The sequence below is a fragment of the Ochotona princeps genome, chromosome 1 (assembly GCF_030435755.1).
Source record: "Ochotona princeps isolate mOchPri1 chromosome 1, mOchPri1.hap1, whole genome shotgun sequence".
In the NCBI taxonomy this organism is placed as follows: Eukaryota; Metazoa; Chordata; class Mammalia; order Lagomorpha; family Ochotonidae; genus Ochotona; species Ochotona princeps.
In genome coordinates, this window is record NC_080832.1 from 167,490,638 (window position 1) to 167,634,816 (window position 144,179).

The 144,179-nt window shown below is 44.7% G+C and overlaps 3 protein-coding genes and 1 long non-coding RNA gene across 9 annotated transcripts in view; 1 reads left to right on the plus strand and 3 right to left on the minus strand.

Moving 5' to 3' along the window:
* Positions 1-7,291: 7,291 nt before the first annotated feature.
* On the minus strand, positions 7,292-57,489 carry LOC131481135 (uncharacterized). Of its 2 annotated transcripts, XR_009246061.1 has the most exons (5): positions 56,646-57,489; positions 25,568-25,682; positions 23,522-23,655; positions 20,336-20,497; positions 7,292-7,504 (listed from the first exon to the last, which is right to left on the minus strand). It is a non-coding gene; the product is annotated as an uncharacterized LOC131481135 (long non-coding RNA). The 2 variants fall into 2 exon arrangements; XR_009246062.1 differs by lacking the exon at positions 20,336-20,497.
* A 1,443-nt stretch (positions 57,490-58,932) lies between these two features.
* On the minus strand, positions 58,933-97,906 carry BLOC1S5 (biogenesis of lysosomal organelles complex 1 subunit 5). Of its 2 annotated transcripts, XM_004599185.3 has the most exons (5): positions 97,730-97,906; positions 96,061-96,143; positions 83,211-83,340; positions 69,414-69,472; positions 58,933-59,282 (listed from the first exon to the last, which is right to left on the minus strand). In XM_004599185.3, exons 1-5 carry the CDS (start codon positions 97,902-97,904, stop codon positions 59,103-59,105), a joined length of 627 nt encoding a protein of 208 aa, XP_004599242.2. In that variant the 5' UTR covers positions 97,905-97,906; the 3' UTR covers positions 58,933-59,102. The 2 variants fall into 2 exon arrangements, with proteins under 2 accessions (XP_004599242.2, XP_058524561.1); XM_058668578.1 differs by lacking the exon at positions 83,211-83,340 and having other exon boundaries at positions 59,114-59,282.
* An 18,109-nt stretch (positions 97,907-116,015) lies between these two features.
* Positions 116,016-133,575, plus strand: LOC101527943 (holocytochrome c-type synthase-like). Of its 4 annotated transcripts, none has more exons than XM_058668583.1 (8): positions 116,016-116,172; positions 116,468-116,566; positions 117,071-117,222; positions 117,498-117,646; positions 118,880-118,999; positions 119,325-119,411; positions 119,533-119,727; positions 133,128-133,575. In XM_058668583.1, exons 2-8 carry the CDS (start codon positions 116,503-116,505, stop codon positions 133,132-133,134), a joined length of 774 nt encoding a protein of 257 aa, XP_058524566.1. In that variant the 5' UTR covers positions 116,016-116,172; positions 116,468-116,502; the 3' UTR covers positions 133,135-133,575. The 4 variants fall into 4 exon arrangements, with proteins under 4 accessions (XP_058524566.1, XP_058524573.1, XP_058524578.1 ...); XM_058668590.1 differs by lacking the exon at positions 133,128-133,575 and adding an exon at positions 125,344-125,622; XM_058668595.1 differs by lacking the exon at positions 133,128-133,575 and adding an exon at positions 124,943-125,050.
* A 9,399-nt stretch (positions 133,576-142,974) lies between these two features.
* LOC105942554 (transport and Golgi organization protein 1 homolog) overlaps positions 142,975-144,179 on the minus strand; it is a 7,645-nt gene continuing 6,440 nt past the window's right edge. The window contains exon 9 of the mRNA XM_012930957.2: positions 142,975-143,125. Coding sequence (XP_012786411.2) covers positions 143,112-143,125 — 14 coding nt within the window. The 3' untranslated portion in view covers positions 142,975-143,111. The remainder of the gene's footprint in view (positions 143,126-144,179) is intronic.

Genomic DNA, 144,179 nt, shown 5'->3' on the forward strand with positions numbered 1-144,179 from the left:
ATGCTGTTATCGTGAGAGTGGGCTTGTGGGGCTGGCATTTTTGGCACAGTTGTTTAAGCTTGCAACACCAGGGGTCCCATATTTGAGCACAAATTTGAGTCCTGGATGTTCCACTTCCGATATCCGCTAATGTACCTGGGAAGGCAATGGTAGCCCCGGTATCTGGAACCCTGCCACTCACATGGGAGGTCAGGATGGAGAACCTGGATCCTGGCTTTGGCCAGGCCCAGCCCTGGCTATAACAGCTGTTCAAGGAGTGAATCAGTGGATGGAATAGCTTACTCTCTCTCCCTCTCTGCAAAGGAGTGGGTGTGTTACAAACCCACATTTGGCCCCCTCTTGCGGACTCTTCCACACACACTCTGTGCTTCCGACACAGCATGAGGCCCATCAAACTGAAAATCTACAAAAAGTGGGTGAGAACAATTACAGAGAGTTTTCTCTCTATAAAAGTGGCATGCTGAACTCAAACAAGGCTTAGAAAAGAAAATCACTAAATGCTCTGGCTGCTTCCTCTCAGGGCTTGGTCCAGCTCACTGAGGAGTTAGTGAAAAAGCTGGGTTTAACTACAGCAGAGTCACCAGTTTCCTTCCTCTGTATGGCCTACTCCTTCACTGGCTTACAAACTCCGTGCTTCAGTGTCAACCACCCAGAGTGGGCCTCGTCATCAGCCTTTTAGAAACAATGGTCATTTTTATGATGCCCATCTGGGTGCCAGGTCTCCCCTGCCTGGCAGAGCACTGCTTCTGATGAGGGACTCCCTGGTACCCCAATCATCATGACACATGTCTCATGTGCGCATGTTGGGAACACAGGGCCCCTAAGCTCTCAACAGATCAAGTCACCAGGTCTTACTCGGGAAAAACAGGACTTAAAACATGATTTGAAAACCCAACGCCAGCATCATACTGAATGGAGAAAAACTGGAACCCTTCCCACTGAGATCTGGAACAAGACAGGGATGTCCACTTTCTCCACTACTATTCAACATAGTCCTAGAGGTACTCGCTGAGGCCGTAAGACAACAGAAAGAAATCAGAGGAATCCAAATGGGACACGAAGAAGTCAAGCTTTCACTATACGCAGATGACATGATTCTTTATGTAGAAGAGCCAAGAGACTCAATACAGAGACTGCTAGAACTTATACGAGAGTTTGGTAGAGTGTCAGGGTACAAAATTAATGAACAAAAATCAACAGCCATAGTGTATGCAAACAGTCCCAAGATGGAAAAAGATTTAACCAGCAAGATACCATTCAAAATAACAGAGAAAAGTATGAAATATCTGGGAATAAATCTAACCAAAAATGTAGGAGACCTATTTGAAGAAAACTACAAACTACTTAAAAAAGAAATTGAACAAGACCTCAAAAGATGGAGTAACATCTCATGCTCCTGGATAGGTAAAATCAATATCATTAAAATGTCTATACTGCCAAAAGCAATATATACATTCAACGCAATCCCAATCAAATTGCCCAAAACATTCTTCATGGAACTGGAAACAATGATTCAAAGGTTCATCTGGAAACACAAAAAACCACGAATAGCGAGAACCATCCTGAAGAACAGGAAGTTAGCAGGGGGAATCACAGTTCCAGACCTCTGGACATACTATAGGGCAGTGGTTATCAAAACAGCCTGGTACTGGCACAAAGATAGAGAGGAAGATCAATGGAGCAGAATAGAAACACCAGAAGGGAACCCACACAGATACAGCCAAATAATCTTTGACAAAAAGACAAACGACAACCCAGGCAAATGGGAAGGTCTGTTCAATAAATGCTGTTGGGACAGCTGGTTAATAGCCTGCAGAAACAAAAAGATAGACCCACATCTCTCACCATACACTAAGATCAAATCTAAATGGATAACAGATCTAAACCTACATCCAGAAACCTTCAAACTTTTGGAAGAAAATGTTGGAAATACTCTGCAAGATCTAGGGGTAGGTCCCGACTTCCTAAAAAGGACACCAAAGGCAATAGCAATCAAGACCAGAATAAACAAATGGGATCTCATCAAACTTAGAAGCTTTTGTACAGCAAGGGAAACAATCAACAAAGTAAAAAAGCAACCCACAGAATGGGAGAAGATCTTTGAGTACTACGTAGTTGATAGAGGGCTAATCTCCAGAATATACAAAGAGCTACAAAACAACCAAAATGCCAAAACAAACAAGCCACTCAAGAAATGGGCACGGGAAATGGGCAAACACTTCACAAAGGAACAAACCCAAATGGCAAATAAACATATGAAAAAATGCTCAAGTTCCCTGCAATAAGGGAAATCCAAATTAAAACATCAATGAGGTACCACCTGACGCCAGTAAGACTGGCCCAGATGAATAAAAGCACCAGCAACACTTGTTGGCGAGGCTGCGGGGAAAAGGGAACCCTACTCCACTGCTGGTGGGGCTGCAGGTTGGTACAGCCTCTATGAAAATCAGCATGGAGAACATTTAAACAACTCAAAATCAACATACCATATGATCCAGCAATCAATCTAGGAATATATCCAGAACACTTGTTTTATGAGAAACCAACATGCACTCCTATGTTCATAGCAGTACAATCAGTAATTGCAAAAACATGGAAGCAGCCAAAATGCCCATCAACAGAGGATTGGATAAGAAAGCTATGGTTCATCTACTCCATGGAATACTACTCAGCTATTAAAAAAAAAACAAAATGCAGTTCTTTGTGGCCAAATGGGCCAAACCGGAAACCATAATGCTAAGGGAAATAAGCCACTCCCAAAAGGTTAAATACCACATGTTTGCCTTAATTTAAGATGATATGATGTTATGTATAACATGTTATGTTATGTATGTTATATGTTGTGTATAAACTAAAATTGAAACGTCAATGAGGTGGTCACAGAATGTGGTTAAGAACTCTCATTCATTTTTAGCATATTGGTTATTCATTACTATGTCAATCAATTCCATAACGATGTAAATTTTTGCTGATGGTATGTTGGAGCTTTTAATTGATCGGGATGATACTCTGCTGGCTCTGTCTTCAAACCAGAGGTGGTCTGCCTAAGAAGCCGTTGAACTTGACTGGACAATAAGATGCTGGACTCTATGTTTGGTATATGCTTGCAATGAGGGAATCTCAACTGAACTTGAACTGTGGTTATGCAACAAGGTGGAGGAATCCACCATGGTGGGAGGGTTTGAGAAGGGGAGGAGAGAATCCCAGTACCTATGAAACTACGTCACATAATACAATGTAATTAATAAAAAAAAAAAAAACATGATTTGGGGAATAGGTGTTTAACTAAGTTGCTAGGGCACCTTTAAGGAGATCCTCATCCTTCATGGAAGTGACTGAATTCAAGCCCTGGCTATGCTTTTGATCCCAGCTTCCCGACTGCTCCTCCAGGACACAGCCGGTAACAGAACTGAATACCTGCCATCCACCCACCTGGAGAACTGAGTACTGCCATCCACCTGGAGAACTAAGTACCGCCATCCACCCACCTGGAGAACTGAGTACTGCCATCCACCTGGAGAACTCAGTACCGCCATCCACCCACCTGGAGAACTGAGTACCGCCATCCACCTGGAGAACTGAGTACTGCCATCCACCTGGAGAACTGAGTACTGCCATCCACCCACCTGGAGAACTGAGTACCGCCATCCACCCACCTGGAGAACTGAGTACTGCCATCCACCTGGAGAACTGAGTACTGCCATCCACCTGGAGAACTGAGTACCGCCACCCACCCACCTGGAGAACTGAGTACCGCCATCCACCCACCTGGAGAACTGAGTACCGCCATCCACCCACCTGGAGAACTGAGTACCGCCATCCACCCACCTGGAGAACTGAGTACCGCCATCCACCCACCTGGAGAACTGAGTACCGCCATCCACCCACCTGGAGAACTGAGTACCGCCATCCACCCACCTGGAGAACTGAGTACCGCCATCCACCCACCTGGAGAACTCAGCGCCGCCATCCACCCACCTGGAGAACTAATTTTTAAAAGATTTGTTTATTTTTATTGGAAAAGTAGATGTACAGAGAGGAGACACAGAGAGAAAGATCTTCTGTCTACTGGTTCACTTCCCAAGTAGCCACAACCACTGGAGCTGTGCCAATCTGAAGCCAGGAGCCTGGAGCTTTTTCTGGGTCTCCCATATGGGTACAGGGGTCCAAGGCTTTGGGCCGTCCTCCGCTGCTTTCCCAGGCCACAAGCAGGGAGCTGGATGGGAAGTGGAGCAGCTGGGACATGAATCAGTGCCCACGTGGGACCCTGGCATGTGCAGGGCAAGAATTTAGCCACTGAGCCATTGCACCAGGACTTATGATTTTATTTTTACCCCAAGGCAAAATAAAACACCAGTTTGGCAAAATGATACTATTTAAATGCCATTCACTGATGTTGCAAGGTTTTTTTTAAAGTCCTAATGATACTGTCATCTAAGAAAATATTCGTAGCCAAGTATTTTTTAAATCTGTGGAGGTGGTGTGTGAATTCAAGAAGCTCCTTCTAAAGGATTCATAAGTAACACAATGTATTCATTTTATTCTAAAACAGGACTTGCAACTGGTACCCAAGGTAGAACAAAATCAACATATAACTACCTCCCCACCTTCTAAACTAACACAGGAAACATCATTGGGCATTTCAGGGTACTGATAAGCCCACCTGCATGAGGCTGGGATTTAACTATTTCATTATAGCGTATTTCTCCAAAACCGTGGGAGCCACTACTGCCAGTTACCACAGGGCAAAGATCTTTCGTGCTATGATTCAATCCCCAAGCAACCACAATGGCCAGAGCTGAGCTGATCCAAAGCCAGGAGCCCAGAACCTCCTCTGGGTCTCCAGCATGGGTGCAGGGTTCCAAGGTTCTGGGTCGACTGCTTTCCCAGGCCTCAAGCAGGGAGTTGGATGGGAAGCAGGGCCACAGGGACTACAAGCGGTGGCCCTATGAAATCCCTGCGTGTGCAAGGCAAGGACTTCAGCCAGGCCCGAAAAGTCATAAATCACTTATGAGAGAGAAGAGGCTGCTGTCACAGTATAGTGCATCAAGCCATTGGCAGCATCTTGTTTAGGTGCCAGTGTGAGTCCCAGCTGCTCAACCTCTAACACAACTCCCTGCTATTGCACCTAGAAAGGTGGCAGGAAATGGTCTAGGTGTTTGCGCCCCACATCTGGGTCTGAAACTCCTGGCTCTTGTGGGCAGGTGAAGATCTCTCTTACTGTGCTCTCCTTTCTCTCTGTAACTCAGCCTTTCAAATGAATAAATTTTTTTTTTCTGAAAATGGAGAGGGGAAAAAACTCATGGTTAGTTAGAGTTGTTTTCTCTTTTTCAAACACTCATGTTTGATATTTTCCTTATAGTATTTTCTCAAAGAGACTTACTGCAGTGATAAACATGGAACCAGATGGATACTGGAGAGGAAGTTTCAGAAACAAATTCAAATAAAGAAGGCACGGGAAGTCATGCTTTGGGCAGGGGCTGGAGGTTGGACTGGACGCAGCCAACATGCTTCCTTTGGTCTCCCTGGAGAGAGTGTCTCTGCATCACTAACCCAAAACTGTCCCTGTTTGGGGGCTTAAGGACTCATTAACAATGGGCGCATGTGGCCACTCCAGCTCTCCCTGTTAAGTAATACAGGTCTAGGAGTCCTTCTGTTCTTTGAATATATCATCTATAATAACCAGCCTAAGCCACTCACTGCCACGTAGTTCTGATCTCTGGCCTCCTTCCACATGTGTGGCTACTTCCTGGTATTGGTAGAGTACACCTGAGTGGAGTCACTTCAGTACAATTCAGCTGAGGTTAGAAGGCTCCACCCAGGCAGAAAAATCACCTGCTGGATTTCCTGGGCTAACCATAAAAAGAAGGCTCTGGCTGACAGTATTGTCTTCTCACTGAAAGCCCAAGTGTCTCTCTGTCTCAGAATTCAGATTACGAAGCAGAGAAGTGCTATTTGAAATGAATTCAGACATCCAGAAGTTCAGCTATCGCTTCTAAGAGCTAATCACCCAGTGACATATTTGCTTTCCCGAATAAACATTGGCTTTTTGACATCTGGCATCGGATCTTTCACACAGATGGCTACGGCTCAGTGCTCGATAGAATGGAGTTCCAGAACGAGTCATGTGGCCACACCTTGGTGTACCCAGAAGCAGGACACCAGGAAAGACACACCAATCTCAGATAGCAATTCCAGCAGTGCCAGGAGGGGAGAAATGGTTTCCCAAGCTAAGACTGTCAGGGAAAAGTCGACAAGTTTCCTTAGGCTAAATACAGATTTGGGTTGGTTATGCTGGGAGAGTTATTTTGCGCCAAGTGTATTAAAGGACAGCATACAGAGCTTTAACTATGCTAAAGGACTGGATTGACAACCAAAACATTCATAGATTCTTATTTTCCATACCTTCTTAATGTTTAGTTTACTTTCAGATCCTATATAGCCTTTCACTTTAGGGACTGAAATTCTCTAAAATTTCCTAGGAAGATTTGCAACGTACATCCCGGAAAGGGAAGCTGGATGCGTCAGATGTCCTAGTGATCCTCTTCCCAAAAGACACCACTGTGAACAGACAGACACCAAGCTAAGCAAGCCAGGTGAACCAGAGTCCAGTTTTTGTGTGATAATAAGAGATGTACTGAGAGAAGGCACCAGAGTTCTCCACGTCATCGCTTGCCCAGTTCCAAGAAGCAAAGCATGGGGAAACATGATCCTGTTTGGGGAAGGAAAGGGATTTAGATCCAGTTCTTGAAACCCAATACCAGGTGAGAGTCAGACTGGGCAGATGGCCAGTATATAAGGACTGAGCCTTTGTGCCATCTTCAGCCTGACGGCCACGTGATGGGCTCCACCACCCCCGGCACGGTGCAGCAGGATGTCAGCAGCAGGGCAGTCGGCCAGAAAAGGGATTTGGGACTCAGCCGACCTTCCCTGGTGAGATGCAGCACCTGATAAAGCCCAAAAGCCTTTTCCCCAGATCAGTGCTTGCAGGTGGAGCCCCCATACTTGCCCCTCCATCAGTACTTGCAGGTAGAGCCCCCACAATTGTCATTCTATCCATCAGTGCTTGCAGATGGAGCCCCCCACTTGCCCCACACTCCACCCTCCAGCCCGCTCCCCTCTTGGGAAGACAGGAAGGAACCATAGGACTGGGTCTTATGACTCAAGGTCAGCATGGTAAAATCCAGGGGCTTGGCACATCCTGCTGGTCCCCATCCCTACATCAGGCCAATGGACAGAGCCTCAGGACCGGCCCCAGTGCCAAGTGAGCTTCCATGTCCTCAGACTTACCCCTCTGGTGCTGGCTGCAGCTATAGTGCGATTCTGTGTCATGAAGGAGCCACAGCAATGTGGGCTTTGGTCTTGTGCTGTGCCATGCTGGTATTGGCAGGCTGGGGCTATGACTGGGCTCTAGCATGCTGGTGTTGGTGGCCACGGGAGTAGGAATTTAGGTCTTTTCCAGCTCCAGTAGGAGGCTTGCTGAGCTTCTCTGGACCTGCCTAGACTGAACGTAAAGGGTAAATAAAGACATCCATGCAAATGGATGCCGAGGAGGCAGGAGTACTATCAGATCAGAGAAAACAGATTTTCAAATCAACTCAGTAAAAAGAGGCAAGGAGTTCTTTATACAGTGATAAGGAAATAATTCACAATGAGGAAATAGAATGTAAATATATAATCATCAGGCCCGGCGGCGTGGCCTAGCGGCTAAAGTCCTCACCCTTGAAAGCCCTGGGATCGCATATGGGCGCTGGTTCTAATCCCGGCAGCTCCACTTCCCATCCAGCTCCCTGCTTGTGGCCTGGGAAAGCAGTTGAGGACGGCCCAATGCATTGGGACACTGCACCTGCGTGGGAGACCTGGAAGAGGTTCCAGGTTCCCGGTTTCGGATCGGCGCGCATCGGCCCGTTGCGGCTCAGTTGGGGAGTGAAACATCGGATGGAAGATCTTCCTCTCTGTCTCTCCTCCTCTGTGTATATCTGGCTGTAATAAAATGAATAAATCTTAAAAAAAATAAAAATAAAAAAATAAATATATAATCATCCCATATCAGAGTACTCAAATAAATAAAACGCTGAGAAAGAGTGGGTACAATACAGCTCTATGGTGGACTTCATGGCATACTTCCAGCAGTGAACAGAAGGTTCAGGCAGAAAGCAGCAGCGCTTAACTGAGCCTGACAGACACCCTCAGAACATTCTGTCCAGTAGCTACCGAATGTAACAGGAGTATTTGGAACATTTTCTAGGACAGACCATACGGCAGGTCACAGAAAAAGCTTGAACAAGTTTCTAAAAATAGGAATCACATTGAATATCCTTTTTGCTGACCACAATCCACAAACAATGCAAGCAATAACAAGGAAATCCTTGGAAACTATATAAATACATGTAAATTCAATAACTTATTCTAAGGGCAGGTGTTGTGGTAATGCCATCACCTGTAACACCAGCATTGCACATGGATGCCTGCTCAAGTGCAGGATGCCCCACTGTTGAATAGCTCCCTGCTGGTTGATACACATGGGAAAGGCAGGGGAAGATGGTGTGAGTGCTTGCCCCCACTTTGTGTGTGCAAGACCCAGAAGAAATCCCTGGCTCCTCACTTTGGCTCGGCCCAGCCTCAGCTGTGATGGCTATCTGGGGAGTGAACCAGCCGACAAAAAATTCTGTCTTTCCATCTCTCTCTGTAATTCTTTCAAATAAATGAAATAAATCTTTTTGGAAAAAATTGGCTCCTACATAACCAATGGATCAAGGAAGAAGTTCAAAGTTTTCTTGAAATTAATGAAATTGAAAACAACATAGCAAAACCTATTTTGGGACACTGAGACAATAGTGTTAAGAGGACATGCGCAGTGAGGAAATGTAGGGTCCTGCGGCATCTTATTACTGAGTCAAATTCTTACCTCGTGTTGTATGCTTTAAATCATCTTTAAATTATTTATAACAGCCAATCCAATGAAAATACACGTAAATAGTTGTTACACTGCATTGTTTAGGGAATAAGGACAAGGGAAAGCATCTGGCTATGTGTTCAGTATAGATGGAATCTATTTTTTTTTCCCAAACACTTTTCACCTACAGTTGGGGAGTGAGCAGACACAGAACCCCCCCACCCCAGATGTGGAGGGACAACAGCAGCTTCCTCACAAATGGGGCCAAGGATTTAACCTTGTGACTGGGCTGTAGCATGCTCTCAGTGTGTGTCTGCCCAGGGGCCTTGGGTTAGGCAGATAGTAATCATTTACAGGGAGAAGCCAACCACATCCTCCTGTGGGATGGGAAGAGCTAGCCACAGCAGTGAGAGACGGACTATGTAGCTCTGAGTCTTGCTTTCCTGGTGGAAGCCCAGTCATGATCACGAATGCTGAGGCTTGGGCCTGGCATGATGGTGCAGTGGGTAAGGTCCTCGCCTTGCATGCGCCGGGATCTCATATGGGCACCGGTTCTAATCCCGGCGCCCCACTTCCCATCCAGTTCCCTGCCTGTGGCCTGGGAAAGCAGTCAAGGATGGCCCAAGGCCTTGGGACCCTGCGCCCATGTGGGAGACCCGGAAGAGGCTCCTGGCTTCGGGCTGGCACAGCTCCAGCTGTTGCTGGAGAGTGAATCATCAGACGGAAGATCTTCCTCTCTGTCTCTCCTCCTCTCTGTATATCCGCCTTTCCAATAAAAATAAATAAATCTTAAAAAAAAAAAAGAATGCTGACATATTGTCCCATGTCCTGACTCCCAGCGACAATGGACACTCTGTGTTTGCTACTCCCACTGCTTGAACTCCTTCCCTCAGCAGGTGCTCATGTGTAATAAGCCACAAAGATGAATATAATAAAAGAATTCAATAAATAAAATGTAAGTGATAACAGGCTCGGTAAATTTAAGCCACCTTTTTTAAAGTTTCTTGTAAAAAGTAAGGATTCAGCTCTGGGATTGTAGGCAGCCATGCTCTCTTGCAGCAAGCAAGTGGAGTTATCCCACTAAAAAAACAGTTTGGGTATCGGATTTTGTTCTTCAATATGGGATATTTATCGAGTAGCTCTAAGACACAGCGTATGCCAGTCCTTTGTGAAGTGCTCATGTAAAGGAGAAAGCAGCTCACTCAAGAACGGTGGGGTAACCCTCTCAGATGGAAGAGCAGGGAAAACAAACCGCACCCGAAAATAGAATGCAAACAGATGGAACCCTCGGAAAACGAGGACTGAGCATCTAGGGAAGGCGGCCAACGTGGAATGCCTAGCCCGAGGGGGAATGCAGCGTGGGATGGCCATGGAGCCCACAGAAGCATCGCTGTGGCAGGTTCTTAGGGGAGAAAAGTCATCCCTAGTCAAGACTCAAGTAAACCACAACAATTCAATAGCAAGCATTTGGCTGCTGTTAGATGCCAGTTCAGATGATACTGTCCCAAATCAGAGGTCTGAGGTTTGATGACTGGTGACTCCAACTTCCTGCCTACGTATATAGCTGCAGAGAGAGGTAGGTGTGATTCTGCCATGCACATGCGAGGCTTGGGCTGAGTTAGCCCAACCCACCCCTGGTTATTTCTGCACTGGGAAGTGAATCCCAGCTGAGTACTCTCCTTTATTCCACCCCCACTTAAATCAGGAAACGTGTAAATTCACACTGTGCCTCTCTTCAGGCTGCTGGGGAGTGGACCTCCGGGATAATATCATTACCTCTGCACCCTCACGCCATAAAGAAGCCGCCTCACTGAGGTTGAAGGGCAGGAGCTGGGCTCGGAGAACCACAGTTTTATTTCTACAGTCTGGCACACTATGTTAACAAAGCAATTATTTTAATAGTAAAATAATTTGAAATGTGCCACACGTTTAAAGTACCTGTTGAGGATATCATTGCAGTGGTTGTTCTGCAAATATTTACCAAGCAATAGTATGTATGTATGAGTGGTATGTACCTCCCATATGTTTATTTACTTAGAGACAAACGAGAGTCATTGCTCACAAGTGGAGGAGGAAGAGAAAGAATAGACACACAATTCTAACAGGCTCTGCTGAGTGATGAGTGTGTGAACACCCAAAATGAGGGTCACACGACCTGGCCACAGGCTCAGGAGAAACTGCTAGAGAAGGGTCCTTTAAGTTCTGAAAGAAGAATATGTGTTACCTGGGAGAAGGAAAAGGAGATAACGAAGGCAGATATTTAAGGCAGACATTCGGAAAAGAGCCAGAGAAATAAACACACCCAACGCTGTATACGTATAGAAGTATGTGGCAGAGAGAATAACACCCTGTTGGGTACTTTTGTGAAACATACTGTGCGTAGTGACACGGTAAACACACAAGATGAAAGAGTAAGGCCCAGCGTGGTAGCTTATCAACCTCATCCCCTGTAGCTCAAAATCCCATATGGGTGCTTCTCAAACTTCTGAAACTGATTCGAGGAGAAACGGAAACTACAGAAATTGCCTAGCAGCCTTATGAGCATAACCCCAGGCCTCCACATGGCACTGTTGTACTCGACTGAACACCGGTGGGAGAAATACTCACACTCTTCAATAAACTCTCCGAAAGTGGAAGGAGTGGAACGCTGCATGCAGTGAAGCCAGTGAGGCTGACATCGGCGGCGTCACACAGGGGACCACCAGGCTGACGGATCCAAGCACGCTATCTCACATAAACAGAAGCAAAACACATTCCTAACAAAACAGTATGGCAAAGCCTGCAAATGAAAAAGCAAATGGCTGAGTGAGTGTCCTCCTTAAGAGGCAGGATCCATGCAGCTCAGTAAAATAAAAACTCAGAGCAAATAGAGTTAAAAAGACTTCCTCATTTGCATAAAGGGCATCAGTGAAAAGCCTGTAGCAAGTGTGATACTGACAGGATCAGGCAATTTCTCCCAAAGAATAACTAAGCAAAAAGGAGCAATTTCATCATTCTTTTCAATATTGCACAGCAGGGCCTAACTGTTAGATGAAGACAAAAAATAGAAAAATAGAAATAAAGAACATACAAAAACAAACAAAAAAAGAAACTGAAACTATGTTAATTTGCACATGATGTTATCATGGTCATTAAAAAAATCTTAGCACATCAGAATATTTTTACTAGAATAAATTTAACAGGGACATTGGCCACATCATAAATACACAAAATGTAAGTTCTTTTCTTGAACACTAGCAACAAATAGTTAATACATTTTTAAGCAATGCCATTTAAAATAGAAAAACCGCTTGCAGCAGGTACGAACAATTGAGCACACTGGCTTCCTTGGCGGAGGCAGGCTTGGCCGGCCTCTGGGACACCCTCCATCCTGGAGGTCGGGTTTTCTGGCCCACAGGGGTGCCTGTAGCCAGGTAGCTTCAGGCACCAAAGGTGGGAGTGGTGTGACGCCCCTTGGGCCACCCAGAGGCATACCCTCAGGGTTATAGTATCCTGATTTACAGGGGATGATGGGATCACAACGGTGGAAGTGGGGGATGACCTGTGGTTTTTCATGCCCAGGTTAGTAATTACAGCTGAGGGACTTCCTGGATAAGTCCACAGCATGTGTATGTATGTAGGGGGCCCAAACCAAAGTGGTTTGGAGGGGAGAACAGAAGTGAAAGAAATTGGTCTGTTAGCAGAATCTGTGGGGACAATATGGGCTCACCCCTGTGGAACTGCAATCTCTGCCGGCTCCTCCTAGAACTGAGGATGGGGTCAGGCATTGCTGGGGAGCCAACGGGACACCCCAGATGGGTTGGGGTTCAAACTGGTGAGAACAAGAGTAGGATTGAGTGCATGGGTGTGCACTGGGGTGGTGGAACAACAGATTGGGCTTAACTCCAGCCCCCACTAGTACTCGTGAGAGCCAATATGGGTGTAGAACAGGCTAGACTAGGTCTTGACTCCTGCTGAACTATGTGAAAGCTGTGTCTGGGTGCGGACCAAGTAGCGCTAGGCTACAACAACCAACAGCAAGAACCAGAATGGGTGTGGCCGGCTGAACAAGGCTACTGTTTTAGCCAGGTCAGAGGTGGACAAAGTCAACCTGGGTCAACAAGCCATTGGTGTGCGCGAGAACTGCCACTGGGAGGAGACTTGGTGGAGGAGCTTGGGAAACTCCTTCATTGGGACGCAGACCCTGCAGGAGAGTGCAAGAAGCAGGGCAAGAAGCAGCCCAGACCATGCCAGGTTACAGTACCCGCCAACATACATGTGAATGGACAGACTAGTCTGGGCCACCACATAACACCCACTGGCAGATCTGAGAGCCAGGGCAGGAGGCAGGAGAGCCAGATAAGACCGCAACACCAGCCAGTTCACATTAGGACCAGGACAGCAACCAGGCTGGGCTGAGATAGGCTGCAGCACCCACCAACAGGAGCTGGAACGGGGGCAGACTAGACTAGGCCAGGCAGTGCAATAAGCTCAGGTGAGGTGAGTCATGCCAGCCTGGGCCAAGCAGGGGTCCAGTACATGAATCCCAGGGACAGAGGATCTGACAGGCCTTAGGTAGATTGGCTCAGGTCATGCAGCCCACCTGTGTTTGGGGGAGAAGGAGTCCTGAGCCCCAGGGACAGGGTAACTGGTGGAATGTGGGTCACTTGGCCCAGATCCTGGGGCCTGCATTCTAGGTGGGTGTTGGTTCTATGAACCCCAGGCTGGGAAATCTGGTGGGGCTTGGGTCCACTGGTCTGGGTTCCAGGGCTCGCATAATAGGTGGTTGTCGGGTTCATGAGCCCTAGAGGTGGGGGATCCAGTGAAGCTTCTTGGACTCACCTGCAAGAACATGCCCTACTTAGTGAAAAAAGTGGCACAGTGGACACAAGCCCTGTTGTGAAAGGAGACTAAAGCAGCACATTTGGTGCTGTAGCAGAAGAGCAGAACTAACTGCACAACAACCCAAAACTGCTGGAGTCCAGCTCCAGTTCAGAACTCGAGAACGGTGCATGGATTAGACATTCAGAACTCGAGAAGGGTGCATGGATTAGACGTAGAAAAGAAGTGGACCCATACAATTTCCGGATCATAATGGACAATGAAAAAAAGCTGTCTGCCTTACACAGAAGCATTCACAAGCTCCGGCACAGACTTTTTACATCATGGTCAAGTGGGTGTTTGCAAGGATAATTCTGCCATTTGTTTCACCTTGAGGTAGGATACCAGCCATCCTAATCCTGTGGTCAGGAAGTTCTCAGTAGATGGCACATACCAATCAGTAACACATTGCTACTACAATCCTCATTCTACAGCTTAGTCTTGAATCAGTTAAGGGAAGAAATGCATCACAGAAGAAGGGACCTAAAGATCAAGGAAAGAGGGAAAGAATAGATTCCCACTACACCTGGGGACTTAACACCTTGATTAGCACATGGTCAAAGGGGGAGGAAAACCCTAAGTTTAGGTTCCTGCTACACCCTTGATTAACATATGCTCAATGGGGGCAGCCAAGACACCATGAATAGTAAAAGGCCCTTTTGCTAAGACCTTATCAGCAGCATCAACTTCCAAGCTCACATGGATAGTAAAGACCAACTCTGCAGAGGCAGACAATGCCTAAATAGATTACAGAAATCTCAGCGGGGTTGTCTGGTGTCTATGCAAAGGGAGGTGAAACCGCCTTCAGGTGAATGCAGAGACATCTGCTGGGCCTTGCCATGCAGCGGGAAATTCCTTGTGGCCTTGCCTGCAATGGAACAGTTCTCTTCACACCTTCATGTCTTCCACACCCACCACATGGACCCCAGCACCCAACAAATGATGACAGCAAATAATCTCAGTGAATGGAACAAATGGACATTGGGAGGATGACATCACCCTCGGATCAGTGAAAATGACTGCATTTCAGAACTATCCAAACTTGGACAGAACCCTAGGAATATGTACACATTGAGACTTTGGGTTGATAGGAGGTGGCGGTTCCTCATCCCTGGGTACTAGGATGTATGGAAAGTCATGAGCGGTATTCCCATTTGTTTTTCCCCTTACCCTAGGAACAACAAGAAGAAATAGCAAATTTGGAAGCAATGAATTCACCTGATTTTCCCTAAAACTTGATTCTTCCCACCCTGATCAACCATGTAATCATTATTTAAAACAATAATAATAATAAATTTTAAAAATTAAAAACCACAGGACAGGAAAAACATTTAATGAAATGCGTGTGTGACCTCTGATTCAAATCCACAAAACATTATTAAAATATTTTTAAATAAACAAATGAGAAAGCCTAAACAAGACATGTATCATGCTTATGAATGGCATTGTATCAATTCTCCATAAACTGATGTGTAGATTAATGTAAACCCAACCAATATTCCAAGTAGACTTTTTCTAATGAAACTAATGAATGATTTCAACATTTATATGAGAAAATATTAAATATGTATTTACTTATTTGAAAAGCAGAGTTACATAAAGAGAGGTACCTGCTGGCTCATTCCCCAAATGGTTACAAAGCATGAGCCTGGCAGCTGGCATTATTGGGGTTCGTGCAGACTGGGTGATAGCTCTCACTGGTGTACATAAGGCCGATTCATGGTGTGCAGGGTCGGGCTGGGCCACAGCATCCATTGGTTTGCATAACAGATGGAGCTGGAGGTAGTACATCTGGCCTAGCAATTGCAACTATCTGTGTGAGTAGGCTGATGTGGGTGGCCGAATGAGCAGGAACCCATATGGCAGGCGCATGCAGGAGTCAGTTCTGGGATGACTTCAGATGAAATTTCTTTGAGGGTCCCCCCAACTAAACTGCTGGACTCAGATCTCCAACCATGGGGAGAGTGGCAGGACCTGTGATCTGACAGTGGAGTGCATGTGTCAGGACTAGGCATCCTCGTTACTGAAGCAGATGCAGTGGACGGCATACCCAGATGCACATGGAGGATATGGCAGTCCATTGGGGCCTGCAGAGGACATCTGGTACCACAGCAGAGGAAGGAGGACAGAGCAACTTGGTCAACTACCCCAGCCAAGTACTGACAGCAAATTTCTGGGCAAATGGAAACCCTAAGGTGGACTGATTGTGTCAGCCAGTGGCCCCTGGAAGGATTTCTTAACCTTAGATCTGTGAGACTGGCAGCATGTCAGAGATATCAAAGCCATTTGAACAGAACCCTCTGAACATGCCCCACATCGGGGACCATTCCCTATACCCCAGTACTGAGGCAGTTGGGAGGCTGGGTGTGGCTTCTCCCCTTTCCTCCTTCCCCCAGATATAGGAAAAACAAAAAGAAAATGTGGAAATAATGGTCTCACCCACTTTCCCCTAATCCTCTGCTCCTCTCCCCCATCAACTATATAAACATTATGAAAACAAAACAAAACCAAAGGATGGGTCTGGGCCAGGCTGAACCAGGAGCCAGGAACTCCAGCAGGGTCTCTCACATGAGTAGCAGGTACCCACACATTTGGGCCATCTTCTGTGGTTTTCACCAGGCGCAGCAGCAGGAAGTTGGATTATAAAGGATGCAGTTAGGACTGGACCTGGTACTCATGCAGGAGACTGGCATCACAAGTAGCAGTTTGATTCACTGTGACACAATATCAGCCCCTTACGGTAAAATTAAAAAGCCCAGAAGAGCCAAATGATTTTATAAAAGAAAAAGTTGACTGCCTGCTTTCATGACATATTATAAAACCATGCAACTTCCACAATTTTGTATTGCTGCAAAGCTAAATGGAAACCAATGGAGTAGAATAGAATCCACAAATAGGCCTACCCATGTGTTCAATTTTTTAAAGTCAGAAAGATATGTCAACGGGAGGAAAGAGCATTTTCAACAACGACACGTGAGTAACAGGACATTTATGTAAGAGAGAAATGACCTTAAATCCCAATTTTCTATTCACAAAAATTACTTTAGGATAGTTTCTTGGCCCAAAGATGAAGCCTAACAAGATATAGAAATTCTGGAAGCAAATAAAGGAGACAAATTTCATTGCTGGATAAACATTTTCTGATTGGTTTAAAAATTTTTTTAAATCACCATGAAAGAAAATTTGATGAATTGGACTTCAGCAAAATTTAAAATTTTAGTTTTCCAAAAGATATTGATTCTCATGATTATTTTCATGGTGTACACAGGCCAGCACTCAGCAAGTATTGCAGTTTATTATTGTTAGCTTTAATGAAGAAGAAAACAAGAATTTGAACTAAAGGTGCCATGGAAACTCAGTAAAACTTTTAAAAGCAACAGACTAAAAATATAAAGCAAGCTACAAACCAAGGGAAATATTTGAAATGAACGAATCTGATTTGTTACTAGTTGATAACGAAACAAACAATACATGACTTGAAAACCATAAGGGCACACATATCCCCAAAAAGATGTGTAAGTGACAAAAATGACACAGAAAGATGTGTGGTATCATTAGTCATCAGAGAAATGCAAATTCAAACCACAGAGATACCACTACCGCCCTGAGAAAGCTAAATGTAGACCAGCAGGGCTCCTAAGTGGAATCTGGAAGTCAGGTCCAAGGAACAGAGAGACTCGGAGAAGTGCAGAGAACTGGGCGAAGCGCACAGGCTTGCAGCTTTGAGGTGCAAACGCTTTACGCTCTAATGTACACGTTAAGCGAAATGGGTAGGTAGTACTACATAACCACTTGGGACACCTGTGTCTTGTGTCAGGGTGACCGCTGGAGAGGCCCAGCTCTTCTGCCTCCTACTCAGTTTCTTGCTAACGCACATGGTGGGAGGCAGCACCACGGGGGTTCAAGAGTTCCTGCCACCCACGTGAGTCCCTGCCACCCACGTGGGTCCCTGCCACCCATGTGAGTTCATGCCACCCATGTGGCGTGCTGGGCTCCTGGCGTTGGCCTGTCAAGCCTCGACTGCTGCACGCATTTGGAGAGTGAACAGTGAATAGGAGATCTCTCTCCCTCTGTCCCTGTGTGCGCTGCTATCTGCTTTTCCGCATATAAATGGAAAATACTTTAAAAGACAGTAAAGTATTTCGCATCTGAAATTTGTTGAGCTGTTGTGGCACGGCCAGTTAAACCACCACTTAGGACGCATGCACCTGTACCAGTCTGTATCAGTTTGAGTCCTGGCTACTCTGCCTAGGACCCGATACACTTGCAAAAGCTGAAGGGCTTGCACCCTTGCCACCCATGTGGCAAACCCAAAGCTCCTGGCTTTTGGCTTCAGCTTGGCCTAGTGTTTTGGGCATCTGAGAATTGAACCAGCAGATGGAAGAGAATTCTCTCTCTCTCTCTCTCTCTTTCATCACTTTGCCTTCCAAAACAAAGTAATAATTTTTTATTTTTTGAAAAAGAAATGTATTAAAAGAGTAGAACTTATTCTCATCTCTCACACACATGCACAAACACGGGGCCTCAGGGAGGCATCCGAAGCATTTTAAGACCGGCTGACAGCTCTTGGCACCTTGTGTTACTAGCTCCGACACTGAGTCATGCAGAGTGTAAATCACGCACCTACGGGCTCTTCCTGAGAAGGAGGCGACGTCTTCATAAACACGCGGTAGTGACGCTGTGCTGCGCCGCCGGTTTGCGGCTGATTCTTCCACTGACTGTCGGCGCTGGAAGGGAGATGTCTGAAAAGAAGCCCAGCTTATCTAGGACATGAATGACAATGATAAGTTACTGCTCATTTCTGCTTCTTTCCACTCTGTTTCTCAGAGTTAAGTGGCAGAGAGGGAAGACAGCAGACAGGCTCTCATGAGGCCATGCCAACCCAATGTTTCGTGGGTGGCAGTGAGGGTGAGGTGACTGCAGTGGCTGCGAGGGAAAAAGCAAGTCAGAGTGAATCCTCAGGTCTTCTAGACACAAGCACTTGCCTCTAAGTTTCTTACAATTTATCAAACTGATTCGGATCAGATGTTTTCCTGATGTTTTCAGGCAGAGGATTGGAAATGAAAGCATTTCAGATGAGCTACAATTAAGGGCTGTATTGAAAGCTTATCTTCGTGCCAACATAAACTATTGACTTGAGGCTCCAAATACCATTCCTCATAAAATATCCTGAGAAGGTTGCTGAATGCTCTCAGATTTGATCTGTCTCCTGCTGGACATACTAAGGCATTTGGTCACGCAGTGACCGCCTGCCCATGCAGAAGCCTCTGCAGGGGGCTCCCAGCCCCTGCCTGGTCTCCACACTTCCTTGTCCTTGCCATGCTTCTCAGCGTATCCCCTAAAAGCACAAGTCTCCTATAGTGTCCTCAGGTGGATTGTGACCTTGTGTGCTGTGAAAATCCAGGAGACTCACACACCTCCCTGAATAAACGGAAAGAATGTTAACTTGCCGTGAGAGAGCTAGAGCGAGGGGGGGAGGATTAGAAGGAGGAGATGGAGAGGGCATGAGCCAGTCAATATTAAGGAGAGCGCTCAGTGAGGTTGTCCTGAGCTGACTTCTGTAGGGAGCCACCACGCCACCTGGAGGCTCTTCTGGGGACGTCACTGCCTGGCTTTAGGGGAGGGCTCCCGCATGTCACAGCATGTCACAGCAAAAGCTGAACAAATGCTGGCCCGTTTCTCCAATTTCAGAGCTTGGCATTAAGATCAATTAGTTCTTTGTGGTCTTAAGGTCCATCTCCAAATCCCATGTTTTCCACTAGCATATTATTCCTGGCATGTTTTCTTCTCTAGAATTCTCTTTTCTGTCTTGGGGCAAGAGGATGCAGCCTCTGGCTGTCTAATCTAGAACTTCCCACCCAGCCACCACTCTGGCAACAGGCTGTTTGGATGTTTCCATAGCACTTATCCCAGGCTGCAGTTATCTCTCTGTCTGCTCACTGTGGCTGCAGACACTGGTCTGGGAGTTTGCCTAGGAGCAGGGATCAAGTATTCTTAGATACTGTTGCCTGGCCTAGAGGAGAGTTGGAATGAATGAGTAAAAGCAAGTGAGTGAATGGACCACCACAGGAAGGGGTCAGGGAAGTTTGCTTTGAGGGTTGTACAGATTAGATTAACAAAAGAAAAGGAAAGGAGAAAGAGAAAGTGTTTAACAACCTCCCATTTAACCTCCAATTGTGTCTGCCACTCCCTGTCTACACAGCCATCTCCTAGTTTTAAATCCCCAAACCTGCTTTCCAAGGTTCCAGCCGGCATTGCTCTGGGATGCAGGGAGCAGATTCCGAAAAAGCCTTAGTGATGCCCTTCGGTTTGGAGGCTGAGGATGACAAAAGTCCTTCGCGTGGTTCAACTAAATTCTTAGTCCAGAAACGTCCCATCGATTTGGGGCCACACTGTGAACAAGTGCATGGAATTTGGTCTGGCTCAGGGCCACCTGGAGTCAGGGCAGTGGAGGCCTGGATTCCACACACACAGCCCCTGGAAGCTTTGCTCTGCCCCTTTAGTTCTTGCACTGTCTTGGGGCTGATCCTGGGCTGTAGTCTTTCTATCAGTACTGCCATCCTAACACAGTGCTCTTACCTGTAGGAGTCCTTCCTGTGCCTGGTGCTCCTGAAGGGTCCTGGGGGACCCTCACACGTGGGGCCAATGTGTCAGTCACACTTGTGGGGTGCTCCTGGGTTCGTGACTGGTGTCAGATGTGAGAGGCCCCCAGCGCGGACCCTGTGGACTCTGATGCTGCATCTGGGGAATCAAGATCAACATTTTGTTGCAGGACATCAACTGGGGGGGTGGGACCCAGAACATTTCATCGCTGCCTGTGGTATACACATTCAGTCGCTAGGGCGGAGAGGGAGTTGTGGAGGACTAGCCCCAAATGGAAATATCACTGAACTTTACATTTTCTTTTTTACCACTCTGAGTCATTGAATAACCTTAGTTAAAGAGTTCTGTGTTCCAAGTAATGTGGTAATGGTTTTTGTGTAAATTTTATCTGATAAATCACTTCTTTGCGTGACATCACTTTAAGGATATCCATTTATTTAAAAAAGAAATAAACCCTCTAGGCCCAGCACAGCAGCCTAGCAGCTAAAGTCTTCCCCTTGCATAAACTGGGATCCCATATGGGTGCCAGTTCTAATTCTGGCATCCCCACTTCCCATCCAGCTTCCTGCTTGTGGCCTGGGGAAGCAGTCGAGGACAGCCCAAAGCATTGGGTTCCTGCATCCCAAACTAGGCTCCTGGCTCCTGGCTCCGGATTGGCTCAGCTCTGGCTGTTGCAGTCACTTGGGGAGTGAATCATCAGATGGAAGATCTTTCTCTCTGTCTCTCTTCCTCTCTGTATATCTGATTTTCTAATGAGGGTAGAATAAATCTTTTTAAAAAAAAGGAAATAAACCCAATTTTAAACTTTACTATGTGAAATTAGGAAAAGCAGGCTCCGAGGTTTTACTGGGTTGTCACTATTCTTTAGGGCGATGATTTAACTCATGATATGCCATCGTTCCATATAGGATAGCTATAAAGACTTAGATTGAGTTATAAATATGGCACTTACGGTAAATCTGAAATGCATAAATGGGTTGTCACAATATTCACAGCACTGAAACGTAAGGACTTCATAACAGACTGGTAGGGGAGTGCATCCTATGAGGAAATACGGTAATGCAGGTGCAGTGAGCATCGTCTCTGTGTCTAACTTCAGAGGAGTTGTCTTAAACCTGCTGAAATGATCACGTTTTTCTTGAATATTTTTCCATCCCCAAAATATGATCTCAAAGCAAAATTTCACTTTCAATAAAATGTCCATAGAGGTGGTGAAATGACTGAGACAGGTCCTCTATTCCATAATAAGTATTCTGGGGAAAAAAGCCAATTTTTCTCCGTCGATTGTGTACTAGGTACACCTCAATGCATTCTGTAGTGATGGAAATGGCTTACACACACACACACACACACACACACACACCCTTCTACAGAGCAAGCAGGCTTTATTCACCTGCTGGGTCCTGCTTAGCCAGGTGGAGAAAATCCTGAGAACAAGGCGTTATCGTCAAGGTGGTTGATTAGCTCAAAGGACATGGAAGCAACGAGAAAGGACACTAGAGATCCTGCAGACCCGAGGGGACCATTTGGACAGCGGCTGGGGCATGGCTGCTCACCAGCCTGCAGCCCTCCGTGGGCAGTAGGCTGATGGAGGGAGGGCTGGCTTACTCCCCATACAGCAGGGGCAGCTGCCAGCAGCCACCTGCAGGCTCCCCACCTGCCCACCAGATGGCCGGTCCAAAGGAGACAAGAGCTACAACGTGCATGATTGCACTTTTCGGGCTCTGGGAATGAAAATACTTTGTGATGGGTCAGTCTTTCTCTATGTCCTTAACATTTCTCTGGTAATCTGCAAGGGTACTTCAACATCAGGAGGGAAAAAAATCAGACTAAAAAGTGTATTTGGGCAAAATTCAAAATCAATGAGTAATTTTTTCATAATATGCACTTTTCATGAAATTGTTCAGATTTAAGCATTTTGCACCAAATTAAGCTGATTTTTATTCCATTTTCTATGAACTTCTTAAAGTCCCCACATATAAGAAGCCAATGAATTGTCCAGTGCAATAAATGCTTCTTGTTCTTTTTTAAAGGCTTATTTGTTTTTCCTAGAAAGGCAGATAAATTCACAAAGAGAAGGAGAGAAAGCTTGTTCATCCACTGGTTCACTCCCCAAGTGGCCGCAATGGCCGGAGCTGAGCTGATCCAAAGCCAGGAGCCACGAGACTGCAGGATCCTAAGACTTTGGGCCATTTCTCCTTTGCTTTCCCAGGGCACATGCAAGGAACTGGGTGGGGAGCAGAGCAGCCAAAACATGGTCTGGTGCCCATATGGGATCCTGGTGCTTGCCAAGAATTAGTGACTGAGCTGTAGCACCAGGCCCAAGAAATGCATCTACTGAATTCCTACGGTTAATCGCAGTCTTGGGTAGACTTAAAGATCAGTGACAAAAATGCTGCTACTGATGTGGAAAGGCAGGCAGGGTGAATTGGCAGAATGGAGCTGAGGTCTGATGGTTCATTCCAACTACACTTTATAGCTGTTGCTGCCAAATGCAACAGCGCAGGCTGCCATCTCATGGCTCCTGCACAGCCTGCCATGGGGCATCTACAGTTAACCCTTGCATGACAACCCTACCCAGCCCTGGTGAGAAGCCCATTTTGTACACCATCCAAACTGTTCCCTGTGCGTGAACCATGTAGGCCCAGCTTTCATGCACTGCTAACCCCACCCCTTTCTCTGAGGCAGAAACCTCATGTCCTGATGTTGCAGATGTGGAAGCAGGAACTACCTAGGAACTGCCCGATGTAACTGCAGGATGTCCTCATCATAAAAATCGCCAGGGGGCACTTCTATTGCCACCATGCACCTGATACCATGACATGTCCAATGTTTCCAAAAAGGGGCACCGAGATGGACAGTCCTCAAGTCTTGCTCAACCTCCGCCCCTTTGGAGCGGAGGTCCCACCTTGTTGTAGGTCCCCTCACACCGACTTGGGGTCTTTCGGTGTCTTGGTGTTCTGTGCATTGCCTTTCAATAATGTACACTTTTCCCCATGCTTTGAAAATATCCCATTTCCATGTGTATCTTCGTGTTTCCACTTCGACTCTGTCACGCATGGAGGGAAGAATCTGGAATTAACCCAGCCGGGGCCCTACTGCTCACAACACAACAAAAGCATGCAGTCCTTACTCAACCAAAGCAATCCACCTAAGCTTCACCTTAACTTGTCCCAAACGCAGTGAGAATATGTTACGTGTCAGCCAGTAACCATGGCTTTGATGGAGGTAAGAGTCACACTTGGATGAAGACCTTTCTTCAGGACATTTAAGTGACTACCATGTGAAGAGGCCACCTGAAGAGAACGGAGCAGGTATTTGGCTTAGCTTTTAAGACATAGCATCCTTTATCTGAGTGCTTGGGGTTGAGTATCGTTCCAGCTTGCTCACAATACACACCCTCAAGAAACTGAGTCCTGGCTTGCTGGCTTCAGCATGGCCCAGCTCTAGCCATGCAGGGATTTAGGAACAGAGCCAGCAAATGGGATCTCTCTCTGTCTTCTCTCTCTTGAAAAAAGAATGAAATGTTTTTTGAATGTGAAATAAAGACAGTTGTGCTTTTCTTCTCAGTTGTGACCTACTTGAGGACATCATGCTTATGGTTTTAAAGGCATGTCCAAAGGTGAGTAGGACACATTGTATTGATAGGCAGAGTCCTTAAGTCGCGGAGCTTCCCAAGGGAGCATTCATGCTGAATTGTCACTATGTAAGTGTTAATTACGTATAAAAATTCCATCAAGTCAGCAAGCTATAACATGTGCTTTGAGTCATTATGGAAGAATAAGCCCTGTAACTTTGAAAAATGATGAAATAGAACTCAGGTTCCCTAATCTCCACACTCTTCATGTTAATTATGATTGACACTTTTATGTAAGCTTATACAGCACTTTAGAGTTGAAGTGATTTATAATGCAGTACTGAGCTTACTGCTAAAATAGTTATTCTTCATTCATTGCTTCAATTACACTACAAAGTACTCCGAGTGGTCACCACTGCGGCATGATGGATAAGCCATCTCTTGCAGTGCTGGCATCCCACATTTGCTCTGCTTTGAGTCCCGGCTGCTTCACATCTGATCCAGCTCCAGGCTACTGCAACTGGCAAAGCAGCAGAGGGTGGTCCACATGCTTGGACCCCTACCACACATGTGCAAAACACAGGAGTTCCTGGCTCCTGACTGAGGCTTGACCCAGACCTGGTTGTTGCTGCCATTCGAAGAGTGAACCAAAGGGCTGAAGACTCTCTCTCTCTATTTAACCTCTCTCCCTCACTGTAACTTGGCCTTCCAACTACATAAACAGATCTTTCTTCTAGGAAAGTTTTATTACCCTAAATTTCCTTTTTATAACATGTTTACAATGAAAATCCTCAGAGATGATGCCCCTCTGTGCATTTCATGAATGCAGTTAAAGCAATGTGCACGAGTTCATGTCTCCTTTGAAAGGCAAGTTTTATAAATGAGGAGCGACTGAGCTGAGATGCTTCTTAGGCAGCTCAGAACAAGTTGGTCCTTTTATTTGTTGTTGTTAACTTGAAAGGCGGATCAGATTTACAGGAGAAAGATAGGCAGAGAGAAAGTTCTTCATTCACTGGTTCACTCTCCAAATGGTCACAATGGCTGCAGTTGGACCAATCTGAAGCCAGAAGCCAGGAGCCTCCTTTGGGTTTCCCATGAGGGTGCCGGGTCCCAAGGCTTTGGGCCATCCTCCACTGCTTTCCCAGGCCACAAGCAGGGAGCTGGATGGGAAGTAGAGCAGCTGGGACATGAACTGGTGCCCATATGGGATCCTGGCACTTGCAAGGTAAGGACTTAGTTATTGAGCCATTGTGATGAGCCCCAAATAGGCCCAATTTCGAGAGTCTCTAGGTTATCAAATCAATCCTTATAGAATCCAGGATGCACCAACAACTAATTTGATTTACATGCCAATTCAATCCTCACCTTGAAGTGAACCCTGAACCTACTGGCTTGCCGTCAGAGTGCCTGGCTCCAGCTTCCTGCTGATGCAGACCCTGGGAGGCAAGGGGGAGGGGCTCAAGTAGAATGGGGGTAACTGCCACCCTGAGGGAGACCTGGGTGGATGTCCTCTCTAACCCCGGGCATTGAGGACATTTGGGGAGTGAACCAGCTAAAGGAGCTCTCTTTTTGTCTCTGTCTGCCTCTCAAATTTGTTTTTAATTAAGGGGCAGTGGGGGGGCACTCCTTACCTTGATACCCAATCATGTGATTTCTCAAGAACAACTGAAAAGGATCACATTCTCTCTTCTTAGGATGGCATGCTTGCATTCATTCAAAAACAAAAACAGGTATTCTTGACCCAACCTGCAAAGAAACAAGATCCTTTTGGCAAAGTTGGGAACCTTTGCCTGTGTCTGGGCAGCCAGGAAGCGCTGTGCTAACTGGCCAGAGCTGCTTCTCCTTCTCTGCCTCTGCCAGGGGGCTTGCCTTCCAGAATATACCCTGCCTGTTATCTCTGCCTGGCAAACAGAATATCAGAACTTTCCATGGTACGGACGATAAGTTATTCACAGCCAGCTGTGCCAAAAAAGAGCTTTTGGCCCAGGCTCTGAGGAAGACCATTGTTGTTGCCGGCTCTTATCTCCAGCCACTCCACCTGGCAGAGGCGCAAGTGTGTCCCAGCGGGGGTGGCGGGAGGCCCTGGGCACTGCAGAGCCACATGCTCACAGACAAGGGGCATGGAGGAAATAGCAGCCAGTCTTGGAAACCAAAAGGAGAAACAATTTGAAGTTTATTGGATGCTGAGATGTTTGTCCGACTTTATCTGCCTGTGCAGCCTTCCTATCAAAGAAACAGGGAAGTGAGCAGTTTATCAACGGGCAATCGGCGAGCATGTTTGTGAAGGTCTGACATATCCTGGAAAGTATTTGCTGGTGCTGCTTTGGGTAGCTTTTCTCCTTGCAAATGTCTAGCTCTGTCATTTACCTCCCTTTTTGTCAGATACCATGTGCTATCAAGCCATTTCTGGTCTCCCCTGGTCCTCCTGCTCTTGGGGAGGGCATCCTGCTATGTGGCCTTGGGCCCAGCTCCACCCTCACGCCGAGGCAGGATGGAGGCAGCAGCCCTAAGCAGCAGTGCAGGCCTGAGTGACAGCTAGCGCCCGCTTCCCAAGCTTGGAGAGCCCAGCTCAAAGGCCACAGCAGGCCCTTCCTCTGAGCACCTGCACAGGTCACCCGGTAGGTGGGAGGCCCGGCTTCAGTGATGCAGCAGGGACTCAGAAAGTCCACGTGAGCTGGACTGTCAATTGCTGAAAACCATCCACCTCCCACAAATCTGGAATGGCTAAGGGGTGCTAGAGCTGTGCTGTGTAGGTCACAGGTCAGACACCCTAAGATTGGGACTCCCTAGAGTGATGGAGGACACCATGTTGTAACCCTGTGGTGACAGACTCCATAGGCACGTCCTCCTAGTTCCCCCACAGCATTACGGTTTGCCGTCTGCTTTGTATTATGGGTGCCTCTCTCATGCTCATGACTGTCCCCATCCAGGACGTAACTGGATCCATCAGATGAAAGACAAGCTTAGTTTGGGGGCGAGAACAGCGGCAGTGTGAGCAGCTTTTTACCAAGCTGCACGTGCAGCGTGTGAGCTGGGGACAAAAGCACTCACTTTTTCTCCTTGATATGCCTGGATTTTACATCTAAATATTTAGTTCTGTTTGTGCTGGGCTACTCCCAAGCCTATGAAATAACTGAAGTCCAGGTGTCTTAGTCTTGGGCTGCCATACTAGTGCGCAAGAAGACAGGTTAGCTTTTCTAATGATTTATTCGTTTTTATTCAAAAGGCAGATCAGATTTACAGAGAAGGAGAAACAAAGATTTTTCGTCCACTGGTTCGCTCCCCAAATGGCCACAATGGCTGGAGCTGAGCCAATCTGAAGTAAGGAGCCAGGAGCCTCTTCTGGGTCTCTCACTTGGGTGCAGGGTCCTAAGGCCATAAACAGGGAGCTGAATGGGAAGTAAAGCAGCCGGGACATTAACCGATGCCCATATGGGATGCCACTGCTTACAGGTGGAGGAGCTGCCAATTGAGTCATCACATTGGCCTGAAACGCAGCTTTAAAAATTTTTATTATTTCAAAAAAGCACTCAACTTGGGATCAGCGTTGCAGCATGGTGAGCAAAGCCACCACCTGCCACAGCAGCCATATATGTGCCTGTGTGAGTCCTGGCTGCTCCACTTCCGACCCAGCTCCCTGCTAACACACCTAGGAAAAGCAGCTGAACACGGCCCAGGCACTGGGTTCCTGCACCCACCAGGGAGACCTAAGAGAAGCTTCTAGATCCTTGCCTTAGCCTGGCCAGCAATGTCTGTCGCAGCCATTTGGAGACTGAGGCAGTGAGTGGATGGAAGATTCTCTCTGAGTCTCTCTCGCCGTGTGTGTGTGTGTGTGTGTGTGTATGTGTGCGCGCGCACGTATGCACGCCTTGCCCTCTCTCTGTATTTCTCTTTCACATAAGCAAATACATCTTTAAAATAATAGCAACAAGTGTACAATTCATTTGTTTAGAGAGAGAATATACCTGTATAGCCATGACCAGCATCCTAGGAGGTCCACCTGGGCCCCTCCCCATGCCTGCCCTGACTCCCAGAGGTAAGGTTACTCTGTTCACCTCTGCTAATCTTGCTGTTTGAACATTACATAAGTGAACCCATAGACTATGGATAGTTTTTTTCACTCAGCATTTGCTTGTAAGCACCTCTATGCTGCTGAGGTCTCTGATACTTCATTCTGCTTTCTCGGGCACATCAGCAGGAAGTGCAATGGTAAGGGGAGAGGCTGGATTCCAGCAGGTGCCTCTGTGGGAACCCTGCATTGCAGGTGGTACCTTAACTGACTGCCACACAATGGGAGCGCCACACCTCCTTTTTTACATACCTTCTCATATACTGAAATCTATGAGTTACCTCATTAGTTCTGGCTATCTAGCTCTCTCTTCATACACAGAGACGATGCTGACTGTTTATAAAATGCAAGAAGGAAGAGAGTATTGTATTGTGGTTTTAATTTCATCTCCTCATCATTAATGAGACTGAACACTGCCCACCGCAAAAGTCTCCTAGGAATTTTCTGTTTCTGTTTCATTGTGTTGCCTGTTTTCTCTTGGGATTTCTGACTTTCCCCCAATTAACTCTGAGTGTGATTTTTTCATAGATAGAGATGTTATTAATGTGTTTTCCTACTCTGGAGTGTGCCTTTATACTTTTACAAAGTTTTTAATTCATATTATTTTAATGTACATGAGCTGCAGAGAGAGGAGAGGGAGAAAAAGAGGGAGGGAGGAGGAGAGAGAGTGTGCTTCTGTCTGCTGACTCAATCCCCAAATGCCTACCGTGAGCAGGGCTGGGCCAGGCCAAAGTCAGAAGCCAGGGGTTCAGTCTGGATCTCCTCTATGGGAGCCAAGGACAGCCACTTGCGCCTCACACAGCCTCCCAGGAGACACAGCAGCAGGGGGGCGCAGTTAGGAGCAACATCAGCGCCCCGTGTGGTATATGAACTGAGTCAGCAAACGCTCACTCCTTTACTTCCTTGGAGCTATTCTTTGGTAACAATTTTTAATTTTAAGAGAAACCAATATGTCAGTATTTTCACTTATGGTTAAGGCTTTAGTTGAAGAGACTCCTGTCCCCACTGCATCCTCGAATCAGATAGCAATGCTATAAGCAGCAGGTTAATGCAGTATGCCATGATACGAGCCCCTTATGTGTCTATTCCTACTGTTCACTCTGTTCTTAATCATACTGCCGTCACTACTTGGGTACATGATGATGTTTGACAGGGTGACACAGGCCTAGGTGACAGGCCTAGGATGACATAGTAAGCTTGTTCTTGGGGCCGGCACGGTAAGTGCAGTATGTTAATCCTCTGTCTGCAGCACCAGCATCCCACATGGACACTGGTTTGAGTGCTGGTGGCTCCACTTTTGATACAGCATCCTGTTATTGTGCCTGTGAAAGCAGCAGAGGAGGGCTCTTGGGCCCCTGCACCCACATGGAAAACACAGAAGCAGCTCCTGGCTTCCCACATCTGACCAGCCCCTGCTCCGACCATTATGGCCATTTGGGAGGTGAACCAGTGGATGGAAGACATTTCTCTAACTCTCCCTCTGTAATTCTGCTTTTCAAGTAAAAATAAATGCTTAAAAAAAAAAGAATTATTCTCAGCTACCTCTTATGGTAGAGGCAGGGGTCCCTAGGTAAAAAGCAGGCCCATGTTTTCATCTTAATTTCTTTCTCCAGATTTTGACACTGTAGCTATCCACTAATCTGTTAGTACCCCACCGTATTTAACCAGTCTTTTTTTTTATTATTTGTTTTTTTAAGGAAAGTTTATGTGAATTGCCTCATGTACTATTCACAAAAGCAAACGCCCATTCATACAGCAAGTACCTGGCCCTTCTTGGTGATACGGTAAGGACGCAGACATGCACATGAAGCATCCGGGCCTGTCACAGTGGTGCAGTTGGCTAGTCAGCAGTCTGTGAGGCTGATGCTGATATTCTATATGGCTGTGCGTTTGAGCCCCAGCTGCTCCATTCTGATCAAGCTCCCTGCTGATGACTTGAGTAAACAGTGGAGGATGGCCCAAGGCCTTGGGTCCCTGCACCCATGTGGACCCGGAGGAAGGTTCTGGCTCCTGGCTTTGAACCAACCCAGCTCTGGTCACAACAAACACTTGGGGAGGGAACCAGCAAATGGAAGATACCTCTCTCGGTGTGTCTCCTCACTTCTCTCTAACTCTGATTTTCAAGTAAAATGAACAAATCTTAAAAAAAACAAAGTATGCACAAAGCACTTCATGTATATGCAATGCATCCCCATTTCTGTAGCATTATTTGATAATCACAGAGTATGCCACTGGCACGGATGGAGACAGGATGGTAGGAAGCACACTAGTTCTGAATTCCATGGGCATCTGATTGTTCCTGCACAGAAGGATCATTGCAATTCTCCCAGGTACCTTCATCAGCAGTTTACAAATAGTAACTGAGCTGACATGCTGCCTCCTGGCGACTGTGGCCAGAAGAGCTGGGCCCCTGGGTGCGCATCTGGGAGGTAGCGAGGAGCACAATGGGCTTGCCGGCAGCCTGGCGTCCTCCCTCCCCATCTGCTGAGCTGCCTGCCTGGGTTCGTGCAGCAGCTTGGTGCCCGTCCTGGTTTGCCCTGCGTTGGTGTTGCCATCTCCAGCTTAAGGTTGCCCTGAAAGCAGCAGAGGTGAGGTCGGGCGTTGGGTCCTACACCCGCGTGCGCTCCCTGTTGCAGGTGGCCCATTGCTTAGCGGTGGCCGACAGAACCCCCAGAACCGGATCAGTAGCAGTGATGAAGTGGTTTCAGATCGCATGCGTGTCAGACGTCCCTCCGCTGGGGTTAACCACTGCTCCTGAGAGGCAAGGGGCTGGCTGCAACGGACCCTCCTCAGCAGCTGTCAGGTGTGACCCCTGTGCCTTGTGTGATGTCATAATCCTAGACCGACCTATGTGCTGACCTGACACTCTCCTGGGCCAGGCCTGAGCTGTTACAAATAGTAACTGAGTCCCAGGGAGGTTTCAGAAACTTGCTAAAGATCAGGCAAGCAGATTTCTAGGTCAGTTATCACATCTCTGAGATCACAGGTCTTTCTTTTACAACTGTTGTTGCTTCTGTATGTGGGCCCTGGTCTCCCAAGGGTTAACTCTACAGCTTAGCTTGTTTCTAATGGATAACACAATGGGCAGTCTTGGCCTAACGCATTTAGCCCCTGGCTTGACTGCAAGTTCCCTCTTCTTTACTTTCCTTTTGTTAAGATGCCCCCAGGGGAGCTTAGGTGTTGCCTGAACATTGGGATAATACTGGGAGGGACTAAGCAGACTATAAAAGATGCAGGATACTTGGAATAAACTTGGCATTCTGTGTACAAGAGTGACCCACTGCGTGTTGTCTTGTGTTGTCTTGTGTGTTGTCTGTTTGTAACCCTAGCCCCTCCGCTTGGCTCGGGGTACGCGGTGACGCGGGCGACAGAATCAGGGTTTCAAGTATGTTTTGAAGCTGAGAATGGCGTGAGGCTAGAGCACTAGATGGAAAGAGGGCTCCAGTAAGAAGGCAGAACTTGAAGAGAAAGGGTTTAGGAGGGTCAGTGAGTACCAGATCGGTTGAAGAAATGGAGCACTCTGATGAGAACAATGGAGGAAGCCGAAGGGAAGCAGGACAAGTGGAGGCTCTCTTGTCAGTGCACCTTAACGCAGAAAATGAAGCTCTTAGTTTGTAACTGAACTTTTGTACACCTGACCAAAATAAGGGTAAAATTCAGCAGGAGTGGCAGGAGTGCAGGAAGAAAAGGAATGGTAAGAGAGTAGAAGTAACAGTTCCGTGTAAATTGGGGACTGTTTCCGGACCCATGCATTTTATAAACATTTCTATTACAATATAAGCACTATAGTGTTTATACATTAGTTGTCCCACAAATCCAACCCATCATTCCCTATCTTTTGTGCTTCCATACTTCCGTGACAAATGTGCTAATGAAGATACTTGCTAGAGTGTGAGGTGCTGGAAGGAAAGTCTGATCGGGTGTTATATTACTAGCGTCACTTCTGAGCAACTTTATCCATTCACTCATTCACAAGGCACTCATTAAGATGCAAGCTAGGACTAAGGAAACAGATAAAGGACACGATTCCTGCTGCCAAGAAGTTGCTTGGCTTACTGGTGGAATTTCCTGGAGCCCATGTTACTCTTGGCTGTGCAAAAAAAGTTAGGTTTTTAACTTTTTAATGATTATATGAAAGCCATAGGTTATAGCATGCAGAGTTGCAGGCTGTTTGGGTTATGGGATGCACGGAGGACCTAGGACAGGCTCTGAGCAGTCTTGTGCAATGACAGACAATGTCCTTTTTCTTAGACTGGTGTGGAGATGGCACGACGAATCTCAGGACTGCTTTCCGAGATGGCCGTGATGGAGAACCCACACTGCGCAGGAAGGAAGAAAGCAGTGACGTCACTTGCAAACACTTGCCGGCTGCTAAAGACAAAATGAGCTGAGGATGGAAGGAATGCTAAAGTCCAGATGACATTCTGGTTTATGAGCGAACTGAAATTAAGGCCACGAAACCCCCAGCTCCTCAGGGTGCTCTTCACATTCCGAAAGTCCTAAGTCACACACGCACAAGGTTGACAGCTGCTGTACTGCTGGCTTAGACACAGAATGGCAGAAAATTTCAATGAGCCGTGCTGAAAGTGGGATGTGTCTCAAGAAGACTGAAGGTTGGGTTTAGATAGTAAAGAAGAGGAATTATTTTAAAATATGACTGTGTGGAATATGAGAGTTTTCAAACAATTAGCTCTAACTTTGAACACATAATTAAGCACACAAAAATGATGGCACTCTGGGTGACTGTTCTGAGTCTTATCTGTGGGACAGGCAAGATGCTGTACCCTGTATGTGGCCATCATGGAGTCACTGCCATGTTGTCTCAGAGCAGAAGCAGAAAACAGTCCAAGGGCAAGTAGTTTCATTTCACAAAGGGATCAGAAAATAACTGAAAAATGAAAAAGACAAGTGCAGCTGTAGCAAAGCAGAAGGAGCTGTTGCCTGGGACACCAGCTCCAGTTCAAGTTCCGGCTGCTCCACCTCTGATGTAGCTCCCTGCTAATGCACCTGGGAAGGCAGAACATGACCCAAATGCCTGGGCCCCTGCCACCCCTGTGGGAGACCCAGACAGCGTTCCAGACTCTGGGCTCTGCTTTGTTGTAGCCAGCGGCGAGTAAATCAGAGGGTGAAAAATTCTCTTTCTTCCTCTCTTTCTGTCATTCTTTCAAATAAATAAAACATATCTTAAATAAACTTATTTTACTGCAAAAACTTTTTGTAAATCCATGCGAATAAACTTATACTGTCTGTCTTCTACTGGTTCTTACAATATGAGAGCAATCACTATTTTTAAAGATTTACTTTATTTTTATTGGAAAGCCAGATTTACAGAGAGGAGGAAAAACAGAAAGATCTTTCAACTGGTTTCAACTGGTTCACTCCCTAAGTGGCCACAACAGCTGAAGCCAAACTGGTCAGAAGCCAGCAGCTTGTTCTGGGTCTCCCGTGTGGGTGCAGGGTCCCAAGGTTTTGGACCATCCTCTACTGCTTTCCCAGGCCAGAATCAGGGAGCTGGAAGGGAAGTGGGACCACTGGGATTAGAACCGGCACTCACATGGGAACCTGGTGGTTGCAAGGTGAGGATTTAGCCATTAGGTTATCGCACTGGGCCCAAGAGAACAATCTTTCATTTTAAAAAAGATTTATGTGGTGGACGCTTCAAGGATTGCCCTTGACCTGGCCATGAGGCAGGGGCAGAAGGGAGCTGTTCTGCAGTGGATTTTGGTTAATGTAACTGATCTTGTACATAATGCCACTGCGTATGCTGCTCCATATTGTACCCTGCGTCCACTTGCTCCAATCCCAATCAGTCGGCTACTTCCTGCTCCACAAAGTCTTAAAACACAACACAGAAGTCCAATCATGGAGGACTTTTTAGGTCCTGGGTATGAACGAAACCTATATAAATGTTAAACCTATTACCAGGGCTAAATGAGATTGACTAGCACTAATTTATGTTTTCTCTCTACCCCCTGGTGGAGGGAATCATAACTAGCTGGAGCAAAGAAGAAAAGAGACAGAAGCATGAATTCTTTCCTCAGTATCTTCCCATTCATGGATAACCCAGGGTTTATTGTTCACATGAGACTTCACGCTCCACAGAAGAGCTGAAACCCCACATTTCCCCCTCGAACATGTTTGCCACTGAACATGGCATGAGAAGCCCAGCAGCAGGAGGCTGTTCTGCCAAAATGCTAGACTCGGGACCAAAGCCACCACTAGCTCTGGATAAAAACAAAACAAACAAACAAAAAATAGATTTAAAAAACTTACAGCTTGCAAGGCTTGCTGTTTTGTCCAGCTTGGAGTCCTTCCCTTGGCTGTGGCTAACACGTGAGGAGCCACACCAAGCACTGTCCACTCTTCAAAGCAGACCTCACTGATTGTGTAATGTTATTCTGAGGCTGTGGAGAAATTCCTTCCTCTGCAATTGATCAGCTTTCATCCTGCACCATCAGATCTGCTCAGTCTTATCTCTTCTCACATAATGACAAATGTTATGACTGGTTACAGCCACCAGACTTCCAGAAGGACTCCAGCCACAGTATCTGACTGCAGGACCGCCTGTGCCGGTACATTCCTCAGACTAGCTACATGCTGTGTGAAAAGCTATTTCCTTTGATTGACTCACTTACCAGTCCTTAACTCCCTTAGGAGCCCCTTGTTCTTGCATTACAGCATGAAGCATTAAAGTAATAATAATAATAATAAGACTTTGGATTTTGAAACACCTCCTTTCATCTAAGAATCCACTAAACTCTTTTTGTTATATTGCATAGTAATTTTAAAATAAACTAATAAACAACAAATGGCATACTCTTGCCCACTGTGGGTAAATAACAATAAATGACATAAGGACCTGATTACAAATGTTCAGGAGCTCCAGCACACAGGGACAGTGAATACCCCTCCCACTGCAGTCCTGTAAGCTGTGGGATCCCTTGTCCCTTCCTAGAGCAGCCTCAGCAGCCGCTGCCAGTGCAAATTTCAGAAACACACATGCTTTTTCAAAGGAAGAAGTACACATAGCATCATTTCTCACGGCTGCACAGTATTCCCATTTAACATATCATGTTGATTTAGCCTTTTGCATAATAATAGATGCATACAACATTTCAAATGACATTTTTCATCCTTGTACAGATATTTCTTTAAACAATCGTGTATTATTTACTTTACTGAGAAACAGAGAAAGAGGTGAAATCTTACATGCTCTGATTCAGTCCCCAGTTATTTGCAATAGCAGGAGTTAGGCCAGGCTGAAGTCGGCAGACAGGGACTGGGCACTTGAGCCATCAGCTGCTACCTCCTGGACTGTGTACTAGGGGGAAGCTGGGTCCCAAGTGGAGCTGAGACCCAAATCAGACTCTTCGGTGTGGGATGTGGGCATCAGATGGCATCTAACCCTGCGGCAAACACCCACCCCATACATGTTTTATTTGCAATTTCATGTATGTGCAATTTCATCAAGCGTTACTTCTAGACTGCTCTTCAAAGAGGTTACAACAGTTTATATTCTCACTAACAACATGTAAATGTCCCTGTCCCCCACTCCCTGCTAACACAATACTTTCTAATCAGATTTTACAGTCTTCCATCTTATGCTAATTCCATCTGAAAAACATCCAAGGTGCAAGGACTGCCAGATAAATGTTGGGTCCTGATACTGGGTCTTCCACTCAGTCTCTTGTGACACTAGTCTATTTTGTATGAGCCCAAACATCTAACAGAGCAAAAATAAGCAAGATGAAGACAAAGCTGGGAATGTGGGCAAACCAATGGGAGCCATGAGTGATCTCTGGGCTTGGCCAAATCTGTGAATTAGCCATTTTGCGCCCATAATTATTAGTGTGTTCTTGGAAGTGGAGGTGGAGGAACCCTACATTTTATCAGATTCCCAAAATGTTCTTCTACTTCTGCTAAGTACAACTGAGAATCAGTGATTTGCATAATTAAAATGAACAGATATTTTGGAAAACAGGCTGTGTTGTCCTACACTGTACTCCTTTACACTGTGCTGTTCCACACTGTGCTGTTGTACACTGCCCTGTTGACACTGCAGGCCTACACTGCCCAGTTGTGCAATGTGCTGTTGTATACTGCCCTGTCATACACTGTGCTGTTATACACTGCATTGCCGTACGCCATGCTGCTGTACAATGTGCTGTTCTATACTGCACTGTCATACACTGTGCTGTTTACACTGCGCTGTGGTACACTGAGCTGTTACACTGTGCTGTTTACACTGAGCTTTACACTGAGCTGTTACACTGTGCTGTTTACACTGAGCTTTACACTGAGCTGTTACACTGTGCTGTTTACACTGAGCTTTACACTGAGCTGTGGTACACTGTGCTTTACACTGAGCTGTTACACTGAGCTTTACACTGAGCTTTACACTGAGCTGTGGTACACTGTGCTGTTTACACTGAGCTTTACACTGAGCTGTGGTACACTGAGCTTTACACTGAGCTGTTACACTGTGCTGTTTACACTGAGCTTTACACTGAGCTGTGGTACACTGAGCTTTACACTGAGCTGTTACACTGTGCTGTTACACTGTGCTGTTTACACTGAGCTTTACACTGAGCTGTGGTACACTGTGCTTTACACTGAGCTGTTACACTGAGCTTTACACTGAGCTGTGGTACACTGTGCTGTTTACACTGAGCTTTACACTGAGCTGTGGTACACTGTGCTGTTACACTGTGCTGGTACTCTGTGCTGTTACACTGTGCTGGCACACTGTGCTGTGGCACAAGGTGCTGTTACACTGTGCTGTTACACTGTGCTGTTTACACTGTGCTGTGGTACACTGTGCTGGTACATTGTGCTGTGGTACACTGTGCTGTGGCACACTGTGCTGTTACACTGCTGTTACACTGAGCTTTTACACTGAGCTGTGGCACACTGTGCTGTTTACACTGAGCTTTACACTGAGCTGTGGTACACTGAGCTTTACACTGAGCTGTGGTATACTGTGCTGTTACACTGAGCTGGTACACTGTGCTGTTACACTGAGCTGTGGTACACTGTGCTGTGGTACACTGTGCTGTTACACTGTGCTGTGGTATACTGTGCTGTGGTACACTGTGCTGTTACACTGTGCTGTTACACTGTGCTGTGGTACACTGTGCTGTGGTACACTGTGCTGTTATACTGTGCTGTTACACTGTGCTGGTACACTGTGCTGTGGTACACTGTGCTGTTTACACTGTGCTGTGGACTGGCCCAGCCTGGTCTGCTCCCATTCCTGCACCCCATCTAAAGCCCTGGTTTTAGTCCCAGCTGCTGCAATTCTAATCAAGCTCCTTGCTCATGCACCTACCTAGGAAGGCAGTCGAAGATGGCCTAAGATGGCCTGCACCTATGTGGAAGACCCAGATGGAGTTCTAGGCTCCTGGCTTCAGCTTGGCCCAACTCCCAGATATATGGTCATCTAGAGAATAGAGGTAAGATTTCCTCTCTCTCTTTCAAATAAATACAATAAATCTTAAGAAAGAGAAATATCCCCATTTGTATGCAGCTGCCTAGCTTGCTCTCCATCTAGGTAAGTGATTCACTGCTGGGAAAAAAGCAGCCACTAGCTGACTGGCAGGCATCTTGGGCCTGTTAACGCCAAATCTGTGTTAACCATACTAGTGTGCCAGCATAGCTGTCTTTTTTATTTTGCTTTAAAGACATGTGGAGAAGGTGGGGAATGTTGGGCTGGATCATGCCCCATTGGCCCCCAGGCAGAGCAGAGGATGTGGGGACATGTTGGATTGGGAGTGGCTGAAGGCATGTTTAACAGGGGAAGAATGGCTTTTGGGGGTTTCCACGGAGTGGGCCATGGCACTCACAGGTAGGCGAGAGAACTGAGACAAATGGTTTAGAGGGGGGAACCAGAGGGCATGTCTGGGTCAGGCCAAGGTACCGACCTACGTGAGACGTGGGTTAGGCTAAGTAGCATTGTGCACTGCCCGCTAGCACACATGAAAGTTGGGGTTGGGGGTGGCATACCTGGTTGATCTAGGCCACAGTACCCACTGTGAGTGCTGGGGAACAGTGGGCAACATTAGGCTGGGCTGAAGTACCCATCCCTGGGGGAAGATTCTTTAAGGAATTTGTGCGCTCGCCTCTGCGGGACTGTAGCACCTGCTGGTCTGTGTGAGAACTTGGGGTTGTGATAGGCCAAGCCAAGCTAGATCATGGAACTCACCTGACAGGAACTCACCTGACAGTGGTGGGAGCCAGCGCTGGGAGGCTATGCTGGGCCAGGCTGCAGCAACTCTTGGCAAATACAAAGGCCAGAATTGAGGGCAGACCATGCCAAGCAGGACCTTTGCACCAACGTCTGAGAACTTGAAAAACTCCCATACTAGTCTATAGCTCCCACTGAGGAGTATAAAAAGAGCTGGGGTGGAAGGTAGGCCAGGCCATGCAAGACTGCACTTTAGCATCTGTATGAATCAAGTCTGGATATAGGCCAAGATGGACCAGGTCGTAATACCTACAGGCATGCATGTGCTAAGCCCAGCTGGGGTAGGCTGTAATACTCACCAGTGGAAGCTGAGACTGTGAGCATGCCATACCAGGCTGGGTTGAGGCATCCACAATACACGCAAGATCTGGGGCTGAAAATGAACATGGTAGGGGAAATAGAAGAACTCCCCTGCTAGGCTGTAGCTCCTACTGGTTATTCAAGAGCTGTATCTGTGGTTGGACTAACTGGGCAAGACCACAGCACCTATCGGCATGTGAGTGGGCTGAGTCTGAGGGTGGGCCAGCACCTGCTGGTACTCGCAAGATCTGGGACTAGCAGCTAGTCTGGTAGGGGGACTTGTGTAACTTCCCTGCTAGGCTACAGCTCCCACTGGTCAGTACGAGAGCTGGAGTGGAGACAGGGTAATCCAGGCTGGGTTGCATTACCTGTAAGCATATGTGTGGGCCAGTTCTGCGGGCAGCCTGTGCTAGGCCAGTCCACAACACATACTGGCATGAGTGAGAGCAAGAATGGGTGTAGGCCAGGTTGGGTTGTACTGTAACATCTGCCAGTTCATATGACAGCTGGGGCTTGGAGTGGGCCAGATTAGGCTAGGTTTCTGCACAACTGATGAGAGTTGGGACTTGGAGTGGGCTGGACTGAGCCAAGCTGTAGCACCTGCTGGCGAATGCCAAGACTTGGTGTGAGTCATCTCAGGTTGGGCCACAGCACCTGCTGGCACACATAAGACCCAGGGCTTGGAGTGGGCTTGATAAGGGAACCTTGGGAACACTTCTGTTGGGTCACTGCTTCCACTGATGAATGTGAGAGCTAGGATCTGGAGCAGGCTGATCTGGACAGGGATGCAGTACCTATCAGACAGCATGTGGGCTGGGTATGGGACAGGCCAGGCTGAGCTAGGCTGTTAACCTGCTGGTGCACATGCGAGCCAGAATGGGAGTGGGGAAGCCGGGCCAGGCCACAGAATCAGCTGGTAAGTACCAGGACTGGGTGTGAGTCATATTGGGCTGTACTGCAGCACCCCCTGGTGGGTGCAAGATCCAAAGCTGGAAGTGGATCTGGTAGGGAAACTATGCATAACAGTCAGGGCTAGGGGTGAGCCAGATAAGGCAACAGCATCCATCAGCATACTTATGAGCCAGGGCTGGGTTAGGCTGGGCTGCGTTAAAATACACATGGGCATGCACAAGAGCCAGATGGGATGTGGGCCATGTCAAGCTAGGTCACAATACATGGTCGCACATATAAAATTGGGGCCAGGGCTGGGCCTGGTGGAGGTTATTGGGTGTCACCCCAACTAAGCCATGGCAGGAGTTGGTGTATGTGAAGACCTGGCCTGTAGTGAGCTGGACTGGGCTAGGTCACAGCATCCATTAGTGTGAGAGATGGGACTGGTGGCAGAGCTACCAAAACTGAATCATGAGGCAATTAATAATCTAAATAGACCTATAATGAGGACTAAGATTGAATCAGTAATTAAATCCCTCCCAACCAAGAAAAGCCCTGAACCAAATGGCTTCACTACAGAATTCTACCAAATGTTTCAAGAACAAATTACCCCAACCCTCCAAACAAGAGAAAGGGGGAGCAATCTCTCCAAAATCTTTCTATGAAGCCAACATCACTTTAATACCAAAGCCAGATAGAGAAACAACAGAAAAAGAGAACTACAGACCAACATCCTTGATGAACATAGATGCAAAGATCCTCAACAAAATACTAGGCAACAGAATCCAACAGCACATCAGGCAGATCATTCACCCAAACCAGGTGGTTTTCATCCATAGTATGCAGGGATGATTCAACATTCACAAATCAATAAATGTGACACATCACATCAATAAATTGAAACATAAAAACCATATGATCCTCTCAAGGCATCTGACAGAATCCAACACTACTTCATGCTAAAAACCTAAAGCAAGATAGGCATAGAAGAAACACTGTATAACATAATCAAAGCAATGTACGAACCCAATGCCAACGTTATACTAAATGGGGAAAGATGTGGAAGTTTTTCCACTAAGATCTGGAATTAGACAAGGATGTCCACTTTCACCACTGCTACTCAATATGCTATTGAAAGTCTTTGCTAGAGCTATTAGGCAAGAAAAACAAATTAAAGGACTTCAAATTGGAACTGAGGAATTGAAATTATCCCTATTTGCAGATGACATGATTCTCTACATAGGAGAATCAAAAGCTTCAATGAAGAGACTACTGGAACTCATGAGAGAATTTGGTAGAGTAGCAGGATACAAAATTAATGAACATAAATCAGTGGTGTTTATATACACAAATAATTCCATGGCTGAGAAAGAAATTGTTAAGTACAGTCCCATTTAAAATAGCAGAGAGGAATCTCAAATATTTTGGAGTTAGCCTAAGCAAAGATATGGAAGACCTCTATAATGAAAATTACAAAACATTAAAAAAAAAGAAATAGAAGAAGACATTAAAATATGGAGAAACCTACCATGTTCGCGGATCAGCAGGAAAAACATCATCAAAATATCCACATTACCAAAAGTACCATACAGGTTCAATGTGATCCCAAACAAAATCCCAAATCAAAAATAGAAAAGGTACAAAAGTTCATCTGGAAACACAAGAGACCACAAATAGCCAAAGCTATCCTGAAGAACAAAAATCAAGCTGGAAGAATCACAATTTTAGACCTCAAGACATACTACAGAGCAGTGGTCATCAAAACTGTTTAGTACTGGTAAGGAAACAGAGAAAAAGATCAATTGAACAGAATAGAAACCCCAGGAGGGAGCCCACACATGTACAGCCAATTAATCTTTGACACGGGAAGTGAAAATAATCCAGGGGGAAAAGGCTGGTCTCTTCAACAAAACATGCCTTTGGGACAAAAGGATAGAGGCCTGCAAAAATATGAAGCAAGACCCGCAGCCCTGCCCCAGTCACCTTAAACAAAAAGGCTCTAAACAGATCAAGGACTTAAATTCGCACCCAAACTATTAGTGAAAAACATGCGAAGCACTCTCCAAGATACAGGAATTGGGAAACGTCACCAAAACACTGACAGTCAAAGACAAAATAAACAAATGGGACTACATCAAGCTAAGAAGCTCCTGTACAGCAAAAGAGCCAATCAACAAAATGAAGAAACAACCAACAGAATGAGAGAGAATCTTTGCACACAACACAAGTAATAGAGGATTAACATCCAGGATTTACAAAGAGCTTTAGAAACTCAACAACTGCAAAACAAAATGACCCTGTGAATAAATGGGCAAAGGAAATGAACAGACATTTCATTCAAAGAGCTAATGGACATATGAAAAAATGCCTAGCTAAGGGAAATTGAAACCACCTTGAGGTTCCACCTAACTCCTTCACTGTTGGTATGAATGTAGGCTAGTATAACCACTATGGAAGTTACTATGGAGAGTGATAAGAGAACTGAAAATTGATCTACCAAATGACCTAGCTATCCCACTTCTGCGAATAAATCCAAAAGAAGGGAAATCTACGTATGAGAAAGGGACCTCAATCCAATATTTACAGCATTACAACCTACAATAGCAAAGACATGGAGAATCCAGATGCCCATCAAAAAGGAGTGGATAAAGAAACTGTGGTACATCTACTCCATGGAATACTACTCAGCCATTAAAAGGAATGGCATTCTATCATTTGCAACTAAATGGTCCCAACTGGAGACCATTATGCTTGGTGAAACAAGTCAATCCCAAAAGGACAAACATCTTATGTTCTCTTTGATATAAGGCAACCTTCACGTAAAATAGCCCTTTCAATACTGTTTTTGCTATACCTCAGGGGGTTTGATATTTCTGTTTTTATTTTCATTCCTTCAAAAAAGGTTTTGCTTTTATTAATTTCCTCACTGACTCATAGGTAACACAATTGCATTGTTTGCTTCAGGAAGGTATTTTTCTTTTTCATGACTCCAGTGACACATTGGTCATTTAGCAACATATTATTTAACTTCATGGCATTGCAGATTTTCTGTTTTTCTCTCTGTTGTTGATTTTGCTTTATGGCTTTCATTTAAGTGGACGTATAGTAACTATGTAGTAGAGACTATCTCATACAGATGTGAAGATACGATGCAGTGTACTTTCCAATGAAACTGCTGAATGTATCTGACAATAGGATGCTGGACTCTGCCATTGTCCTTGTCTACAATATCAGGATATGCTTAAATAACAGAATGATGAGCTTACAACTGATTGTGAAGGACCATACTATTGTAATGAGATGGGGGAAATTACTGGGGGAACAGTAGGGAGTTTGGGGAGGGAGAAAGAAAATCCTGACAGCTTTAGAACTATACCATGGAATAATAAGGTAAATTAGTGAATTTTAAATTTTAAAAAATGATAACACCTTTCTTGCCTGCTTAATGAGACTGAAAGAGTTAGAGAATAAGCATGTGGACTTTAAAATAAACTATGACGCCTTATATACAAATATTAAGAACTAATGTCAGGCTCGGCAGCGTGGCCTAGTGGCTAAGGTCCTCGCCTTGATCCCATATGGCCGCTGGTTCTAATCCCGGCAGCTCCACTTCCTCTCTATCTCTCCTCCTCTCAGTATATCTGACTTTGAAATAAAAATAAAATAAATCTTTATTAAAAAAAAAAGAACTAATGTTGGGGCTGCATTGTGGCATAGTAGATAAACCTGCTGGCACTTCCAATTCAGCTCCTTGCTAACGGCCTGCGAAAGCAGTAGAAGACGGCCCAAGTGCTCGGGTCTCTGCATCCATGTGGGAGACGTGATAAACTTCCTGGATCCTGCCTTCAGCCTGACCTAGTGCCAGTCCTTGTGCCCATCTGGGGAGAGAACCAGTGGATGGAAGATTCTTTCCTCTGTCTCTTCATCTCTTTCTGTACTGTGACTTTCAAAATAAATAAGTGTTAAAAAAAACCTAGCTTCTCTCAGGTATTTTCCTTGTAACCCATCTAGACCTCATTTGAATCAGGTGAGGAAGCTGAGGCATAAGGAAACGAAGCAATGCGCTACACTATCCAGTACGTGAGGAATAAGGGTAAAACTGGATGCTACTGACTGGTTCCAACTCCATATTCTTCTCCTTCCTGATATACTCTTTCCTAATAATATAGCTATTGCTATAACCACTACAATTTTAAGTGCTTAAATTCAGCTACTGGTCAAATGTATGAGGGTACTTAAAAATTCATGAAAATGTACACTATGAAAAATACTTTTGCATGGATTTCAGATATGGCAACATAAAATTAACTTTTAGTTCCATTTTCCATGAGTTTTTTTGACATATCCTCATATGCTAATAACTGTCCACTTTGCAGACTTGGGTTTTTTGATAGGTTCGTAAGGTCCAATCAATGATAGCTCTCTGCTTCACAAAGGGGTGCTCAGCTGACAGCTGCCCTCAGTTTTCTGATGTTCTGATATCAGCTGTCAGCTGATAATTATATGACCTAGTCTATTGTGCTACACTTGAGCTTAGACAAAAGGCCTTGAAAATGGATTGGGTATATAAACATAGCACTGGGTGAAGATGTTAAAAAAAAATGGGAGAAAACAGGATAGTGACTTACTGAATCCTTCAGTATATAATGCATGCATTGAAAAAGTGTGTGGCTCAGTCAGTTTCTGTTGCTATGCTCACATACCTGAGACTAGGTCATTTATAATGAGCTGGTGTCTGTTGGGCTCATGGTTTCTGAAGCTGGGAGATCCAAGAGCATAGCCTGAGCATGTGTTTGCCCTCTGGCGAGGGTCTTGGCACATCACAGGATGACTGGGGATCTCCCACAGAAGACAGAGCAAGGGTGGGAGCTCCAATGGAGCGTCTCTCTCCTCTGACACAGAAGCTGATTCCCTCCTGGGGGCCTCACCTTTGTGGTCTCATGTCATCCTATCTCACCAGTGCCCACCCGCAAGTACCATTACCACACGGATGCGCAGATTCACTTCTAATACTTGAACTTGTGGGTGGACACGTTCAGCCTTGGCCAAGGCTTAAAATTTGGACCTTCAGGCACTTTGTGCTGTGTTTTCCCCATTCTATTTCAAAGGCCTTAGACGAATCAAGGCAATCACTTCTGGTTCATTTGAAGCTGACTGTACTTTTAGTGTGTCTAGGATCTGCAGTGGCAGGATTATGGCAGTATGGCCCATGTCATGGGGCAGGGTCTCCTTGGGGATGGAAGTGTCTAGTTTGCAAGATCAATGAAATTCTATAAATGAGGCTGCTATCAAGGAAGATGGCCATCTAAGAGGGCTCCACCAACATTTCTGTCTCTTTTCTCTCCTACTGGGTCACATTCCACTTGGCTGAATGCTCTGGCTCCACTGTGAAGCCCCCAGAAGGAGAAAGGACCTCTTTTTGCCAACAGTGAATTTTTCATTATTCCCAAAAATCTCAGGCTTTAAAATTCAGCTTTGTGCAACCATTCCCTACACATCCTCAGCTTGAGCTTGTCACACGGCAGCTGTCATGCAGTGCATTTCATCTCGTCCTTATACTTAGTGAAGTACACAGGAAGTCTGAATACACTGAGTTGACTTGGCAATGCAGCCATCTGATTTAAGTCTTAGAGATACTGCTGGGCCCGACACTGTGACACAATGGGTTAAGCCACTATCTATGATGTCATCATTCCATAACCCTTATTGGAGTGTGGGGCTGAATGTTGGTTTCTCAACTTTCTATCTAGCTCCCAGCTAATGTGCCTGGGAGAGCGGCAGAAGACAATCCAAGCGCTTGGGCCCTTTCCACCCACATGAGGGACAGAGTCGGAGTTCCAGGCTCATGACTTTGGACTAGACCAGATCTGATCATTGCGGCCATCTAGGGAGTGGATCAGCAGAGAAAAGATCTCTGTCCCTCTGCTTCTTCTAATTTTGTCTTTAAAATATTTTTCTGAAAATAAATGATACTGCTGTAGAAAATTTTCATTCTATATTAAAAATTGCTTATAAAAAGGTAAATGGTAAGCATATACTCATAGTTTACCATGTATCTACCATGGGTATAAATTAAGTTAAAAATTAGGCACAAACTCTATTTTTAGCTTTCCTACCTGTTTGTGGCTGGTGATATATGTAGTTGCTGCAGCCTAACACACTCTTGGTGCTTCTTTAAAAAGCTTACTAGGAGGGGCCAGTGTGGTGGCACAGTAAGCTAATCCTCCATGTGTGGCTCCAATATCCCACGTGGGTATGGGTTCCTGTCCCTGCAGCTCCACTTCCAACCCAGCTCCCTGCTAGGAACCTGAGAAAGCAGCAGGGAGTGAGTGCCTAGGCCCTTGCACCCACGTGGAGACCTGAAGGAAAACTCTTGGCTCCCAACCTAAGCTTGGTCCAGCTGCAGCCATGGTGGCCATTTGGGGAGTGAACCAGCAGATGGAAGATGTCTGTTTCTCTCTCTCTCTCTCTCTCTCTCTCCTTCTCTCTCTCTTTCCCTCTCTTTAATTTTGACTTTCAAATAAAATAAATGAGCCTTTTAAAAAAGCTTATAATGAAATGAATGAATAAATAAAAAGTTTATACTCTATCTTACTGACCTGCAACTTTGCAGTGAAAATAAACCCAGCTTTAAACAGATCCCAGTAGGATTTAACTGCTTCATAGCCACACAGATTATTCTTGGCTGGGGATTTCCTTTTGAGGTGGGTGTCAAGACTAATAAGGCAACTGGAATTTAAAGAATTGGCTAAATATTACTGTGTTAATCCAATCCTGTGAGCACATCAAGATAAGAAAGCCAAACTGATTGCACTGATGCAATCCAGAGCCAGAACAATGAAGATAAAGGACAGCAGGCTCTAGGTCCAGTTCTTGCTCTTTGGGTTCTTCAACAGACAGAGCAGATTCCACAGAGTGAATCCAGTGCCAAGCCCTTACACCTGGGCCTCTGCCAGCCAGAAAGACTCATTCAGCCACAACCTCAGAGCCACCTAAGGTCTAATTTCTACCCATTAGTGCAGGGGACACAAACTCTGCTTCGGTATTTAGTTTTTGCCACCAACTATTCAGCTTTTCTTATTTTCACCCAGAATTCTGGCACATTTTGCCCTTTAGCTTCTTAGTTTGAGTGTTCTGGATTGGGAATTCCAAGACGACAATGTCCAGTGGCAAAGATTTTGCTAATGGGAACCCGTGGCCAACTATAGCATCCATGCAGCAAGGGCTAGGCTAAATGGAAGGTTATCTTAAATGAAGAAAACCTCAAGTCAACCATTTCCACAATTGTTAAGAAAGTGATCAGTTTCAGATGCAATCAGAAATAAGTAGCTTTAAAGGCCAATTTCATAACAACTAAAGTTACATATTTTATTAGAGAAAACATCAAACAAATTGATTCTGATGTATATCAGGATGACAAGACAGTAAAGAAATGCTTAAGCTTCTGGGTGGGGAGAGAATTCACTAACACCCAAACATGCTGGGAAATAGGGAATTTTCTAGGCCTGGCACGGTAATCTAGCAGCTAAAGTCCTTACCTTGCACGTGCCGGGATCCCATATGGGAGCCAGTTTGTGTCCCAGTACCCCGCTTCCCATTCAGCTTCCTGCTTCTAGCCCGGAAAAGCAGTGGAGGACAGCCCAAAGCTTTAGGACCCTCCACACCCGTGTGGAAGGCCCAGAAGAGGCTCTGGGCTCCTGGCTTCGGATTGGCTCAGCTCTGGCCATTGTGGTCACTTGGGAGTAAATTAACATATGGAAGATCTTCCTCTCTCTCTCCTCCTCCTCCTCTCTGTATAACTGACTTTCCAATAAAAATAAAATAAGGCTTAAAAAAAGAAATAGGCAGTTTTCTGGAGGTGTCCAAATAGCATTGTAGAGGTTTAGAGCTGAGCATTGCCTCCTTGGAGTGCCAAGAAGAAACCCTTCCCAGTTTCCCCCCCACAGGAGAATTCCATGGGCAATGTATTAGCTTTAGCAGGTGTTTATTTATTTATCTGCCATGAACACCACAGAAGGCTACCTTGGTCATATTTAGATCATGAAGGACCACAAACAGGATGGTGTGTATGAGGAATATCCACTAAGCTACATTCCAGAGGAAGGAGCTCTGGGCTTCCCTCAGCTCTTACACTGCTAGAGAATATGTTATGCTGACATGGCTATTCATCTATTTTTTTCCTAGAAGATAATCTCTTATCTGAAAGTCTGAGAAGTCTGAAACAGAAGTGTTCTTAGCAGTAAAAACAAAGTCAATGTCATCACACACACACACACACACACACACATACACACACACACGTATTCAACAAAGTGGAAGTCATCTCCAGGATGGCTCCCTGAAGGCGTCAAGAAGGGACCCAGAAACTTCATCTCACAACAGCTCCAGCAGGACGCCATCTACAGACTGAAGCCAAACAACTCCCCACAGCCAGTGCTCCTCTCAAGAAGGTTGGGAGCTTAGGAATTTGTTACTTCTGGCCACTGGACCCCAGTGAAGGAAACTGAATGTCACACCTCCATTCACAATACTGTCTCATGGAATTATTTTTTCCGGATTCCTGGGGAAGTTAAGGTATTTGAGAAGAATATCAGGAACTGTTGTTCCAGCCTGTTTTGTGAGCAGATAATGGCCTTCCAGCTCCATGATTTCAGGAAATGATGTGTGCGCATTGTTCCCGGAGCGGGTGCAGTGGATTTCAGCAGGACTTACACATGCATATTACAGCAAAAGCAAAAGCAAACAGAAGCATGCAGGTCGAGCCACTGCACTGAACTCAGACTGTATGGATCTGCTGTCTAGATAAGAGGCTGGTCCCAGCCAGCCACCCACATACCAAGAACATTCTTTGGAGATAGTGTAACCAAAACCTTGTTTTCAGAAATGAGAAATTTCACCAAATTGCCTAATGTTGTCATAAATAATGGTGGCAAACTAAATGCTATCCAAATGCTGTCCAGTACAGACCCCTTTGAGAGGCTATACTTTTCTCTAGTTTGAGTCTGAATTTCAAAGAGCAGCAAGGGAACGAGTAGTAAAACACATTCCATCCTGAGAAGCACCTTTGGTTCCATGGAATATATTAGCCAACTTTCCTGAAAGGTGACGTCATTTGTGGTCCCAGCTGGATGGGTGTGCCAGCTAAGGATTTAAGAAACCAGTATTTCTTTGGCTTTAACACATCTTTCAAGATCATAGAAAGCAGTTGGATGCAGCTGGGTGCTCAAAAGGAAACTTCTATAGACTTAACCTTAAACTTCTTATAATTACGACCAATCAACTTTCATGGATAGATGACATAGAGTAAATGGACTAAATGGACATCTAGAATCAATGATGAGATCATGATGGTGGTGGTGGTGATGATAAAACTGTTACAAAGAAAACATTAAATCTGGCACTTACATGTGAGATTCTATTTAAAATATAATAGAAATCCATTTGATCCTGAAAAGACACTTTTGAGGCAAGTACCGATACTTTGAACTGAGGCAGCTCGCCCACAGTCACCAGCTAATGAAGAACAGAGCTGCAAGTTGAACCCATGGAGAACTTCTCATCCCCTTGGCTACACTGTTCTGAGCCACAGAGTATTACTTGGCTGTTTGGCAGACAATAAGCCCACCTGGACCCCGGAGATGGCTGCAGACACCCACATTATACAGAAGAGAGGAGGGTGTTGGGTCAGGATCTGGTACCTCTATCACCACCCTAACTCCCTGCACAGTCACCCAGGTGTGTGACTGCAGCACTGGTTGGGGCAAGACACATGGCTGGTCTCCATCCTTGCCTGGCATTGCTCCAACCTCAGTGAAAGCCCTCGTGCAGTCATAACCTCATGGCCAACTGAGCATGCCATACCTGGAGAGCCAAGGGCAACATACAGTGGACACTCATTGGCTGTGCAAATGAAGACACCTGTTTCCAGGGATGGATTCAACTGAGGAGCCACCACTACTATGTAAGTACATTCAAACATGGGAATGTGTATCTAGCTATGAGTGCTTCTCTTTTCAATGACTTCCTCTTACTCTCAACAACCATACTAAAAATCTTAAAATTGTTTCTGAAACGAGTAACAGAAAAGCTGAGGCTTTTAAAAAGGTAACATGAGCTTGCTGTTTTGAAGTAGTATGTGTAGTAACAGAAAAGGAAGCAGGCCAAGGGGGAAGGTTGGGACTGCGATTCTAGGAGGACTTGGCCCTAAATAGTAGAGGCCTCTTTCAGTGACCAGGAACTAAGATCCAGCATTTCCTGTTCTTATGTGGCATTGCTGTGCTCAGGTGTATCAAAGAGGTACACTCCAGGGCAGGCATTCAGAGCAGTGCTGGTCATGCCACATCTCATGCTCCAGTTCTGCTCCGAACCCCAGCTTCCTGCTAACATGCCCCCCAGCAGAGTGATGGCTCACGCAGGGACACAGATTGGGTTCTGGCATCCTTGCCTAGTTCTGGTTATTGTGGATGTTTGCGGGACTGCATCAACAGTTGGAAGCTCTCTGGTTGAATTTCAAATAAAAAAGTCAAAGGATATACCTCAGACTCAAGTGACCAGTGATGTGGCACAGTGAGTGGAGCACTACTCGTGACATCAGCCTCCCATACTGAATGCTCCGCTGATACAGCTCCCTGCTAACGAGCCTGGAAAAGCAGCAGCAGATGGCTCAAGTACTTGGGCCCCCGTCACCCACATGGGAGATCCAGATGGAGTTTCTGGCTCCTGGCTTTGGTCTGATCTAGCTCTGGTTGTTAACAGCCATTTGGGGAGTGAACCAGTGAATGGAAGATCTCTAGCTCTTTCTCTGTCATTCTTTCAACAAAGACTCTGGGTTCATTTCTTGAAACAATCAAGAATTTACCACAGTGGCTGGATCTTGGCAAGTAGCACTGCATACTGGAAACATGACAGTTCTGTGGGCCTGCTAAGAGTCTCAGTATACGCCCCTCAATATTTCTACCAGGAACCCCAAGTCTCAAACACATGACCTAAGTGAAGTCTTAAGGAAAAGAAATTGTTACTTGTAGGTAACAGATTTTCAAAGCAGTGAGATTTCCAGTTTCTACTTCTGTATTACATGGTTTACCTTAAGAGCTTAAAATCCTTCTAGACAGAAGAGCAAATAATATTTTAAAAAACTGTGTAGAAACACTATGGTGTAGATTAAAAACAATGGGACACATTCATTTGGCCTTTCCCTATTTCTTCAGGTTCAGTCATTGTAAGATGCAACTACATTGTAAATATCACAGATAATTCAGACCTACCTCATCCAAGCTCATGACCTGCCTTGAACGAGAGAACTTCCTTGTTTACGGACGTGGTCAGCACGTTTCCTGGCCACAGGATATAAATGAGCAGAGAACACATTCTTTACCCTTGAATAATTCAGTTTTCTGGGAAAGGAAATGGGAAATCCTTATATAAAGCCAGCTGCTTCATAAAACCCCACAGTATTTTCTTACTAACTGTATGAAAGCGAAATATTGATCTAAAAGACAGAGAAGACCCTCTAATGCCTTTTTTGTTTTTCCTAATTTGTACTGATGATATTCTCAAAAGCAAAAACTGAGTTGCTTGGGATAGCAGTTTGGAAGTAAGGCGGAGTACTTAAATCTGAAGCCAGGCCCTGAGATTGTCAGAAGTAACATAAACAGTGCATGACATATCTATATATGGATGATACATCCTCATAATTTAAATTCCAAACTCAGATCTTCATCTCCATCCCTTCCCAATCTAGACAAGGAATTACTATTTTTAGCCACATTCTCAATGATCCAACTGTAGGAGGGGTAATTTCCTCGATCTACCACCCATATGTTCGAGCCCACACAGTAACCTCCCTGTAACACTTTCATCAGGCCACTTACTCTAATGATCCTATTACCTACAGGACAAGCACAAATTACTAAAGTAGGAAGTGATGTTAAAGCTGTGAAGGTGATGTGTTTATAGTCCCTACATAGCATGAAATGAATATGGCAAAATATTAAAAATTGTTAAATGCTTCTAGGAGCATAAAGAAAAAAAGAAACTCACTCTGTACCCACAATAATGTATCATTATTGTTAATCCATTTTTTCAACAAAAAGCAAAATCCCTGCACAAATTTAGGGACTAAAATGCAGGCCTCCCTATTCTCAAGCCAGTATGCTTTCCAACATGCCATCTTACCCAACTGCTGCCAACATCAAGGGAGCTTAGGAATTCTTGTTCACATTTTCTAGGAGTGTTTCCAGCTGCTTTTAAGAAAATACATTTTATTTTAAAAGAATCAAGAGTCAGAGCAGCCAGAAGTCTCCCATCTGCGGGCTCACTCCCTGAATGGCAGCAGCAGCTGGGGCCAGGGCCAGGTTAAAGTCAGACTTAGTTTGGGTCTCCTAGGTGTGACAGGTACCTAACTGAGCTATTCCCTGCTTCCTCCCAGGGCGCTCTGGACCAGGAAACTAGACCTGGGACTAGAGCTGACACCTGAACCCAGGCACCCTGACATGGGACATGCACATCCCCAGACATCTCTTAACCACTAAGCCAAAAAGCTAACCCCTACAGCCACACTTTTAGAAAAACCAGGCTTTAGCTGACCTTTCAGCTCCAGTCTTTCTAGGTCCATGGAGTACCCAGAACACAGGTGAGCTCTAAGTTCCCAATGAACTACACTGAGCTGGAAATACTTCATTATCATTTTCATTTTCTTAACCCTACTGAATTCAAGTTTTATCGTTATTACAAGTAGTTCCACAATCACAGTTCACAACGACTTCTATTAGGATTCACTTAGTTTGAAACATTAACCACTTGAGTACATCATGGTCTTTTTATTTTCTATTTTATTATTTTTCTAGAAACTCCATTTTATTTTTATTCGAAAGGCAGAGTTACAGAGAGGAGGAAAGACAGAGAGGTCTTTCATCCACTGATTCATTCCCCACACAGCTGCGATGGCTGGAGCTAAGCTGATCTAAAACCAGGAGCCAGGAGCTTCTTCTGGGACTCCCACAGAAGTGTAAGGGCCCAAGGACTTGAGCCAACCTCTGCTGCTTTCCCAGGGTGCAAGCAGCGAGCCGGATGAGAAAGTGAAGAAGTAAGACATGAACCTGTGCTCCTGTAGGGATGCTGGTGTTGCAGGTGGAAGCCTAGTCTATGATGCCACGCACAGGCCCCAGCAGAGTCTTCTCAAAGGCAGAGCGATAAAGGGAGAAACAGAGGGAGACAGAGAGAGGGAGAAGGTGCAGGAGAGAGCTACTTTTGATGGACAAAGTACATGGGGCTAGGCCGGGCTGAGGCCAGGAGTCAGGATCTCCACCGTGGTGGCAGGGATTCAAGTACTGGCTCCATCATTCACTGCTCCCAGGCACATTAGCACAGATGAATTAAAAGCAGATGAGCCAGGACCCAAACTGGCATTCTGATGTAGGATATCGGTTTCTCAGTTGCTGGCTTAACCCACTGCACCACAAAATGCTGCTGATTTAATTTCTATGTTTCTACTAATTGCTATATTTACATGTCTCTACCAATTTAGAAACTAAAACTCTACTTTCATTGGAAGAAAATGACCAAAATCCATAAAAACGCTGGTTTGTGAATGTTCTCTTTTTCGGTTTGGTTTGGGTTACACAAGCTGTACTCTTGTGGTTTGTCTACCCTTCTATACTTCAATATACAGTACAAAAATACCAGTGTTTCTATTGTGTTTTTATCTTTAATACAGCCTGCACAATAATTGCGCAATAAAGGAATCTTCACATTTGATACATGAAGTTAGAGAAAAAAACAAAAACACTGCTAAACATCTAGAGATACTGTATATTCTTTCCTACATTTTACTATTTTTATGCAGCTCTGTCACTTTTTTTAATAACTTACAAATCTTTGTCCACAGATGCGATGCATTTAGATCTGTTAGGGCAGTGACACCTACTGGTAGTTAGCTGTAAATTTTAGATTTCAAGGATAGATGGTTAAGATGTCAAATTTTTCTTAGTAAAACGAAATACTGAAGTTTTCCATTTTAATGTATTATTTTATGTATACTTCAAATTTGTTTTACATAAATCTGACCACATAAGATTTTTCTGTTCTTGTGGCAATGATTCTATTGACATTTAAAAATTAGTTTTCTTAAAAAACATACTTAAAAACACTATGGTATTAGTTATAATGTCTCTTTTTCATCTGATTTTATATCTGGATATTCAGGCTTTTTTCTTGGCTACCCTGACTAAAATACTTCACATTTCATTTGGATCTGGGGTAGAGCCTGTAGGGGAATGGTGGGCTCTGTGAGACTCCAGTGCCCGCTGGTTTGTGTGAGAGCTGGGGGTGCTAATAGGCAGAGCCAGACCAGACCATAGAACTCACCGACACTTGCAGGAGCCTGCAGGTGGGGGGAGACTGGGCTGGGAGAGGCTGCAACATCCACTGTCATACACAAGGGCTTGGACTGAGGGCAGACCATGCCAAGCAGGGCTCTGGCACCTGCCAGCACACATGGGATCCAGGGCTGGGAGAGGGCCTGGTAAAAGAAGTTGGGGAACTCCTGTTAGCCCACCGCTCCCTTCGGGAGCATGAGAGCTGGGTTTGGGGAACTTGGCAAAGCTGCAGCTTTTACTGGCATATTGGTAGGTCTTGGGGCAGGCTGGGCCAGGCCAGGCTGCAGCACCTGCTGGCACACATGAAAGCCAGGCTGCAGTGTAGCTGAGCTAGGTTGGGCTAGGCTACAACACCCACCAGCAACAGCTGAGACTGGGCATAGGCCATGCCAGGCTGAGCTGAAGCACCTGGCAGCACATGCAAGATCAGGGGTTGAGAAGGGGCTTGGTAAGGGAATGGCGGTACTCCCTTGCTGGGCTACAGCTCCCACTGGTGAGTGGGGGCAAGGCTGCAGCACCATCGGCATGCACATGGGCTGACTCTGAGGGCATCCCAGGCTGGGCTAGGTAGGACCCAGCAGCCGCTGGCACGCACAAGAACCAAATGGGTGCAGGATGGGCTGGGTTAGACTGCAGCACCCGCTGGGTGACATGAGAGCTGGGTCTGAGTCTAGGCCAGACTAAGCTAGGCTGTAGTAACGTCAAGAGCCAAAATGGTGTGGGCTAGGCTAATCACCTACCAGTGAGTGCCAGGACTGGAGGGCAGGCCATGTCAGGCTGAACCACAGAACCCGCCGGCACATGCGAGACATAGGGGTGGGATCAGGCCTTGTGGGTTAACTTTGAGGACGAGGCCACTGCTTCCAAGCGAGCAGTCAGACAGGGCTGTAGCATCTGTAAGCCAGCATGTGAGCTAGGTCTAGGTGTGAGCCAGGCTGGGCTAGGCTGCTGGCAGGTGGGACAGGTCTGGGGTGGCTGGGCTTAGTGAAGCTACAGTACCCACAGGTGTGCAGGAAAGCCAGAGTGGATGCGGGATGGGTTGGAATAGGCTGTAGCATGTCAGCATGCACAAAACAATCCGGGGCTGTGCTGGGATAGCCATAGCACTTGCTGGTTGGCATGAGAGATGGGGTTGGTAGTGGAACTGACCAGATAGCTGGATCCACTGGTATCTGCATTGGCTTGTGCAGGAAATGGACTGGCATACCCAAGAATCCAGTCATCCTAGCCCAGATTTCTTGGGGTACTTCCCAAATAGATCACTGGACTGAAATCCTGGCCACAGGGAAAATCACAAGGTTATTTGGTCCAACCTGGGAGTGTATGTATCAGGCCTGGGTCTGCTCAGTTGCTGACGCCTGTGCAGTGGACAGCATACCCAAGTGCACACGGGGACATGGCAGCAGCTCATCTAGGGCAGCAGAGGATGCTGAGCGCCTCATCAGAGAATGAAAAACAGAAAGGCTGGGCATTTCTCCTTGCTTTGTAGCAAGTGTCTGGGCCTGTGCAAGCAGAGGTGGACTTGGTCAGTCAACAGACCTTGGCAGTATTTTCTCAACCCTGGTGCTACAAAGCCAATGGCGTCACTCACGTAACATGCTTAGAACATTTTTTACTACATCGGGACCTCCAAGGCGTCATCAAAGGATTGTCCTCCATCCCTGGGGCTGACATACTCTGACAGCAAAGCGCGCCCCCTCCTCTTCCCTATGGGTGGACACAGAACTGACAGTTTTGAGCAGGGTAAGCAGCAGGACTCATCCCCTGCAGTGCCTCCCCCTTTACTTCAGTAGAGCTACAGAGGGAATGGGGGTCCTCCTCTGGGAAGGCTTCATCCCAGACCAACAGTCATGAGCACACTGTGCATGCTGGCACACAGTTACTGTGGGGCAGGGAACAGAGATAAGCCAACAGGAAAACTGAACGTGAAGTGCTTTGGGGTTCCTAGTGTCACAAGAAACAAAGCAGGATAAGAACCCAATCTGCTCTGCAGGGATATATCTTAAAATTCCCCAAGGAGCCTGGTGTTGTGGCACGCCCACACCCCATACGACAGGTCAAGTTCCAGCTCCTGCACTTTGAATCCAGCTCGCTGCTAACGTGTGTGGGAAGGCAGCAGATGTCACGAATGCCCGGGCCCCTGCAACCACACAGGAGACTCAACTCCAGTGATGGACGACCTCTCTCTCACTTGCTCTCTGTAACTCTTTTAAATGAATCAATCTTTTAAAAAAGTCCCCAAAATAAGGTCCATAAGCATATGAACACACACAAACATTACTGACGTTATAAAACATTACTGACATTATAAAAATGTGGTATTTCAGCCAACAGACTGTAAATTCACATCCACAAAAAGGGAAAAGTATTAAAATGCTGAATTAGAGACCCCAGGTCAGTGCATTTAACATGTTTAAAGAAAAAAGAAAATAATGTGCCTATCCAAAATGAAGAAAAGTTCGAGACTATTTGTTGAGAACATTCTGAAAATGAAAATGTAATAACCACATTTAATAGCACAATGAGTGGGTCAAATAGGTTAAAATAATTAAATGGACAACACATTTAAAATCATTCAGAATTTAACTCAGAGACAATGTAAATATGAAACAAATCAAGGAACATGAAGAGGGGCCGAGTGGCGGCAGTTGGTGTATCTGTAGCCTGCAGTGCCAACAGCCTGTACAGAGCTGGTTCTAGAACATCCAGTCCAACTCCCTGGTGATATACTTAGGAAAGTAGCGCAGGATGGCCCAAACCTCCACATTTTAATTGTTGTAACAGTACCCTTCCTTGGACCCTGCGCGATAGCCTAGTGGCTTAATTCTCACCTTGTACGTGCCAGGATCCCATGTGGGCGCTGGTAAGTGTCTTAAGAGGCTGCTCCACTTCCCACCCAGCTCTCTGCCTGTGGCCTGGGAAGGCAGTGCAGTATGGCTCAAAAAGTTCTGGGACCCTGTGTTTGTGCAGGGCATCCAGAGGAGGCTCCTGGGTTCAGATCGACTCAGCTCCTGCCATCTTGGCCACTTTGGGGGGCAATCAGCAGATGGAGGATCTTTCTTCATCTCCTTCTGTGTATCTGCCTTTCCAATAAAAATTTAAAAATCTTAAGAAAGTCTATAAAGTATACTTACTAAAATCAATTTTATCTCAGTAAAACACATAATAAAAGTGATTTTGAAATGCGTAAAGAGAAACAAAAATATTTAACCCTACAAATACCTATAAAACAAAGGAGGCCACTCTGCCAAGCAGTTCCTGACTCTTAGCTTCCTACTAGGCCGACTCCGAGAAGGGGTGCTGAGATGGGGGTCGCTGGATTCCTGCCACCCAGGAGAGAGCTGCACTGAGCTCCCTGTTGTTGCTGAGGCATTTTGGAAATGAACCTATGGTGACGGGGTGTGGGAGAAGAGCGGTGGGGAAGGGAGAGGGAGCATGAAGGGGTGCTGCTTATCAATCACATTAAATTAAAAACAGCTATCAAAGGCAAGTTTAATCTACTGAGTCTTTGAAAAGCTATGTTGAATAGCTAACAAGATTACCAAGAAAGAACTGAATATCCTAATGGTTAACCTTCAATAAGCCCGTCATTTCATTTTGGTCTAGGAAGTCCTTCAGATGTTTGTGTAGCACATAAACTTACAAGGCATCCATTGTTCACATGACATGAAATCTCGGAGATCACTGCTGCACAAGCCGGGTTAGCAGTTAGAACATTCCTATTCATGCACATACTCCTGCTTTCGAGATTACCGCGCCTGCTCAATGGTGTGCTGGCAATCCAAGGCATTCCACAAGCTGCAGTGATACAAAGGGGATTTTCATTTAAGACTCCCCTCCCTTCTCACGTGTGGGATATTTTTGGAAGTTGTTTTTTTTTTCCCCCAGCCACTGAAAGAGAATTAACATTCCAACATGCCTTGGTGTCAGCAAGTATTCTCTGTGGTTCAGGTAGCGAGTGATTGATGAGACTGTCAAGCCTACAGCAGTGGACAGAGAGAGCTGGCAGAAGTTCAGGGCTACTGAAAGAAATCTCAAATACTCATTCCACCGTCTCCAGCAATTTTAATCACATGTTCAGCATGCAGCCAAGAGTGAAGCCTGTCAATGTTCCGTCGCCACACCGAGACAACAACAGACTTGGATGTTTCTTTCCTGTGTCTTTCTTTACTGAAGAGCAGTAACAAAAATACTTGAAAGGCTATCCACATTTGCCATAAACCTCTTGAGGTTATTGCTTTTAACTTGTGCATGGTTTATGGCCAATAAAAAAAGTCAACTTACTTTTTCAACTAGATTGTTAAAATCAAATTTTCAAAGATCACAGTGATGACAGACTCGGTACCTCTGCTTCTGAGGACGGACATGAACGCCAAAGAGGATTTCCACTTCACATGGAACATCTGCCATGTGAGCAGACACTTCTGCTTCACTCGGGTTCCAGAGGGGCTCCTTGGCAGGCTGTGCTGATACCCAATAAATAGTTAAAGCATGTCCTGACATTAGTATAATAAAAATAAGGCTCATCCACAGCAAACAAGACACAGGAATGAGGGAAGTCCCGTGGGCAAGAACAGGGTTCTTGGAAAGGCTAGACAGAAAAAAAAAGCATGAAAGTATGAAGGGCTAGAAGTTCCAACCCTTAACAGAGTATGTTTATCTAGTGCAGCATTACTCTGCACTGCAGGCTCTTCAACCTTTCCCAGCTGATAGGGCACAGACCAGCATGGCCAGCTCTGCTTCTGCCACTGTGGGTACAAAGTGTGAATCTTCGCTTCTTTTCAACGTCATCTGTGCCCCAAGGCCAGCTGATAGGCCAGCTGATGTTGGTCTCATTTGCTCATGGAATAACACTTTATGTATTCTTCTATTGGGCAGTAAGCCCACATAGGTAGTGCCCTGAGACTTGTCTTTAAGCCGTAATAATAAACTACAATTAACTCTGTAAGAATGAACAAAGTACCTTTCTAAGAAGCTTATTCTTGAATTTTCTGAGTTAGTCAATGGAAAAGAAGAAAATTCTGATTAACAAAGAATAAGATGATCTTTTGCCTCCTTCTACACCTTTCAATTCAAATAATCGTATGTAGGCTTTAAAACCAGAAATATGGAGCACTCTTCTGTTAAATATTTAATCAGGATTCTAGAAGCTTCCCTGTTTTAAGAGTGATGTTCAACATATTGCTAGGCTTAAAGCAGAGGGTAAATGGTTTGGTGGGAATACGCAGGGTGGGAGTGCGGGTGTGGAGTCAATGTTTTCCAATGTTTTCACTGTATGGCTCAAGTTGTCAGAAGGTTGAGAACCTGGCCAGATCTTTCTCCATCTCGGCATACTGTTCCTTCAGCCTCTCCATGGCTTTCCCGTGCTCCTCGTCCACTTCTGCCCGCTTCTGCAGCTGTTCTCTCATGAACTCCTCCCACTGAAGCACGTGTTGCCTCTTGTTAGCTACTAAATGGTCATTACAAATCTGAGAAAAGAGAATTTGAAAGTCACATGATGTTTTCTAGACAATTATCTCTACATGCAGAACACGGTCCTAAGTATCTTTTCATATGTGGTTGCTCGAACAACCAGCTGGAAAGCCGCATGATAAGCGTAGCTTCACTGTCCAAAAAGTATGAGACTGGAGACATTTAAGGATTCTACTACTTAACTGAGCACACTCATTCATTATTCTGGAATTTTCCATAACATTAAATGACAAACGCAACCCAAGTAAATTTTCATAATTCTATTTCTCCTCAAATTCCATTTACTGCATATATTTTATCGTTTGAAAACAATTATTATTTTAACAAAGTAAAATGCTTATTTTCAAAATGCTTTCAAAAGAACCAGAAATTACTATTTTGAAAGGTTAATTTATTTATTTGAAAGGCAGAGCTACACAGAGAGGGGGAGACCCAGCTCCTTCCCACTCTGATCCACTCTCCAAATGACCACAATGGCCAGATCTGCTCCAAGCCAACGCAGGGGCCTAAGCAACAGGGCCAACCTTCCCTACTTTCCCTGGTATTTTAGCAGAAAGCCCGTGATGCCACCAGCAATGGCTCACCTGCCAGGCCACATGCTAATCCTAGAACCACAAATTATTAGTCACTGAGAGAAAATTCAAGAAATCTCCTGTGTAACTCAAGCCCTTTAAGTAAATCTAACCCTAAAACATCTCTGTGAAGCAGCTAACTTCTTGAGATGAATCTATTTTCACACAAGGATGTAAATTTTTTGAGTAAAACAACACAGATGAAATACTATATAGGTGAAAAAGGAATAAATTTAGTTTTGTCACCCTAAAGTATAATTTCAATTAACTTTAAACATATTCAGCAAGTCAAGTTTTGATACAAAATTTTACTGAACAAGCCACAAAAACCCACAAGGCGTCTGAGGTCACCAGTAATTCCAGCTCTAATGAAGAATGGATACTCAGTGTATTCAGAGATCAGGAACTCATCCGGCAGCTGCTAGAAGGTTACTGAGAAACTAAACAATGCCCTTGACACACTGCTTTCCTTCTTACCTGGCATGACAAAAGCACAACGGACGGCTGGTTAAACCAGCATGCTCTATGTGCCCATGTAAAGTGTAGCTTTTCTACTTCTATGAAGATTATCTACTCCTTGGAAGACTCCAGTATTCTCATTTTACAAAGAAAAGAAGGCTTAAAAAACACCACATGGGGAGTGAATCAGTGGATGGAGGATCTTCCTTTCTGTCTCTCCTCCTCTCTGTGTATCTGACTTTCCAATAAAAATAAATCTTGAGAAAAAAAAAAGGACTTCTTTACTTCTCTGTGGTCACTCAATTAACAGCTGAGCTTCAGTGCAAACCCGGATCTTTCTGACACCAGTGCGCCTCTATCACAGAGCACACAGCAGACCTTTCTGGAGGAAGTCTGACACAGGTAGCTAGGTATCTTTCACAAGACCTAAAGTAAGTTCTTTCAAGAACTTTTCTGCCAAGCTGATCTGAAGTGTCTCAAACACCAAGATTTTCAAGTGAAACAAAGTGAGGTGACTGAAGTTTGAGTGACAGTTAAATTCTCCCAATAACATGGAGATCCCTGGGATGACAGGACAGAGTTCAGGAGAAGCCATTCACTTTTAACTTTTCAGTCTTAGGAATTCTAAGTGAAGCATAAAGAGTTCATTAAACTTGGGCCTAGCACAATAGCGTAATGGTTAAGGTCCTTGCCTTGAACACACCGGGATCCCATATGGACGCTGGTTCTAATCCTGGCAGCCCCACTTCCCATCCAGCTCCCTGCTTGTGGCCTGCGAAAGCAGTCAAGGATGCCCAAAGCTTTGGGACCCTGCACCCACATGGGAGACCTGCAAGAGGTTCCTGGTTCCCAGCATCGGATCGGCGTGCACCGGCCCGTTGCGGCTCACTTGGGGAGTGAATCATCAGATGGAAGATCTTCCTCTCTGTCTCTCTTCCTCTCTGTATATCCGGCTTTCCAATAATAATAAATCTTAAAAAAAATTTTATTCAAAGGCTGGTAACTGGACCAGGAAGCAGGACTTCCTCTCTCACCTCTGTGGAGGAAAACGGAGATGTGGGAGGCATGGCACCAGCTGGCTGCATGTTCTGGCTCACTCCTCGCCAGCAAACAATGCTGAACACTTAAACTTGTGTGATAGCCTAGCGGCCAAGTCCTCCCCTTGCATGTGCTGGGATCCTGTATAGGAGTCAGTTTGTGTCCCGACAGCCTTGCTTCCCATCCAGCTCACTGCTGTGACCTGGGAAAGCAGTCAAGGACAGTCCAACATCTTGGGACCCTGCACCTGTGTGGGAGACCTAGAGGAGGCTCCTGGCTCCCGGCTTTGGATTGGCTCAGTTCTGGCTGCTGCAGCCACTTGGGAAGTGAATCAGTAGATGGGAGATTTTCTTTTCTATCTCTCCTTCTCTCTGTATATTTGACTTTCCAATGAAACTAAATAAACTTTAAAAATAAAGTAGTATTTTATATTTGTAAAAACTATTTCTGAAGACAGAACACTGCATTCCCAGTCCCTATGATCAGGGAGCAGGCCAGGATTACTGTGCAAATCATCGGCAAAGCATTTGGATGGCAGACCACTCCACTGCGTATTTCTGCCACTTAGGCTTCACTCTCTAATACTGTTAGTAGTAGATTCTTACAATAATTCAATGATACAGACAATTCAAAGCATCTGTCCCCTTTCCACTCCCATACTCTATACAATTCCTCCCTGACACAGCCACCATTGACCATTGGCCATGAGAAACGACTTTAAGGTATTACAAAGACCAGCATCCCTGTGCTGCAGTTTCTGAAATTTGTGACTCAAAACAGACACTCAAACAGCCTTTCCACATCTGGCACATCATCTCATAGCCTTGTAGTCCCATGAAAAACTCCTGAAAAGGGCCTGACCGCGCTGTGGTCTAGCAGCTAAAGTCCTCGCCTTGAACACACTGGGATCCCACACGGTCACCGGTTCTAATCCCGGCGGCTCCACTTCCCATCCAGCTCCCTGCTTGTGGCCTGGGAAGGCAGTCGAGGACGGCCCAAAGCTTTGGGACCCTGCACCCGCGTGGGAGACCTGGAAGAGGTTCCTGGTTCCCGGCTTCAGATTGGCGCAGCACCGGTCGTTGCACTCACTTGGGGAGTGAAACGTCAGAGAGAAGATCTTCCTCTCTGTCTCTCCTCCTCTGTATATCTGACTTTGTAATAAAATAAATATATCTTTAAAAAAAAAAACACCTGAAAAGCCAACAATTCCCCAATCCAAACGAATATCTAGTCCTGTTTTTTGCAGGAAGTCTCTGAAGTTGCTTCCACTTTCTTAGCGTCCTGGCTTTAATTGTAATTGCTAGGCATTCTTCACAAGAATTATGAAAGAAAGAATACATTGTTGCCAATATACGCATGTATTAACAATACTGTACTGAAGAATCAAGATGGCGGAATAGGGCAAGGATACATTTAAACAGATGTAGAATCATTGGCCAAAGAGCAGAAAGGGCACATTCCAGGAAATAGGAGAGGACAGACCAACAGCACAGGTGCACTTGGAGATTGACGGACACAGGAAAGCAGTGGAGACAACGCAAAGGTGTTGCTGGACCAGATATTCCAACGGCAGTGAGAGTGGCGATCTGAGCTCCACCAGCAGACAGGTGGGAAGGAATTCACTGTGAACCCAGGCAAAGAAATGCTTGTCCTGTTGATTTGTTTGATTTGACAAGAAACAGCAGCAGATCCCACACAGGCTGTGTGAGAACTGGGTGGATTTCACAGCCCAGACTCCCACCAGAGCAAGTGGAATATCAGGCGCCATTTTGTACAGTGCGGCAAAGAATTTAAGACTGCAGGGACAACAGTGAGATGCACGTGCGCTGAACGGGGAGAGAACTCTCTGAGCTCAGTGCATTGCACTGCTCCCACAGGGAAAATAATACCTACTTTGGCATCTTATGGATCCAAATTGGTCCGTGTGGTCCCCAGACGTAATGGCCAGCAGGTTCTGTCAAGATCAGCACCATGAGCAACCTAGCGATTTAGGACACCTAGTGTCTCCATAATCCCAGGACCTGCGCCAACCAAAAGTAAGAGAAAGGTTGTACAGACAACAGTGCAGCCTCAGCATGGTATCCCAGGAGGTGGAGAGTGGTGAGCCAGGAGCTGGGGCTACAGAGACCATGGTGGAAGTCTTACACAAGAATCCAGACCTGAAACTCACTGGAGGGAGTGGTACAAGTGACTGCAAAGAGCCGTGTACCAACCACAATAAGTAAAATCAAACTGTAGACCTGTGGGTGGCACAGCTTAGAAACATGCCCCAAGGAGAAGAATCTGATAACTACAAGTACAATGACCAAGAGCGAAAGAAGAGACAAAGGCACAATGAATATTACTGAAGACTCTCCTGCAAAGGAGCAAAAGCCCTTGCCAACCTCAGAGTTAAGTGAGGAATACACTGAGAAAATGGGGAATACAGAATTCAAAAAACTCATTATAAAACTTGAGAAGCACATACAGGAGTTCAAGGAATTTAAGGAATATGTCACACAGGAAACAGCAACACTGAAACAAAACCAAGCCAAATTATTGGAAATGAAGGACACAATACAGCAAATTAAAAATTCAGTGGAAAGTCGCCATAATGGAATGAATGAGGCAGAAGAAAGAATCTCAGAACTGAAAGATATTTCTTATCATAATGAGGAAATAAACGCAAACCTGGAAGCAGAGCTGGGTCAAGCTAAAAAAAAAAAGTGTCCAAAAATTGAAAGACACTATTAAACGGCCAATATAGGAGTTATGTTGAGTTCCAGAAGGTGCAGGAAGAGAAGCTGGGTTTAAAATGTATTCAATGAAATAATAAAGGAAAACTTCCCTAATCCAGAGAAAGAATTGGGAAACAAAATACAGGAGAGGCACAAAACTCCCAACAGAGTTGATCAAAACAATCTTCATCACAACACATGATAATCAAACTCTCTTCAATCGAACATAAAGAAAAAATCCTTTAATAGGCACATGAAAAAAACCAATTGCCATATACAGAATGGCAATAAGACTCACAGCTGACCTCTCACAGGAAACTCTACAGGCCAGAAGAGCATGGAGAGACATAGTCTAGAATGTAAAAGGAAAAAAATTGTCAGCTCAGAATAATGTACCCAGCAAAGCATTCCTTTGCCTTTGAAAATGAAATAAAATTCTTCCACAGTAAAGAAAAGCTCAAAGAATACACCTATTCCAGACCTGTCCTACAAATGATATTTAAAGACATTTTGACAGAGAAAAAGTATAGCACCCACCAAAACCAAAAGCAAATGTGAAAATTATCTCAGTAAAACAAAAATAACAGAACCAAATTACTACCTATTTATATTAACCCTGAATGTAAATGGATTAAACCCATCAATCAAATCTCACAGATTAGACTGGATTACAAAAAACAAAATCCATCTATCTGTTGCCTACAGGAGACACATCTCACCAACAAAGATCAGAGGAAACTGTATCTCATGGATTTTGATGTTTTTGTTTTTAATTTCTTCAAAACAGTTTTTTTTTTGTTTCATATTAAATTCTTCACTGACTCATAGGTAAAACAGTAGCATCATTTTCTTCAAGAAGGTTCTTGATTTTCTTTTCCATTTCTTCAGCGATACATTAGTCATTCAGTAGCATATTATCTAAATTCATAGCATTGTAAATTTCTATTTTTTTCCCTGTTGTTGATCTTGTATTGAGGCTTTTCATTTAAGGGAATGTATAGTAACTTTGTAGTGGAGATTATCATATCCAGATGTAAGGATACAGTGCAAAATGCATCTCTACTTCCAGATCAAAGATGGACTCCCAATGAAACTGTTTATTATATCTTGACAATAGAATGCAGGACTCTGCCATTGTCCATGACCACAATGATGGACTTGTGACTGTTTTTGAAGAACTATACTGTTGTAGTAATATAGGTGAAACCAGTGTGTGGGCAAAGTGGCTTTGAGGAGGGGGCAAGGGAAATCCTAGAGCACATGGAATTGTATCATAAAATAATGATAAAACCCAATACTGTATTGTTCATATATAAGTAAACTGAAATTTAGTTGACAACTATGTGAGGTAAGACTTTGGGGTAAGACTTTGATGCCATTAAAAAGAAGGATATCACAAAAATCCATTTGTAAATGTTTCAGTATTCATGAAATCTGATTTGGAAACTATTTCCCATAATACAATGTGAATCTAAACAGTTTAGTTAACTGGTTTTCAAGGCTACCCCATATTAATAAAAACACAAATCAGAAAAACATAAATGGCTGATGGATGAGACAGGGTTGAGGTAGACAGGTACCAGGCTAACAGCAAAAGAGGAGAGGAAAATTTCAAACAGTATCTGAGGGCACCTGTTATAAAAACAACTCTCACACTCCCTAATTTCCCAATGACATCACCATATACACTGTAATAAAGAAAGCTGGATTTCTTAATAATGTCTAATTCATAAAGAAAATTATCTGGTGGCATCATTGTTTTTAATTTAAAGCATGGAAAATATTTTAAAATATCTCCATCTGGCTTTTGACTGCTGCTGAAGATGTATAGCATTGTAATAATATAGGGGAAATCAGCTTGGGAGAGGAGAAATGGGGATCGTGGAAGGGGAAATCCCTGAGCCTTTGGAACTATATGATGAAAAATGAAAATAAATAAAAAATTTAAAAAGTAAAAAATATTTCCATCTTAAAGTAGTTAAACTTTTTAGAAAAGAATTTTCTTAAAGAAAGTACAAACTTGAGCCTTGTGGTAGATCTGGCTACATAGGATGGTAAGTGGCTCCTCAATAATTCGGCACAGAATGGCCATGTCATCCAGCAATTCCACTACCGGATCTGAATAAAGGGAATCAAAACCAGGTACTTGAACAGGTACTTGCAGATCCATGAAAACAGCAGGGTACAGAAGTACCTCAAGTGTCCACAGAAGGATGGAAAAGGACACAATGTGGTTTATGCAAACAACGGAATCATTCAACCTCAGTAGGAAGGGATTATCTGACACAGGCGGCAACAGGGATGAATCTTGGTGGTATTACACTACAGAAATAAGCCACTTATGGAAAGACAAATATTGCATTATTCCACTTCTATGTCCTCCCTAGTGTAAACAGAATGGTGACTGCCAGGATTTGGGGGCAGGGATGTGGTAGAACAGAGAAGAAATTACTGTTTAATGGGTCACTGCTTAATGGTTTTATAAGAAGAGTTCTGGAGCTAAAGTGACTGTGCAACAATGTCAGTGTATTTAAAGCCATTCAAATGCGTATTTAAAGATGGTTAAGAAAGTAAATTTTATGTTATACCTTTATGCATATGACCAAACATGTAAATCAAGCTTCACATTTTGTCTTAAATTAATGGAACACCCACATAAATGCATACATTTGTTTTCTTTTAAAGATAAACCTTTTAGAGATAAACCTTAAAAATGTTAACTTTAAAAGAAAATGGAGAAAGATTATTAATGAGATTATTAATGGGAGAGGGGAAGGCAAGGAAGGGTTGGGGGAGGGGGAGGGAAGAGGAGGGGAAGGGTAGGGAGGAGAGAAGAGGAGGGAAGGGGTAGGAGGGCAGGGGAGAGGTGAGAGGGGAGGGGCAGGGAAGTAAGGCAGGCTGGTCTGGAAGTATACTGAACCGGCAGGAAGGTAAAGAATTTCTACTGTTTTGAGAGGTATCTGAGAAACACACCTTTCCATGAGTTGACTGGTTAATTCTGTTAAATTACTTGGAGAAGAGCTAGCCAGCTGGCAGAGAAAACTCAACTTTTACTTTTGGACAGTGACAGACAATTTGCTAGAGCATTTCCAGAGGCTTCATCAGGTACAGAGAGCAGGGACTTCTTCTGTCAGTGGGTTGGTGGAAGCTCAAGACTTGTCTGTGGACGTTCAGCAAGACGACAGAGGGAACTCAACTCAGAAAGAGAAACTGCGGGCTTTTTACCCAACCGTGCATTTTCTTACTGTACAGATACCTGGCTAAAAGCCTCAGTGTAAAAACACCTTAACGTGACAAAAAGAATATAACTCTATTTTAAAATTATAAGATTATGATTTAATTTTAGGTTCATTCTGCTTAAGAATGACAAGAATTGCTATTTGTCAAGTTTGTAACTGCTTTTACGATGTCTTTATTTTATGAGTCACTTGCATCTGCTGAGCTCGAACACAGATGGCTGAGTGGCAGCAGGCAACAAGGGACATCAGTTCATCTCACTCGGAAAGTCTACGTTAGTATCTCTCACAGATAGTAACTGAGTATTACCAAACTGGTTCTGATGAAATCTCCAAAGTTACCATCTGAGAATACACTGAAGGGCTGCTTCACTGAGAGTTGGTGGAGTGCAGAAAGCCACGCTCGTAAGGCTGCACGCCCTTACTTCCAACACGGTGCCCAATCATCTCTAGAAATAACCACTCAGACTCTCGACAGACCCGCTCCACCACCCCCTTCTCACCTCTCCTAGCTCTGTTCACAATACATTCCTTTCCCCATTGTAGCTTTTCTGAATTAACAATATAAACATTTTAAAATTTAATTGTATTTATCTAAAAGGCAGAGACACTGTGAGAGAACTCTTTCACTCTCTTAACTGCATAAAACAGCTGGGCTAGGCCAGGCTGAAGGCAGCAGCTAAGTTGATTTGGTTCACCCACAACCTCTCAATGTCTTTCTTCTCATCTTCCAGCACTTAATTCAATACAGATCAAAATTGGGCTTGAAAGTCACCATTTTCCTAATAAATTACTATAGCCACCAAGCCAAAAAAGCTCTTTGCAGCTCAATTACAGCTAGTTGTTTTGGAACCTTCAGACTGTGAGTTCCTTCAGTATAGGAATGACCTTAAGTTTGACTAAATGTTTCATTCCCAGAAACTCCTAGTAAGACAGACTTGAGGAAACGATCACTGTCCAGCCTGGTACAGCACCGCCACCCTTAGGGCTGGCACTGCCTGTGTAGCAGGCAAGGGCGGCTCCCCAGTACAGACTGTCCCGAGGGTGGCTCTGCTTGCTGTCCTGTCCAGGAGCTCAGCTTCCACCCTTGGCCAGCCTCCTCATCTTTCAGTAAGGCTTTAATCATTAGATTGTTCAGTTCTCAAACTCTGTATGAGCATCTAGTCGATGTGCAAACTAACTCTGGAAAGGTTCACAGTTGTATTTGTGTGCCCTGAAGAATCAGAACTACTATTCTGGACGAACACGTTCCAGGGAAATGTGCAAACATGCACGTTTGGTCACATGCATATGTGGAAAAGGGCATTCTTTTCAGAATGACTTGGTGTTTTTAACATTTCTTAATAAGTATAATGTGTATTTTTAACATTTCTTAATAAGTATAATGTGTATTTTTACCAGTTTAATCAGTAAGCTACAACAACACTATGAAAACTGCAAGTGAAAACACCACGTTTTCACAGGAGCTAAGTTCTCTTGCTATTTTTGCACATCTGAATTTAGTCAAGATACAATTCAAATAAGCACAGCACTGTCCGCCAATAGATTCTCACACTCCTGTGACTATTCATTAAATAACCTGTCCACAGGCATGAATGCTTCCCTTTCTAGAAGAAATATACATAATACACTCAATGCTTGAAGCTCAGAGGAAAGATTTACATTTCCAATCTGGTGAATATTTCTTGTTCCATGTAAAATTCTATTTCTCTTTCCTCCATGAGACAAACACTGCTTTCAAGGGGAAAGAGATGGAAACACCGAAATGCAGGAAAAAAGTGTGTAATTGGAATTATGAAAATATTGATGGGATGACCAAGTCACCACAGCTCCTCAATACATCTTCAATGAATTAGTCATTTCTAAATCTTTTAGAATCATTACATAAAAGAAAATAAATTCAAGGAACTTTCTGCTGAAAAGCAGTTCCTACTAACGTAAAGTATACTCCCTATCCAGGAGGGGCAGCCCCTCAGTGCAGCGTGCGCAAGTGCCCTAGCGAGGCCCACACTCCTGACACCTGTGGTCCTGCCCAATCCAGAAGATGACAGTCTCTCTCAATATCAAAAACAACAAACGCTCCATCACCAGCGATCTCCTTTTACCTTTGTTCGCTCCTGTTCCTTCTGTTGGAGTTTACAGATTGAGTCATTAGCCGCTTGCACTGAAATAAAGCAGAAAGGGGTTTTCAATCAGAAGCCCTTGTTCAAGGAGGGACTTAGCCAGGGGTGGGTTTGGGAGGATACTTTGGTTGTTTCAAACTGCAACAAACTGATGATATTTTGGATGTGATGAGGTGTCTAGAAAGAAAAAGTTTTTACCAATATGGTCAGGATGTCATAATTAGAACTACCATCAATTTGGACTTTGAATTGCAAACTAAGGGCATTTAATTTATTTTTTTAAATGATCTAACTTAGTTAATAAGGGTACAAAGGGTCAAGGGCTATAGGAAAGTGGGTAATGACATTGTTTCCACACTAATATCATTTCTCCCCCTGTATCTGCGATCAGGGGCAAACAAAGGGAAATCCCCACCCAGCCTCCCACCCATCCCAGGTCCCCCATGTGAGGCACGCTCCAAGGGTCCTGCTCAAGCAGTTTTGATAGTTCAACAGGTCTGAATTGCTGCCAGTCTCACCCTTCCAATTGCAAAGAAACCTATTCACAATCTACTGGCTGACATAGTCCCTTCATGAGATCAGCAGTTCAGTTGGAGGGATCTCCAAAGAAACTTCATCTGAGATGATCCCAAACCTGGTTCTTGTATTAATTCGCCAGTCAAGGTCTGGCACAGTCCGTCGCCCCAATCAGCTTATGCACATGCTGGTTATTGCAATTGCTGGGTCAGTTCTGTTTCCAGCCCTGTCTTCCACTTGAACCAATGGGTGTTCGAGTCCAGCTCGATTCTACCTACTTCATACTCGGTCCTCATGTAAACCAGTGGGAGCCTCAGCCTAGTTGGCGAGACTCCCCATAACCCCCATCAGGCCTGCTCCCTACCCTGGTTCCCATGCTTGCCAGTATGTACCGCAGGCTTATTCAGTCTGTCCCACATCCCTTTCAGCTCTCATACATGGGCATTGAAGCCTAGTTCAAGCTAACCAGTTCCACTAACCAGCCCACACACATACTGGCAGGAGCCTTTCTGTCTAGCCACCCCTGCCCCCGTCCTGGTTTTCATGCTCTCCAGTTGGAGTGGTTACCCACAAGGGGAGATGCCCACTCTCTCCCTACCAGGCAACTCCAACTTCTGGATTATGTACCCTGCAGGTGGTTCTGGCATTTAACTTAACAGAATTGGCCCCCAGTGCCAGCCTCTGCCATCTGATGATGGCAACCCTCACCCACTCTAATTTTTGCTTGCACCAGTCAGAACAGTTAGCCCAAACTGGCTTTTCCCTGATCTTGCTCACATGAGGTCCACAGGTGTTGTAGTCCTGCCCTGTCTGGTCCACCCCCATCTCAACTCATGTGGCTGCAGCACATCTAGCATGGGTCACCTCACCTTGGCATTCCTTAATGTGCACTGGTATGTGTTGCAACCGAAGCTGGCCTGATCCACAATATGCTGGCGCTTGGATTCGCCAGTGGTTGATGTGAATGGGTTCAGCCTGGTCTGCCCCCCACCTATGCCATATGTATGGTGGTGGGTATCTTCCTCTGGCCTGGTCTGGGTTGCTCCTTATCATGGTTCTTGTGCTCACCTGTAGGGGCTGTGTTCCAACAGAGGAGTTTCCCAAGCTCCTCCTTAAGAACCTCTCCCTATGCCAGGTCTTGCGCATACTGGTAGTTCCATGGGCCAGTCCTTATTGCTGGTCTTCAATCCATTCCAGCTCTTGATGTTGGCTGTTTCACCCCACCAAGGCTTGTCTATACCCAGACATTGCTCACACGTGGCTCAGTAGGGGCAGAGACCCAGCCTAGTCCATCCTACACCTACCCAGGTTCTCCAGAGCGCCAGATGGTGAAGGCGTCTAGCCCAGCTTGGTGCGCCCAGCCTCAGTCCAAAATTGTGCCTAGGGAGATTGTAGCCATATCCAGACCAGAACGTAGCCCCCACTCCAGCCCCGCACCCTCCTGTGGGAATCCCAACCCAGTAAGGGTGTTCTCTCACAGCTCCCCAACCGAGTTTATTCCCAGCCCTACATTGCATGCATGCCAGCGGGTGTTCTGACCCAGTTGGCTTAGCCCCTCTCCTGTCTCAGCCTTTGCCTTTGATGCTGTGGCATAGTATCCCTGCCTCATGCAGACCAGTTGGTGTAAGAGCCTAGGTTGGAATGACATGTGCTCCATCCTGATTTCTTCTTTTTTGTGAGTTGAAGTTTGCTTGACCCTGCCCAGTCTGCCCCCTTCCAGTTGCAGCTCGGCCCACCCCACATCCTATTTTAGGATGCACCTTTGGGTGGTACTGCCTTGACCTGCCCAGATTGCTATCGGTTCCTTTACCCATAAGTGATGGCAAGTGCCATGGTCACTCCTAGCTTAGCCCATCACCATCCCAGCTCGCAAGCTAACTTGCAGGACTTGTATTTCCACAGGGTTGGGCCCACACTTCCACCACAGAGTTTACCCCCGGCCCAAGTTTTCTCGTGTGCTGGTTAGCGTCTTGACACTGCCAAATGTGACCAGCCCACTACTCCACCACCCAGTCAAGTAATGGTACCTAGCCCTGCCACACAGGCCTCATCCAAAGCTTTGGTGTCATCTGGTATGTGGCAGTCAGTGATGCTCTACGCTAACAACCCATGTCAGGATTCCTAATTTTTGGCTGGTGAATCAGTCTGGCCCAAACAGATCCCATGGACACTCCCCTCCAAACTGTCGGGTCTCAGTCCCCATGCTTGCCCAAAAGTTTCATGACCCTGCTACTGGGAATCATCCAGAATTCATCTCTCACCTACGCTAAAGCTGGCCTTATTCATGGGTGTCCAAACTAAGGGCATTTAAATGCTAACTCAGTGACAATAAGAGCATTTCAGAATTAAGGTAATACAGTAACTACTATGCTTAAGAATGAATAACAAGTATTAATAACAAAACAACTTAGGATAGTTCTTCACACATGGGAATAAGCAGTCATCGGGGCCATTGGTTTACTAATTTTTTCTTTTCCTCAAATTAAAACATTTATTGTGTCAAAGGCCAAGTTCTAGGTTTCCTGCCTTCATAAAGACCTCCCAGATTAGTCCGTTTCCATTTCCTCTGATCTGAAAATCTTCCATCAGGTGTGTGACCCTGTCTTCTCTAACTGGAGGTTTATCTAACATCTTCACTGTTAGGCCTTGCTACCCCACTCAGTCTGGCCCCTGCTAAGTCACCAGTTCTAAGACAGAGGGACTAGCTCTTTTGTAGAAAAATTTAAACTTTCTCTGTAGGAATGAGTGTTTAAAAAGGGAGGATTTTGTTTTCAAAACATCTTATCAGTAATCATTAACATTTTAGTTTTTTCAAATATTTAAATAACTGTAAGAGAAAATAAAACAGCTGATGACAATTGCTTCCCCTCTGTGGCATGTCAGTATTGCATTACTTTTCCCACGCAGTGGTTCTGTCACTTGCCACCCCACCACCTTCCACCAACAAGCACACACACCACTCCTGGATACAACTTAAACACACCCATTGTTCCATCTTCAGGGCTTCACAACTTTCTGACCATTCTGAGCTTGGTTTGACTGAAGAGTCACAGAGCTGTGGCACCTCTTTTGTCATTTGTCACTTTGAAGATTTAATTAGAACACTATTTTAAAAAAGCACACTTGGTTGGCGCAAGTGCCTGGCTTCAGTTGGCACAAGTAAGCTTGTGGGGCTCTGAGGGTGCAGGCTTGCAGGGGCTGCTGGCTCCAGCAGGGGGCACACAGGGACCCGGGGGCTCCCACCCAAGTAGGCAGAGCGAGCCTGGAGATTTCCACATGTGCTTGATCCTGGGTGGGGTCGGGGAGAAGGGGAGAGCCCTAGGTTAGCATGCTGGCATGGTATGCTGCAAGACCAGGCTGGGGGAACTGTGAATGTGCTTGGGTTTTGGGTAGGTGGAGGGGTAGGGTCCCAGGTCAGCGTGTGTACCAGGGAACTTGGGACCATGGTGGGCAGGCAGAGCCCCAGGTCAGCATGCCACACCACCAGAACTGGGCTTTAGAAGACCGGGATCTGGAACCTTTGTGTTCTTGGCTGTAGGGCCTGTCGATGGCTCAGGAAGATGGGTGTATAGAGACGCATGTATGGGGAGGAAAGACCGCTGAGAGGATGTTGCAGGTGAGGAATGACTTCTGGGGGATTTCCACTGACAAGGCCAAGTACTTGCAGGGAAGCAAGGGGAGTGCGACCAAGTCGTGTGGAGGTGGGAACCTCTATGTATACACCCACCCACATGGGAAACCTGAGCTGGGCTAGTTAGCATCAATCACTGCCAACCACCATTTACCAGTGCACATCAAACTTAGGGATGGGGGCCTACCTGGCAGGGCTAGATCACAGAACTCACTAGTGATTATCAAACAGATGATGAGTATCATGGCACTGACCAGCACAAGATACAAGGTATAGGAGCAGATTCTGTGAGGGATATGTGGGCTCATCCCTATGAAACTGCAATACCCACTAGTTTGCTCAAGAGCTGGGTGGGAGATGACAGGCTGAGCTAGGAATGACCATGGAACACCACAACACTCAGGAGTACTGGGGCTAGGAACAGGCTGGACTGGTCCAGGCTGTAGCACCTTCACGCACACTCAAGAATTGGGTGTGGGGCGGGCTGGACCACAATATCCACCAGCACACACAAAGGCTGAGACCAGGGGGGACACTACCAGGTAAGGGCCTAACATCCACTGGCATGCATGACATCTGGGAATGGGCCTGATGGGGGAACTTGGGGAACTGCTCTGGTGGGATGTAGCTTTTGCTGGTGAGCATGTGATTCAGGCCTGGGTATTGGTTAGGCTGAGCAAGGCAGCTCCACTTGTTAGCAAGTGTGTGGGTTGGTTCTAGGAGAGACATAGTGGATAAAACTGGGCCAAACCTTAGCACATTGGAATGTGCAGAAGCCAGGATGGAGTGCAAGCCATGCTGGGCTAGGCTATCATACCTACCAGTTTGCATGAAAGCCAGGGATGGGGGCAGACTGGGTACCCACCAGAGTTGGGGCAAGGGGGTCATGCTGGGTTGGATCAGAGCAACCACTGGCACATGAAAGATCTGTGGCTGGGTGGGGCAGGCCTGGTCAGGTAGCTAAGGGCATGCCCCTGCTGGGCTGCAGTTGCCACTGGCGACTGCTAGGGCTGGAATGGGTGTGGCAAACTTGGCTGACTGCAAGTATACCCCGGCATGGGTGTGGCAAACTTGGCTGGACTGCAGTATAACTCAGCATGGGTATGGACTGGATCTCGGGTATAGCAGACTGGTCTAGGCTCCAGTACCCGCTGGTGCTCACAAGAGCCGGTGGGGGGAGGGGGGAGGGTGTAGGACAGGCTGGGCTAGGTCTCAGCACCCAAATCCACATGAGAGATAGGTCTAGGGATGGGCCAGGAAGGGCTGGGCTGTAGCACCCAAGGGTAAGAGCCAGAATGGGTGTGGGTTGGTCAGGCAAGGTTGGTATATCTGCTAGGACAGCAGGTGGGTCAAGTCAGGCTGGGCCAAGTACCTACCGGTGTGCATGAAATCTGTCACTGGGAGGTGATCTATAGAGGAGCTTGGGGAGTTCCTGCCAGGACGCAGTCCCTGCAGGTGAGCATAAGAACCAAGACTGGGAGCAGTCCATATCATGCCAGGTTACAGTGTCTGCCGGCATACATTTGGGTCAGGCCTGCAGGTGGACCAGGCTGGGCCAGTTGAAAATACTCACTGGCAGATCTGAGAACCAGGAAAGGGTGCAGGACAGGCTGAATTGGCCAATACAACCAGCCAGTTCACATTAGTGCCAGGACTGGAGTTGGCTGGGCTGGGCTAGGCTGAAGCACCTGCCAGCATGAGCTGGAACTGGGGACAGTTCAGGCCAGGGCAGGCTGAAGCACCCACTAGTAAATGCCGAGGTGATGTGGGTCACGCTAGACTGAGCTGCAGCACCTACTAACACCCATTAGCCTGCATGTGAGCTGGGTTGGGGGAGAACCAGGTTGAGCAAAGCAATTGTATCCACTGGTGCAGGCTATCAGGCTTTGCTGCAGTGTCAGCTGGCAAGTGCTATGAACGGGGGTATGTCTGCAGAATCACCGTGTACTAGAAATGGGCCCAATAGGAAAACTGTGGGCACTCCTCTGGAAGGTTGCAGTTCCCACACGTGAGCATGAGAACCAGAACTGGGGTAGGCCTGACTGGACAGGTGGGTAGTGCCCATTGGCATAAGTGTAGGCTAGACAGTGGGGTCGATCAAGTTGAGCTAGGTTGCAGCACCTATCAGCGTGTACAAAAACTGTATGTGTTAGGTGCCTGGGGTATCGCAGTGAACCAGAGTTCCTGAGCTCATGGCACACATGTCTCAGTTGGGAACACAGAAAATAGAAATAGTTAGCATGTCAGGCTGTGATGGATGCGACAGAAACAAGCAAGGTAGGGAGGCGACAGAGGCTGAAGTGGTAGGGCAGGAAGGCCTCAGAGCCGACATCCCAGCAGGGACCTACAGGAAAGGAGAGCTTAGTGACACCTGAGAAGAGGGTCCCAAGTGGGCAGGAGGAGCAAAGGCCCCGAAGTGAGAGTATGTCTACTAGTCCAAGAGAAGGAGTAAGGGACTGGTGATTTGGCACAGCCAGTGAAGCCACATCAGCATCTCATATTAGGGCAGGTTTGAGTTCCAGATCCTCTGTTTTTGATGAAGTTCCCTGCTAATACGCCTGGCAATGCAGCAGATGATGGCCCAAGAAAGCCAGTTCCTACCACCCACATGAGAGGCCCAGATGGAGTTCATGGCTCCTGGCTTTGACTTGGCCCAGCCCCAGCCATCACAGGCACTGGGAAGTGAGCCAGTGGGTGAACAGTATCCTTTTTCTGTCTCTGTCAGTAATTCTGCATTTCCAATAATAAAACTAAATCTTCTAAAAGAAAGAAACAGTAAGAAGGCCAGCACAGCTGACTAAAGAAAGGGGGGACTTGGGGTAAGAAATAAGCATTAGAGTGGAGGACATCACAGAGATTTCCAAGTCGTTACGAGGATTGTGGCTTTTATAACCAAGGTAAGGAGATGCTGAGTATATGAAGGCATTTCAAAAAACTCTTAGAAATAGAAATTCAAAGATCTTATTTGGGTGCAAATTTTTTGGAATCTGTGACATGAGGTAATTTCAAAAAGTTCATGAAAAAGGTGATTATGGAAAAACTACATGTGGATTCCCGATTTTATTTTTGTACCAAAAATAAACTTGTCAATCAATTCCACTTTCCACAGACTTTCTGACTATCTTCCTACTGATGACAAGAGTTGATTTAGACCATCCAGGCTCCTGTGAGAATGTTCTAGAATGGGGGACAGAAGAAGCAGAGATGAGCTATGAGGCCACTAGACCAACCTAGCTGAGAAACGGCAGTAACTTAAACCAGAGGGGCAGCTGCGGTGAAGCAGTCAGGCTCGTCAGATTCTGGTTTACATGGTCAAAATGAAACCAAGGCGATCTGCTGACAAAACGTGTGTGGGGAAGGAAAGAGATGAGTAGGAAGGAGGGTAAGGGGTGGAAAGAGAGGAAAAGAGGGAGAGAAAGAGGAAGGAATAAAAGAGGGAACAGGTAAGCTGGGGAGATAAGGAGAAATGAGGGGACAGGAGCTCTGGCTTGTCATGCTGACTAGCTGGGTGAACAGGGATGCCATGCTGAGACAGACAAGCAGAATCCAACAGCTAAGTCTCCTTCTGGTCATGGTACATTGAAACATTTATTACACAATTAGGACAACAAGCCAGCTGAATATGGAAGTCCAGAGTTCAAGAGAAGGTCCAGGCTGACCACCCAAGTTTGGAATGAATGGCTCACATAGGGCACGTTTAAACCCGTGAATCCCTGAGATCACTAGGCCAGTGGGGAGAGGTGCACACTGGAGTCAAAGGTCAGCAGAGAGGAATGTGAGGGAGGAGCCTGTGTGGAAGGAGGAAACTCAGGAAACAGTGAGGTCCCCGGAGAGAGACAGTGAGGCCCCTGAAGACAGTGAGGTTCCTGCAGACAGTGAGGTCCCCAAAGACAGTGAGGCCCCTGAAGACAGTGAGGTACCCAGAGACAGTGAGGCCCCTGAAGACAGTAGGTCCCTGGAGACAGTGAGGTCCCTGGAGATGGAGAGGTCCCTGGGGACAGACAATGAGGTCCCTGGAGACAATGAGGTCTCTGCAGATAGATAGTGACGTCCTAGAGACAGTGAGGTCCCCAGACGCAGAGTGTGAGGTCCCCCTGGAAACAGTGAGGTCCCTGGAGACAGTGATGTGCCTGAAGACAGTAGGGTCCCTGGGGACAGTGAGGTCCCCAAAGACAGACAGTGAGGTCTCTGAAGACACACAGTGAGGTCATGTACTAAGCAGTAAAGAATCACCAAGAGAAGTGATGGACATACATTCCTGTAAAGAACTTGAGATTGCCGGGCCCGGCAGCGTGGCCTAGCAGCTAAAGTCCTCGCCTTGAACGCGCCGGGATCCCGTATGGGCACCGGTTCTAATCCCGGCAGCTCCACTTCCCATCCAGCTCCTTACTTGTGGCCTGGGAAAGCGGTCGAGGATGGCCCAAAGCTTTGGGACACTGCACCCGCGTGGGGGACCCGGAAGAGGTTCCTGGTCCCGGCATCGGATTGGCGTGTAGCGGCCCGTTGCGGCTCATTTGGGGAGTGAATCATCGGACGGAAGATCTTCCTCTCTGTCTCTCCTCCTCTGTGTATATCTGGCTTTCCAATAATAATAAAAATCTTTAAAAAAAAAAAAAAGAACTTGAGATTGCCAATGTACCACCCCCACAAAACTAAAGCAAGGCATCAAAATCAAGTTAAAATACTAGGACTTTAATATATTTTAACTTGTACAAAGAAGATGGAGGCAACGGGGAAAGAAAAGAATATAATACTGGGGGTCTTGTAAAAGTCCACAGAAAACCTGTATAACAAAGACTATGCGTGGATTTCAAACTTTTTGGCATGAAAATAAGCACCTTTTTGACCAACTGTTCGAAGGTCCTCAGTTATGAAAGACAGAGCAGACATACAGAACATCCAAGCGGTTGGTGTCATGGACTGTGAGTCAGCTGTTGCCTGAGGTGCCAGCCCTCATGTGAGTGTCAGCTGGAGTCTGGCTGCTCCACTTTCCATCCAACTCCCTACTAATGTGTCTGGGAAAGTGATAAAAGATGGTTCAAGTGCTGGGGCCTCTGCTACACATCTGGAGACCCAAACAGAGCTCCAGGTGCCTGGCTCTAGTCTGGCCCATTGCTAGCCATTCATCTGGGGAGATAACCAGTGGATACAGCATCTCTTTCTCTGTTTCCAATCTCTCTCTCACTTTGCCTATCAAATAAATAAGTAAATATTTATTTTAAAAAGGAGGCATATAAAGAATCAATTCTGAAAGAGTATCTAATAAAATTCAATAGGTCTTTTACAATACAAGATAACAAGAGTTTAATAAGAGATCAAACATGGGATGATAAAATACAGAAACAAAAATGAGATTACAAAACTAAACAAAGAAAAATGTATCAACACAATTACAAATGTAGTAAGTAAATCAGAAATAGACTAAAAACACAGTAGTAAAATTGAACAAGTAGGATAATTATAGTTGTAAAACAGAAAAAAGAAATATTCTAAGTCCTGATGAAGTTAACTTCACAAGTGAGAGTGTAGGGAAGACAGGCAAGAGGTTATGCAAGTTCTTGACTTTCTTTCTGCCCTGGGAAGTCATTAACTGACAACCTGGACAGCTAATCTATAATATAAATAAGCAAACAATGGCAATATGACATTTTCTAAATATTTTTCTTGGAATGATCTTGTAGGGACGCTGTGACACAGAAGGGACCTGTGACACCAGGCTCACCTATCGGAACAAGGGTTCAGTTTCCATCTGTTCCACTTCACCCAGTTCCCTGCTATTGTATGTGGGAAAGCAGCAGAGGACGGCACAGTATCTGGGCACCTGGCACCCACATGGGAGACCAGGATTGAGCTCCAAGTTCCTGGCTCCAGGCTGGCCTACTTCCAGCAGGTGAGGCCCCTGGGAAATCAACCAGCAGCTGGAAGATTTCTCAATCTTTCCTCTGTCTGTCCCTGTGCCTTTCAAACAAATAAAAGCAAAAATTTGAAAAATAATGTTTTTGTACCAAAGTAAACTCACACTAACTTGTTATAACACATCTGAACACAATCTAACTTGAGGCATACAGGCACCAGTTGGAAAGAAGCCACTGTCAGAACAATTCTGATAAAACCAAAGCAAGAACAAATACTACATCGACAGTGACATTTAGGTGGAAGAACAGGGAGATCACTGAAACTTCATTAAAAGTTTATTGGGACAATTTTCCAAAGAAACTGGCAATTCACAAATGTAAAATTGTTTTCTAGAAGAAATGAGATGATGTTAAGAGTAAGCTCTCAGGGTACACCACCCACCTGAATTTGTGAGAAAAACAGTCTTGCACATGCTGTGACCAAAGAGGAGCAATGATTAACCATGTAAAACATAGCCAACACCACAGGCATCTCGGCTGCTTCAGCTGACACAATTCGGACTGACAAATCAGTGGCACAAACTTCCTGCTTCACAGGTGACAGAACCGACATGCCCGCCATCATCCTCAGACCAGAACAAAGCTCTCAATGGACATTTTCAAGCGGGATTAAGATCCTAAAATATTCTTCAAAGAATTTTAAGAGCCAATAAAAAGCACAATCAAGGCAATGGCTACCAAGAGGTGGACATGGTCCAAAGTAAAAGTGGACCAGCCACAAGCAAAGGTCATGGCAATCAATTTTGAGATGCTCAAGGCATTTTGCTTGTTGACTTTCTAAAAGGCCAAAGATCTTATTGCAACAGTGTTGTGAGAAAGTGAGCCAAGTTTTAGCAGAAAAGTGCCTAAGAAAGCTTCGGAAAGAACCTTCCTCCACCCAACATAGCCCCTGCTCTTTCTTCTCATCAAATGAATGAGATTTTTAACGGAAAATCATTAGGCCTTCATCTTAGAGTTCTGATTTGGTTTCTTCTGATTTCTTTTTATTTCCTAGTCTTAAAAACTTTTGAAGCAAGGGAGGCACTGAGCAGCAGTGGGTAAAGCCATCGTCTACACCATCAGCATCACATATGGGCTGTAGTTCAAGTCCCGGCTGCTCCACTTCCCTGCTAGCTCCTTGCTAATGACCTAGGAAAGCAGCAGAGGAGGACCCCAGTGCTTGTGCTCCTGAACCCATATGAAAGAACTAGATGAAGCTCCAGGCTCCTGGCTGCAGATCAGCCCAGCTCTAGCCGTTGGGGTCATGATGGACATAAACCAGTACTTGGGAGATTTCTCTCTCCATCTCACCCCCTCTGTAACTCTGCCTTTCAAATAAATAAATAAATATATTTTTTTTAAGATTTATTTATTTTTTTTTATTACAAAGTCAGATATACAGAGAGGAGGAGAGACAGAGAGGAAGATCTTCCGTCCAGTGATTCACTCCCCAAGTGAGCTGTAATGGCCGGTGCTGCGCCAATCTAAAGCCGGGAACCTGGAACCTCTTCCGGGTCTCCCACGCGGGTGCAGAGTCCCAAAGCTTTGGGCCGTCCTCGACTGCTTTCCCAGGCCACGAGCAGGGATGGGAAGTGGAACTGCCGGGATTAGAACCGGTTCCCATATGGGATCCCGGTGTGTTCAAGGTGAGGACTTTAGCCACTAGGCCACTCCGTCAGGCCCAAGTAAATAAATAGATATTTAAAAACCTTTAAAATAAATACAATATTTTTTAAAATTTATTTTTCTTTTTGTTAGAAAGGCAGACATAGAAGAAGATAAAGATCTTTGACCTGCTAGTTTACTCCCCAAAAGGCCACAATGGCCGCACTTGAGCTGATCCAAAGCCAGGAGCCAGGAGTGTCTTCTGGGTCTCCCACATTGGGTGTGCAGGGACTCAAGCACTTGGGCCACACTCTACTGCTTACCCAGGCCCCAAATAGGGAGCTGTATGGGAGGTGGAAGAGCCGGGACACAAACCTGTGCTCATACAGGACGCTGGCAACTGAACACAGATGATTAGCCTATTAAGCTATTGCTAAAGGGAACTCATTTTTCTTCAGTTAGCAATGGAAAGAAGTCTACACTGACAGGATTAATTCCCAGGACCCTCAGCTCTTAAGGGATAAATGACAGATATCACCTACAAAAGGGCTGCAGCTTACTAATTATAAAAATTTATTTGTTTTTGTTTGTTTTCTAAGAGTTATTTATCTGTCTGAAAGAATTATAGAGAGACGGAGAGATTTTCCATCAGCTGGTTCACTTGCCAGATGGCTGCAACAGCCAGGGCTGGGCCAGGCCAAAGCCAGCAGCCAGGTACTTCCTCCAGATCTGTTCGCCCCGTGTGGGAGACCCAGACACTTGGGCTATCTTCTGCTGCTTTCTCAAGCTACTAGCAGAGAGCTGGAAAAGAAGTGCAGCAGCCAGGACATGAACTGGTGCCCATATGGAATGCTGGCACTGCAGGTAAAAGCCTTATCTGTTATACCACGATACCAGCCCAAGACTAGACTTTTAAAGGGCTTAACAACCACATCAGAAATAACTCTAGCTCAAGAATGACTGTTTCAAAATAACTGAGATTCATTCAACTTATTTTTAAATACTCAAATGAAGAAAAAGAAAACAGGAACAAATCGAATGCTTGTAAACAAATATTTCAAAAAGTTTTGAAAGGCAGAGTTACAGAGAGCAGGTAGTATATATATATATATGTAAGAGCGAAAGATCAACCTACTGTCTAACTGCCCATTCAAGATAACTGAGGTTTTCTTTTAGAGCCTTATTCAACTCATTGATGACCCAAGGTCTCTTTATCCATCAGTTTTATTACATTTTTCTTTCCCCAGAAAATTTTCCATCTTGTGCTTCAATAATCCATCATTGTGTACCGATGATCTCTCTCCCCAGACAAGCTAAATATTCTCAACATGTATCTAAGAAGTCGAGTTTCTGACTTGTTAATTTTAGAAAACTATTAATGGAATTTCTTGCATGGGTTTGATGTTAAAGAATATTAATAAATATTCTTGTTGGTCAGCTATTCCTCCACGCTAAGATGTTTTTCATAGGCACAGGCACTGTGTTTTGTAGGCTAAACCCCCACCCGCAGCGCCAACATCCCACAGAGCACCAGTTCATGTTCCAGTCGTTCCACTTCTAATCCAGTTCCTCCTCAGCACCTGGCAAAGCAGTGGAGGATAGCCTAAGTGCTTGGGCCCCTGCACAGACATGGGAGACCTGGGAAAAACTCCTGGCTTCTGGCTTTGGACCAGCTTGGCTCTGGTCATTGTAGCCATTGGAGAGTGGAGCAGCAGACAGACAAACTCTCTTTGTCACTCTTTCTTTTTGTCTCTTTGTCTTTCAAGTAAAAATAAGACAGGCCTTAAAAAGTTTTGCTTAATGAAAAAAGTGACACAGTAGCAATATGTATGAGATGATTATTTGTTAGATAAAGTTAATCCTTCCAAGTTTTCCTTATAGATAGAACTAAAGAGAAAAACAAGATTAAAACATGCTTCAAGTTTCTCATATTGCACTGCACCTGCAAAACCCACTCCCTTTGGGGGCTACCACTTCCACCACCAAGGGCAGCATATTCATCCCCGGCCACTTCTGGGATGAGCCTCCCTCCTGCATGCCCACTCCACGTCCCAGCAGAAGACCTAAAGAAACACAGTTTGTCACGCTCTTTACTCAAAATGAAAAGCAACGTAAAGGAGACCACCGGCTTACATCTCTGGAGGACTTGCTCTAAGTTGTCTTGCATTGTTTCTCTACATTTGGGAAGAGTGTGTTCATTTGTTTCATGGATCACATTCTTCAAATTTTCAAGAACTCTCATTTCTCGAAGACCACGTTTTTCCTATTAAAAGAAAGTAAATGGCTTGTACATATTGTGTCTGAAGTCTTCGTAGTTTGAAATTTCCACCCGAGTATTGCTCATTATGTTATTACCTACTGCAAAACTTACACAACCTTCTAACTGTTAATAGATGAGGTCACAACCTGAAGGCATTTTTACTATGGCATGTGCCAAAAGTTGCAATATTTTAAGATGGGCAGAAAAAATACAAAATAGGAGGTCGGGACTGTCAATTCTTACATTAAAAAGAAATCAGTTGTCTTTGATCTGATTTTAATTTTGTCATTCTTACTATCATATAATTCCTATTAATGCATGATACGTTTTTTAACCTGGTTCTTTTCTTCTCAAAATTAGTAAAAGCCACAATGTGTAGATATTTCTCCATACAGAAAATACCACTGAGAGCCTAAACCTGCGCGTCTCCTTAAAGGCCCACCAGAGGGCCAGCCCTAATAGGGCCTGCAGGGAACCTGACTGAGAAACGCTTTCCTACACTAAATTATAAAGATATTTATGGAACAAGGTGCTTCATGCTCTGTTTCTGGAAGTCTGGAATTTATCCTATCTATCTATCTATCTATCTATCTATCTATCTATCTGAAGTGAAGGTCTACAGAGAGAATGGCAGAGAGAAGTCCTCCACTGAATGGCTCACGTCCCAAATGGCTGCTACAGCCAGAACTGAGCCAATTCAGAGTCAAGAGCCAGGAAATTCCTGTGGACCTCTGATGTGGGTGCAGGGGCCTAAGGACCTGAGCTATCATTTGCTGCTTTTCCAGGCCATCAGCAGGGAGCTGGATGGAAAGTGGAGCAGCTGGGACAGGAAATACACCACATGGGATGCCAGCACCTCAAACAAATGATTAGCTTGCTATGGGACCATGCCAACCCTGGAGTGTAGAATCTTAATACAGGTTAGGCAGAGGATGACTGCTTGATTAATCCTCAGGAAAAACCTGGGAGTGCTAGGCTCAGCAGAGTTCCTTGACAAATTTAATGAATTCTGAGTGACTCCAGTAAGGATTTCAGAAGCTACAGCTTCATTTCCTTAGACTCCTCCCAAGAACCTCTTCCTTTTGCTGACTTCAGCCACAATACAGCTTAGTCCTGATTATGATCATATGTTGAGTCTCATGAGCTCTTCCAATCACTGAAATCTAGGGTTGATCTTTTGGGGGACCCAACACAACTTCCCTCCGAAATAGGCTAGCCACTGCCCACCTTGAGTGTGGCCTAGACTTAACGATTTCCTTCCGAAGAAAAAATTTAACTTTATAGTAGAAAAACCTAGCAAATGTGACTTCAACCATGCAAGGCAGGCTCATATTACTGGTGGTGTCATGACAAGCAAATATTTCCTGTTGTAATGTCACTACTGTGATAGTCTCCTCCAAACTGCTAAACCCAATGGAATCAAGAGAAAAACGGACAAATGCAGCCTGGGGGACAAGACGTGTGGCCAGCACTACAGACCATCAAGTTCAAGAAAATCAAAGACACTGTCACAGATCAAAGGTGTCTAGGCAGACATGACAACTAAATGCAACATGGTGTCCTACTTTAGATCTCAGAACAGAAAGAGGAGGAATGTAATGGAAAGCCTGGTGAAACGCACATCAAGCCCAGTGTTTCCTTACTGGCAATGCACCAACATCAGTTTCTTAGTATTTCCAAATGTGGAGGCAGACATGGGACGCAGAACAGATATGGGACGCAGAACAGCAGCCTGGCAGCTAAAGTCCTCACCTTACACACACCAGGATCCCATATGGGCATTGGTTCTAATTCCGGCAGCCCTTCTTCCAATCCAGCTCCCTGCTTGTGGCCTAGGAAAGCAGTGGAGGATGGCCCAAAGCCTTGGGACCCTACACCAGCGTGGGAGACTTGCAGGAGGCTCTGGGGTCATGTCTTTGGCCTGGCTCAGCTCCAGCCATTGCGGCTGCTTGGTGAGTCAATCTTCCTCTCTGCCTCTCCTTCTCTCTGTACATCTAACTTTCCAATAAAAATAAGATAAATCTTAAAAAATAAAACCCAGACCTAGAACTTGCTGGAGGATTGGCACAAGTAACTGCAAAGAGCCGTGTACCAACCAAAATAAGTAAAATTGAATTATAGACCTGTGGGTGGCACAGCTTAGAAACCTGCCCCAAGGAGAAGAATCTGATAACCAGAAGTACAATGATTAAGAGCAAAGGAGGAGACAAAGTCACAATGAACATTACTGAAGACTCCCCTACAAAGGAGCATAAGCCTTTGCCAACCTCAGAGTTAACGGAGGAATACATTGAGAAAATGTGGGAGACTGAATTTAAAACACTTGATACAAAGCTTCTTATCAACAACAGGAGTTCAAGAAATTTAAATTTAATTCCATGTCACACATGAAATGAATCAAATGAAAGCTGATATATCAGAAATTAACAATACAGTGGAGCAAGTTAAAAGTACCATGGAGAGTCTCCAAAACAGAATGAAGGATGTAGAAAAAAGAATCTCAGAATTAAAGATATTTCCTGTCACCAAGGGGAAAAAAAGAAAAAGCTGGAAGCAGAGCTGAATCAAGCTAAAAAATATATTCAAGAACTGAAAGACACTATTAAAAGGCCAAATATAATTTATGGGTGTCCCAGAAGGTGCAGAAAGAGAAAATGGGTTTTAAAATGTATTTAATGGGCCAGGCATGATAGCGGCCGCTTGGAAGTGAATCATCGGAAGGAAGATCTTCCTCTCTGTCTCTCCTCTCTGTACATCTGACTTTGTAATAAAAATAAATAAATCTTAAAAAAAAATTTTTTTTATTGGAAAGACAGATATTCAGAGAGGAGGAGAGACAGAGAGGAAGATCCAGCACGGAGCTGGATGGGCAGCGGAGCTTCCGGGATTAGAACCGGCGACCATATGGGATCCCGGCGCATTCAAGGCAAGGACTTCAGCTGCTAGGCCACAGTGCCACCGGGCCCTAAAAAAAAAAAAAAAAAAAAAAAACTTAAAAAAATGTATTCAATGAAATAATAAGGAAGAAATTCCCTAATCTAGAAAAAGAACTGGAAAACAACATCCAAGAGGGGCACAGAACTCCAACACAGTTGACTAAATGCAACCTTCACCACAACACATGATAATCAAGCTCTCTTTGAACATAAGGAAAAGATCCTTAAAAGTGCACATGAAAAAAAATCAATTGACATATAAAGGAATGGCAATCAGACTCACAGCTGACCTCTCACAGGAAACTCTACAGACCAGAAGAGAATGGAGTGACATATTCCAGATTCTAAAAGCAAAAAAATGTCAGCTCAGAATAACACAGCCAGCAAAGCTTTTCTTTGTCTTTGGAAATGAAATAAAATTCTGCCACAGACAAGAAAAGCTCAGATATGCCTCTTCCAAACCTGCCCTACAAATGATACTTAAAAGATGTTCTCTTGACAGAGAAGAGGAATAGCACCCAACAAAACCAAAGGCAAATGTGAAGATCATCCCAGTAAAATAACAGAAGACTAGAGCAATTAACAACCCATTGCTAAAATGACAGGACCAAATTGCCATCCATTCCTGTTAACCCTGAATGTAAATGACTTAAACTCATCAATCAAACATCATAGATTAGTAGACCGGATTAAAAAAACAAACCCCATTTATTTGTTGCCTACAGGAGACACATCTCAGCAACAAAGATCAGAGGAAACTATATCTCATGGATTTTGATGTTTTTTCAGTTCCGTATCTTCAAAACACTTTCTCATTAAATTCTTCAGTGACTCACAGATCATACAGCAGCACCGTTTTCTTCAAGAAGATTCTTGACTTTCTTTTTCATTTTTTCAGTGACACATTAGTCATTCAGTAGCATGTTATTTAACTTTATGGAATTTTTAATTTCTTTTTTTCTTCCTGTTGCTGATTTTGTATTGTAGCTTTTCATTTAAGGGGATGTACAATAGCTGTAACGGAGACTGTCAATACCAAGCATGTTATTTAACTTCGTGACACTGTAAGTCTCTATTTTTCTTCCTGTTGCTGATTTTGTATTGAGGCTTTTCATTTAAAGGAATGCATAATAACTGTAATGGAGACTATCATATCCAGACGTGAGGATACAATGCAGTATGCATCTCTACTTCCACATCAAAGATGGACTCCAATGAAACTGTTAACTGTATCTTGACAACAGGATGCAGGACTCTCTGCCATTGTCCATGCCCACAGTGATGGACATATGTCTGTCTATGAAGAACTATACTATAGTAATAAATCAGGGGAACTCAGTGGTGGTGGGGTAGTGGGCTTTGGGAGGGGATAAGGGAAATCCCAGGGCCTATGGAACTGTATGATAAAGTGATGATAATAATAATAATAAAAGGAAGTTTAAAAAAAGAGATGCAGATAGAGTACCAGTCTCTTGACTTTGGCCTGGCCCAGCCCTGGATGCTGTGGGCATGTAGAAGATGTCCTGTGCCACCACCTATGCCCCCGTCTTACCTTCTTAGGATTAGAAACTTACTTATTGATTGAAAAAAACATTACTTCAAGAAGAGCATTTAGCTTAGGGCCTAAGATGCACACCTGGACCCTGCACTGGAGTACCAGAGGCCAGCTTGTGCCCTTTGAACTCCTGCTGCTGCAGTCTGTTAGGCGGCGGTAACGAGTACCTGGGTGCCCAACACCCCCACAGGAGACCTGAATTCGGGTCCAGGGTCTCAGCTTCCCTGTCCCAGCCTAGGTTGCTGCAGACATTTGGGGAATAAATTAATGGATGGAAGATTTCTGTCTTTTTGCCTTTCAAATTGTAAATATTAATTATAAAAAATTTTAAAGTGTTAAAAAACCAACAGGTTTGCATCTTTATAGTTTACTTGATTTTTAGGGATTGTTTTTACAATTTAATGTTATTTAAATTAAGATATTCACATGGTTCCAAAACAACATCTGTAAAACAAAACATATTTACTAAGAAGTCTAACTTATGTTGCTGACCTTTCATACAATTTGAATATTCTTTCTTCCTAATTCTTTAATGATGCGCTTGAGAGACCAATATAGACAGTCAGAAGGCATCCTCATCTCTTGGTTCACTCCCTAGATGTCCGTAACCGCCAGGGCTGGAGCCAAGAGGTGCAAACCCACTCCAGGTTTCCTACAACACTTTCTGCTTAGATAACCCTTTCCAAAAAATGTCTCCAATTGTTAAGTACAAGGACATGCATCTATACTACACATGCATACGTATATACACATACATACATAAACACACAAATACAAATGTATAAGTATACATGAGTGTATGTATACTTGATTTTTTTAAAAAAAGATTTATTCCTTTTTATTGGAAAGTCAGATATACAGAGAGGAGGAGAGACAGAGAGGAAAACCTTCCATCCGTTGATTCAATCCCCAAGCAGCCACAATGGCCGGAACTGAGCCAAACCAAAGCCAGGAACCAGGAGCTTCTTCTGAGTCTCCCAAGCGGGCACATGGTCCCAAAGCTTTGGGCAGTCCTGTACTGCTTTCCTAGGCCACAAGTAGGGAGTTGGATGGGAAGTGGAGTAGCTGGGACACAAACTGGCACCCCACGACATCCAGGCATGTGCAAGGCCAGGATTTAGCTGCAAGGCTACCGCACTGGGCCCCCTGGGCATCTTCTTCAGCAGAAATAATGAATGTTTCTCAGGCTTAGTCTGATGGCCCTATTGGTTAATCCTCCACCTGCAATTGCTGGGATCCCATATGGTCATTAGTTTGCGTCCAACTGCTCCACTTTCCTTCCAGCTCCCTGCTTACAGACTGGAAAAGCAGTGGAGGATGGCACACTTCCTTGGGACCCTGCACCTGCAGGAGACCTGGAAGAAGCTCCTGGTTCCTGGCTTTGGATCAGCTCAGCTCTGGCCATTGTGGCCATTTGGGGAGTGGACCAGTGGATCAAATATCTTTGTCTCTCCTTCTATCCATTGATCTTCCTTTCCAATACAAATAAATAGATCTTTAAAAAACAAACAAACAAAAAAAAAGAATGTCTCACTTCCACATAACAGCAAAAAAGCAGACAATAAAGTCACATCATGGCCAGAGATTGTACTTAGGAAAGCTGTTCACGCTAATATTTTATATACTACTACACTTATCCACTGGTTCTTCCGCTAAGGAACATAACCTTTCCTTATCCATCAGGACCAAAACGCAATAAACCAGCTCCCTGGGTTTTCTCACCTTCCCTGAGAAAGCACCGGGCCAGTGTATGCTGCTATCTCCATGATTCAGTCTTAGTTCTACATAGAAACACATTTTCAATGGTTACCAACCGTGTTAGACAACAGATGTCCCGGGCAACACTTACTTTTACCAGAGTCCTTCTACCACCCTAGTATCATGTATTTGTTCTCTGTATGAGGGTCCGTTTGGATAGACACCAAAATTCCTGCAAGTTACTGCATCATCTTCCAGTGTAAGACACATTACTCTTACCAGATTTCAGGGTTGATTTTTCTAAATGTAGTCTGTCCTTCAATAAGACTTCCATTTCAGCAAAGTTTCCTTGAATTCCAGTTTCACAGCTTTCATGTTTTTCCGTATGAGCTGATCACCACACACATTTTTGTTCATCTGTACAGTAAGTGTCCTTTTCCTTTGAATGCTCTGTTTCTTCAGCCAGGTCTTTTCAGTATTAAAGCTGTTTTTTTACGGTTTTAATTGTTTTAAGATTTATTTATTTTCACTGGAAAGGCAGATTTACAGAGAGAAGGAAAGACGGGAGAAAGATCTTCCATATGTTGGTTTACTCTCCAAACAACCACAATTGCTGGAGCTGAGCCAACCCGAAGCCAGCAGCCAGGAGCTTCTTCCACGTCTCCCACGTGGGTGCAGGGTCCCAAGGCTCTGGGCCATCCTCCACTGCTTTTCCAGGCCTCAAGCAGAGCTGGATGGGAAGTGGAGCAGCTGGGACACAAACTGACACCCTACAAGGAATGTCGGAACTTTAGGTTTCCTGTTGAGCCATTGTACTGGCTCCTGCCTATTTTTTAATTTTATTAAGGACTTCCCATTTTGTTCAGTTACTTGTGTGTTCTTGCTGGCTTAGTTATCACTTCTGAACCAATTTTAGAATTCTTTTTTGCTAAATTCTTTTGCCTTTCAGTTTTCCTATCTCTACTTGAAGCAATCATTGTTGTTTCTCTAATTATGGTTTAGAATGTTCTTTCCTTAAGCTCCCCAGCTTACTTTACAATGTCAGGTTAGAGTTTTATCTCTCTGTGGTTATATCTTTCTTACTTTATTTATTCTTTAGTATTTATTTATTCATATCATTCTTTATTTTCTTTACGGACTTTGTTCTTTTCTCTCCAGTTGTATGGAATTTGAGTCATACTGAATTTTCAGTGAAATTAGTTTTCTTCTATTTTAACAATGGAGGGATGGTCAGTATTCTTTCTTTCTTCAAAATTGTAAAACTTTTAGTTTGCTGTTTCACAAAGTATTCAATGTCCTATAATTCTCCATAGTGCAGGGTCTTGGAAATTTCAGATACCCACGTTGCTTTATCTCCAACAGAACTCTCAGGGCCCTGGCACTCAGAGCAGAATGAGACCTAAATCTGCTCAGTTTCTGCTGCTGTCCTCTGAATGCTACATCAAGCTTTCCAAATAAGCTCCGTGGGATTTGGGGGATTTGCTAGCATCGAATACCTTCTCAAGTTCCTCGGCCTTCCCTCCACTTCCTCTGGCAAGTTCCAGTATGACAGAGCATTTTAGCTATTGGTGACTTGCCCATTTGAGATTCTGAGGATTTTTGTCATGTGGTTTTATTATTATCTTGCTTGGTTTCACTATCCTAGCTGCTCTCTCTGTTTTTAGAAACTGACTCAAAGAGAAAAAAATACAACAAAAAAATTCTTCCACTACTGTTGCCATCTTCTCCAGGTGCACTGGTCCTGGAGAGAATCAAGAGTAAAGGCAGACACTTGCTTCCTCACGGTACACTAATTTCTTTACGGACCTGCAGAAGAACGGTCTTTCAGGTCAAACTAAACAAACAAACAAACAACTTAAAAAGAGAGACAGGAGCTCTAAAACTCCATTCACAGGACATGTTCTTATTCCTAGGCTCTAAGGGTGGGTTCTGGGGTTCTAGGCGCCCCTTGAAATGGAAAATTGGTTACTTAGATTCCTATAGATTTTTCTCATGGAAAAAAAAATCTCAAGATAGTCCATGACCTACTAAAGTGTATAACTACTTATTTAAGGGGTGTAGCAGACAAACTGATAGTCACACTGATCAGAGAATGAGTAGCCAAACTCCTCCAACATCCCATGAGTTACAACAGTTAATGAATAATTAGGCCCAGTAATGGTGTTAAAGACAGGGTGTTAGAAGCATCTTCCTGGTTTTTTTCTTCCCTACTTAAAAGACAGATGACTGAGATAAAGGAGAAAAAGAAGGCAGGGAAAGGAGGAGAGGGAGAAGGAGGAGGAATGTGCAGGAGGGAGAAAGGGAGAGAGAGGAGGACAGAGGGCAAGAGGAAGGGAGGAGAGAGGGAGAAGTGTGTGGGTGTCGGGAGGGAGAAGAGAGGATGCACTGGCAGGCAGCTGGATCAGAAATGGAAGTGACAGAACTTCCAGAGCTGGCTTTCTAATATGGGATGCGGCTGTTCCAACCAGTGGCTTAAATCAATGCATAACATTTGCCCCAGTCTCTTTTCCTGAACTTACCATCGGGTACACACTTGGTTTTATGATTTCCTTGTGGACAGTTACTATAAAATGAGACTATAACATTCACCTATTTACAGACATAGTTATTTCTGGGGTACACATTCATAGAACAAAGTTTAGTACTAATGAAGTTTGGTGTCCAACATGTAACTTTCGATAAAATTATTCATACGGCTTTTATTTCTCTTGAGTTGAAATTAGTAAGTGCTCACACAATGTGCTTAAAACAATGACTCAAAAAGATTAGCAGCTAGGGAGGACATCTGGCCTGGTATCAAGATCCCCACACTCCACACTGTAACGCCTGGATTCAACCCCTGCCTCCAGCCCTGAGTCCACTTTCTGCCACTGCAGAGCCAGCAGGCAGCAGCAACAGCTCCGTCTGAGGTCCCTGCCACCCATATATAAGAGTACACTGCGTTCCTGGGTCCCAGCTCCGGCACTAAGCACAGGCCACTGTGTGCATCTGGGGAGTGAACCAGGGAACGGCAGCTCAGTTTCACTTCTACTTTTACGTAAATAAACAGAAAGCTAACAATGATTGATGTTACTACATTAGTAATTATTAACAATATTACTACAGTTACTATAATGTTTCACAAAAGATGTAATTTGATAGTATTAAAGAAATGGAGACTGACAATAATTTAAAATTTTCTATCAATCACAAAACTGGCCAGTTACATAAGAGTTAAAACCATATTATCTGGGGCCCGGCGGCGTGGCCTAGCGGCTAAAGTCCTCGCCTTGAACGCCCCGGGATCCCATATGGGCGCCGGTTCTAATCCCGGCAGCTCCACTTCCCATCCAGCTCCCTGCTTGTGGCCTGGGAAAGCAGTTGAGGACGGCCCAATGCATTGGGACACTGCACCCGCATGGGAGACCTGGAAGAGGTTCCTGGTTCCCGGCTTCGGATCGGCGCGCACCGGCCCGTTGGGGCTCAGTTGGGGAGTGAATCATCGGACGGAAGATCTTCCTCTCTGTCTCTCCTCCTCTCTGTATATCCGGCTTTCCAATAATAATAAAATCTTAAAAAAAACAAAAAAAAACAAAAAAAAACAACCATATTATCTGTATTTATTACATGCTATATAGGATATTTACTGTAATACCACAGGTTATTATCAGGGCTTCTAATAATGTAACGAAAAGTGAAAGATCAAGATGTCAAATGAAATTCCATTATTTTCAGCCTTTTAAGAATTTTCTCCTGATCAATTTAATCCATATTTCCTCCCAACTCCTGTAATTACTGCAGTTTTTTTTAAACCTCTAATTTTAACCAACATTTTGTCCAGTTTTTCCTAACATCTATTTTTCCTTCTAAGCCCAAACATCACTTCTTCTGTGAAAATTTTCCTCAGAGTTCTATTGGGAATTATATCTAGAGGTGTTTCCTGCCCTGAGCTCTCAAAACATCTGTGCTTACTTTATCACAACAGTTATGATTCTCTTTATGTAAACTCTCTCAGAGGTAGGACTGTTTCTATTTATTTTATCTGTCTACTGTGATAGATATTGCACCCATCCTCTCCTTTCTTATCAAATCCAACATTTCACTTGGAATGGTAAAAACAAAAACATAAAACAATCTAAGCCCAAATTACAAAGTTACATACACACGAGAGAGGGGGAGAGGGGAGAAGAGAAAGAGAGAGAGAGTTTTTCATCTGCCAGTTCACCCCCCAATCCGCAGCAAGGTCAGGGTTGAGTCAGGCTCAAGCCAGGATTCTCAAACTCCACCCAGTCTCCCACATGGAGGCTTCCACTGCCTTCCTAGGCACATCAGCAGGCAGCTGGATTGGACACGTAGCAGCTGAGATACGAACTGTTGCTCGTATGGGAACCAGCGCTGCAGGCGGCAGCTTCAGCTGGTCTGCGCTTTGCAAATGTAATGAAAGTTACCTTGCAGGTAATAAAATAAAGGTGACACCTGAAGGTTCCTGGAAAAACAAACACACACCGCCTGACATTTTAGAACCACTGTGTCAGCCTTAGGCTGTCTAAATACAAAACCAAAACAGCCACCTTGGAATAGAAAGACCTGGAGACAGCTGGAAAGGTCAAAAGGAACACTGAGGGGCCCAGCATAAACAGGATGGTGTTTATAATAAAGTTGCCACATCTCTAACACATCTAGGCAGAAAAAAACACTGGAAAATGCACAGTACTTACTTTTAAGCATTAGAATGTTAAGAGGTTCAGTGGGAGACAGAAGAATCAAACACTTTGATGCTTCGCATACAAAATTCCTGAAACAGGAGCAGGCATATTGGCTCAGCCTACTAATCCTTAACCCCCAAGCACTGCATCCCATGTGCGCACCAGTTCATGTACTGGCTGTTCCACTTCCCATCCAGCTCCCTGCTTGTGGCCTGGGAAGGCAGAGGAGGATGGCCCAAAGCCTTGGGACCCTGTACTTGTGTAGATGACCCAAGAGAAGCTCCTGGCTTCCGGGTTTGGATCAGCTCAGCTCTAGCTAGTTGCAGACATTTGGGGAGTGAATCAGCAGCTGGAATATCTTTCCATGTCTCTCCTCTCTGTAAATCTGCCTTTCCAATAAAAATAAAAAAATCTTTAAAAAATTGGTTTGTAAACTGGTAAGCTACAGAGATTACCAAATAAAAGTTTAAAGTAAAACTTAATTAGAGAGACAGAGAAATGAGCACTTGTTAAAGTCACACATTTTCAGCTACTTTCAGTTACTAGTTACCAAATCTATTCCTTTTTGATTCTCCTCTAGGTATTCATTATCTAATCAAAGAAGCCACACAAAAAAACTACACAGGAACTTGTTGTACAGGGCTACTGCCTCCGCAGGCACTGACTGACTAACTCCGTAGGCCCTTATCAGCACTGGCTGACTGACTCTACAGGCCCTCATCAGCACTGGCTGACTGACCACAGGCCCTTATCAGCACTGGCTGACTGACTCTACAGGCCCTCATCAGCACTGGCTGACTGACCACAGGCCCTTATCAGCACTGGCTGACTGACCACAGGCCCTTATCAGCACTGGCTGACTGACTCTACAGGCCCTCGTCATCACTGGCTGACTGACCACAGGCCCTTATCAGCACTGGCTGACTGATTCTACAGGCCCTCGTCAGCACTGGCTGACTGACCACAGGCCCTTATCAGCACTGGCTGACTGACTCTACAGGCCCTTGCATAGGCATAAGCTGACTGGGGTGACGGACTGTGCCAGAACCTGTACTGGCATATACACACAAGAACCAGGTCTGGGATCACCTCAGATGAAGTTTCTTTGGGGATCCCTTCAACTGAACTGCTGAACTCAGCACTTCAACCACAAAGAGAATTGCAGATTCCACGGTCTGACCATGGAGTTCAAGTGTCAATGCTGAGCCTCCTCCGAGGCTCAGACAGAGCAGTAGGCAGCATATCCAAGTGCACATAGAGGATATGGCAGTCTATCAGAACCTGCAGAGGACACCTGGTATCACAACAGAGGAGAGAGGACAGAACAAACCGATCATCTGCCCCAGCCATGTGTTGACACTGAAAATCTGGGCAGACTCTAAGGTGGACTATGTCAGCCAGTGGATTCTGGAGAGATTTCATCGTGCTTAGAATAGTGAGACTGCCAACAATTCAGAACTGTTGAGCTATCAAAACCACTTGAGCAGGACCCTCAGAGCACGCCCCATGTTGGGAACCCTGGGATGAGTGGGAGGCCGGGTGGGACTTCTCCCTTTATCTCTGCCCTTGCCCCCAGATACAGAAAAAAAGAGAGAGGGAGAGAGAATGTGGAAACAATGGTCTTACCTACTTTCCTGTAGTCCTTGACCCTTTGTGCTCTAATGAATTATGTAAAAATTATCAAAATAAAAATAATTTTTTTAAAAAACTTTTCTGTCTTCATAATTTTTGCTTTGTACATTGTATGAACACACAAAACTGCAATCAGATCATGCAGCTAACAAACTTCCCCCATCCAGTTTTTGCAATCAACAGTTAGAGCAGTATAACATAACTTTTAAATACTCACTTCAAATTCTTTTACAAAATAACGTGTTTCACCCTGAATAACTGGCCTGTGATCCAAAAGTCTTGAATGAATTTCTCCAAGATCTGTAGAGAGAGAATGAAATTCAGGTTAATCTGTGCTAAGTGGCATAATCCCAGGAGTGTGTTACTCTTCCCTTCCCAATGGGCAGTTTCAGTTGCCGCTCCACACTGCTAAAGCTACTTTTGAGTAAAAGCTGGCAATTTCTATTAAAGTTGACCATGTATGTCACCTGGAGAAACTGAGTAATGGATTTATAAGGTTTACTACATGGGCGGGAGCAGCGGCTCAACAGACTAATCCTCTACCTGCTAGCACCAGCACTCCCTATGGGTGTTGGTTCATCTCGGCTGCTCCACCTCCAATTCAGCTTCCTCTCATTGATTGGGAATTTAGCAGAGGACGGCTCAAGTTCTCTGGGCCCCTGCACCCACGTGGGAGACCGGGAAGAAGATTCCAGCTCCTGTCTTCAGATGGGCTAATTCGGCCATTGTGGCCAGCTGGGAAGTGAATTAGCAGATGGACGATCTCAGCCTCTCTCTGTTTCTTCATCTTTTCAGGTAACTCTGACTTGAAAATAATAACAATAAAATGGGGCCTGGCACGATAACCTAGTGGCTAAATCCTCGCCATACATGTGTCAGGTTCCCACATGGGCACAGTTGTTCCACTTCCCATCCAGCTCCCTGCTTGTGGCCTGGGAAAGCAGCTGAGGATGGCCCAAAGCCTTGGGACCCTGCACCCATGTGGCAGACCTGGAAGAGACTCCGGGCTCCTGGCTTCAGATCAGCTCAGCTCAGGCCATTGAGGCCACTTAGGGAGTGAACCAGTGGATGGAAGCTCTTTCTCCCTGTCCCTCCTCCTCTATATATAACTGACTTTCCAACATAAATAAATAAATCTTTAAAAAAGAAAAAGAAACACGTCAAGCCCGGCACGCTTCCACTGAGGTCAGAGACACAGTGGGAGCATGGGTGCCCGGCAACAGCAAAGGAGTGCTGAAATCTGGGGTACAGCTTTGCAGGGCGAAGGAAAAATCCTGTGGAAGCATTGTGCTAACAGCAGTACAAGCTGAATGTACTTTAAGTAGCAGAACAGCACATTCCAAAGCAAATAAGGTGCCAAATTGTGTTTCCCTCATTTTACAACTGAAAAACATCTACAAGGGTACTTTGCTAAACTCACCTGTAAGTTTCACTTAGCACTCATACCCAAGCTATGCTGCCATTTCTCACCAAAACTTTAAAAACCCGGCCTCAACCAGCAGCTAGGAGGCAACTCACACACCTGCCCAGACAGTTAAAATCCTGCAAGGATTCCACTCCCCGGGCAGGCCTGACTGGAAGGGGTCGGGCACGCTGGGGAAGGGAGGGTGCAGTGGACAGCATGCAAAGGCCTTCCCGCAGCCTTGGTTTGCAGCTAAAAACAGCATGCAAAGACGTTGACGCAAGCGAGGCCCTTGGAGAGGCTCCCGCCGAGGAGACCCGCAGGAAAGGCTAGCTGGTCGTTCCCGGGAAGCCAGTGGTGCCGGAAACAGGCGGAGCAGCACCCCGGGACCCCGGGTCCCCCAGCCCGCGGCACGGCCCGCCGCGACCCTCTCGGGAGCCAGCCCGGGGCGGAGGGGCTGCGCTGGGCCCCGGCCACTGTGTACCCTTGATGATGAGATGCGCTGAGCCCGCGGTCCCCAGCGAGTCCCGCTTCTTGCTGCCGACGGCCGCGGCTACCTCACTACCCACAGGGGTCTCAGTCCCTCCGCCACTCATCCCGACCGGCTCCGCCCATCCGGAGACGCGCTGCGCCTGCGCAAGGCGCGGGCCGCCCGCCATCACGGCGCCTCGGCAGAATTGTCGTCATCACAGTGCGTCGGAGGCATCGAGTCGGCCCAGCAAGCAGTTCTGGGAGGAACCCGTAGAGTATGGAGGGCTGGGTACTGGAATAAGCTGCTGTCGCCATGCTGGTTTAGGGCAAATTGCTGTACTATGAAGACTTTTTTTTTTTCAAAGATTTATTTATTTTATTACAAAGTCAGATATACAGAGAGGAGGAGAGACAGAGAGGAAGATCTTCCGTCCGATGATTCACTCCCCAACTGAGCCGCAACGGGCCGGTGCGCGCCGATCCGAAGCCGGGAACCTGGAACCTCTTCCAGGTCTCCCACGCGGGTGCAGGGTCCCAAAGCATTGGGCCGTCCTCGACTGCTTTCCCAGACCACAAGCAGGGAGCTGGATGGGAAGTGGGGCCGCTGGGATGAGAACCGGCGCCCATATGGGATCCCGGGGCTTTCAAGGGGAGGACTTAAGCTGCTAGGCCACAGTGCCGGGCCCGGAAGACTTATGAAACTTAAACTCATTGTATCTATCCCTAAACCTGCTGAAACTTGTGCGCTTTAGAGAAACAGGAGGGAAAGCAGTGTAGTCGCATACTGTGTTAATGGTAAAATATCTTACCTGTCACTAGTATTTTGTGAAGCATTTTGTTGTGTGTGGTAACATAGTTATAAAAACTCATAAGGGAGGTTGTTTTGATTTTTTTGTTTATTCAAGGACAGCGAATACTTTAAAAGCAGGGAGTCAGAGCTTCACAGACTGGTGTGAACATCGCTGTAGACTCCACAGACTAGGTCGGCACGGCCAGGCTCTAGACTGCTTTTGTCTGCCAATGCAGAGCCCAAGGGTGTGCGTAGGACTTCCGTCCTGGGACTCCTGTGCAACCTCTCCATTGAGTGTGCTTGATATTCAATGTCTCTCAGGCCGGGTTTGTTTCCCTTGACTTGGCAGGAGAGCCTGAGGGGCGTCCTGCAGTGAGTCCTGCTGTCCACGAGAGGGCGCGCGAAGCTGCCCTTTCTACTCCTGGTGGGCTCAGGCCTTTTGAGCTCTAGACGGCCCAGCCCTAGCCATCCTAGCGTCAGGTGGGGGGGTCCTGGAAAGTGTTCCTGGATACGTGTCACTGGAAGATTGGGGTCCAAGGCCAAACAGCCCACATACCAAGGTCCAGGAGTGGGTGGAGGACGCCTGTGGCGTTGCATCAGCCCGGGCCTCTGTGCTAGGAAGTGGCTGTGTGCCTTCACCTGCAAGGTACCACATAGGGCACAGGGAAAAACCTGGGAGCTGTAGGGTCCAGAGAGAGGGGACCCTGTCTCCGCCGGTCTCCAGGGGGAGAGGGGACCCTCTCTGCGTCAGGCTCCAGAGGGAGAGAGAACCCTCTCTCCCACTGGGGTCCAGCTCAGAGACAGAAGGGCTTTCCTACAGCCTAGCTGGTAGCCAATTGGTAAGCTCTCAGTGATTCTCCTGGCCCCACAACTCCCGCAGGCCCCAGGTGAGGGTGCACACGGGGGGTTTGTGACACAGCTAGGGAGCTGCACACAAGAAGGAAGGAGGCCAGACCTTGCCAAAGGGCAGCTCGCTGACCTGTCTGGACCATCCCACGCAGTGAGTGTGCCTTTCCTGTGTCCAGGTTCCGTCTGCAGCTGATCTGCATGTGCATCCCCTGGCAAGCGGTCATGAAAGAGCCACTGGGGGCAAGCCTAGGCATGCAGAATCATGAGGGGCTGAGGGCAACTCCACCATGTTCAGCGGCATAGATGGGTGTTTCGGGAGCCCTCTCTACATTCCACAGGAGAGTCACTGCAGACTGTCGGCCCTGCCTCTCCAACCTTAATGAAGGACTCCAATCATATGGGAATTGGGCCAAGTGCCCATGTCTCTGACTCTCCCAAGCTCTCTGGAGAGGCTGTGATACCTAGGGCAGCAAAGTTCAGATCTGTGCTTCTCCCAGCTGGGGCCTTATGCCAGCAGCCTTGTATCACTGGGGACCTGTGAAGGGCTTTTAAGAGATGGTAAATGCTGCTTTGACCAGCAGGAGGCAAGAGTGAGTCCTACTGTCCAGCAAATTGCCTCCCCTGATGCTTGGAAACATCTTCATCCTTGGTCTTAGCAGGCAACCTGATGGTATGCCTCCCACCTCTGTCCTAGAGAAAGAGAGAGAGGGGAATGAAGGGTTAAGGAGAGCTAGCTGGTCCCTGTCTCCATTCACCTTGCCACATCCTTCCTGGCTTTCCAAGCTCATCTTGACTGGCCCAGGGCACGAGCTGCTTCAGTCTCAAAACTGGTGCACATTCAAATAAGCAATTGAGTGAGGAGCAGAAAGGATTAAAAAGCAACTTTAATCTACATGAACATTTCTCCAACGCATGGGAGGAGCTGCTCTTCTTGGTGCAGATGGAAACTGGCACGAGTGGTTCCTGATACGTCTAACTCACCTGGCAGGGAAACCTGGCAAATCCCCTGCCCAGTTACTGCCCAGAAGGATCACCTAGAGTCTGGACCTGGCAGGTGAGCTGGTGACATCTCCCCGGATACTCCTTGCTAGCTGCTCTCTTGGTCCCCGGCTCCCTCCGCCCTGTGAAAAATGTACTTCATCTGGACTTGGTTCAATGAAATTTGTGTCACTTTGAAATGCTCAGGTTTATTTTGTGTTCTGTTCTGTCTTTGAATATGAGAAGCTCCATTTCTGTACCACCTGTATCCTCTAGTGAGAATTTACACCAACTGGACCATTTGTAGTACTAAGCACTAAGTACTAATATGTTTCCAAAATTTCCAAACAATTGGCATTTGAATATTTCTTGTTATTGAATTTAGCTATGTTTATGTTCTATAAAAACATGTCAAGACCAAGACTTGCTTTTTAACCTAGATGTAGCTAATGGTGGGCAAAGTTTATTCTAAAAATAGTATGAATTCTCCCTTTGATGATTATGTGGTGTCCTTCTACATCTCTTTTAATATTTTTCACACCAAGACCTATATTATTTGATGTAAGAATGGCTTATGCCAGCTCATTTTTCTTTCCACCAGCCTGAAATATCTTTTTGCATCCTTTCACTTGGATTCTGTATATTTTTGTGTGTGAGATGTGTCTCCTATAGGCAATAGGTAGATGGGCTTGTTTTTTTTGATGTAGTCCATTTATCTACAACACTTGATTGATGACTTTAAGCCATTTACATTCAGGGTTAATATTGATAGGTGGTAATTTGGTCCTGTCATTTTAGCAATGGGTTTGTTCATTGGTTTAGTCTTCTGTTGTTATTTTACTGGGATGTTCTTCACATTTGCCTTTGGTTTTGGTGGGTGCTATTCCTCTTCTCTGTCAGGAGAACATCTTGAAGTATTTGTAGGGCAGATCTGGAAGCAACAAATTCTTTGAGCTTTTCTTTACTGTGGAAGAATTTTATTTCATTTTCAAAGACAAAGAAAAGCTTTGCTGGCTATGTTATTCTGAGCTGACATTTTTTTGCCTTTAGACTCTGGAATATGTCACTCCATTCTCTTCTGGTCTGTAAAGTTTCCTGTGAGAGGTCAGCTGTGAGTCTGATTGCCATTCCTTTATATGTCAATTGATTTTTTTTTCATGTGCACTTTTAAGGATCTTTTCCTTATGTTCAAAGAGAGCTTGATTATCATGTGTTGTGGTGAAGGTTGCATTTAGTCAACTGTGTTGGATGTTGTTTCACAATTCTTTCTCTAAATTAGGCAAGTTTTCCTTTATTTCATTGAATACGTTTTTATACTCAGCTTCTCTTTCTGCACCTTCTGCAAATCCCGTAACTTTTACATTTGATCTCTTAATAGTGTTTCTTAATTCTTCAATACTTTTTTTTTTTACCTTGACTCAGTTCCTTTTCCTGGTTTTTAATTATTCCCCATTGCTGAAGAAAATATCTTCCAATTCTGAGATTCTTTCTTCTGCCTCATTCACTGTATTACTGAGGTTTTTCACTGAATTTTTAATTTGCTCAGTTGTGTCCTTCATTTCTAATAGTTCTGCTTGATTTTGTTTTGTTGCTATTTTCTGTGTGACATATTTCTTAATTTCCTTGGACTCCTGTATGTGCTTCTCATTATTGATAACAAGCTTTATAGCAAGTTTTTTATATTCTTTATTTCCCATTTCCTTGTCGTATTCCTTAATGAACTCAGGTTGACAAGGGTTTTTGTTCCTTTGCAGGGGAGGCACCAGGAAGATTCACTGTGCCTCTGTCTCTTCCTTTGCTCTTGGTCATTGCTATTCTGGTTAGGAGATTCCTCTCCTTAGAGCTGGTCTCTGAGCTGTGTTGCCCACTGTATACAGATCAATTTTACTGATTGTGTTCAGTACAGGTTCTTTATTTACAGTCCTTTGTGCCACTCCCTCCAGCAAGTGTTAGGCTCTCACCATGGCCCCAGCTCCTGGCTCACAACTTTCTACCCTCTGTGATCCTGTGCTAGGGCCATACCATTGCTTGCACAGCCTTCTCCCATTCCTGGTCGAACAGCCCCAGGACTAGGGAAACACCAGCTATCCTAAATCACTGGATTGTCAGTGGTGTTGGTCTCTTAGAAATCTGCTGGCCATTAGGTCTGAAGGCCAGCCAGATGCTCTGGGTGAAGCCCATAAGATGCTAAGTTGATACTATTTTCCCTGTGAGATCAATTTAATACATGGAGCTGGGCATGGATTCTCTTCAGCCTAGCACCTGTGGAGCTCACTGTTGTTCCTTCAGCCTGCCCCTACCCCAAGCCTTTTCCTTAGTATACAAAATGACACCTCATATGGAGCTGGCGGGGGTCGTGGCCTGCTATTTGTCAGGGGGCCTGTAAGATGCCAAGTTGGCACAGTTTTCCCTGTGAAACCAATGCAGTGTTTTGAGCCAGAAATGTGCTTATTCTTGGCTTAGTGATGGCACAGCTTACTTTCCCCCTATCCCCACAGTTTTCTTCCTCAGTGCACATATTGTGCCTGATGTGACACTGGTGGGGGCCTGGACTGTGAAATACATCCTGCTCCTACACCAAGCTGCTTGGGCTCTGCCGCTCTTTTGCTGTTCAAGGTTGAATCAAGCAAATTAGCAAGATGGACATTTCTATGCCTGGGTTTACACCTCCTGAAATCCCGCTGAACTCCCCTTCACACTTAGCCACTGAGAGAGGTGGGGGAAGCACAGAAAAAAAATTAAAAGCAAAAATAAGAAGTAGGACCACAAAAAGTAAAACAAACATTAAAAACTTCTGCATACTAATGGAGTAATGGCAGAGAAAGCAAAGGACTGGGAGAAAACATGGGTAAACCATAGTTTCATTAAAGAATAATACAACCATCACGAAAGTTAGTATGGAGAGTGCTAAGAGAACTGAAAATTGATGTGTTATATGACCCAGCCATCCCACTCCTGGGAATATACCCAAAGGAACTGAAATGCGCATATGAGAAAATGTCCTGTAATCCTATATTTATAACAGCACAATGTACAATAGCAAAGACATGGAAGCAACCCAGATTCCTGTTGAAAAAGGAGTGGGTCAAGACACTGTGGCACATCTACTGCATGGAATACTACTCAGCCATTAAAAGTGACGGAATTTGATCATTTGCAACCAAAGAGTTCCAACAAGAGACCATTATGCTCACTGAAATAAGTCAACCCCAAAAGGACAATATCATATTTTTTTTCTGACATAAGGCAACCTTCACCCAAATTACAAGATCAACAGACACATAGGTTAACATGCAAGTACGTATAGTCATCTAGAAGAACTGTAGAATAGAGGTTACCATGCCAAGATGTGAAGATGCAGTACAATATACATCTCTACTTCCAAATCAAAGTTGGACTCCCAATAAAACTGTTGGATATATCTTGACAATGGGATGCTAGACTTTCCACTCTTGTCTGTGTCTAGAACATTGGGATGCACTTAGATAGTAGAATGATGGACTTGTGACTGTTTTTGAAAGACTATGCTATTGTGATCATGGGGAAATCAATGGGAGGAGGGGACTTACAGAGATGGGGAGGGAAAAATCCCAGAGCCCACGGAACTGTATAAATAAATTTGAAAAGTAAAAAGAATAATGTAAAGTACATATACAACTCAAAAGCCAATGTGGCAATAAAAATGGAGAAAGGATTTTGTCAGTTTGTTCAATGATGATATGCAGGCAGGACAGATTCAAAAAAAGAGGGCTCAACACTGCTAATTAAGACTTCACATAGTCAAGACCACAATGGTGGTCATCTCATATTTCCTAAAATGATTATCAGCAAAAAGTAAAATTGACCATATGTAGAGGAAAAAGTAGATTTTAAATATTACATCCATTGTTGAAAACACTGAAGATGCAGCAAACAAAATTGAAAATGGAACTAATTTATGGCAAAGCAATCCCACTACTTAGTGTGTATCCGAAAGATATATATATATATATATATATATATATATATATCAAACACACATCCATATGTTCATATCAGCATCACTTACAAGAACAAGATATGGAAATAACCATACTGTAAACAGATGAATGAACAAAACGTATCTTATGCATACATAAAGAAATCATATTTGACCTTAAAAAGGAAAAGGAAATTCTGGTGGCTGGCATTGTGACATGGCAAGTTAGGCTTGCTGTGGTACCAACATCCCACAGAGGCTCCGGTTCATGTCCTGGCTGCTCCACTTCCAACACAGCTCCCTGCTAATGGCCTGGAGAAAGTAGCAGAGGATGGCCCAGGTACTCAGGCTCTGACCGCCCACATGAGACAGGAAGACTCTAGCCCCAGGCTTCAGCCTGGTCAGTCTTGGCCATTGCAGCCATCCGGGGACTTCTCTCTGAATCTCTCCTTGGATGGAAAGTTTCTCTACGTATGTCTCTCCTTTCTTCCTGTAACTCCGATTTCCAAACAAATAAATATTTAAAGAGAAATTTTGTAATTTTTTATAACAAATATCCAAAAGTTTGAATGTGGACATTATACTGAGAGAAATAAGACAGAAAAAAAAATCAATACCACGTTTTCTGGCCTAACACAAAATCTCTTAAGCCAAATTAAATACGGTGAATGTCAGGGCTGAGCATGAAGAAAGTGTGAAGAAGTTAGTTATGCAATATACATTTGCAGTTTTGCAATAGATTTATTTTTAGAGACCAAACGTATAGAGCAGTAACTGTGTTCATATTATACTAGGTACAACTTCCTTACAACTCTATTATTCTTTAAAAAATATAATTGGATAAGGTGATGGATATGTGAGGTTGATCCTAATCATTTCATAAGGTATATGTACAATGGGACTCCAAAAGTTTACCAAATATAGGGTTCAAGCTAAAGCAAATTTTCCATAAACTTTCAAAAGCCTCCTCACATATAAATGCATCAGAATTCATGCTTAGAGTATGTATTTTGCCAGTTATAACTTAAAAATATCAAAACATTAGTATCAGCTAAAGAAAGGGCTATGGTATTAAAATATAAATGAAAAATAAGTACCTTAGGAAACAAGGTTTATATATGGGGTTGGGAAGGCTTTAATGAAACAGAAATGATTTTTTTTTTTAAATTCAGCCAGCCAAAATTTTTATAGCCAAGACTTCAGCGTTAGGTGGGAAGCTGTCAGTGTAATGTATACCGGTTGAGAGACCATCTACATACCAAATTACAAGTCTTCCTGCCTCCCGCAAACCTGGAAAAAACCCAAGCCAAATAACACAGACTAGTTTCTGCCTTAGTCAGCCTACAATATTATTACTAACAACTGCAGATGGAGAAGACCTCTAGAAAGAGCTGCTGTAGTGGGGAGGTCAGCGTCCTGCTTCCCATGTATTATAAATGCAGGGGATCTGCCAGTATCCTTCCCAGTGACCCTCCTCCTCACCCCACTGCATGGTCGGGGACATGCGTGGCTGCTGCACACAGCTGCCCAGGATGCATCCTGGGCAGAGAAGTCGCTGTGAGCAGGGATGGGGGAGGACGCCTGGGGCCCAGGATGCCAGTCCAACTCCTGACCCATGCGACAGAGGGGACCCAGGGAACTGCCTTCCCAGCCTCAAGATGGAATTCCAGTTCCAGAGTTGAGCTCTGAGAGGTCGTGTCCTGATGGCTGTTTCTACAACTCCCACTGGCCCTACCTTCCCAAGTGCTCCACACTTCCTGCCTTCCTAGGTGAGTGGTGGCCTGCGCTACCAAGTCATAGAAGAGCAGGTGTTGAGTGACCTTGGGGATCCCGTCCCCCCTGGCAGAACCTGTCTCAGCGTGGTCAGGTCACAGTGCCTGAAGGGACAGTCTGTTGATCATTGCCAAGGATACTACCCATCTGCTCCATGCTCCTAGCTGGGACCTCTACTGATGTGAAGAGGGGAGAGGACCCCAGGTTCCGGTGGGAACCTGGCCTGGGCTCTGCTCTCTCTGGATCCTTGCTGACTCTCCACCTGTGGGGCTTGCTCCTGGTCCCTCCCGAGCTTCAGGTGAGTCACAGTTCCTTAGTTTTTTCTTGCTTAAACTAATTTGTGGTTTTGTTTCCCACGGTACTGTCTTGTAGGTATAGGGCTTCCCCTCATCCCTCCATTTCCACCCCTTCTCCTTTTCCCAGTTTCATGGCTCCTTAGGGCCTCCTGTGACTTTGTTTTCATATTTCTGTTGGATTGTTTGTTTTCTACATTGATTAGGAGACTATTTATCGAATTTAATCTTTTCTTTCCTGTCTCTGATGGATATTTGTTCTCTAGCTTGCCTCTTGTCCTTTAATATTTGTTTCTGTCAGTAACTTATTGGAACCTGTATGTTGTTCTTTCGGTATTCTTGACAAACTCCATGATGACTTGCATTTGTTCTTAAATTGTGTGGATTATGTCTGTGTTGATGTGTTGAAATTTTACTGCGTGCAAGCTGGTGCTAATGTCAAATTTCTGTGTTTGCTGTTTTATTTTTGGTACTACTCATCCAGCAGGATGTTGGAGTGTTCTCCTCCTGGTCTAGGTTTGCTAACAGGGAAAGCAGCTTTCAATGATTGCATATTGGTTGTGTGGTTCGTGGTTGGTTCTTTTTGATCTTGACCAGATTAGGAGGTTACTTTTTTTACTATGCTGCTGGCAGAATGGTATATAATATATATTTATTATATATAATCTGTAATACACATTTTACTGAATTCTGAATTTCTATTAGATGCTTGTCTTTTTCACCTACATGGAAAATTTGCATGTCTTTTTGAGAATGTTAACTACTCTTGCATTCACACTGTATCTTACTTGTTACTGATTTGTTGTTTTCATATGTAATTTCATTTGTTATAATAAAAATTTACCAAGGATATGTATGTATACTTATGAAAGAGATGCTTTTACTTAAATCATATCCCAAGTCTTGGCAAACTTGCATCATCATTAATGCCATGCTGGGTTTCTAGAAGAAACTTTGAAATATTCCCTGCTTATATCCACGTTGGAAAGTCTGGGAACCATATGAGCGGTTTTGTTTTCCTTACATGTTTGAATATTCTGTATGTCTGGGTCTGATATTTTACTTGTGTGACTTTTTATTGGTTGGTTGGTACTTGTTGAGTTGTGTTTCAGCTTACTTGGCTTAAATGAGAGCTTTCCTATTTTGTGTAATATTTGTGATTTTGGGAATTTCACTTTCAAAATATGTAGAATTTTGATTTTTAGTTAAATTTTATTCCTAAGAATTTCACCAATTTTATCTAGCATAATGACAAGACCTTATTCTCTATAAAGAATTGTTAGGCTTTGATTCCTGAAACTGGTTATTAGTGTTACTTTTCTCTTTGTTTTCTTAATTACTTATATTCATGATTTATTAATTTTGTTAACTTTAAGAAAAACATTGTATTTTTATTTGTGGTGCTTTTTAAGAGCATATAACTGATACCTACTGTTAAACTATTATTTGCATCTATTCTGTGTTTCCATTTTTTTTCAGCTCCTGAAAATCAAATTGTAATGATTGAGGTTCAATGTTTATTCCAACATACTCATTTAATTTTATACATTGCCCTATGCACTGATTTATTTACAGCTCTATTTCCCCATGTTTCCAACCCCTGTATGTTCAGGCCTCGGATGCCTCCCATTGTGACTTCAACCATCACAGGCTGCCTGTGTGTCTATTCTTGTGTGCGAAGGTAAACTAGTACAGCTATTAAACACAAATTCTTGACTACATCCACATACCCATAAAATCACAGCACATCAACTACCCTTTATAAGCCTGCCAATGGTGATGATTTTTCTCCAGATATGCTATATTTCAGTGCAAAAACTTGAAATCCAAGTATAGATTTTATATTACACATTTTCATGAGTTTTTGAAGACTTTTTGTATGCATGAATTTCATATTTCTTGTATCAACAAAATATATACTTCAATTTCAATTCTACAATTTTTCAAATCCTACACCTATATCTTGTAGAGTATTTCCCATTTTCTCTAATAGTTTTATGGGTTTTGGGTGTAGGTTTCGATCTTTTACTCAATTAGATTTGATCTTTGTGTATGGTGAAAGGTGAGGGTATTGTTTCTTTTCTTTTTTTTTTTTTTAAAGATTTATTCATTTTATTACAGCCAGATATACACAGAGGAGAGACAGAGAGGAAGATCTTCCGTCCGATGATTCACTCCCCAAGTGAGCCGCAACAGGCCGATGCGCGCCGATCCAAAGCCGGGAACCTGGAACCTCTTCCGGGTCTCCCACGCGGGTGCAGTGTCCCAATGCATTGGGCCGTCCTCGACTGCTTTCCCAGGCCACAAGCAGGGAGCTGGATGGGAAGTGGAGGTGCTGGGATTAGAACCGGCGCCCATATGGGATCCCAGGGCTTTCAAGGCGAGGACTCTAGCCGCTAGGCCACGCCGCTGGGCCCGAGGGTATTGTTTCTTAGTTCTGAAGGCTGCTAACCTGTTGTCCCATCAGCACTTGTTCAAAAGACCATCTCTTTTCCCTGGGTTATTTTCTGTTCTTTTGTCAAAGATTAGGTGGCTGCACATGCGTGGGCTCTCTTCTGTTGTTTCTATTCTGCTCCACTCATCTTCATCTCTGTTTCTGTACCAGTACCAGGTGGTTGCCCTATAAGATGGTCTAAGGCCTGAAATTGTGATCCCTCCAGCTAGATTCTTATTCTTCAATATAGTTTGGTAATTTGTGGTCTCTTGCATTTCCAGATGAAATTTTGCATCATTTTTTTTCAGTTCTGTGGAGAATGTTTTTGGGATTTTGAATGGAATTGCATTGAATCTGTATATTACTTTTGGTAATATGGACATTTCGGTGATATTCACTCTGGCCATTCAGGAACATGGTATATGTTTGTTTTTTTAAAGATCTTCTTTTGGGCCCGGCGGTGTGGCCTAGCGGCTAACAGTCCTCGCCTTGAACGCACCAGGATCCCACATGGGCGCCGGTTCTAATCCCGGCAGCTCCACTTCCCATCTAGCTCCCTGCTTGTGGCCTGGGAAAGCAGGAGAGGACAGCCCAAAGCTTTGGGACCCTGCACGTGCGTGGGAGACCTGGAAGAGGTTCCCGGCTCCTGGCATCAGATCAGCATAGAACCGGCCTGTTGCGGCTCACTTGGGGAGTGAAACATCGGATGGAAGATCTTCCTCTCTGTCTCTCCTCCTCTATGTATATCCGGCTTTCCAATAATAATAAATCTTTGAAAAAAAAAAAGATCTTCTTTTTCAATGACTTGTAATTTTCCTTATAGAGATCTTTCATGTCTTTAGTTAGGTTTATTCCAAGGTATTTCAGTATCTTCTCTGTTATTTTGAAAGGGACTGCACTGACTAGTTCTGTTTTTTTAAGACTTATTTATTTATTGATTGATTTGGAAAGTCAGATATACAGAAAGGAGGACAGGCAGATAGGAAGATCTTCTGTCCGCTGATTCAGTCCCCAAGTGATTACAACAGCTGGAATTGAGCGGATCCAAAGCCAGGAGCCTCTTCTGGGTCTCCCATGTGGATGCAGGGTTCCAAGGCTTTGGGCTGCCCTTCCTTGGCTTCTTTTCCAGGTCAGAAGCAGGGAGCTGGATGGGAAGCAGGGCTGCTGGGACATGAGCCAGCACCCATATGGGATTTCGGCGTGTGCAAGGTGAGGACTTTTGCTACTAGGCTATCACACCGGGCCCTACACCGACTAGTTCTTTCTCAGCCCTGGAGTTGTTTATATACACTGCAGCACTTGATTTGTTTGTTTTATACCCTACCACTTTACCAAACTCTCATATAAGTTCTAGTCTCTTTATTGAATCTTTTGGTTCTCCTATGTATAGCATCATTCTATCTGCAAACAGAGATAGCTTGATTCCTCTTTTCCCATTCGAATTCCCTTAATTTCTTTTTCTTGTCCAATGACTGTAGCAAGGAATTCCAGTTCTATGTTAAATAGCAGTGGCGATAGTGGACATCCTTGTCTAGTTCCAGATCTTAGTGGGAATGCTTCCAATCTTTCCCCATTTGGTATGATGATGGCATTGGATTTTTTTAATATATAAATTGCTTTGATTGTGTTTTAAAATGTTCCTTCTTTGCCTATCTTGCTTACAGTTTTTAACATGAAGTGTTGGATTTTATCAAGAGCTTTCTCTGCATCTATTGAGATTATCATGTGATTTTGGTTCTTCAGTTTCATGATGTGATTGTATTTGCAGATGTTAAACCATCCCTGTACGGCAGAGATCAATCCACCAGAACTGGATGGATGATCTGTCTGATGTATTATTGTATTCTGTTGGTTGCCATTTGGTTGAAGGTTTTAGTATCTATGTTCATCAGGGATATCTGTTTACAGTTTTCTTTCTCTGTTGTGTCTCTATGGCTTAGGTATTAATGTGGTATTGGCCTCATAAGAAGAGTCTGGAAGGATTGCCTTCCTTTCTATTGTTTTGAATAGAAAAAGCCAAGGCTTTTCTTGGTTGGAAGGGCTTTTATCACTGATTTAATCTTGTCTAAATTATAAGTTTATTTAGATTTTCTGTTGTCTCATGATTCAGTTTTAGTAAGTGGTTTGTGTCTAGTAATCTATCCATTTCTTGAAAATCTTCTGATTTGTTGGCATATAGTTGTGTTAATTTCTGATTATTCTCTGTATGGTTGTGCTATCTTTTTAAAATTTGATACTGTTAATTCTGTCTTCTCTTTTTTTTTACATTTTATTATTATTATTATCATGTTATGATACAGTTCCATAGGCTCCTGGCATTTCCCTTATTCCAGCCCCAATTCCCTCCCCCACCCCAACATAGTTCCTCTATATCATTACTAACGTATAGTTCTTCAAACACAGTCATATGTCCATCGTTGCGGGCATGGACAATGGAAGAGAGTCCAGCATCCTATTTTGGATACAGTAAACAGTTTCATTGTAAGTCCATCTTTGTCTGGAAGTAGAATGCATACTACATTGTATCCTCACATCTGGATATGTTAGTCTCCATTTCACAGCTACTGTACATCCGCTCAAAAGTCATAATACAAAATCAACAATAGAAACAAAAATAGAAATTTACAATGCCATGAAGTTAAACAACATGTTACTAGATATGACAGTCTCCATTACACACTACTATACATCCCCTTAAATGAAAAGCCACAAAACAAAATCCACATCAGGAAAAAAAGAAATTAACAACACCATGAAGTTAAATAACATGCTACTAAATGACTAACATGTAGCTGAAGAAATGAAAATCAAGAACCTTCTCGAAGAAAATGATGCTACTGTATGATCTACGAGTCACTGAATGATTTAATCAGAAGAAAGTGTTTTGAAGAGACGAAACTAACAGAAAACAACAAAACCCATGCGACAGAGTTTCCACTGGTTTTTGTTGGTGAAGTGTGTCTAGGCAAATCAAGGCTGATATATCAGAAATCAAGAACACAGTAGAGCAAATTAAAAAGTACAATGGTGAGTCTCCAAAATAGAATGAAGCAAGCAGAAGAAAGAATCTCAGAATTGGAAGATATTTCTTGTCATCAGGGGGAAGCAAACAAAAAGCTGGAAGCAGAACTGGATGAGGCCAAAAAAAGTATTCAAGAATTGAAAGACACTATTAAGAGGCCTAACATAAGAGTTATGGGAGTCCCACAAGGTGCAGAAAGAGAAACTGGTTTTACAAATATATTTAATGAAATAATAAAGGAAAATTTCCCTGATCTAGAGAAAGAATTGTGAAACAAGATCCAGGAGGGGCACAGAACTCCCAACAGGCTTGATCAAAAGCGATATTCACCAAGAAACATGATCATCAAGCTCTCTTCAGTCGAACATAAGGAAAAGATCCTTAAATGTGCACGTGAAAAAAATCAATTCATATGTAGAAGAATGCCAAACTCACAGCTGATCTCTCACAGGAAACTCTGTAGGCAAGAAGAGAATGGAGCAACATATTCCAGATTCTAAAAACAAAAAATTGTCAGCCCAGGATAACGTATCAGCAAAGCTTTCTTTTGTCTTTGAATATGAAAGAAATTTTTTCCACAGTAAAGAAGTGTTAAAAGATTATGCCTCTTCCAAACCTGCCCTACAAAGGATACTTAAAAGATGTTCTCTTCACAGAGAACAGGGTTAGCACCCACCAAAACCAAAGTCAAGTGTGAAAAACACCCCAGTAAAATAACAATAGAAGACTAAATCAATGAATAACACATTGCTACATGACAGGACCAAATTACCAGCTATTCTTATTAATTCCGAATGTAAATAGCTCAAGTTCATCAATCAAATGTCATAGATTAGAAGACTGTATTAAAAACAGAAAACCCTTTTATTTGTTGCCTACAGGAGACACATTCCACCAACAAAGATCAGAGGAAGTGATATCTCATGGATTTTGATGTTTTTGTTTTTAGTTTCATTTTTCGAAACACTTGTTTTTCTCATTAAATTCTTCAATGACTCATAGATCATACAGTAGCGTCATTTTCTTTAAAAAGGTTCATGATTTTCTTTTTCATTTCTTCAGTGACACATTAGTCATTTAGTAGCATCTTATTTAACTTAGTGGCATTGTAAATTTCTGTTTTTATTCCTGTTGCTGGTTTTGTTTTGGCTTTTCACTTGGGGCATTTATAGTGACTGTGTAGTAGAGACTGACATGTTCAGATGTGAGGATATGGTGCAGTGTGCATCTCTACTTCCAGTCAAGGATGGACTCCCAGTGAAACTGTTGGCTGTGTCTTGACAGTGGTATGCTGGACTCTGCCATTGTCCATGCCCACAATAATTGACTTATGACCGTTTATCATGAACTATGCTGATGTAATGATATAGGAGAACTCAGTATGTGTGTGGGGGGGGGCCGGAGATGATTTGGAATGGGGGTAGGGGAATTCCCAGGGCCCATGGAACTGTATCATAATTATAATTTTTAAAAAATCAGAAAAGAATAATAATAAAAAATCCATACCTACTAGGATTCAAGCACTACAAGATGGATTTCATTATCTGCCAAAGAACATTTCTTGGAATGTCTTTCATGTGGTACTGATAAGGAATGGTCTGTCAACTATAAACATACACACTTCTTGAATCAACAGCCATTTCTTTTATTTGTTTTTACTTTAGCTTGTCTTTCTCTTTATATAGTAAGATAGCAATTTTCATATAGCTGTAGTTTACTATGATTGTCCTCTTCAAAACCATAACTATATTGAAAGACCCTCAGCAGTGGTTTATGAAAGGCAAATCCAGTAGCCAGGCAGGAACAGCAGTCATGTTCCAGAAATTTCCAGTGGGTACTGGATTTGACTTTCATTTTTAAAGCATAAATGGCTGGAACTGTTCCCTTTTTTGTTTGTTTCAGTCAACTATCTCCAATCTAGTCATGCACTGAGACCAACCTGTGGACTACCAGCTTAATAACCATAATCCTTTGCTACTTGGTAATACTCCTATTTTCCCTCTCCCAGTTTAGCTTAAGAACAGCTCCATGTATTGATTTGGGGTGGAAAAAAAGAAGAAGTAATTAAGCATTTGAAGATGATCCAAGTGTTTGGGCCCCTGAATACACTTGTGAGGCCCAGATGCAGCCTGGCCCAGCCCCAACCATAGCAACCAATTTGGGAAATGAACCAATGGATGGAAGATTCTGTCTCTCTCTACCATACCTGTTCAGTGAATCTGCCTTTCAGTAAGTGAATATTTTTAAGGAAGAATCTGAGGGTGATAACCATAAGAGGTTATTATCCACAGACAGTGATTAATTCATTTTCTAGAGGTTGGTGTTAAGAGATCCGACTTTCACACACACATAAAGCTAGAGAATCATCAATCCTCGATCCTCTGAAGCTATTTAAGTGGTTTTAATAATGATAAACACAAGAGCTGACCACCACCACTGAGCCTGTCACTTGAGCATTCAGTATACAAGTAATTTTTTTTTATCTTCTTGATGGTATTTCTTACAATTTGAAATGATTTCTTTGTCTACTTTATATTGAGTTCTTGGTTGTTTGATCTGTTCATTGACTAGGTTGTAAACCCCCATAGGATCCCAGACTCTGGCTCTTAGCCATCATACCTGGCATACTGTGGGTGGTACATAAACACTACTGCATTTGAGGTGTTACTGGTACACCCTGCTAGAAGAAACAAGGTGAGACTGTGATTTCCCTAAGCATTATCTTAATGGAGAGAACATGTTTTCCATAGTAGGATCTTCTAAATGAAGCACCAACACTATACAAAGCTACCTGCAGATTTCCTCGGAGACTCTCCTTTCTGGGGTCTCCAACTCACACCTTGCCATGCTTTCTTCTTGTGTTCTGAACGTTAGCCTGTACAATCACCTCCTCTGGGACAAACTCTTGGAAAACCATGTAGATGCAAGGCAGGGAAGAGTGGGTCTTTGAAGACAATGGAGAACTGTGAAAGAACTGAGTCACAGCATTATGGGAAATACAGGAAAGAACAAAGAATGAGGGATGGGAGAGGAAATATGGCCATTATCTCGCAGAAATTATATCTCAGAAATTCTAATTAAACCAGGGACCTACAGAAGAGAATAAAGAATTGCGGTAAACATGAGGAGTTGGCCCAGCCAGAGCCAACCAGGCGCCCTTCTTGAGAAGCTTCTTGTCCATGTGCCCAACTGGCATCCTTTGCAGGTTCTCATGCCACTGGACATGATCTGGGAGTGGACTAGGGCCTCTGGACATCTGCCGTAGTCACTCCCACCCTGATCATGGTACCAGACGACTGAAGACAATTCCACTACCCTCAGGCCTAGCTGGCCTTATTCAAATGAGCCAACCCTTAACTTGCCTAACCTGCCTACCACTGCTCTGTACAAGTTGGCTGTTACCCACAAATAATTCCCCTCTTGCTCTGCACAAGTTGGCTGTTACCCACAAATAATTCCCCTCTCTCAGGCTGTTAAGCTCCCCACTGACACATCTCTTTACATAGCAAGCCATGTTAACTGTGTTTCCAACTAGTGTATTGCATTTTGAGACAGACACTGCAACCCTGTGGACAATTGATATGTGACTTCTATGAGTGCCAGAAACAGCTAGAGTGAAATAATACACATTAAGCAGGTCTGGATATCTACTGATGTTTCTTGAGTGAGTGCAATGATTAAAATCTACGGCACAATATTTAAAAACACCCATTGGGGAGCCAGTGTTGTGGAGCACCAGTACAGCCACTGCTGTATCCCATATGGGTGTCGGTTGAGTCCAGGATGCTCTCCTTGGGATCCAGTGGAGGGAGCCTGCATCCGTGGTGGAGATAGGAACGCAGTGCCTGGCTTTGCACCAGCTCTGGTGGCCATGTGGGGAGCAACCCAAGGAATGGACGGATGTCTCAGTCTCTCCCTGTCTGTAACTCTGTCTTCTAAGTAAACAAACCTTTAAGAACAAACACACATACGCAAAAGCAGCTCGAAAAATTCACCTCTGCCGCTTAAAGCGAACAGCGTGCGACTCTTCAGAGAAGTACCACACTGAAGTTCCCGTCAGCTACTCCGGAAGAAAAAGGCGCCGGCCGGGGGCGGGGCCGGGGCGGGGCCGGGGCGGGGCTCGCTGTGACGGGCATTGTGACCAACACCCCTTTGGCCTCAGCCATTGGCCCTCACTGCCTACGCGCCCGGAACTCCCGCCTTCGGAAAGAGGAAGTAGCGGCGCACCAGTGCCAAAGGTGATTGTGGTGACCACGGTGACCTAAGGGAAGGAAGGCGGCGGCGTCCGTCCTGCCCTCGGGGCTCCAGGGGCTGCTGGAGGCGAGGCGGCCGCTCGGAGCAGCGTGGCTGAGGTGTCAGGTGCGGAAGGGCGACATGGCTGAGGCAGGTGGAGGCTGGGGATCGCGGGAAGGACCTCGGTCGTCCTGCGCTCCGCCGCTGTCCTTTCCTTCTTCGAATCCCCATTTCTTGGCTGCTGCTGCGCGAGGCCTGGAGGCCCGTCGGGGATTCTTGGGGCCGCCCTTCCCTGGCCGGATCACAGCCCCTGGGAGACCCCCTGCTCCCTTTCCCCTCGCTGTGACGGAGCCTCTCAGGATCATGAGGGCACCGTGTGGGTTCCAGGCGTCCACATTAATCTGTCCCTTTGCTTCGCCAGCTGGGGAATTTGGGGAGTTGACCCTGATTCCAGCCATGGGCCTGTGGACATCGACTCTGGCTATTCCGGCGGAGACAAAGCATGAAAGTACAAAGAAAGGTAACCGACCCTTTTTCTACAAAGTGAAATCCAAAGGTAACTCCTGGAAGGCTTTTCAGGAAGGATTGTATAGATGGTGGGGAGGGTTGCAGGTGATCCGGCCTTCTGTTGCCCCTCCTGAGGGATGTGCTGGTAGGCAGGGTGAACTGAGATTTCGCAGGGTCCTGGGGCAGATAATGCGGGTGTGTGTACTTGTCGCTCCCTAAATTCATTTCCACCTGCACTGTAGTGCTTCTTAGTTAGCAATGGGGAAGACATTTTTTGGTCGTAACTAAGAGAAAATGCCACTCCAGGCATCTAGTGAGTAGGGGCTGGGGCTGCCATCTGAGTGGGCCCCTTTGCTGAAATCACAGCTGAAGCTATCCGTCCTCTGCCAACTGCGAATGGCTGCGTGTGTGGCTGGGAACATGCTACAACTAGAGAATGGGTGCCCATTCTCTTGCCCCCCCTCCACTGGAGAGACATGTGTATTTCAGATTGACACGGGTTGTGTCCTTATTTCAGGTTGTCCCATCAGTGTGGGACCATCTAACCTAAACCAGGAGAAGAAGACAGACTCTGTGCCCGCTCACCAAGAACGCGCATATGAATATGTGGAATGTCCCGTTACAGGTGCTAAGTTCAAGAACAAGGAGAACCTAGACCCTTCCAACCTGGTAATCCATCCTTTCTGGCACATTTTATGTAGCAATAAAGCATCTCTATAAAAGCTATAGATACCCAAGATGTATGGTGGACTGCTAAGACAGTATCATCTCTAATTTTTGAAAAAAAATTTGATATTCCAGCCACAGTGAAAATTTAGACGATTACTCCACAGAGTTCTGTGTGAGGCATTGCTTTCCAAAAAGGAAGGAAATATATCATTTATATCTACTTGATGTCATATTACCAGCAATTAAAAAAAACAAAATGTGTTCATTTTATATAGATGCCACCGCCTAACCAAACACCGGCCCCAGATCAACCATTTGCGTTATCTACTGTTCGAGAGGAGTCATCCATTCCGAGAGCAGATTCAGAGAGAAAGTGGGTTTATCCTTCCGAACAGATGTTTTGGAATGCAATGTTAAGGAAAGGGTGAGTGAGTGAGCTTATTATTTAGAATACAAATATGTTCACTAGATTCATCTCAGAATCAATTATTAAAGAGGTTTTAGCCCCCGAACATACAGGAAGTTTTTATGAATTAATGAGAATAATGTTTGACCAAATGTCCCAGCCTCCATTTTCCCCCCACCATGACCCAGGTTGAAATATAGAATGAACTGTCAGAGTTTGTCATCGTTTTTTAAAGCCAGGAAAACAGCCTGACTTAATGGTCTAGTGGCCAAATCCTGTCCTTGCAAATGCCGGGATCCCATATAAGCACTGGTTTGTGGCCCAGCTGTTCCACTTCCCGTCCAGCTCCCTGCTAGTGCCCTGGGACAGCACTTGAAGATGGCTCAAAGCTTTGGGACCCTGCACCCACATGGGAGACCAAGAGAAAGCTCCTGGCTCCTGGCTTCTGATTTCACTCAGCCACTTGGGGAGTGAACCAGCAGATGGAAGATCTTTCTGTCAATCTCTCTTTCCAATAAAAATAAATAAAATCTTAAAAAAAAAAAAAACAGGGAGAAAAAAACCCAAAGCACTTTTATATAAAATGCTTAGGAAAGGTGACTCATTAGTAAGTAGTATCAACTGAAAAAAAGGTTGGCTTAAAAACCGATGGTTTCTTAGCATTGGTGTCAGTCTTGTGTCTCACTTGTTTCTTTCCTCACTAAAATGAGGTGAAGATGAACCTTTCATCTTTATTTTCAGCCTATGTCTATTAAGTTTTGATTGACACTTCTCAATCATAATGAGTAAATCTTAAAATGAGTCTAATTCAGTGGAGACGAGCATCAAGGATAATATTTAACAAATTGTATTTTTTTATTACAAAGTCAGATATACAGAGAGGAGGAGAGACAGAGAGGAAGATCTTCCATCCGATGATTCACTCCCCAAGTGAGCCGCAACAGCTGGTGCTGCGCCGATCCAAAGCCGGGAGCCAGGAGTCTGGAACCTCTTCCAGGTCTCCCACGCGGGTGCAGGGTCCCAAAGCTTTGGGCCGTCCTCAACTGCTTTCCCAGGCCACAAGCAGGGAGCTGGATGGGAAGTGGAACAGCCGGGATTAGAACCGGCGCCCCATATGGGATGCCGGGGCTTTCAAGGCGAGGACTTTAGCCACTAGACCACGCCGCCAGGCCCAACAAATTGTCTTCTAAACATGGTACACGTTTTTTCCATTATGAATTGATCCTGTCTCACCTCCTGGTTCTTTTCTAGTTGGAAGTGGAAGAAAGAGGATATCAGTCAGCAAGATATGTCTAATATTATTAAAATTCATAATCAGAATAATGAGCAGGCTTGGAAGGAGATCTTGAAGTGGGAAGCCCTTCATGCAGCGTAAGTGTGTTTGAGCTCTTAAAACATGGCTCTTCCAGAACCTTCCTGACTTCATTCCAGCTTTTCTGGAAACTTCCTGACTTCATTCCACCTTTCTAGACTTGAAATGTTATAAACAGATGCTTTGGGGGTCCTGGCATTATAGCAGGGCCCTTCCAAAGTGTCGGCTATTTCTTGGAGTCACTTTAGAAGTTATACTTTGTGAAGATGAAACAATATGGTGTGAGACACGTGTGGAAAGTGTGTGTTAGAATAAGACGAGAGCATCATCCTTGTTAGAGGAAAGGTCTGACTTTAGCAGACTGTTCTTACTGTGGATTTCCAGAGAATGTCCATGTGGTCCCTCACTAATACGGTTTGGAGGGAAGGCCAGAGAGTATTCGCCGAGGGCAAGAATTCGTTCCTGGATGGGGTAAGTGTCAGTACGTTGCCCCATATCGGGGCCAACATTCTCTTCAGCAAAACTAAACAGCCTGAGAAATTTCCATACTGTCTTCCGAATTGCCATTGTGGTGCACCTGTTTTCATTTCAGGCATGAGTTGCCTTTCGACAGGCATGACTGGATCGTCAGCCGCTGTGGGACGGAAGTGAGGTATGTGATTGACTACTACGATGGTGGCGCAGTCAGCCAAGATTACCAGCTCACCGTCCTGGATGTGCGGCCCGCGCTTGATTCGTTCTCTGCAGCATGGGACAGAATGAAGGTGGCGTGGTGGCGCTGGACTTCGTAAGCACTACTTTTTTCCTCTGGGATGGAAACAAACATATAAATGGCTTTTTTCCTGTGAGATACATGAAAGTATTTTCCCCAACCCAGTGGCACTCATGAACGATATCCCAGGGACTTCAGGCAGGCTGGTGCTCATTCATATATTTTAGCATTTTCAGTCTTTTCTTGATTCCTATTTTTCTGATGTAGGTTCTGCTCCTGACAGACAACTTTCTTTTCTATTCTGACATTTGACAAATTTTCCCAGCTTTGAGGCTGAAACAGGGAGCTTAGTGTTAAAGCTGCAAGAATATTTTTTTTTTCTGTGTGGAACATTAACTTCTCCTCTTAGTTTAGCATTTTGCCGTTGAAATTAGCGTGTTAGATACAAGAGACTTTTCCAAAAAAAAAACCAAGGTTGGTAATATTCCTTTCATTTATCCTGAATACTGCCATGTGAAAATAGTCCATCTCAGTGCTTAATTTGATATTGATGACTTTGTTGCATTAGTTTTATATGGAGTTTTAAAAATCAACAGTGTTAAAATTGTACATTTCAAAGTATTTGTGTATTTGAAAATAAAACATAGTTACCAGTTTGGAAGATCTTTTCAGAGTAACTTTATCCTTGTTTCTTCAGACATGTTATCTTTACAAAAGCAATGCTTTGGTCTTCCAGATTAAGGCAGCTATCTTCTCGTTTGTGGACCATATATTTTAAGCTGTAGAGAAAATATGGTGTTGGCCTTTTTCTTTCCTTTTTCCTTTTTCCTAAGTGCTAATGTGAGTTAGGGTAAGGCATTTGTGTGAGAAACAAAGCTTTGCAATTGGAAACTGAACATTAAGCCACAGCCCCCAGATCCTTTCAAAGGGCCGTGGGACAAGTATCCCTGAAAGGAAGCAGTCAAGAGAACCTGATACCCAAATCAGCAGTTTTCTCTACCCTCACCCTGTCACAACTTCCACAGCCGTCAGACGTGTGGACCTGGGTCTCATCTATCGTATAGGCAGTGTTCCTGCACTCCTGGTGGAGTCCAACTAGATGCTTGAATGGACGCTCACATTTGGAAGACTAGCTTCTTTCTAGGGAGCCTCTGGTTAGGGGTTGGTGTATTTGCACATGGCTGCCACCGTAACCTTTGAAACTGTCAGTGCTGAATTGCTGTATAATCCAATATTACAGAAAATCACATTTTTCCATCCACATGGCCTTATCTCCCCTACATTCTACTGCTACAGCCTTGGAGTTCAGGCTTCAGCAAATGAATTTGGAGGGACACAGCCATTCAGATGATTAAGATAAGTGCGGCTGGAATGAAAAAAGAAGCGTGGGGAAAGAAGCAGGTGGAATGGCTTTGCCCATCATATGCCTTGGTCACACTCCCTGCAGTGCAGAGAATATTCCAGTACTTCCTCATTTATGGCTGTTCTCACAATGCAGATGACAAGAGGGAGTGTTTTATTAGCTGATCTCTCGTTGAAGGCAGACCGAGACGCATTGTTTGTTCTAAGCCAGAGCCCAGCACTGGGAATGGCAGCCGGTAGGCCTCTAGTAAGCATTAACTGACTGGTCAGGTTATTGGGTGAAGGCATCATCCAATCCACTCCTCCCATGAAGTCCCTGAAGACGGTGCCATACAACAATTTAGTACATGTCATTGTGGTTAATAAATATGCAAATAGTTAGGGTTCTGCTTCTGAATCCCACCCATGTTCTCCCTTGTGGGCCTTCCATCCAGAACTCTTCAAAAATCAACCACTCTTTAGATCTTTATTTTTACTTCTGTTTTCATTAGTGGGAATGGGGCAGGAGGCCCCTCTGGCAAATGGGAGATTAAGCAAGTTCATGGGAAAATAAAACAAAAACGACAATGCAGAGGATATTGAAGAAATGGCAGTTAGTGGAGCCTGGGTTTCTAAAATGATGTCACAGGTGCCCTCCCCACACCGCTCCCTGTGCCCTCCCACCCCCTGCAAAGGCTCTGGCACTTGTTGACAACTTATTATCTCGCTGGTGCTGTGCAAGGTACTTGCTCGTGCACTCCTCCACACAGTTCCAGGAGTGTGCAGTTCTTGCACTGATAACCCTGAGAAAATGGAGGGTCCATGATGGAAGGCCTCTGGCCTCATGTCACCCAGCTAATGAAAAGGCAACTTACCTTCTGGGAGGCAATAGTGATGGCTCAATTAATTTTCTCCCTGCCACTCACGTGATCCTGGAGCTCCAGTCCAGGCCCAGCCCTAGTCACTGCAGGATTTTGAGGACTGAACCAGTTACCAGAGCGCATGCACACTATCTCTGTCTCTTAGAGAGGCACTGGCATGCTAGAAATTAGTAATAATGAATACATTATGTTTATGGTATTTGTTATTACTCCACGAGATTCTTTTAAGATTTATTTATTTTTATTGGAAAGACAGATTGACAGAGAAAAGGAGAAACAGAAAGATCTTCCATCTGCTGGTTTACTTCCCAAATGACTACAACAGCCAGAGCTGTGCCAATCCCATCTGAAGCCAAGAGCTAGGACCTTCTTCCAGACTTCCCATGTGGGTGCAGGGTCCCAAGGGCCATCTTCCACTGCTTCCTCAGGCTGCAAGCAGGGAGCTGGATGGAAGGTGGAGCAGCTAGTACATGAACTGGTGCCCATTTGGGATGCCAGCATTTGAAGGTGGAGGATTAGTCAGTTGAGTCAATGTGCCAACTCCCAAATCTTAAAAAAAAAAAAAAAGATAGATGAGTAATATAATAAGATAGTAAGTCAGGAGGAAAGTATTATATAAAACGTCCATTAGGTAATTATCATGTGTTACATGATTGTTCCCTTTCTAATACTATATTTCTTTTTTTTAAAAAAAGTTTTATTTATTTGTAAGTCAAAGATGTGATTGATACTGTGGCACAGGAGACTAATCTTGCCAGCAATGGTGGCATCCAATGTAGACACCAGTTTGAGCCCTGGCTGCTCCGCTTCCAATCCAGGCTAATGTGCCTGGGAAAGCAGCAAAGGATGGCCCAAGCCCTGCAGGTGTCCCACATGGCTGCAGGTGCCAAGGATGCTGGTGTCACAGGCCGCAGCCTAAACCTGCTACTTCGCACCGCCTCGTCCCCCATCACTCCCTCCATGTTGCTTCTTGTCTCATTCATGATATAAAACTGGGGAATGGGCTTGACAATCATCAGAATGTCTGACTTTGGATTTCACAGGAATTTGCTGGCTCTGTGGCATTTGTGTTTTTCTTTGAATACCAAAGGATAACTATTGGCATTTAATTCATGAAAATACAAATTAGCCTGAAGAATATTTAAACATGCTAACTACAATTAAAGTAATGTGCTGACATTCACATAGGTTACATGTAATTACACTGCAAGTCTGGAATGACTGAATGAATTTTGATTAAAATTTTGTGTTCTGGGGCTTGGCACAATGGTTTAATGGCTAAATCCTTACCTTGCAAGTGCCAGAATCCCATACAAATGCCAGTTCATGTTCCAGCTAATTCATTTCCCATCCAGCTCCCTGCTTGTGCCTGGAAAAGCAGTCGAGGATGGCCTAAAGCCTTGGGACCTTCACCGGCCTGGGAGTCCCAGATGAAGCTATTGGCCCCTGGCTTTGGATCAGACCAGATCGGCTCAGCTCTAGCCATTGTGACCACTTAGGGAACTGAACCAGCAGGTGGAAGATCTTTCTCTCTCTCCTCTCCATAATTCTGATCTGCCTTTCCAGTAAAAATAAATAAATCTTTTTTAAAAAGTTTGAGTTTTCTTTGCATGCAGGTTTTATGGTAAAAAGCTTCTAGAGGACAGTTTGGTGAAGTCAGAAGGGCATTGGATGGAAACTTGGCAATCTTGGGCTCTAGGGCAAGCTTCCACTCACTTCCCATAAACCACTCCCTTCATTGGAGCTGTTTCCCCAGCTGTATGCTGTCCAGCTGATCATTTTAGTCTAATTATCTATCAGATTTACTTTTGACATTTGTTTCTACATTCAGTATCTCTTTCTCTACAATTTCTGTCCCTACTTTTTGGATGTCTGAAAATTCTGCTATAAAAAGAAGGAAAATGCCTCACTTGATTATAATGAACTGTTAGCATATGTTGGGGGAGGAAGCAGGGATGGGCTGACTGGCTGGGTCATCTCTTTATGGACAGGCTTCTTACTGTCTGTGGAACAAATGAGAGAATGTGGCTACACACTACATAGGTTGGTAGGCCCTTTGTTCCAGAAAACAACATTCTGGGCAGAGCTACATTAGAGGGGAAAGGGGACTGTTAGTACAGATTTTATGGTCCAGCTGGGAGCCTGAAGCTCTTTTGGTCTCCGCCCAAACTCCTTTCCAGAGCTCTGATTCTTCTCAGTTTCCCCTTCCACACCAAATGACACCATCCTCTCCTTCAACACTGGGGCTTTGTCCATTTACACTTAGAGGGGTATGGCTGTAGAGGACAAAGAAGGCACGATTTTGAGCCGAGGGCAGAAAAATCCTTGAGCAAAGAGGCTTATTAATTTTGAAAAACCACAGGACCTAGTACTTCTTTGTTAGTGGTGATCTGGTTTTCATACTATGGATGTAGCTCTGAGGGAAGCCCAGATGGTTGAGAGCCCTGGCTAGATGGGTGTGTGAGTTCTGAAAGCTCCTGCTTCCCAGACAAAGCCCTTGAGAATCTGAGATTTTGTTACTAGTTGGGGAGAGGGTGCAGAGGGCATGGGAAGTTCTTGACTTTTGTTCTAGGAGATCAATGTTTTCTTGAGAAGCATCATTTATTGTGTCTACTGAGGAATATTCACTGCAAGTACTTCAATCCTCACCACCTGGCCTCTGCGAGGTGAAAGAGTTTTGGCCTTGAGTCATGGAGTTAGTAAATTGTGACATGGAATTTCAAAATGCAGTTCGGGTGAAACAACTATAGTTTTCTGCCACTGCAGTATTCGTGTTTAGCTTGGAGAACACTGAAGGAAGCTGTGTTCTCCATCCTCAGACCTTTAAAGGGATTGCCATAGGAAGGAGAGAGCAGTTACTTTTTGTGAGATCGGAAGGAGCAGAGCTGGGATTTGGTAGGTGAGAACTATGGGGGCAAAGATTTGAGCTCAAACAAGGGGTTGAACATAGGACCTTCTGAGGGAATCCATGGCAGTGTATGTTATAGGAAGATGGGAGTTCTTTCCGCCTTCTTTAACTTGAAGCACGAGGAGCCCATCACTCAAGGAGGTTTTTCTTGGGGAGCCAGGGCCTAGGAAGAGGAGTTGGACTTTTTGGAGGAACTGACAAAAGCTCCGGAGCCATCCTGAAACCCAACAGTCATATGACCAACGACCAAAGAAGCAGACCGGAGAGAACACATCTTCCTTGACTACGGTGACAATGGAAAGCCATACACGTGGTGGGAAAGGGAAGTGTCTGCTTGGTTGTGTGTTTATTTACAGCTAGGGAGGAGAGAGAACATGTTTTGCTACAACAGTTCAGCACTTGCTTCCACTTCTATAAAGCCTGAGACCCTGCCAAAGGTGCTCTATGGTGAATTACCTTGGAACCACTAGGGGACAGTGCCACCACTATGGATTCCATTTTGAAAACTTTCCTGCATGGCTTCTCCCAAGCCATAGTCTCAAGATGTAATCTCTCTTTTAGGTCTTGAAGCTATAGGGTGAAGTTTAGTGTCAGAGCACCTATTCATTCATCTGTTCATTGACTCACTCAGTATTGACTGAAAAGTCTACAGTGTCTTAGGGAGAATCCCAGAGCCTATCACACACCGTCTCTGCCCTTAAATGAGCCTGGAGTTCCTTACCAACGGAGGCTGAGATAGGCACATACACCCCTTTTTCATAAAGAAGGAAAGAAGCACCCTTGAGGAGCCGGTAACATGGGGTGGTATACGGAGTGTAAGATTTGGAGTCAACCCTGGATTCAGTTCTGTCCTACTTAGCTGTGTGACCTTGAGTGGCTCGTTTAACTTCAGACTTTTTCTTTCCTCTGTGTAATGATAATCACACTGAAATCTCAGAGATTTTGGGACTTAATCCTTGAATAAAGTTCAGACATTCAAATGTTGGGTGTTCTTATTAAATGTTAAATAGGTAGCTGGAAATTGCTCTCGGAGTCCAGAGAGTCAATAAGTCAAGAACTTTCCTGGCTCGCTAAAGTACTTAGGACTTGAGGACTTTTCATGAAAAATAGCAACCCTTTATTTCCTTCCATCTGCTTGTGTTTTGTCTGTTACCTTTTATTTTTATAATAGTTATATATTAGTTATAATATATAATAATAGCTAATTATTATCCCCATATACCAATGAAGAACTGAGCCTGAGAGAAGGTAAGAGATCATTTTAAGATCACATCGCAAGGAAGTGGTATTGCTGGGGCTTGAATCAGGGCATATAGTATTTTTCAGTTTTCTCAGTGTATTTTGTCAGGTGTGTCCTCTGTGACCTCACTGTCCTGCTCCCAAGAGTCAGAACCCTTTGATCATGTTCCCAGCTGTAGAGCAGATAGCCACCAGAGCACAGGCAGTGTGAGTCACAGACTAAATGCGGCTTGGAGCTTCAAATTGTGCGGTGATTTGCTTTTAGGCGGGTGGTTGATGCAGCTGCTTCCAAGCTGAGAATGGGATCTCGTGGGCCTCAGGTGTCTGGGTATTGACGCATTTTGCACATAATTTCGGACACAGTTCCCTTAATGCTATAGCCTTCAGTTTCCTGATTATGTTTTGGGCTTCCGAGGTGGCTGGTGACAGCACTGGTTTGCTCATGGAGATAGATAGATGCATGGAGGCTGCAAGGAAGAAGGCTCTGGGCTCCCGAACTGACCAGATCTCCACCCCCCTCCACAGAAATCAAATCTAGGCAGCCTTCACATGCAAAAAAGAAGGAAACGGGGTTCTTTATACCTAGAAGTTCCTAGTAGTAAAGATTTTCTCAGAGGCAAATTCTTTCACTAGATGTTAGTTTTTCAGCCTGTTTTTGGAAATTTTTGTCATGGAGCTGAGCTAATTCCATAATGTCCAGTTCCACTGGGTGTGTATGTGGCAGGTTCTGGGAGGGCTGAATGTAATGTAGTACATGTTTTGACACATTAATGTTAATTACAATTGTAAAGACATTGGTTTAAGGAGTAATGTAAAATTTGTACAACTAAGACTTAACCTGAGGTTTCAAAGGAATTCTGGCCCTCATTCTTATTATCTCTCCACCCTTGCCCTGTGTCCTGTCAGGATCTGCATTCGTTGCTTAAGAATTTCTTCCGTGGCTGCTTTGAGAAATACTGGCTCAGCAGATGAGCTGGCTGGCTGAGGTTAAAGGGAGATACGAAAGGATTTTTTTCCCTTAAGTCTGCAACCATTTCTAGAATGGAACAAATAAAAACTCTAGTCACTTGGTCCACAGAGATTGTTCTGGAATTGGCAGCTAGGAGCTACTCTCTCACTTTGCAGTCAGAGCTAATTCTCGTGTCCTAGCATTCTGGCCCTAATGATCTGACTCTCCTTTTAGCATTTCAGTGCAAGCAGTCCCATTAGTCCATGTGAAACTTGCTGGCACTTCCTGCTTTCTGATGATTTAGTCAGGACCTCATCTGGGAGGCTGCCGAATCCTAGAAGCTTTTATATCTTTGCTCCCCACTTGTCCAACTCCGTTTATCATTGCTAACCATATGTGTAATAAGTCAGCAAGATGTAAATGGAAAATTGCATTGTCTCTCTTGCTCATTTGCAAAATAACCTTACAACCTAATTATTAGAATGACAGAATTTCAGAAATAACTAATTGAACAACAACCCTAATAGGGAAGATGATGCTCACACAGGAAATATGCTGCCTCAAAATCACATGGTAGTTTTGAGGCATTAATGAGACTTTTGCTAAGATTTCCTGACAGCCAGTTCAGATAAGGAGGAAGGCTGACCTGGTGAGCAGTGAAGGTTGATGACTTGAGAAGTTGGAGTCTCCCCAGAGCGACTGTTGGACTAGGCTTAGTGGGAAAGCCAGAAATTCTGTGTTGACGCAGAAGTAGTAAGAGTTCATTATCTGGATGAACTATCTGGAACCAAAGAGTCCAAAGTGAGTTACCTAACTAACCTTTTAGAAGCTGCACAGTTGTGAGCTTCTGTGAGCCCTTGGCATTAGAAGGGGGTGTGTTAGAGAAGGAAGGATGCAGGCTTTGGAGTCACACACATCAGGATTCTAGGGCTCTGTGATTGGAGATAGCTTGTCTGTCTAAGCCTTAATTCTGCCTTCCATATATGGGGATAGCTATTTCACAGAGTTGTTTTGTGTTCAGTGCCTGATGCACTGAACACAACAGAAATTACCTACTTTTTTCTTTGGGCCTGGGCAGATCTAGATTGTAAGTTCCAGGTGTGATTGTGGATCCTGATTTTGGACACAGAGCAGAAACTTTATAGGTATAGCAAAAATAGGTATGTGTGTATGTGTGTACGTGTGCAAACATACATTCTAATTCAAGGGGCAGAGACAGAAAGGCTCGCATCTGTTGGTTCACTCCCCAGATACAATGGTAGGGATGGGTGGAGCTGAAGATCTAGGTCTCCCACAAACTCCAGGGTACACATTAGCCTAGACTTGGAAACAGAGCCGAGACTCCCACCCAGGCATTCTGATTAGATGTGAGCATCCTAACTGCTGTACAAAATTCCCCGTGTTTGTGTGTTTCAAGGGAAGATATTAATTTGTTTATAGGGAAGGATATTGACAACTCTGAATCTGTTCCTAGTTTTATCTCCTGGCACATTTCTTTTTTTTTTTTTAAAGATGTATTCATTTTATTACAGCCAGATATACAGAGAGGAGGAGAGACAGAGAGGAAGATCTTCCGTCCGATGATTCACTCCCCAACTGAGCCGCAACGGGCCGATGCTGTGCCGATCCGAAGCCGGGAACCTGGAACCTCTTCCGGGTCTCCCACGCGGGTGCAGGGTCCCAATGCATTGGGTCGTCCTCAGCTGCTTTCCCAGGCCACACGAAGGGAGCTGGATGGGAAGTGGAGGTGCTGGGATTAGAACCGGCACCCATATGGGATCTTGGGGCGTTCAAGGCGAGGACCTTAGCCACTAGGCCACACCGCCGGGCCCTCTCCTGGTACATTTCTTATATTCTCTTCAGATCACTGTAGCCCCCAACTTCTATCCTCCCCACTCAAAGATTAAAGACAAAGTAGCTGATGTCAGTCTGGCCTCATTCAGCTGCCTGATCCAGTGGTGGGCATGGCTTGAGACCACAGCCAGCCCGTTAACATGGTAGTGTTGGGGACTGGCGAAAGACCCCATCTGTCTTCCCCTGGCAGCTTTCCCTACTCAGCAGGAGGCCCGGGGCACCAGAGGATCCCTAAGCTACCACACTGAGGCACCTGTCCTATTTCCAGCCTCAGTGCCATCTTCAGCTTTTCTGAATGGCAAAAGGAGTCATAGCTAATCTCTGACCAAAGATATATAAACAGACCCCAACACCTAGAAACAGGAAAGCTTCAGAGTATATAGATTGCACAGTTCTTGCTTTGTCTTTGCACATATTCTATGGGGTATAGTAAATATGTGAATTATCCCAGTTGAAAAAAATAAAGGACAGTATCTGGGAGCATCCCAGGAGAACAAGACACGTGAGTCAATCAAGTGGCATGGTGTAGTAGAGGGAGACAGGAGGTAGGAGAAAGCAGTGGACTTGAATAGATTTGGAGTCAAAACACCTCATTTGAATCCTGACCCTACTTAATATCGGACAAATCATTTCATATGTCTTTTTGTATAAATTTTATTTTTGATACTTTTTACATATAGGATGCAGAGGGTCAAGGGCTTTAGGAAAGTGGGTGACATTCTCTTTTTTTCCTTCCTGTATCTGGGGGTAGAGAAGAGATAAGGGGAGAAGCTACACCCAGCCTCCCAACCATCCCAGGGTCCCTGATGTGGGGAATATTCAGAGTCCTTCTCAAGTGGTTTTGATAGTTCAGCAGTTCTGTATTGTTGCTGATCTTGCCACTCCAATCACGATGAAATCTATCCAGACTCCACCCACTGACATAGTCCACCTTATAATCTCCGTTTACCCAGGTATTCACTGCCAACACATGGCTAGGGCAGTTGATCAATTTGTTCTGTCCTCTATCCTCTGTTATGGTACCAGGTGTCCCCTGCAAGCTCCAGCATACTGCCATATCCTCCATGACAGCAGTAGACAGCATCTGGTATGCTGTCTACTGCTCTGTCTAAGCCACTGAGGAGACCCAGCTCTGACACATGCACTGCACAATCAGACCACAGAACCTTCAATTTCCTTCATGGCTGGGGTTCTGAGATCAGCGGTTCAGTTGAGGGGATTCCCAAAGAAACATCATCCGAGGTGATCCCAGATCTGATTCTTGTGTGTACATGCAAATACAGGGTCCAGGACAGTCCATTGCCCACCCTATTAGTTGCAATTGCTGGGTCAGTTGTCTCCAGCCCTGTCTTCTATGCAAACTAATCGGTATTGTAGTTCAGTCCGATCCTGCCCAACCAACCCTTACCCCCTCTGGCTTAGGCATGTACCAGTAGGTACAGTCTGCCCAGCCTGGCTTATCCCCGATCCAGCTTACGTGCAGGCCAACAGGTGTTGTAGCCTCGCCTGGTCTGGTCTGCCCCCATCTCCCAGCTCTCCCACTCACCAGTGGGAATAATGGCCCAGCAGGTTATTTCCTGGCAGCCCCCCTTTCTGGGTTCGCCCACTTTACCCTGGGTCTCATGTGTGCTGGTTGGATGCTGTGGCTCAGTCTGTTATGACCTGCCTCATCTTGGAATTTGCCAGTGGGTGCTGTAGCCTGGTCCAGCCCAGCCCGCCACTAGTTTCAGCACATGCTGCTGGGGATTACAGACTAGGCAGCCCAGCTGGCCCCCAGTCCCAGCCCTAGTGTCAACTGGCTGTATTGCGGCCCGACCTGGCATGATCCATCACTATTCCGGCACGCAAATTTGCCAGTGGTTAATATGAACTGGTCCAGCCTGGCTTGCCCCAGACCTGAGCCAAAGGTAAGCCCATGAGTACTGTAACCTGGCCTGGTCTGGGCTGCTCCCTCTCTTGGTTCTTGTGCTTACCTGCAGGGTCTGTATCCCTACAGAGGAGTTGCCAAGCTCCTCCATCAGAACCTCTCCTAATACCAGATCTCACTCACAACGGTGGGTCAGTGGGCCAGTCCTACTTGTCCACCTCATGTCCTAGCCAGAGCAGTGGCCTTTCCTGACTGGCCCTCACCCATTCCTGTTCTTATTGTTGGGTGCTACAGTCCAACTAAGCCTGATCCATACCCAGACACAGCTCACATGTGGCTCAGCAGGGACAGAGACCTAGCCTAGCCCATACTACACCCATCCTGGTTCTCACAAGCTCCAATGGGTGCTGCAGTCTAGCCCAGTCTTGCATGCCCCAGACCCAGTCCAAGCCCGTGCGTAGGAAGACTGCATTCATATCCAGACCAGATCACATCTCCCACTTTCGCCCGCATGCTCATCAGTGGAATCACAACTTAGCCAGGTGTCCCCTTAGCTCCCCAACTAGGCCCGATCCCAGCTACAGATCTTGTGCATGCCAGTGGTTGCTCTGACCAAGCTTGGCATAGTCTCTCCCCTGTCTTTGCCTTTGTCTTTGGATGCTACAGCCTGGCCTGGCCCAGCCAGTCCCCAGTCCCAACTCTCGCTGGTAGATGCTACAACCTGGCTCTACTCAGTCTGCTCTCATCCTTCCCTGGCTCGTGCAGACCAGTAGGAGTGGCAGCCTAGCCTGGCATGACCTGCACTCCAGCCTGGTTTCTGCACTTACCAGTGACCTATCGTTTAGCCCAGCCAGGTCCGCTTCCTTCCAAAACCGACTCACATACTTGCTGATGAATGAAGCTACCCTACCAGCCCGGCCAATACCCAGGCCTGGACCACATGCACATCAGCAGGAGCTATGACCCACTAGGGTAGTTTCCCATGTTTCCCCCACCTTGGGCCATTCTTAGGCTCAGCTCTCACTCATGCCAGCGGTGCTTGGCTCTTACCCAACATGGCCTGTCCCATCAGTCCTGGCCTTGTTGTGCCTGACCCATCCCACACCCTATTTTAGGGTACTCATGTGGATGCTGCAGCCTGGACCTGCCCCGCTTGTTCCCAGCCCCAGTACCGGTGAGCATAGGTGAGTCACATGGTCACACTTAGCTAAGTCCATCACCATCCCAACTCTCAAGCTAACCAGTGGAACTTGTAGTTCCATAGGATTGGGCCCACACATCCCCCACAGAATCCACTCTTGGACCTGATTCTCTTGTGTGCTGGTTGGTGTCATAGCCCAGTCTAATGTGACCCATCCCCTGATTTGACATTCATTGTCAGTTACTGGGATCTAGCCCTGCCAGACAGGCCCCCAGCTATAGCTTGCATGTGCGCTGGTGTGTGGTGGTCGGCCATGTTCCATGCTAACAAGCCCAGTCCAGGACTTCCAAATGGGTTGGTGCATTAGTCTGACCCAAAAATATCTTCAGATCTCTCCCCTCCAAATCACCAAATCTCAGTCCTCTCACTTACCAGCAAGTACAGTGGCCCTGTCATTGAGTGTCCCTCAGGATTCATTCCTCACCAACATGTGCTGAGGCCTTATCCATGGATGTCCCTAGGCAGTAATTCCATATCCCCAAGATCCCAGAGCTCACTGCCAGGCTGTCAACAGGCAGAGCCTGGAGCCAGTTGGTGTTCTGGATACCCATAAGCCCAAGACCCTCCCCCAACCAAGCCATGGTGGATGAGGAGCTATGTTCCCCAGCAGAAAGCCTGGACTGGCATGAGTACTCCCAGTCACAGCTACGTGGCTGAGGGACCCAGACACCTGTGCTGCTGCTCAGACTTACCTGGACTGCGCCCACCAACGCTGCGGCGGTGGACAGAGCCATGATCCTGGGCATGCCCAGAGCTGTTCTGGATCTGTCCTCAGCATACTCACTGTGGACAGAGGAAATTATCAGACTTCGGGGTTGGACAAACCTAGGACTCTCCTAGCAGTGGTGGATGGGGAACTAGGATCCCTAGCAGGAAGGCTGGGCAGGCACAGCCACAGGACCGGGGGACTCAGACACCCATGGTCCTGCTCAGACTTACCTCCATTTCATGTGTCTTAACCTCACTTTCATTATCTATAGAGTGGATCTCATTTTATTATATCATAGGGCTATTTGGAAAATTAAAGAAGATAATGAATGTTAAGCTCTCGATGTGTAGAAATGCTCTCCTCCCTACCCAGCAGGAGTACTTAGTGCAGAGAGGCGCAGGTACCATTTCTCCTTGTCAGATGCTGAGCTCTTTAAGAACATGAGACTGTTGGCTCTACATTGTGTCCTCTGTGTCTGATACACAGGGAAAATATATTCAGTCAATTGTGGTTTTGTGTTTCCTAGGTTGTGAAAACAATCGATCTGAAGGAAATGTGGTTCACTGGTCAGCAATACCAGGACTCAGAGGGTTTCTCCACTTGGCTCAAGCTCTTAAAGAAGGTAGCTGCTTACTCTTCTGTTGGATTCAGAATTTATTCCTCTGTAAGAACTTGCTCAGAAATATAATGTGCAGTTCTTGGCAAATGCAGGATACCTGGGTCTGGATCAGAATACAGACAGATGACAGACAAGAAAAAGCACCTGCTGTGTTTCTGCACTGACCTCTCACAGCCGGAAGGGCCAGTGTGCTAGCAAGAACAGACCCTTTCCTTCCCACTGGGAACTCTGCCTTGAACTTTCACTTGTTTGGGACAGAACTCATACGTAGTTCTTTAAGAGGGGATTGATACTCCCTTCCTTTTCCTAATATTAAAGGCTATTGAAGATTGTTAGAGAATGACAGATTTTAGAGTTTAAAAAAAATCTTGGGCCCGACGGCATGGCCTAGCAGCTAAAGTCTTCGCCTTGAAAGCCCCGGGATCCCATATGGGCGCCAGTTCTCATCCCGGCAGCTCCACTTCCCATCCAGCTCCCTGCTTGTGGCCTGGGAAAGCAGTCGAGGATGGCCCAAAGCTTTGGGACACTGCACCCGTGTGGGAGACCTGGAAGAGGTTCCAGGTTCCCGGCTTTGGATTGGTGCGTACCGGCCCATTGCGGCTCACTTGGGGAGTGAAACATCGGATGGAAGATCTTCCTCCCTGTCTCTACTCCTCTCTGTATATCCGGCTTTCCAATAATAATAAAATCTTTAAAAAAAAATAAATAAATAAAAAAATCTTAACTATCTCAGTCATGCTATCTGTTTGTTGTGGGTCAATTGATACCCGAACATCATATAAATGCTTATCGTTTTCTTGATCTTCCATCTCAGTAGGATTCCAGATGGGATCACTGGAGTCTAGGAAGCATCTCTGCAGGAATCTTCAAACTAGCTGACTTTGTCCTTAGAGGTTTCTACATCAGTTACATCTGGGGAGTGGGTATTCCACCTTCTGCTGGTAGAATCTTTTTTCCAAGAAGCTGAGACTTTTTTGTTGGACAAATATGGAATAAGAGTTGGTTTCTTGTTTCCCAAGATGGTCTAGGGCCAAGCTTGGTGGCACGTCAGGTTCAGCTTCTGCTTGGGGTGCCTTTGCCTCATATCAGAGTGCCTCGTATGAGTCCTAGCTACTCAACCCTTCGAACCCAGCCCCTAATAATGTCCTGGGAAAGCATGAGAGGACGGCCCAAGTACCTGGGTCCCTGCCACCCACGTGGGAGGCCTGGATGGAGCTCTTAGCTCCTGGCTTCAGCCTGGCCTTGCCCTGAGTGTTGCAACCATTTGAGTAGTAAACCAGCAGACAAAAGATATTCTCTCTTGCTCTCATTATCATTCTGCCTTGAAAATAAATAAATATAAACATGTTTATAGATTTATTTATTTTTATCAGAAAAGCATATTGATAGAAGAGACACAGAGAGATATCTTCCATCCATTTGTGCAAACTCCAAATGGCCTCAGTGGCTGAGCCCATGTAAAGCCAGGAGCTTCTTCTGGGTCTCCCACACAGGTGCAGGATCTCAAAGCTTTGGGCTATCCTTGACTGCTTTTCCAGGCCAAACACTGGAAGCTGGATCAGAAGTGGAACAGCTGGGACAAACCAGTACATAATGTGGGATCCTGGTTCTTGAAGGTAGAGGATTAGCCAATTGAACCATTGCACTGACTGCCAAATAAAAATACTTATGAAATGATTATCTAATTTGTGTTATTTCCTATCCAATTCCCAAGTCTCAGTCATACATTCTAATTTTTGCTTCACTAGTAAGTGGAGTCAGAGGAACCTTAGAAGAGGAGCTTTAAGTTAACCCTCAGATTTGGAAGCAGTTGGATATATTGCCAGCTAAAGCTACCTTGAAGGTTTCAGACCATCAGTGAATGTTAGGGAACTTCTAGATGAAATTTCCAATGGGAAAAGATTAGACATGTCACTGGATCCCCAAAGAAAATAATGCATCTCTTTTCTGCAATACCAAGAGTGTGCCATGCAGCCCTCTGCATGAGTGTGCCATGCAGCCCTCTGCATGAGTGTGCCATCCAGCCCTCTGCATGAGTGTGTATTTTGGTTTCTTTTTCTTTTTCTTTTCTTTTCTTTCTTTTTTTTTTTTTTTTTTTTTGTCTTCCTCCCTGCCCTACAACCTGTCCCCCAACTTCTACCTTGAAACGGATTTTGAGAGTCTATTACTCCATGTTGTGTCTGGGTGCCTCTCCAGGATGTATGCAAGTAAAACCCCTTGTTCTTCAAGTTTCAGGCAAGTTCTACCCTGAGGATTAGCTGAAGGACTGATCCTGGACATCACCCAGTGCCTGTTCTTTCTGCAAGAGAAGGTGGGTATTCTCAGTGACGATATTTACTGCCTTCCTGAGACAGCTGTGCTTCGGGCATTCTGTGCTGTCCAGTCCAAGTATGGCGACCTCAATAACTGGTGCACAAGTCTAGCTAATTGACCAGGGACAAGTTGCTGCAAAGTGAGGTGATGCCCTGGTCCTTTGCCCTTGCTGGAGGGCACAGCTGCTTATGACTACCAAGGCTTTACTCTAAAGGTCCATTGGATCTATGACTTTCCACTAGGGTCTATTTGAAGACCATGTTATACTGTGCAGAGAGATGCATTTGTATATAGTTTCATACCCTATTGTTTTTATGGCTTTCAAAATAAATATTTTTCCTCTCCCTCCTCTGTGTGCCTGTTTATAGAACTTCATATCATGGAGCTAGTATTTACATAGAATTGGATGGATTGATTTTTCTCCCCTCACTGGCTATATATATATATATATATATATATATATATATATATATATATTTTTTTTTTTTTTTTTTAATTTAAAAATTTTTAAAGATTTATTTATTTTTATTGCAAAGTCAGATATACAGAGAGAGGGAGAGACAGAAGAAAATCTTCCATTTGATGAATCACTCCCCAGGTGACCACAACAGCCAGAGCTGAGCCGATTCAAAGCCAGGGGCCAGGAACTTCCTCCTCCAGGTCTCCCACATGGGTGCAGTGTCCCAAGGCTGGAACTGTCCTCAACTGCTTTCCCAGGCCACAGCAAGGAGCTGGATGGGAAGCAGGGCTGCCACGATTAGAACTGGTGCCCATATAGGATCCTGGTGTATTCAAGGTGAGGACTTTAGCTGCTAGGTCACCAGGCTAGGTCACCATGCCGGGCCCTTGCTGGCTATATTTTTCTCTGTGCTTCACACTAGTTTGGCCCTTTTGTATCAGGGGTTCACAAGAGAGAAATACACAAGCCAGGGATATGGGGGAGCTCAAACTGCAGAAGCTTTTGTAAGCTTCAATGCTGAACACCCTGAAACATGTATTATTTTTGTTTTAGTATCACAGCACATTAAATGGATAATCAGACATTATCTGTATTTTCTGGTAAGGAAGTGGGAGCTCTAGTTCTGTGGGAGCTATGACAACCCAGGAGAAGGAATTAGGAATTGTAGCAGTGCCTTCAGACCCAACTTGAGTCATTGTTATTGCTGTTTTGAGATGGTATGTTTAAAGCAAACCTTATTTATAATCTAGTAGATTGGGGTGGTTGCACCTATTAATTTCTCCCATAGCCATGGGCTTGGCTTTCTGTTTTGTTCCCAAAGGCTGTCCTCTTTGCACAAGATTTTCAAACTATTGATCCCAGAAAGATCTAGGAAGAGAACATGATGCCTGTCTCCATGAGGCCCTTCCCTACTTGTAACTCATTTAAGTCAGCACAGACTCCTGATACATCACTGCCATGCTTGGAGACTGCAATGTAGTGTTGGATTTTCTGGTTGAAGATACATCTCCATTATCTTTCTTGGTCATCTAATTTGTAGTCCTGTTTTTCTGCTATAATTTGTCTACTTTCATTTGACCCCAATAAGATGACTGCTCATTCTCTTTGCATCAACTACTTAGTGACCTAAGATGGGCTTCCTTTCCCTCCTGTATGTGGTTTTATACCTTGAACCACTCACCATTCATTGCTTTCTAGAGTTCTAGAGCAGCACAAACTCAACAAGGACCAGTGAGAGGAGCAGTTCCAAGTGTGGCATGAGGAACACCTGGGTTTGGTCAAGTAAGCCCGCCCTGGTAGCTGTGGGTCCTTTGTATGGAAGTGAAGATTGGGGATTTTGTTGGATGCTGGAGAGAAGAGGGACAGAGATGGTGTTGGCACTTAAATATAGAAAGCAAAACATTCCCATTATAAGGATTTTTGTTTAGTTTTGGTGAATGTTAGCAATTGGTAGCCCAAATAGTTTTGACCATAAATATAAGGAGGGGATCTCAATAAACCCAGGGGCTTCTAGACCCCTATGACTTCTCTCCAGAAATGACATAGGAAAGGAGTTCTCTGAACACTGCAGTGTTTGAGGAAAAAAACCTCATCATTTAGCCAGCACTACCATATCTGAGCTTTGCTAAGAACATGCCAGTATAATAAACTGTAAAAATAAATGGGAAGAAGGTAAGTGTTTCTGTAGCAGCTAATGTGCCAGAGACCAGCAAGGCTCAGCCTTCCCCGGTTCCCCTTGGGACTCTCAGAGCTTCAATTCTTGCCAGCAGAATTTACTTAAGAAAAGCCTTATATGCGCTGTTGTCTGTCATCCATGCACTTTCTTTTGTCTTTCCCACTCTGGAGAGCCTTATTAGAAATGTAGAGCAAGCAGGGTTTCTGTTTCCCTGGCTCTGATAGCTCGGCTCCCCTCCGGGCCAGGATGTGTCAGTGGTCCAAAGCCCCACATGATGATGAAGTGGTTATTGGCCTATAATCCTCTCACCATAGTCTTATCTCACTTGTTTATTTGTCTCTGCTGGTGAGAATAGAGATCAGTAGATTATTGTCCTATGTAACTTTGAATCTTGGAGTTTATTTATCTCCTCTTTTTACAACCTTAGATAGAACAGTCTTAGTTAAATAGGGCTAATTAATAGCTCTTCAGGGATTATTGCAAGGTCCCGCCTTAACCACAGGTACAACAAAGCAAACCTTAGAGATTGAGCCAAGGAATAATATGTTGGTTGTGGTATCAGGAAATCCTCTTTGTGCCTCCAGTGCTGGCAACTGGTATGCTAGCAAGTGATGACACTAGTTGAGCTGACAGTCAAACTTTTTCAAAAGAGAAGTTTGGAGGCAGGGACTAGTGGGGCTAAAACACCACTCTTTATGTCCTACTCTTGCTCTTGTCTTGATATTTTTGGTTTCCATTTCTACACTGACTCCAAAGATAGGGCTCCCGTGCGGTGAAATCAGAAACATCTCTTTCAAAGATAAGAAGTCCATCATCAAACCCATTTACAAAAAGCCCCAGTGAGTGACCTCACTATTTGGTCAAGACAGGTGCTTGTTTGCTGATGTCTTGATAATGCTAATAGTCATATCATCGTATTTTGTCTCCATCTTCTGATGTGTGTGTGTGGGTGTGTATGGGCAGGAGGCACACATGGAGATTGAGGATCCAGGAGAATGTTGATGTCAGGAAATAGCCAAGAGGTGCCAACTGCTTCCTGTCTTCCTTGCTGTGGATGAGAGAGGGCCACAGGCAGTCTTAAGTGCTGCATCTTAGCCATATCTTCTGTTACGCAGAATCTCTGGGCCAGAAAGAGAATGTAGCTCATCTTTCCAAGCTCTGAACCTCAGAAAGTGGACACTGATTATCTTATCATTTTGTCTTTAATTGTGGAGAAAAGACAATCAGAAGTCTAAATCTCCCAAGCTTGATTTTTGGTGTAACTTGATTGTGGCTCTCTCAGAATCTACTCTAGACTAACCAAAAGCCAAGAAAATGTTCTGATTCACGTAATTTCTCTAACATGTTTGCCATAGTTCTCACTCACTCAGTTAATAAGACCAGAAAGCTGGTCATTGAGAGTAAGATAGAAAACTGAGCTGAGAGTCTACTCTTGCTGTACCTTGTGTCCAACAAGGGCCAACAGCTATGCTACGGCTGAGTGTTTTTGTTAGTACTGAACCCACCTTGAGGTGTCTAAACTTAACCATGCTTTGTGGCTTTTCATTTAAAGGGATATATAGTAACTGTGTAATGGGAACTCTCATATCCAGATGTGATGTACAGTGCAGTATGCGTCTCTACTTCCAAATTAAGATGGACTCCCAATGCAACTGTTAACTATATCTTGACAATAGAATGCTGGACTCTGCCATTGTCCAGGCAGGACATTCCTCTCAATTCTTTTTATTTTTTCCTTCTATTTTATTTTTAATTTTATGGTAACAATTCCCATAGACTCTGGGATTTTTCTTGTTCTCCCACCAAATCCTCCCCGCAACTAATTTCCCCTGTATGTGCCCAGTGTTCCCAGGGTGATGAATTATATTAACAGGGTCCAGTGTGATGGCTCAATGGCTAAATCCTCACCTTGAAAGTCCTGGGATCCCATATGGGCACTGGTTCATGTCACACATGTAGCACTTCCCTTCCAGCTCCCTGCTTACTGCCTAGGAAAGCAGTAAAGAATGGCCCAAAGCCTTGGGACCCTACACCCACGTTGCAGAACTGGAAGAAGCACCTAGATCACTTCAGACAAGGTTTCTCTGGGGATCCTCTGAGCTGAACTGTTGAACTCATAACCCCAACCGTGGGGAGAATCACAGAATCTGTGGTCTGACTGTGGAGTGTGTGTGTCAGAGCTGGGACTCCTCATTGGCTTGGGTGGAGCACTGGATGGCACTGCCAGAAACAAATGGAGGATATGGCAGTCCATTGGAGTCTGCAGAGGACATCTGGTTCCATAACAGAGGAAGGAGAGCAGAACAAATTAGTCAACTACCCTAGCCAAACAATGACAGCAATTATCTACGTGAATGGAGACTACGGTGGACTATGTCAGGACCTTGGATTTCCTCATCCTTGGATTAGTGATATAAACAACATTTCAGAACTATTGAACTATTGAAACCACTTAAGCAGAACTCTTAGGTTATGCTTCACACCAGGAACCCTGGGATGATGTCAGGTGGCCATTCCCCATCCCTGGATACTGAGGTGGTTGGGAGGCTGGGTACAGCTTCATCTTGTATCTCCCCACTTCCCTTAGATATAGGGAGAAAAAGAATGTGGAAACAATGGTCTCACTCACTTTCCCCTAGCCCCAACCTTTTCCACCCTAATCAACTATGTAAACATCATCATCCAAAATAAAAATTATTTGGGGGAGATCAGTAGTGTCAAACTATAGCAGAGTCGGGGAGGTTAGTATGAAAGAGTTATGACTCAGCATCCATGCTGGTGGGAGACATCTCAGTGGAATGGCGGATTTTGAAGCTAAAATTCATGTTTTATAAAATGAACTGAGAAACTACAGGCTGGAATTTTAATTTTTTTAGAGTACCCTCACTAAGAAACAACAAGAAAAGATTGCAGGTTAATAGAAATTAGTGTTCTAAACCTCATGATGTTTCTAATGCAAGGGGGAATCTGAAAGGAAAACTGCAGACATGGTAGTAGGGTTTTGACAAGTTTGCTGTAGCTTGATTTCAGATGGTCTGAGCATTAGTTGTAGCTAGGCCGTATTCGTGCTTGCTTTCTTACGGCATTGCAATACAGGTCTCACGCATAAGTCACTTTGTTAGCAATTTTTGGTTTGCTTATTCACCCTTTTTGCTAGACTAGAAGAAAATGGTGGAGAATTAGTCTTCATGAGTACTTATATCAAAGTCAGAGCTCTTGAAATGGGTGTGAGGCCACGTGCGTGTGCCAAGTGTAAATCAGTGACTGATGTCGATGCCACCACATCTCTCTTTGTGCTTGTGAAGTTCATAATAAACGCTCATAGCTGTGAAGCACCTGAGCACGACAGGGAGGGTCCTTACTACTGCAAACTGCTGAACATCACAATCTTAAGATTGCCATATGCAAGTTGGCTGCTGAGTAAAAGTTGCTACATTTAGTAGCATAGAGTCTGTTTTAAATAGACTGTGTGTCTTTAACATTTACGTCTCGTCCTGTTTTGAGCAATCAATCAGGGCAAGGCTTCTACTATTTATTAGTAGTAAAGGAACAGCACTCTGTGTTAGAAAATTTTCACATATATATTGATAGGCTACAAATTTTTAAAAATATATTTACATAAAACTAGATTAAAATCGTACGTATTTAATTTTTTTGATGATCTAAAAGTCATTGAGGGTTATTGTAGTGTCTGGAGGTCATGGTAAGTGTTAATCATCATGATATTGTAGCTGTGAAGAGGTTGGAGTCGTAGCATTATCAGTGCAACAAGATTGCCTATACCCAGGCTGCAGGTACAAGGTATACTTGTTTTACATAAAAAAAATAGCTAAAAATATTCTAATTCCTTAACTAATTGTTTTTAATATACATTCTTATGTAGATGGTTTTATTTACTGAATAGTTTTTAATTTTTGCTTTTCATAAGTTAGATGGAATCTCAATGTGGTTTTTATTTGTATTTCCCTGATACTTGGAAGCCTGATCATATCTTAAAGCAAAAAAAAAAAAGTTATTATCCAGTAGGTTTGCCATGCAGGCTGTCTAGCCGATGCTTTACCTAGCTTAGAGCAAAAAATCTTCATCTTCCCCTTTCCCCCTTCTTGTTCATACCTGTAATTAAATAGCAACCAGCCCTTCCCTGAGGTCGTATTTGATTAGGCATCTACTAAGTATAAAATAGCTTCTAAGGTGAAGATCCAAGTGATCTGCAAGATTAGGGTAAGAAATTAAAGTTTATATTTATCTGAAAATAGGAAAATGTAATCTTTATTAATACTGAATATATAGATTGACCACAGTATATGTGTGTGTTTTGTAAGTGAACTTATGGGTGTATGTGTAGAGTTTGCTTTTAAAGATGAAGTTGTGTAATCAGCAATTGCTTATTTAAAAACAGTAACAGTGCCAGTATCATACAAGGTAGCTGTGGCAATATAAATGTGATATGGAGTAGCACAAAGTAGGTTGTTAAAAACACCATGGTTGCATCAACAGTAAGAATTCTTCAGTATGATTGTAAGTGATTTATTTACTTTCATACATTCATATGGTTATCTGGCATGTAACAAATATTTTAAATTGCCCATCAAAAATAAATAGCTTTGGAATTTACAGAACAAGACAGAAGTTTCTATTGTGGTTTTCTATTGCCCCTATTTATCTAAGATTTCAAATAGATGCCTTCCAGTTGGCTTAAATGTAATGTTCCTCTGTGAAGGATTACACATATATGCATACATATATATGCAGGAATCCAGTGAAGTAGTTCTGACTGAAAACCTCACATGTGGCAGAAAGCATTCTTAATTCAAAATATTTTGATTTTTCTGAAAGCAGCCATGTTTGTCAAGATTTGTTGTGCAATTTTTTTTGCCCTCTCCGGTAGTATATACCCTTTGCAGGTCTCAATGATCTGTCATGTCCCCTATGGGCCTCTGGGCATGCCGTCCACTGCCCATGCTTCAGCAACCAAGGAGGCCAGGTTCTGACACACGCAGTCCAAGGTCAGACCAGAGATCCTATGATTTTCCCTGTGGTTGGACTTTTGAGTGCAGTGGTCCAGTTGCAGGCTCCCCAGATACACCTTGCCTGAGGTGACCCCAGAGCTGACTCCTGTGTGTGCCAGCCAGTGCAGGATCTGGCTCAGTCTGTCACGCACAGCAGTGTACACTGTGGTTGCAGTTAGTTCTGTCCCAGCCCCATCTCATAAGCAAACCAATGGATGCTGTGGCCAGCCTGTGCTTGAATTGTGTGAGTAGACAGGCGGGGTGTTCACCCCTCCCACAAGCACTTAGTCAAAGGCATAATCACAAAAGAGTTTATTAGGGAAAGCACTAGGCTGATGGAATGGAGGAGGCTTCATGGGTCAGGAAAACATCCAGAAAATGAACGTAAGATGTGACTCACAGGCCTGTTCAGGATATGGTTTCCTGTTCCGATCCTAGAATGGTTCTCCTGGAAGCAGAAGACTTTGCAGTTAGTTCACCGTATTTACTCTTATTCCTCCCCCCTTCATTTTGTCCTCCATATGTGGGCTTCTGATGAAAATTTTCATGTCAAGCTGAATCTGTGAGTCTTTACACTATGAAAAACAAAGGCCATACCCACTGTGCTAATAACCTGTGCCTACACTCTCATAATTGTCTGTTTCTTGTAGGGTCTGCACTTTATAATAGGAGAAGGGTGGGGCTTTGACTTTTTTTTGTTATTAAACATGGCTTTTAAAAAAAAAAAAACCCCTCTAGTGTGAGCTATTACACCCTCAGCCTTATTTAATATGCTTGGCATCTCTTGGAGATCTGATGGCAGCAGAGATTTCATTGGAACATATTTGCCAGATATTTGTAAGGTACTCTTCCCATGGATTAAACCTCTTCCTGCTCGAAATATCCTCAGAAACCCTTAGGATGCCCACGTCACAGAAGACAGCTGAGGCTGTGAGGCAGCTCCAGTAAGCAGTAGCACCAGGAGCTGGGAATGCAGGCGCACAGAGTCACATCTGATGAGAGGCAGCTGAGGGCAGAGGAGCTGGGTTGATGCATACAGGCAGCCAGTCTGTGACTGCCTTCAGTTCTACTCCGGATTCTTACTGTAAGTCAGAGACAACTGCCCAGCAATCCAAAGCTGACATTACTGGCCATGTCCTTGGGATGTCAGCTCAGGACAATCCAAAGCTGACATTACTGGCCATGCCCTTGGGACGTCAGCTCAGGACAAGGGTGAATTTTTTGGATCTGCTTTGTGTTCATTCCCATGACCTAGAACCCTAAGCCATTAGAATCCTCTGTCCTGTCGCTTTCCCTCACATTATGGACAAACGGCCTTAGCACAACAAGGGAACTCTGACCAGCAGGGCGCCCTGTGACGTTGTGTCATGGAGACACTGAAAGCCAGGGATGTCTCCCTTTCACTCAGCTGGGCATGTGACTCCCCAGTCATGTTTTGTACACATCTGCAAAATTATTACCATTTCTAGCTTCTGAAAACCTCCCCTGTCTTCGTCTAAACA

Bases quoted from the DNA above. Each gene is read 5' to 3' on its own strand.
- LOC101527943 (XM_058668583.1), top strand. From the start codon at position 116,503: ATGGGCCTGTGGACATCGACTCTGGCTATTCCGGCGGAGACAAAGCAT. The intron at 117,223-117,497 runs GTAATCCATCCT...CATTTTATATAG, and splicing joins ACCTAGACCCTTCCAACCTG to ATGCCACCGCCTAACCAAAC. The intron at 119,412-119,532 runs GTAAGTGTCAGT...TTTTCATTTCAG, and splicing joins AGAATTCGTTCCTGGATGGG to GCATGAGTTGCCTTTCGACA.
- BLOC1S5 (XM_004599185.3), bottom strand. From the start codon at position 97,904: ATGGCGGGCGGCCCGCGCCTTGCGCAGGCGCAGCGCGTCTCCGGATGG. The intron at 96,144-97,729 runs GTACACAGTGGC...CTCTCTCTACAG, and splicing joins AGCGCATCTCATCATCAAGG to ATCTTGGAGAAATTCATTCA. The intron at 59,283-69,413 runs GTAAAAGGAGAT...CTCTTTTCTCAG, and splicing joins AGGAACAGGAGCGAACAAAG to ATTTGTAATGACCATTTAGT.